Here is a 144,179-nt window from a genome sequence, read left to right on the forward strand (position 1 = left end):
ACATCGTGGTCTATTAGAAGGATAGCTTGTGCAACAAATGGGGTCTTTCACTAACTTTTATGCGCCATTGGTTGTGCAACAAATGGGGTCTTTCACTAACCTTTATGCCCCATTGGAGGCATGGTTTGATGATGATTTCATCTCAACTGATGAATATGGTGAGAGGAACAACTACTAGAGTTGTTGGAATATACGTGGCATGTGCTCCATGTGAAAGCATAAGGCATGCATGAAGCTGATTTTTGAAGCCAGCCTAATATTCTTGTGTTAGAAATCACAGACCCCACATGTGAGCCCCCGATTTGAGGGAACAAGGGGCAGTAGATTGTAGGGGGGAAGGGTAGGCAGCACTAAAGCATAGGGGGCCTGCACATAAGGCCTCCAAGAGGGCCTGGAAGAAGGCTGGCTGTAGGGCAACAAAGGGCCTATAGAAGGGCATAGGCCAAATTTGGGCCTGATTTTGACTGCAGGGCACCCCATGGGGATGCTACCCAAGTCGGATGAAGGGGCTAAGTCGTCCCCTTATGGTCAGTTGTTTTGCCCCAACCCTAGGACTATAAAAAGGGGATCCTATCCCCCCTCATTCCTCACTCACTCCAGCCCATTGAAGTCTACAAAGGACATCGCATCCCAGGAGAAAGTGAGGAGATTTTGGCAGCAGAGCCTTGCCTCAGTTTGTGAGATGTTCTTATGCTCATCTTGAGCTCATTTTTTCCCACAATTGGTGGATGAATATACTCTCATTTTCTCTCTCTTGCTGTCTACATAGATCTCTATCTGTGAGTGTTTCTGAGTGTACTTTGAGCTGAAGGTCGAAGAGAGTTGTGAGAGATTCTATTTTCCAATTTCCAACATCATATCAGAGCAAGTTTTCCAGCTCTAGAAGGAAGTTCCTCAGAAAAAAAGGTGACTCCAATCAACACTCAGGTTTGGGCATGGTCAAGTTTTCTACTGCAAGTCCAGTTTTCAGTTTGTTGTGTGCTATTACAGTGAATATGGAAGAGAAAGGACCATCTATAGACTCTTCACCCCATGCTCGTCCTTCCTCCTCTTCTCATCTTTCTTCCTCGTTTATCCCCAACTTTGGTGAGTGTGGGAAGCTCAATGGGACTAACTATCCCATATGCAAGGTGGAGATCTGGAGCCATCTCGTGGCTTAAAAACTTTGAAAGCTTGTGATGGGGGTTGACTAAAGGCAAGAGGATGTTCTGAACAAAAAGGAAAGAATTTTGATTCTAGTAGATGTTGACGATCTCGTAGCGTGGGAAGAGAAAGATGCCCAAGCCCTAGCCATGCTGATAGGGATGATGGTAGAGGCAGTAATTTAGATGGCGAACATGTTTGTAGAGGCATGGGCCATCCTGAAGGATCTGTAAAAAAACAAATAACACATCTCGGATCCTCACTCTCCAACATCAGTTTTACAATCTAGATATGAGTGAGGGAGACAACATTTATGACCATCTGATGAAAGTCAAGGTGGTGAGGGACTAGCTCGCAACAGCTGGTTAGAAGGAGATTCAAGTCATCTAGCATTGCTGACACTTCACAAGCTACCTCAAAGTTTCAAGAGTTTCATGATGACAATCACTGCAGAACAGAGGACCAAGCCTCTCACATTTGAAGAGCTTGGCCCTTAGGACGAGGCTCAAGACAAAGTATTCAATCAATCGGAGGAGAAAGAATTTGTGGCAAGGGCCAAGCCAGGCAACAACAAGTCCAAGGATTCCAAGAACAACAAGACTGAGAATGCAGAGAAAAAGAAGATGAGATGCTTCTATTGCGAGAAGCTTGATCACTCAGACAAGGAATGCCATAAGAAAAAGGTAGATGTCAAAAAGGAGGAGTCCAAAGCCAAGGAGGAGCCAAAGACTGAATCGGCCAATGTCAGTACTGGTGCACACACTCTTTATCATTACTGAGTACTGCTCAGTCTATGTGGTTAGTGAAGGCGAGGAGGGCTTGTACATGGACAGTGGAGCCTTGAAGCATATGTCCAACAAGAAAGATTGGTTCAAAACCATGGAAGGTACACATCTTGACTCAAGGTATTTATGGGGATAACCGGACATGAAGGGTGTTGGTAGTATCCCATTCATCATGACTGCATGAGACAAGGAGCAGATTTTCAGTATACTCTCTCTCTCTCTCGACTTTGTGCAAGAATATATTGTCTGTCAGCTAGAGGGACAAACACAACATGTCGGTCCTATTCGACGACTGCAAAGTCGATGTCATATCTAAGGCAAGTGGAAAGGTGGTGTCTCATGGTGTCGAGAAGCATGGGCTATATTGGCTCAATGCTTTATTGGTGCATGGGGACCATGGCATATCCAAATTATGGCATGAGCGGTTCAGTCACGTCAATTATGGCACTTTGATTGAGATGTAAAGTCCAAGATAGTGGATGGACTTCCACCTATTGTACGAAATGATCGTGTTTGCAGGCTTGGAGGGCGAGCAACACAGGGACAACTTCCCATAGGAGGCCTCATTCACTCTGACATTTGTGGCCCGATGTCAACAAATTCATTTGTAGATTTGTGGTATTCTCTTTTATTTATGGATGATTTTAGTCGAATGACCTTGATATAATGCCTAGCCAAGAAGTCTCAGGCTTATGAGAAATGCAAAGAATGGAAGGCCTAGGTAGAAAAGATTGGGAGGCAGATAGAGCCTTCCACACAGATAGAGGAAGGGAGTTCCCTTCTACTCAGTTCAATGGATTTTGCAAGAAGCACAAGATCAAACAGCAACTTACTACAGCTTGCACATCTTAGCAGAATAGAGTTGTTGAGATGTGCGACGGCAAAGTCAATGTCACATCTAAGGCAAGTGGAAAGGTGGTGTCTCATGGTGTCGAGAAGCATGGGCTATATTGGCTCGATGCTTTGTTGGTGCATGGGGACCATGGCATCAATTACGGCACTTTGATCGAGATGCAAAGTCCAAGATAGTGGATGGACTTCCACCTATTGTAGGAAATGATCGTGTTTGCATGCTTGGAGGGCGAGCAACATAGGGACAAGTTCCCATAGGAGGCCTCATTCACTCTGACATTTGCAGCTCGATGTCAACAAATTCATTCGTAGATTTGCGGTGTTCTCTTTTACTTATGGATGATTTTAGTCGAATGACCTTGATATAATGCCTGGCCAAGAAGTCTTAGGCTTATGAGAAATGCAAAGAAAAGACCAGGGAGGCAGATAGAGCCTTCCACACACATAGAGAAAGGGGGTTCCCTTCTACCAAGTTCAATGGATTTTGCAAGAAGCACGGGATCAAGTAGCAACTTCCTACAGTTCGCACATCTCAGCAAAATAGAGTTGCTGAGTGGAAGCACAAGATCGTCGCAGAGACAAGTTTGACCATGTTGCAAGGGAGAACTCTTTCGAAAGCTTATTGGGGGGTGAAGCCATGAACACTACCGTTCACATCCTCAACAGAACCAAGACCAAGGCTGTTGATGATAAGAGCATATGAAGCTTACTATGGCAAGGAACCTACAATATCTCATTTGCGGACTTTCAGTTCTAATGCATTTGTTCATGTGCTTAAGGATGAGCGAACGAAGCTTGATGAGCTTGTAGTAAATTACATTCACCATGCCGAGCAACAGTTGCAGGCGAAAATAGAGGGTACAGACATGTACAATAATGTCTACTCAGACTGTCAGGTTCCAAGGTCCACATCTGAGGTATGCAAGTTAAAGAAGGCATTGTACGGGCTTAAACAGGCCCCAAGGGCATGGTACTAGCAGATAGATGAGTTCTTCTTGAAGATCGGGCTACAACAGAGTCCATCTGAGGCAAACCTCTCTCTCTTCACTGAGAGGAATTGTGGCTTGTACTTATCTTGTATGTGGATGATCTTATCCTTACAGGAGGCCATTCGAAGAAAATTTCTCAAGTCAAGAAACTTCTCATGGAGTTTGAGATAATAGATTTGGGGATTCTTCATTACTTTCTTGGGATCGAAGTCAAGCAGGAGAAGAGCAGCATGTTCATCTCTTAGGACAAATACTGTAGAGAGTTATTGAAGCAATTTCAAATGGAAGACTACAAGGTGGCAATCACTCCCATGGAGGTTGGTTTGAAGGTGAGCATCCATGATATGTCTCAGCAAATTAACGCATAACAGTATCAATGGATGGTGGGTAGTCTTCTTTGTCTCACCAACACTGGCCAGATATCTCTTTTGTACTAGGGACGCAAGCATGAGGGTGCTGAGGTACTCAAAGGGTACATGCACCTATGGTATTACATACAGTAAAGGCATCGAGCTAGGTGTATTGTGTGATAGTGATTCAGCACATGATGGTGACACCAAAAGATGTACTACAGGGTATTGTTTCATACTTACATTAGGAGCCATCTTATGGCTTAGCAAGAAACAACCACCTGTTGCCCGTTCATTGACAGAGGCAGAGTATAGGGCTTCATGCACAGCAGCATGCAAGATGTTGTGGCTCAAGTGGATCCTGGAGGACATGAACGTGACTTAGGAGGATGTGATAGTGATCATTTGTGACCACCAGAGTTGCATTGCTATTGCCAAGAACCCCATGTTCCATGCACGGATGAAGCATATCAAAGTCCACTACCACTTGGTATGAGAGTTCATCATTGATGATATCATGGAGCTAATGGACTTTCCGACTGCCGACAACATCTCAAACATCTTCACGAAGGTGCTCCCCAGGGAGCAAATTGAGCACCTCATTTGACGCATGGGGATTGGCCCACCGTTGTGTCATATAGAGGGTGTTAAAATCATTGACCCCACATGTGAGCCCCCGATTTTAGGGGACAATGGGGCAGTAGATTGTAGGGGGGAAGGGTAGGCACCACTAAAGCATAAGGGGCCTACACATAAGGCCTGGAAGAAGGCTGGATGTAGCGTAGCAAAGGCCCTATAGAGCAGGGCTTTGGACCTGATTGGTCTGCCAAATAGACAACTGTTGCAGGGCGCCCCATGGGAATGCTACCCAAGTCGGCTGAAGGGACTCACGACTCCTTCTGGTCGATTGTTTTGGCCTCCCTAGGGCTATAAAAAGGGGGTCTTATCCCCCCTCATTCCTCACTCACTCCAGCCCCCCATTGGAATCTACAAAGGACAACACATCCTAGGAGGAAAGTGAGGAGAGTTTTCAAGCTGAGTCTTGCCTCTGTTTGTGAGGTGTTCTTGAGCTCAATTTTTCCCACAATTGATGGATGAATATACTCTCAGTTTCTCTCTCTCTTGCTGTCTACATAGATCTCTATTTGTGAGTGTTTTCGAGTGTACTTTGAGCTGAAGGTCGAATAGAGGTGTGAGAGATTCTATCCTCCAATTTCCAACATCTTGGCCTGCAAGAAATCAAGCTTGGTAATAAGCCTTAGAGGCTCCCCATGAGTTTCTCATTATGAGGCATTTAGTAGTTGCCCTAATCGTGGTTGCAGAGGGACCTATGACTAAACTACAACTTGTCTAGAAAGATCCGGAAGGAAGGTTTGTTGTAGTTGTCGATATCGACATCCATGGAGAGATTTTGAAATTGGTTTCAATTTATGCTCCGTGCTTATCAAGAGATGGAGGTCGTTTGTGGAAGAATTTAGTAGAATGAATGGCAAAGAGACTAGTGCTTGCCTTTAGAGACTAGAATGAAAGAATAACGGAATTAGATAGGTTGCAGTCCAATCACATAATGAGCAAACAAAAGGGCAAAGAATGGAGGGGCACAATATTGGACCGATTCTATCTTACCTTGCAGGGAAGATGGATAGATCGAAAGAGGTAAGGCAGAGATAATGTACTAGCATCTTTCATATGATCATATGTTTTCCTTTGTGTTAAAAGAAATTAGGCCAATAATTTGCGGGCTCATTCCAATGTCAACTTGTTTGGAGCCCTAGATGTTGAGATGCAGGCAAAGAATGAATGGAAAAAAGCTAAAGAATGTAGGCTCATTCCAATGTCAGCTTGTTTGGAGCCCTAGATGTTGAGATACAGGTGAAGAATGAATGGCAAAAGCTAAAGAATGTGGCACAAACATGATGGATCGGTGGCAAAAATGCATAGATGCCGTGAAGGCAGTTTTCAAAAAAGAGGATCAAAGTTAACACTAGGATCAGAAGATTGCACAAACCCCTGGTAGACAAGGCTTTTATGTCTGTTGTTGCAGCAATGGAATCTTCACCAAATAATCCAATTTTATCAACATTGAGATGCAATCTAGAGGATTTTTTGATGAGTATTGAGCTTTATAAGGTTAGACAGAGACTGCACTCTGAATCTCAAAGCTATGAAGGATAAGTAGCAACGAGAGCAAAGTACTATTTTGCTTGACAACGAACATCATGAAATAAATTATGAGGATGAGACTGCTAATGAACTTGTCAAACATTTAGCATGCATTGTAGGATGGAAGCCAGAAAAAGTTACAGATCATGATGATAGAGTTAACAGATTCCTATATGAGGTTCTTCTACTCCACAAGGCTGCTATGCTTCAATGATCTATATCTAAGCCTGAGGTGCAGGCTACAATCTTTGCGATGGCAAAAGGTAAAGATCAGAGTCCCAGTAGAGTTCTATTAGCATCATCAGGAATGATGTGGAACAGACTTGACTTTGGTACTCAATTGTATGGTCCATCATCATGAATTCTTGCATGATATTAACAATGGGACAATAAAGCTCATCCCAAAGAGCCCTTCTAGACTCTCCCGTAAGGATTTGAGACCTTTGGAACTCTTGAATGTGGTTTACAAGATACTTGCAAAAATCTTTGCTATAAGTATCAAGTTCTTGCTTGCTTGGTTCATGCACCCAAATCAGTTCGGATTTATTCGTGGCGGAAACATAAATGAGGTAGTACTTAACACTATTTTATGCATTTGTGTAGAACAAGAACTTCACGCTAATCAATATAGATCTTTAGAAGGCATACGATCACATAAGCTAGGAGTTCATTCTGTGAACCCTTGAGAAGTTGGGTTTTGGGGGTGAATATGTTTCTATAACCTGTATGCTTCTCACTAATTTCTCATCAACCTTGTCCTTGAATGGGTATTTTCATGGGAGCTGTGATCTAGGGTAGTCTGGCAGATAGGGTGCCTATATGCTTCTCTAATTCTTCATGGACTTTCTCCTTGAACATGTATTTGCATGGGAGCTTTGATGTGAGGTAGTCAGTCAGATAGGGGTGCCCGATTGCATCTTTGTTATTTGCAATGATCATAGAGCCATTGCTAACGCAGATTGAGATAGCCCAGTCTAGTGGCAGCATTAAAGGCCTACATTTATTAGATAATAGTGTTCATTGCACTCAATTTTTTACCGATGACATAGCAACATGCCAGAGGTTGATGCTTGAATCAATTCAAGCATTAATGCAAATCTATCAAGAATTTTTAGTAGTATCAAGTTTAAGGATCAATGAAGTAAACTACTGTGCTATGGATTGGTTGGAGAAGTCATCCAAAATGAACTCATTAGCTCAACTTAAATGGGTACAAGTCGAAAAAACAATAAGATACTTAGGATGCCCCGAGTGGGGATTGGGATTACTATGCAATAGAGATTTGAGTGGTTTATTGAGAAAATGAAGGACAAGTTTGATAAATGGAAGCATAAGAGACCCTCATTTTTTGGAAGGTTGATAGTGACTGTCCTCTACATTATATATGTATACTCAATGATGCCTTTTTTAAAGTCTTCACTAGTCAAGGTGGAGAAGATTGCTCGATATTTCTTGTGGTAACAACAATATCATGTCATTAGTTGGAGTATGATTACACTTCCAAAAGAAATGGGAGGATTGGGGTTAGAAGATTTTAGAAGTAAATCAAGAAGACTAAGTGCTCAATGGGTAATGAAGGTTCTCCCTGCTCAGCCATGGTGAATATTAGTTCGATGGTGGATTTCTATGAGCGGTGCTGCAGGCTTTAAAGGAAAGGATATTAGGTGGAAAGATGTTCTTTTCTTTAGCTCACACAAGAAGAATGGAGGAGGAAGATCCTTGATGGGAGATGCTCCGATTGAGTTTTTGGTATGGCTGGCAAAGGTTCCATTTGTTGATAGAAAACCAATAGTTTTGAAAAATGGCACTGAGCATAAGAAGGAGATCAAATGCTTTGAAGATATGTGGGATATTAGTAGTCGATATCAATGCAGTTGTAGCTTAGGTTTGGTTTGTCGTAGGCGGGAAAGGAATTTCCTATGTGCTGTGATTGAAAATATTAAGGAAAGTTGGCCGACAAGTTCTTGGAAGACAAAGATGCTTGGTCTAAATGGATGGGTTAATGCAAAGGTGAAGGCTCTTAGTATCTGAATTTGTCGATATTGGAGTGATCATTGAAAATAATACCTTCAGAAAGTTAAGAATAGACGGAATTAAATAGCTTCTTTTGCTGGCAAGAGTATTTGGACAATGAGATTTAGACGTGCTTGAAGGGCCACTCCTTCAAAAGGATAGGCCACTCCTTCAAAAGGATAACTTCATGCTTTGGCGCGATTGGAGGGCCACTCCTTCAAAAGGATGACTTTATGCTCTGGCACGATTGGAGGGCCACTCCTTCAAAAGGATGACTTTATGCTCTGGCACGATTGGAGGGCCACTCCTTCAAAAGGATAACTTCATGCTCTAGCGCATGGTGATAAGTAATCTGCTTGTAAGAGGGAGTTAGCAAGATGGCTTGACATTAATCCGATGTGTGCAGACACTGGGAGGGTGGTAGAATCTCACTATCATCTATTGTGGGACTATCTTGAATCTCGAGTGCTTTAGTGGGTTGTCTTGAAATGGTTACATGAAGCTAATGTTGAGGTGTAAATCAAGTGGAAATAGGCATTATTACATGATCAAAAGAATTTTCATTGTTGTTTAGTATGAAAATTTTCAGATTACCAGAGGTATTACTTTAACAGTCACATGGATTGGTAGAAATTATAAAGTATTCAACCTTTCAAGATGGATTTTGCTAAAGTGATAATGGAATGAGTGCTAGGAGTGCTGCAAGTGCTTGGAGGGAATGATATCGTGATGTTAGTCTGTAAGATGCTTGATAAGTCTAGTGTCTCTTGGTGAGACAGCCCTGTACTATTTTCATATTAACTTTATATATAGTGTCTTTGTTTGATTTACTTTTAACTATCTTTTTTTATTTATTTAAAAAAAAGTTAGGATAATTTTTGAATCTTGGGGGGGGGCATTTAACTTACATTATTTTTTTCAATTCACACACGGGGGAGGAGACTAATGTAATTGAATTTTGATTTTAGATTCAAAGGGGAGTACATATTTTGGGCGAGCAATAAAAAAGTTCTTTCTCTATTTGAAAGGTATTTTCCAATTGTCCATTGTTGTTGATCCTATTCTTATATAGCTGTCTCTCGATTGCTATCTATAGGAGCGAGTCTTGAAGCAATGCTATTGAATGAATGGATTCAATATCTAGGCTTACTAGAGCTTGTGCTCAATTTGTCGATGATCAAGCTTGGAATTTGAGCTGTTTCCAAGATAGGAGCATGGACAAAGAAAACAAGAGTGGTGATAATGGAGGAGAGGGAGAGGTCTTCAATAGGACATGAGAGAGAGAGAGAGATAGGGGGGGGGGGGAGCTGGAGGGGAGTTGAGGGAGACTGCCACCATGGTGAGGAGCTAGGAGTAAGAAGGAAAGGGGGTGGGAGCTTGCAAGAGGGAGGGAGGGAAGATGGGAGGGCGGTTTAATGACTCATCTTTTTGCTAAAAGCTTCAAGAAAGAAGCTCAAGAGCACCGAGACGAGCCTTAAAACATGTGCAAGTAGGAAGGGGAGGACACTTATAGCTTGTTCAATGTGAGGGGTCTAGATTTCAAACCAGGCATCACCATTAGCAATCGAGGTGTTTGTGTGTGGGACTTGCGAAGGCCATACTGGCAGGCTGGTTTGCCATTGCCTCATGGACCCCGCTTGTAAGGAGGTCTGCAAGGAGGGGGGGCTCAGGCAACAATTAGGCCTTCAACCATCTGTAGCTCATAGCCTATCAGATGTGGCATTAATTGCACCACTTGTTCCCTTCACTTTCTTCCACTTTCTTTTGTCAATCTTGAGTCCCTTGGTAACTTTCCTCTTCCATTCTCCTTGGCAACAAGTAGTCCTTATTGTATATGGGTTCACTTACATGACTATGTGAATATTTTCCTCTTCTAAGCATACACAATCCATATCTTGTAGCAAAAATGAACGCTGAAGTTGAAACCAGCAGTTATTTTTACTCCTTTGTACATAAAAATTGTATGTCAGACACAAAAATGCACAAAAAAGGGAGTTGGGAGTTGGAATCACTCCAACATGATATGGGCCTTCGGTCTGTATCTGATACCCCTGCCTTGCATTGTACTAAGTAAAAGTTATTACATATGGAATGTCTAAATCAATTTGAATATCCTAAATACTCAATCATTGCTACTGTCAACCTTGGCTAGCTTTGGCGAACGTCTTCGGCCTGCTTCTCATACCACACTTGAGCCAAACCCTCTAGAAATGTGGGAAGAACCAACAGCCATCTGTCTTCAATAAGAAAGTTGAGAGAAACACAACGGCGCTTGAAGGCCACAAGATACTCATTTGGATTTTCTTCAACCTGTCCACAAAACATGGGAATGTCAGCCACGCTTGGAAGATGGAAAAGAGAGAGGCAAGACGAGGCTTATCTATGGACAAACAATAGAAAGAGGAAGCTTGAACTGAAAATCGGGTGAAGATACATCCACAAAGCACACATAGGCAGGGTAGGGTGTGACTGGTGTATTGTGAAATACTACACGGGAAGAATCTTCAGCATAGAATAGCACATAGACAATCTTAAAAGGACCAACCCTCATGATATCACATCCATCTTTACAAGTGAGGGTTAGAGACATGGCGCTGCATGAGGTTGTTCATCAAGGCAAATAAGAATGCCATGACAAATGCCAACAGTTGGAGGGCTTACACATCACCTTCAGCTTCTTCCAGTTCTTGTAGTCGCCATGCTATTTCTTCAAGGGGTGTGCGGTCTGGCATCCTTCTTTTGAGCAATGTCCTTAAGGACCTTTCTGATGATCTTCCGAAGTCGGTAAACTCGTATCAAATATGCCCAACACTTAGTTTCATGTTGACCACAACCTTTGCATTCCTTATAAATGATCACCCTCCTTCGTGGCTTGCTGCTTTGTTGGAGTAGTGCTTCCACTCGCGTCATGCGTGATTGAAGTACAAGCTTCACGTGCCAAGAAATCAGCAACTAGATTTTGGATATGCTGAATTTTTATCTCTTCAAATTGGTTGCAAAGTTCCAATGCTTGTTGATGTCGTGGAACCAAGCCTTTGCTCCGCACCTTCCACCTTCCACTAACTTGTTCACACACTAGTTGAGAATCTCCTTGCACGTCAAGTTGCTTGATGCGATGCTCTTGTGCCTTTTGTAGCCCAAAAATGAGTGCCGAGTACTCAGCTTGGTTGCATGTACTTGCAGGTGCAGACTGGCGATAACAATACTCCTCACCACCCGGTGAAGTGAGCTTCACACCCACGCTAGCAACCTTGGTCGAAGGTTTGTAAGCTCCATCAAATTGAAGGATCCAAGATGTCATCACACCAAGACTAAAATTTGGACATTCCAAGTTTCTCGGAAGTCCAAGATAGGTAGAAGGAGAGGGTGGGGAGAATTCAACACTTGAGCCAAACGTTTAGCACCAAATAAACTTGCAATCCTTTGTTGATAGTTTATCTTTAGACAAAAAAGAATTACAACTTGAAGCTCGAAATGAGGCACAAAAGGTTGATTAGCTACAAATGGATTTCTTGGTCGAAACATTACCAACCATAGCCGAGGCCTAGAAACCTTTGTAGTGAGATTGAGAATAAACCATTCAAGCCGAGGCCTAGAAACCTTTGTAGTGAGATTGAGAATAAACCATTCAAGACGAGCTTATCCACAGGAATTAACAAGCAGATGCGCCAAATCTACCCCCAAGCTTGGGGAGCATCCCACCCTTTGATGAAGGACACCCTTTTAATTAACTCCGAAGCAGCAAGTAGCTCGATCACTGCACAATGAGTAGAATTAAAGTCAAAGTTCTCCCAACGTATCAATAGTTCTTCACCTTGAACCAACCACGGTGTATCATCCCACCCGTCGTGTCCTTGAACAATGCATTGGACAATCAGCCGTTGAAGGTCGACATGAAGATCAAGAAAGAGATCTCACCAATTGGTAGCCGTAATGAGCAGAGGACCAAGCACCAAATCCTGAAACTCGTCGAGAAGTGACATAAATATCCACCCTCCTCGTGTGGCGTGCGTCCATGAAGTGGACTTGGAAAAGTTTTAAATCGGCGATCTAGCAGGAGATGTGAATAGAGCACATGAAATGAAGTACTTTTGCTTTTTACAGTAAGAGTAAACTCCCCACGGTTAGAGAGTTACAGTTCTCGAGATTTCAATATATAAACAAAAATCATTACATTTTCATCACTTCCAACTTGTTGGCCCAATGATAAGTCTCCCTTTTGTGAAGGGGGAGGTCTTGGGTTCAAATCCTACTCTTTAATTTAATAAAAAGAGAGGAGAGGAGAGGAGAGGAGAAAGAGAAGAGAAAGAGAAAGAGAAGAAGAAGAAGATAAGAGAGAGGGGGGCACGGGATCTGCTGTTACACTTTTGCAGAAACTCAGGAAAACTGTCTGCAACCAGAAGATGTAGGAGCTCAGAAAATTATCGCGCGGGTGAACACAGTAGACGCACGAAGCGAGAAAACTGTCCGCGACCAGAAGACGCAGGAGCCCAAAAAACTATCGTGCGGGTGAACAGTGCGGGTGAACACAGTAGACATGCGAATCGAATGTGCGCGCAGGAACTCAAAAGGAGCACATATGTTACAGTTATGCAGATGCGACCGGCACGAGCAGAAGATTTGCCAGCCAGAATACACGTAGGAACCGTGAGCAGAAAGGAGGCACACTGAAAGTGTAGAAGCAGGGAGGTTTTGCAGCTGTAGGGACAGGGAAGGTACACAGTTTGGAGGTGCAAAAGTAGAGAACTGTGCACGGAAGAGGCTGCAAAGCCGCACCCAGTTGCAGTAGTACCAGGTTTTACACCACTAGCCGTGGAGATTTCGATCCCAACAGCCACACCATTTCTATTAGCCGAAAAAGAAATCAAAACCAGAGGCTAGAGACTAAGCATGGCGACGCTCGAGAGCCATAGAGGAAAGGAGAACGTGAGAGCCAAACGTTAATATGGGAGGGGAAAAGGAATTAGAGGGAATGAAGAGTGACACTATGACACGAGGGGAAAGGGAGAGGGGGAAGAGAAGCCTGTACATGATGGGAGGAGGAATGTAAAGATGGAGACATCAAGGGAAGAGGACCATGCTTTATTTTGAAAGGAAGGGAAGGGAGAAATCAAAGTACTAGCTAGGTGGCTTTACAAGAATGAGCGTGTCCCATCAAGGAATAGCCCTCTCCTTTTATAGCCAAGAGAGGGGGTCTCTCCCAATAAATGCATCCTCCCATATGCATGGTGTGTGTGGAAAAGTCTCCCATGTGGTACGTACTCTCAATTGTGTGCGACAACCCTTTGCCTCATTTTCCCACATAAATCAAGCCCCATATCTCAAGTCTATGATACTCCCTTGGTCTCTTCCCAATTTTATAATACGTTCAAACCTCTAGGAGGACAAGTAGAGGGTTGGCACAAGGAATCTTGCTACCTCATCCTACTTTTTCCTTTATTTAACTTGCTCTCTTGGACCTTCTATACCTCCCCCACATGGGCCTATCCTATATGGAGGGAATAACCCAATATAATATCCATCTCCACCTATTTTATATTACTTCTCCAATGGACTTTGAGTACTTCTCCCATGGACTTTAAGCCATATCTCACTAAATGCAGCCTAGGTGGAGGGGTGGCACATGGAGGAGGCATGCCGCCTTACATTTTATAATATTACTACCATGGATTATGTACAACACACCTTATGGGTCCTCTTACGTGGAAGGGTGGCACATGGTCATGCCCTGCCACCTCAACCTTGGGCCCTATGCACACCATATTTTATTATACTATTGCCACACATACAAACACACACACATATTAATGCCTTTTTGCTTAGACAAATTTATCCATAACAGTACTAACTACATTAGTACTAGTATTACTTACATTAGGGCTAATACTAACTACACTAGAGCTAGTACTAACTAGCCTAACTATCCTAACAAGCAAAACTAGGGCTTAAGGTCACTCTACCACACAACTAGTGATGACTTTTGATCTCCAAGTTCCTAACCCAAGGCACCCTTGGTGACAATGCTACACCACACTATTGTTATGTCTTTTTGTGATTCAATGGACTAGTAAGTTTTTTGGCACCACAAAATATGTAGATGAGCAACTTAGGGTAGAAGATTTTCTTTTTGGATGGAAATAAAGGGTTAGGCAAGTGTGTGACATAAATGAAGATGAAATTTTATGCTATTACATCCATGTGGATCTCATTTGTATCCTTCTTGACATCATTAATTAGGATGGTGAATGGTATACTAGTGGAGCCCTATGTGGACAATAGGGCTTTGTATTGTTGGTCTTTTGCATTACATAATATATGGTGAAGGGGATGAGACGTGATTCTATACATGTCTTTCCTCTTTCTTACAATTCACATCCTTTTTTATGTAGATACCAAATCTCCAAAGTATCTAGAATAATGTAAACTATGATGAGTTCTTTTGGAATGGATATATATTTACGCCAACTAAGAATCATAATCGAAAAACGTTATTTTTCTCAATTCATGTATGTAGAAAGAGATCTTCATATTAAAAAAAAAAAATCTTTACTTGTGATTTATACAAAGAATTGACGGAAGTCCTATCTTTTCCTCAGTATGTACAATCACGTTGCATGCAATCACTTTACAAATTGTAAGGTTTAATTGACATTTCATAGTAATCCTCACAAAAATTGTGGGTCTGAAGGGGATGGATTTCTCCACTGCAAATGCAGTGATATTTTGCCACATTCAACTCCTTGAAGTTGCACCTCGAAGTCATCCTCAATTTCTTTCAGTACACGTGTCAAGGTGATTGCACACCTTCCCATGAATCTCTGCATATAACCAATAAAATACATCTTTTCACAAGCTTGGAAGAGTTTACAAGAAATCTTTGAGAAAAATTAGCCCATATTCTTGTGAAAATAAGATGAAAATGAATAGATGAGGGTCTATGATGGATGAGTGTGTGCATATGTGCATTTCTTTTCTATTGTAGAAAGACGTGGGTAGAGATTTGTATACACATAGATTTGGATGGAAAAGCAAGGTGCAATCAAAATCTTGACTTAAACAATGGCAAACGAAAACTCTCACAGAATGTACAGAATGAACAAGAGTATATACTTTATCTTTGAATCCATGATTAACTGCCTCTTTTGCTTTCGCACGGTAAGGACCTCTTGCTTTGGGAACGATGAGGAAAAAAGTGATGATGATTATGTGCATTGACAACTCACACATGCTTTCAATAATTGGGAAACCCTACTATCCTAGTGGGTTAGAAACCTAGGTGAGGTCCTTAGAGCATCACATGAGAACTAAAGGAGGAAAATGGACTATCAAAAAAGCATACACACATGCAGCCCAAAGCAGATTCCCCTTTTGACAAAAAATTCACACCAACCAAAAATTGACCTTTTTATTTGTTGCACATTATAGTCCTCCAAAAATCACTATTTTGTGTAAAGGGTATGCAAGGTTCTCATTAGATCCCGATCCTTTGTTTAGATTTGACTCTCTAGTTTCACATAACGCACCAAGAAGCTGTATATACGTAATTTGGTTCACGATGGATTGCTTGTGAATTGCGAGTATGTATGTGCTTTGGGATAAGATACCTCCCGTGGTGACCATGACCTCATTCATTCTTTCCCTTGTCTATGATTTGTGTGGCTTAGACATATCTTTGGCCCTAACATGTCTCAGCATACCCTTGGTCTACAATTAAATTATATGTATCTTTGGCCTGACTTAAATATCTTCATCCCAATGTTTGTCTCCATCATCCAACCATTTCCCCTCATCTAATAAAGCCTTGTCATCATTAAAACTTTCCACATTGTGTCTATATAAGGTTTCCTAGTAGAGAACACGCCCACAAGATCCTATGACTCCGTGGAGTGGGGTCAAAAATTTTCAGTATCCAAGATTATTGTACTATGATAAATGCTTAAGAACTATAGAATCCTAGAGTCTCAAATTAATTAATCGTGGAAGTTGGTCAAGAAAGGATCAAAACATAGAGCTGAGGAAGTTTTTGATTGATAACTTGGAATGCAAAGATGAAGATAGGGCTTAAACAAATTCCATAATGCGTGGCAAGACAGAAATGGAACTCTAGCTAAGCACCAAAGAAACTCGATAAAAATTATGTAAGCCTCTTGTCTCTATGCTAACATATGGACTTAGGCAGCACAAAATGTGTGTGTAGAGTAGCGACAAAGCTCCGCTTGTACTTGCATAAGGCTAAGAATAATCTCTCTTAGGAATCCTCAACATGCGAGTTCTATATGCAATTCCTACATGCATGTTCTATTTGCAACTTCTACATGCAACTCCTACATGCATGTTCTACATGCGAGTTCTACATGCAACTTCTACATGCAACATGCAGCATGCGACATGCGAGTTCTACATGCAACTCCTACGTACAACATGCAACATGCGAGTTCTACATGCAACTCTTGCATGCAACTTCTATATGCAAGTTCTACATGTAGAGAGAGAATATCTTACAATTCCTACATGCAAAGAGAGAAGCTCTCCAACTTGTTAAATACCCCATAATGGAATAAAGCCGACACTCTTTGGGACATTGTGTTGAGTTCTACTTTGTTATTCCAAACAATTGTCTCAAATATCCAACCTTGCAACTCCTTCTCCCCTCTCCTCCAACCTTGCAACCCATCCTCTCCCTCTCCTCCTTCCTCCTCCTCCTTCTCCCTTCTTCTTTCTCCTCCTCCTCTTGCTCCCTCCTCCTCCTCCTTCTCCTCCTTCCTTCTCCTCCTCCCTCCTCCTCCTCCCTCCTCCTCCTCCTCCCTCCTCTCTCTTCTTTCCCCCATGCTCTTACACCTTCTTCCTCTCCCACTGCTATGCTTCCCTTAAACCCTTAGTTCCTCAACCCTTAATCTCCATGATCTACGAGGGAGACGAGTTCTCCACCATGTACTCTACCCTGAACCTTGGATCCTCCTTCTAACCCTGGAATCTCTTCTAAAGTCTGAAACTCTGGAACCTCCTTCTAAACTCTGGAACCTCTCTCTAAACCTTGGAACCTCCTTCTAAACCTTGGACCTCCTTCTGAACCTTGGAACCTCCTTCTAAACCCTGAACTTCCCTCTAACCCTTAAACAACTCCTAAATCCCTCAACCCCCGATGAAGGTGATGAGAGTGCTCTCAACGGAAGCAAGAATGGAAGAAGGAGAGAGAGAGACAGAGAGCCACACAAGTTTTGGTGGGTGCAGAACCACCCTAATCTTCTTTTTCATTCATTTATATATGTGTTTGAGTATTGTACATAACTGGGGTTAAGGCACAGTGACCTTTAACCCCCACAACCTCCCACTTAAAGGACAATGTGCCTTTAAGGGAGAACAACCAGTGAGCATACTATCCAATGCCCATCAATACACGACAATACTCAAACCGCTGACTAGGTAGACTCTTCGTCAGCATATCTGCAGGGTTATCATCTGTATGAACCTTGACAAGCTCTATGCGCTTGTCCTCAAGTACCTCCCTGATGAAATGGTACCTGACCTCAATGTGTTTGGTCTTTGCATGAAAGACTGGATTCCGTGCTAGCTGAATAGCACTCATGGAATCACTATGCAATGTCGGTACACCTGTATGAATCCCCAAATCTCCCACTAGCCGATCAAGCCATATAGCCTCCTTGCAACCCTCTGTGGCTGCAACATACTCAGCCTCTGTGGTAGACAAAGCCACGCACTTCTGTGCACGAGACATCCACGACACTGCACCACCTGCAAAGGTGAACACATAACCAGAAGTGGATCTCCTACTATCCACATGCCCTGCATAGTCTGAATCTGTGTACCCAAGTACACGCATGTCTCCTTTACCAAAGCAAATGCACATCTCCTTGGTACCCTTCATGTACCTCATGATGCACTTAACTGCCTCCCAATGCCTTTTTCCTGGATTAGCCATATACCGGCTAACAACTCCCACTGCAAATGCAATGTCTGGTCTAGTAGTTATCATAGCATACATAAGACTCCCAACTGCTGATGCATAAGGAACCTTGGCCATCATGGCCCTCTCCTCATCTGATTTGGGACTATCTGTATGACTCAGTTTCACATATGGAGGCAATGGAGTACTCACTGCCTTCCCCCCCTCCATATTGAAACGTTGTAATACTTTTGTAACATACTCTTTTTGTGAAAGCCAAAGGAGTTTCCTACTCCGATCACGCGTGATGCGCATACCAAGAATATGACCTGCAAATCCCAAATCCTTCATATCAAAGGCCTCATGCAACTTGGCCTTTAATGCATCTAGCTCATAAGTATTCTTGCTAGCCAATAGCATATCATCCACATATAGTGCCAGGATTATCAGGCTACTATCCTTAGCCCTTTTAGTGTAGAGGCAGTGATCAATTTCACTCCTTCTAAAACCCTGGGACCGAATGAAAGCATCAAACTTCTGATACCATTCTCTAGGTGCTTGCTTAAGACCATAGAGACTCTTTTTCAGCTTGCAAACTAAATGCTCTTTGCCCTTTTCTTCAAAGCCTTCCGGCTGCACCATGTAGATGTCCTCATGCAAATCCCCATGCAAGAAAGCTGTCTTGACATCCATTTGCATAAAATAGCATCCATGTGCAAAGCGTCCATAAAAAATAGCATCCCACAAGGCAATTTGGGCCTATCAGCGCATCCAACAAGGACCGCAATGCATCCAAATGGCCTATAAATCATCCACTGCAACCCAATGCATACCACGAATGAGCGCACACACTGCTCAAACTACTGCTCAAACTGCGCACACTGCTCAAACTACTGCAACCAGAGTGATCTGCATAAGGTATGCTCAAGAAATCATAGTCCCACGGTAATGAGCGCTACTGAAAATAGAACCTGAGATGCTTCAAAACATGGGCGCCATTGCATAATCGGACTCGGCAAGAAAATCTGCAAATATCTCTCTTCTGCCAGAACTCCAAAATCCCAACCGATGAGTGAGAAATGGGAGTCAACACTTATCCACTGCCATGTGGCATAAATCTAAGGTTTCAAAACCTTAGTATGAAAAATGCATAACAGAGAGACGAAATCGAATACACAGAGATTTATAACTCTGAAAATCCTCCACCGAATCACGCAAGAACTGATAGGTAAGGGTTTTTGGGCATCCGGAACGCAATGGGACAGACGGTTTTGGAAACCGTGGCCTCAATCACTGGGTCCAACACACGGACTGAAAAACGTTTTTGGAAACAGAGCTATCTGTAAACTCCACCGGAGTGCGAATGATGAGCAACATAGAAGTTTTAGGACCTCCTGAGTCCACCGGAACTGACAGATCTGCAAATGGTTGCTCCAAACTTGAGTTCCAACACCCGGCAAAAAACGCAGGAACTGACACAGAGAGCCAGAAATCCAATGAAATGATCTCAGATTCAAGAATGAAGGTGTTTCCAAGCTCCTGAAGTAATGTGGACACCAAAAGCAAGCAATAGTTGCCTCCACAAGTCAATACGGAGTCTCTGTCATCGAACGGAACAGGGAAAAGCTCAAAAAACGACTTTTTCTTTGAAAGCTCTTAACAGGCTCTCAAAACCACTTCGTAAAGACAAAGTGACTTTCCCAAAGGTTCCTCCAAGGTCTCTGCACACTCGGATGCAAGTAAAGTCACCCACAAAGCTTCCCACAGAGCTTCTCCTTCCTCCCACAGAGCTGCTGAGCTTCCAAGCATTCACGCACGCTCAGCTAGATCACCCGGGCTCTGATACCAGTTGAGGGGGAAGAAGGGAGCACTCAGGAAGAGATAAGGAGACACCAAAAAGTGGTGGAGCAAAAGCTACTCCAGCTTATTCCTCTATCATATAAATATGAGTATACATGGGCACTGTACAAGTGGGTGGACACACTGCCCTTTACCCCAACAGGTGAAAGCCTTCATTGCCTCAACCATGATGATGCACGTTCCTTTTACAGATGCATGCACTATGTTTGCTTACCACACTTAAGCCTACGTCTCTCACTGGAATACGACTCGAGGTCCTAAGCTACACGTATACTACAAACGACAACCCCGATATATCTGTAGGTGACAAAAAGCCTCGGAACCCTGCATAATACTGAGAATACCCTGCTCTTTCTGCGGATGCGGAAGCCATGGGAAAGAGCCAACAAAGCCTGTAGTTCAAACAAAACACATGTTATTAATAGTAGATCCATGATAGGACTACATCTCAAACTCATCCTTTTCATAAATGCTATTTCTCAAGAAAACATTAGGGGAGAATTGGGGTCTCAAAAGGGCCTCATAAGGAATGGATTAGTTTTCATAATCCAATCCTATGTGGAGGGGTCATAATGGAGTCTAAGGTGGTTTTGATAGACCATACATGGTTTTGGAAATAGTTCTGATAGGGTAGCAAAAAGTCGTATTAGAATATATAAAACGTGGCAGAGAAGAGTTACATAATTGACTCAATGGCCTAGTGGTTAGAGTGGGGGTCCCATTTTGAAGTGGTCAAAGGTTCAATTCCTGCTAGTAGCCAAAATGCACATTTACTTTTTGGTGGGCGTGTCCCCCTTCCCCAAATGGTGCCCAAATTTTGGATGTACACGTGGCAAGCGCGCGCATCTTCTCTCTCCTCTACACAACATTGTACAGTGTGCGACCCTTGCAGCCGCCTTAAATGCAACCCCCTCCCCTCTAGCCGCCTTTTTTGACTTCTATGGGGTGCCTTTAATGGATCCCCTCCCACCTTTTCAAATTTGGGACACATGGCAGCACATGGTGCTCCCTCCCCAAACGTTGTGGTTTTTTTTCCAAAATTCATGGTATTGCCCCCCCTTTTTCAAACTAAAACCATCTTTTTCAAATCAAAACCACCTATGGACCTAGCATAGTAAATGCAACATGCCACCTCAACATACCATTGCCCTAGCACTTTCATTGGTATATCTCAAATCACTTTCTAATCCCTTGAAATTAGGAAACACTAATTCGTGGCCCTTTTGAGACCCCATTTCTCCCCTAATGACTAGAGCTCTTTCTTCTAGAAAAGATTATATGATCACAACACTATCTTGGTATATCCGTATATTCTAAACTTAGTTTTATAAATAAAGTCTCGTAGATCTTATTACTTCTACCATGCAAAATCAAAACTTCTATATGTTCATTTCTAGCTAACTACATAGTAACCCACATATATAATAGTCTATTGCTCGTGGATGTTAGGCTTAGTGTCACAATTCCCTAGCATGGTGATTTATCCATTGGGATCTTTGTCTATTGCCTCTACTCTAACAAGCCTCGCATGGTCAACCTACCATAAAAGGGACCTAGGGCATGAGAGTGACAGAAGACATTTAGCCCATGTAACTAAGGTTAGAGTTAGTTATAAGTGGAAAATAAATATTAACTGCCCACACACATGGTAGTTTCATGCCACCCAAGTATCATTATCCCTCCTGTTCACATTTATCAAGCCAACCAGTGGTAGAAGGTCATTGCTTCTCCAAGGCCCCCCACCATGAGGGAGCACTAGTGATGCTACCCTACTATAAGCATATATACCACATGCAACAAACAATTGTCGACCATGGCGGGGTGGTCCTGTCATAAAATTTTCCTAGTTATTGTCCAACACGTGCTAATTTGAAGGTAATTGCTTCAAAACTATAAACAAGCAAAACTATCTCAAACACATAAGTTGAGAGAGTTTTTTTCTAGAGAAAAGAACTCCCTATTAATGCTTGAAAAACACCATACAAATCAAACTTCCCAGAGGACCTAATAAGGGTAAGTACAAAGAAAAAATTGGCTTATCATAAAGAAACCACCTTGTTTCTGGAGACCCCAGCTTATTGCCTAGGGAATCTCTGAAACATGGGCTAGTAGCTAGGGTGGAGGTCTATAGATCCAACAAATGCCTTGCCCAATAAAGCATAGAAAATGCCTGCAAGCCCCGCCTTTCAAAAATGATCCCGCTGTTCAAAATGATCCCGCCGCGTTCAAAATGATCCCGCTGTTCAACGGTGGCTACTCTCAATCCGGGAGTCCCTTCTCCAAGATGGCATGGAGTGTGTAGATAATGTCATGTCGGATGGCAATGAGAGGGGCTAACGGAGAGACTTATTGGCCCCCCATCACCAAGCTGCCTACGAGGCACCTAGATGTTTGAGGGGGTGATGCTAGCTATGGTCTCCCAAACACTATCCTTCAACTGTAGCAGTCACCTCCGAGAGGGGAAAAAAGCATCATCCTGAGATCCTACCCATAAATTCTATAGGCTAGGAAGAAAGTGTAACCGGCCTTTGATCGACAAAGGGCAGTGTAATTGACTCTATTATCTCACAAATATGAAATACAGCCAAGTTGAACCATTGCCTGTTACGCTCTAGCCGAGGTAGCATGACCTCGGAAGAATCAGTCGACATTTCCCTTATAGGATCTATCTTTGTAATATATGTGTTTGCGCTTTATGTAAATGATCGGGAGGGATTAATGTCAAGGTCCTAGGTGAGGGCTGATAGCACCAGACTAGATAGATCTGAGGCCAAGGGCCTAGTGCAAAGATTGTGCCTAGGGGCAAGGAATTAAATGCATCCCAAGAGAGGGGTGAAATGTTGCATTAGGAAGGCCCTATATGGATGACATGTGGCATCTAGATCTATCTAGGGATTTGGGGTCTGTCAAGGCTAGTGAGAGAAGTGAAGAATTGTTTTTTTTGACGTGATTTCGATGACAGCTCTCTCTCTCTTGCTTGTGAGTCTTGGCAGAGTTGGCTGGGAGGTAAAGTAAGGTGCTACTCCCGTGATATCTGTAGTGAGATCAGAGATAGTGAAGAAAAAGTTTGACAGTTGGTATCAGAGCTGAAGGTTACGAAGGGGAAAGGTATGGAGCGTGGGTGAGCGTTGGTGGCGAATCACCCGACGGTGACGACGAACAGCGAGAAGGGATCTGTGGCTTGGACAAGAAGTCCAACGTGAGCGTGGAGTGAAGTTGACGGTCGTCGAAAGACCAGAGCGCAGACAGGTGGCGCGTGATAGTTCGTGGGTCTAATGAAAGGATCGATCAGCGCTCAACTGGAGATTCCAGACTGTTGGTGAGGTGACGCGTCGATCGCAACGTCGCTGTGCAGCGCACTCTCGACGGAGATAGCTCACGGGCTTAGCTGGAGATTGGCGCAGAACGACGGAGAGTAGATCGTTAGCGCAAGTGATTAGTCCAAGGGCTGAAAGATCGTCATCGACTGGAACGGAGAGCAGGGTTCCCGTAACCCTGACGGAACAGGGACCTCTGAAGGCACGGCGCCGATCAGTAACTCAGAGATTACAAAGGTTTTGACAGACACGTATCATTCACAAGCAGGCAGTACGTGGAGGGCTGATCCGTGACAGAGTTTTGACCTGAGTCCCTCATACAGAGAGCAGGTTTCGTGGACATCTGTATTTGTGACTATCTCGCGGGCCTAACTGGTGAACGAGTTCATAGACCAGGGAGCTCTCTGTCACTTGTGTCAATTCTGTGTTTTCTTCTTTTGAGTCAATTTGCTGATGCTCCGCTTGCATAGAGTTTACGGTCTACGATGTTATAGGGACATATGATGCCTGTGCAGATGCCTGTGTGCTTCAGTTAGAATTAGACTGCAGGAATTTCCCTAGTATAGGGAAAAGCGCCATATGTGATACATGCCTGTATTAAATGCGTGATCAGTGTGAATGTGGGATTGCAGGAATTCCCTAGTATAGGGAATTGTGTTCAGAGTGTCAGTACCCTGAATTGTGTCAGTTTGTGATTACAGTGTTCTAGGGGTGTTTAAAAAAAAAAAAAAAAAAAAAAAACCCCAAAACAAAACACCTATTGAACTAAATGGAAGCAGAAGAAGGGGCTTCCAGGAGGGACCCTGGTGAATCAGGAGTCCGGCCGACCCAGCAGGGATCGCGCCCAGTAGCTCACACTTTATCTGGCAGGATTGCATTGCTGGAGGATGCCTTGCAACAGTTGTTAGCGCAGCAATTACAAGCCAACGCAGGGCAATCTGAACTTAGGAGAGTACTACAGAGTATGTCTGCCAGACCTTCTCGAGAAGAGAAGGGAAAGGCTCCAATGGAACTAGAGTCTAGTGTCCATACGGTCGAGCCTAGGAAGGCTAAAGTGCCAAATATTGCCAATTACAGACCGGAAAAGTATTCTGGTCGGATGAACGACCGTAGCTCCGATGTCATTGAGACCTGGTTACACAAATGGGACGAGGCGTTCGCCATTTGTGAGATCAGAAATGACATCAAAAAGATCCGCGAGGCCACCCATATGTTTAGTGAGGCAGCGGATCGGTGGTGGATTAAACAACAAAAAGATGGCATAGCATCCACTACCTAGGAGGGGTTTAAAAGAGAGTTCAGGAAACACTTCTTACCTCCTGACGAGGCATCCCGAGCTTGGGATCAATATAGGAACCTTCGTCAGAGAAATTTATCAGTGGCAGAATACACTAATAAGTTTCGAGAGAGTGTAATGAAGGTTGACGAACCCCTGCCTCAATCAATCCAAGTGAAAGATTTCATATTTGGGTTGAATGATCGAATAAAAATGGAAGTTCGGGCTAAGTACGCGAACACGCTAGATGATGCAATAGCTATAGCCCTGAACTACGAGGATGCCAAGGGCAGCAAGCCAAGTGGGTTTGCACAGGTCGGAACCCAATATGGGTATCCGAAGAAGTCTGGGTTTAAGAAGAAGTGGGCTAGTAGAGGGAGTGGTTCGCAGCCGAGTGGTCAAGCCAAGCAGGCGAGACCGGCTGAAACTCCTAAACCAAGTACCACCATTGGAGTGAAGAGAAAAGTAACTCCAATGGCAGCCCGGGCTTGGTCTAAGTCTCCCTTGAACCCTGAACAAAGGGAAAAAGCGAGGAGAGAAGGCTTATGCTTCGGTTGCCTTCAACCTCATCAGTGGAGAGATTGTCCACGTAATAAAGATCGTCGGATGGCTGAGATGGTGATCTTAGAGTGCGACGTGGAGATGCAGGGAAGTCCCAGAGCGGAAGAGATGCAGATTCAGCTAGCGGGATCTTCTCAGAGGTTAGTACCTTGTTTGTTCTGTGTGTCTGTTACTAAGTTAGTGACGAGTGCACCTGATAACATCCTATCTAAGCCCGCAGCAACGGGGTATACAGCCTTCAATGATACGGAGTTAATCAAAATGAAAGGGCAAGTGGCCAGTCATGATGTCATTGTGTTGTTTGACTCAGCGTCAACTCACAATGTGATTAACTCCAAGCTCGTGAAGAGGCTGAAATTAAAGACAAGTCCATCTGACTATGCGTATACAGTCAGGATGGCTGATGGAAGTTCAACTGAAGTATGGGACCAAAGGGTTACCAGTTGGAGCTTCGGATTCAGGACTATGCTGAGAAGCTTGATTTTGAAATAACCAAGCTTGCTCATGCGGACATAGCCCTGGGAATGGCGTGGCATTCTAGGAAGAATCCAGCCATTGATTGGAAAAAGCACGTATATCAATTCAAGATGAATGATGTGCTTTATGTCTTGCGAGGTGAAAGAAATATACCTCAGGGACCGTTGATTTCCGTGATGGAAATCAGAAAGGCTCAAGTAGAGTTTTTATACCTTTGCACAGCATCGGTAGAGTCGGTGGATGAGTCTTCGGTTAGCACTGATGTTATGCAAAGTGATGAGATGGCCAAGTTGGCTAACCTTATAACAGAGGAGTTCTCTGAATGTTTTAGGGATGAACTACCTTATGGGTTACCTCCAGAACGGAAAGTTCAGCATAAGATTGAACTGATCCCGCGGGCAGAACCTGTAAATAGACCTCCCTATAGAATGAGTTTTACTGAAGAAGCGGAGGTGCGTAGGCAACTGGAAGAATACCTCAAGTTGGGGCAGATTCAACCAAGTTTCTCACCTTTTGCTTCACCAGTGATATTAAAGAGGAAAAAGGATGATACGTTTCGCCTCTGTATAGATTACAGAGCATTGAATAATATCACTGTTAAGCACAGGTATCCGATGGCTCGGATTGATGATTTGCTAGATGCATTACATGGAGCCGTGATTTTCAGCAAGATAGATCTTAAGTGCGGCTATCATCAGATCCGGATTAGAGCTGAGGATGTGCATAAAACCGCTTTTAGAAGCAGGTTTGGTCATTATGAGTTTTTGGTAATGCCCTTCGGACTTACCAATGCTCCAGCGACCTTCGTCATGCTTATGAATGATTTACTACGTCCGTATATCGGAAAGTTCGTAGTACATTTTATTGACGATATCCTGATATTCAGTAAGAGTATTACTGAGCATCGTGAACACTTAAGGATAGTGTTCAGTACTTTGAGGAAAGCCAGTCTTTACGTGAATAAAAAGAAAACTATACTGTGTATGGTTAGGCTTGAGTACTTAGGGTTCATAATTACTCCACAGGGGGTAGAAATGGATCCGAAGAAAGTGGCTGCGATACTAAGTTGGCCAATCCCTCAGAGTCTGACCGCGTTCTGACCGCGTTGCGATCATTCTTGGGATTTGTCCAGTTTTATAGAAGGCATATCAAAGGATATTCCGGAATAGTATCGCCATTGACTGATCTGACCTCAGATAAAGTACCTTTTATTTGGGGACAGAATCAACAAGAAAGTTTTAACACCATAAAACAAGCTGTGGTCTTAGGACCGGTGTTAAAAATAGTTGATCCCCAGAAACCGTTGTTCCTAGAAACCGATGCAAGTGGCATTGCGGTAGGAGCAGTCCTCCTTCAAGAGGGAAGGCCAGTAGCCTTTGAAAGCAAGAAGCTTTCTCCCTCTCAAAGGAATTGGCCAACTCATGAATTGGAGTTGTATGATGTTATCCATGCTTTGAAAACATGGAGGCATTATCTGTATGGTTCAGAGTTTTATGTGGATGTGGATCATGATACTCTGAAACATTTCTGTAAACAGCCTGACTTGAGGGGCCGCCAAGCTAGGTGGGCAGAGCTCATGCAGGAATTTAATCTAACGATTCGGTACCGAAGAGGAAAAGACAATAAGGTAGCTGATGCGTTGTCTCGCATTATGCACAACCTGAGTTTCACGGTATTAGAGAGTGCTCTAATGACCGAGATAAGAGAAACTCAAAAAGTGGACGAGTTTGTCCAGAGCTTATGGCCTAAGGCTCATGTGTTAAAACCCGGGGAAAATGAAAAGGATGACCTGGCATCCAGAAAAGGCCAAACTTATGCAAGATATACCATAAGGGATGGTATGCTAGTTAGAAATGGCAAGGTGGTAGTACCTGGTCAGAATGATCTCAGGCAGAGAGTCATTCGACAATGCCATGATAGCCCGTGTGCGGGACATCCAGGTGTCGAGAAGACATATGATCTCGTGAAGCGAGATTTCTTTTGGCCAAAGATGAAAAAGCATATTCATGAATATGTGACACGGTGTTTCTCGTGTCAGGTAAGTAAGGCCGAGCGGGTGAAGCCACCCGGACTTTTACAGCCCTTGGAAATACCACTAAGCAAGTGGGAGAGCATTTCCATGGATTTTATTGTAGGACTACCTGCAACACAAGGAGGGTATAATTCTATCCTTGTGGTGGTTGATCGTCTAACCAAGATGGCTCACTTCATTCCGACTAGAGAGTCTATTAGTGCCCCGCAAGTAGCGGAGTTGTTTATTAGACATATATTTCGTCTGCATGGATTGCCTAGATCCATAGTGTCAGACAGAGATGTCAGGTTTACCGGTCACTTTTGGACAGCGGTATTTGAGACACTAAGGACTGAGTTGGGAATGAGTAGTGGGGATCATCCTGAGACGGATGGTCAGACGGAGAGAGTCAACCACACTTTAGAGGATATGCTGAGAGCATATGTGTCATTGAGGCAACATACATGGGACAAGTGGTTGCCATTGTTGGAGTTTGCCTACAATGATAGGAAACATTCATCTACTGGGTTCAGTCCGTTTGAGCTGAACTATGGTTATAGGCCAGCCAATCCAACTATAGTTGGAGTGCCTCAGAAAGTGCCTAGTGCCGCGAACTTTGTAGTTCAGATGCTGGAGATGCTAGCACTTGCGAGAGCTAATATCCGCCAGGCTATGGATAGAGCCAAGGTGTATGCGGATGAAAATCGGTCTATAAGAGTATTTGAAGAAGGAGAAAAAGTTTTTCTCAGAATTCCTTCGCACTCGAAGTCGTTGACTTCAGGAGAGTGTGCTAAGTTATCACCTCGATACTGTGGGCCGTGGTTAATTCTAAAGAGAATAGGCAGTGTAGCCTATAAATTAGAATTGCCACAGGGGTGTAAGGTGCACCCGGTTTTTCATGTTTCACGTTTAAAGAAATTTTTACATACTGGTGACTCACTAATCGAAGGTGTGGTTTTGTTTCAGGAGATAGAGGATATTGCAAGGCGCAAACCAACAAGAATCCTGGACCGAGGAACAATGCAAATACGAAATCGGAAGATACCCACGGTGTTGGTTGCATGGCATGGTCAGCCTCTATCCGAAGCTACCTGGGAATCCGTATATCAGTTGCGGAGAGTGTTCCCAGACTTTATCATCGAGGACGCTGATGTCTGAAGAGGGAAGGAATGTTACGCTCTAGCCGAGGTAGCATGACCTCGGAAGAATCAGTCGACATTTCCCTTATAGGATCTATCTTTGTAATATATGTGTTTGCGCTTTATGTAAATGATCGGGAGGGATTAATGTCAAGGTCCTAGGTGAGGGCTGATAGCACCAGACTAGATAGATCTGAGGCCAAGGGCCTAGTGCAAAGATTGTGCCTAGGGGCAAGGAATTAAATGCATCCCAAGAGAGGGGTGAAATGTTGCATTAGGAAGGCCCTATATGGATGACATGTGGCATCTAGATCTATCTAGGGATTTGGGGTCTGTCAAGGCTAGTGAGAGAAGTGAAGAATTGTTTTTTTTGACGTGATTTCGATGACAGCTCTCTCTCTCTTGCTTGTGAGTCTTGGCAGAGTTGGCTGGGAGGTAAAGTAAGGTGCTACTCCCGTGATATCTGTAGTGAGATCAGAGATAGTGAAGAAAAAGTTTGACATTGCCATTGCCCACAAACAAAGCTTAGAGCATATAACTTCACAGCACAGCATCATTGAACCATTTAAGATAAGGGAAGCTAGAATGCCCCTACTCAAAAGCATGAAAAGTGACACCTGTTGGCCCCAACACTTGGCGCCCCTTGCGGTATTTATTTAATTATTGGTTAGCTTAGATACAAGGGACTCCCTTTAAGAGCTCACCCGCAGGTGCAATCCAGTACAATCCCAACGCGTGGCTGTGCCAGTGACCAACTCCCAGTGCTATTCTCTTGGTTCCTTTCAATAGCCATGCATAACACAAGTAGAACAACTCGACATCATGCCAAACAATGCATCCACATAGATCAGAGCCATTACTGAGCCCAAGGTTTGCCACTTCACCCCGAGGAAGAGAGTATCACAACCAGTACCCCAATCCTCTTTCAGGCCAATGGTAGGGCATCCAACCTTGCAGATTCTCAATAGGAATGACAATGCATAGAGTAGAAGAAGAAGATAAGAATCCAGCCAACAAGAAGAGCCTGTTTCAGCTCAGAACAGCCCCAGAAGTTGGTTGACAATAGACAGCAACTCTGGTAGGAGGGAGCTGCCTATGAGTGACTTCTAGCACCAGAAGAGATCAAGAAAGAGAGGGTTCAGCAAGTTGAAACAGATCCGCCATGATTGCGACCACCAGAATGGTGATTCTAGCCCACCAGCACCTGCTTTTTCAGTGCGCCTTGCACCAGGCAGGAGCAGGAAGAGAGGCATCCACGAATATGGCCTAAGAATCAAGAAAGGAAGACTTTTGTCGTGAAGAAAGTCGAGAAAAGCTCCAAAAATGGCCCAAAATGGAGGCGTTCAGGTCCAGGAAGCATGCCAGCAGCAGAGAGCACCAAGGGAGAATTGTCGCGAAGGAAGCTCGAAAAACGACTTCAGCCAGCAAGAGGGAGGCTGCAAAAATCCGCCATCTTCAAAATGAGGGACTTCTGGTAGGGGTGAAGACTCAAAACAGCATGGAAAGGCAAGGAAGGGCTCCACGGCCTTCTAGGGGCTTCCAGGGGTGACACCTAGGTGCCACAAGGCAAGCAGAGAGGCCACACAAGCTCCACACAAAGACACATGGCAAATGAGGCGTGGGAATTTAATGTCCCTAGGGGGGGTCAGATGGCACACCATGACCCCAATGCTTGGGAACCAATGACCCTAGTTTGTAGGATCTCTAGGGGGTCAATTTTTAAAGGATGACCCCACTAAACCAAACCAATGACCTTAGAAAATAAAAACACTCTAATAGCACTAGGAGTTGCACTTATTGCACAAGAAATCATAGGTACCTTTTGGGCATTAACTAAGGCCCCTAGCTTGGTACCCTAGGCTAAATTCAGTGACAGTTAGTTTGGACACTTCACCATCACCACCACGTCCCCGTGACATACCCCCCTCTTGAAACAGCAAACTATCTTGTTTGCTGTCCCAAAATTATAGCAAATAGAAAAGGGTGTATCCACAATGCAAACTATGTTGTATGCATTGTGGATGCGGAGGTGCTCCCCCCCCATGAACATCCGGTACCAGACCTGTGCTCTGCTGAACTGAAATGAGCCACTATCGCAATAGGCTCGAGACCCAATGCCTCAAGGTAGAGCTGTAAAACCTGTGGTGAATCTGCCAATTCACTCTCTTCCATCCAGATCGCATCGTTCACAGGATAATTCTTGCACTCCACTCGATAGCATTTGGAAACTCTACCATTAACCTTCGATCCTTATGTGCCACAATCTGCTCAGGAATCAAGACCTCATCTTGCTCATCAACTTCAAGTTGCTCTTCAACTGGCATATCCTGTGGCACTTCTCCATGAAAAGGCTTCAACAAGCTAACATGGAAAGCATTGTGGATGGTCCACTGCTTAAGTAACTTCAGCCTGTAAGCTACCTCATTGATCTTCTCAAGAACTTGAAAGGGGTCGTAGTACCTCATATTCAGCCTGGTGTACAGCTTTACCTTCCCTTTCTTGCTCCTGAGGCGTGCCTTAAGAAAACGTAGCAACACCCAATCACCTTCTGTGAAGACTAGGTCCCTGCTGCGATGCTTATATCTGTAGCTCTTTTCTGCTTGTCCTGACTACGTTAAAGGGCATACTTAACCTTTTCATATGCTGCCCACAAGTCTTCCACATACTCATCTGCCACAAAAATCTTCTCTTTTGTATGCAAAATAGGAGGAACCTTTCTCGCTCCTTCCATTATTTCAAACGGTGCCTTACCCGTGGAAGAGTGCACTGTATTGTTGTATGCATACTCAATCAGCGGCAAATACTGTCCCCACTTTGGTTTGTGCTCAGACACATAACAACGCAGCAAATCCAAAGCTGTAGAATTTGCCTCTTCTGATTGACCATCAAACTGTGGATGATAAGAAGATGATAACAGCAGTGAGGTACCCATGTTATCAAACAAACCTCTCCAGAGCATGTTGGTCATCCGTGGATCTCTATCGCTCACGAGAGACTTCAATGGAGAAGGCGTGACTTCCCTCTGTCACTCTTGCGACCATCCCCATGTGAAATCCTTGTGCATCCTCTACATACCGGCAACAATTTGAAGAGCACCCATTGAGATACTCTGCGCTACTGGGCAACCCCAGAAGCCGTGCTAAATTGTATCCAAGTCCCTGTACCTTTATTCGTCGCCCCTTCTTCATGACTTGGGGCTCAATTGCTTGGCTCTCTCTTTCGGGGGCCTAGGTCTTCTATGAGAGACATGACTCATCTTGGTCTTTATCGATCCGTTGCCATTTAGTTGAGCCATGCTCTTTGGATGATGTTCTAGCTTCACCTTTAAGAGTTGTACATGCATCTGTGGACTCTTCTTGGGAGATACTGGTGAGTATTACAGCGTGACATATTTGGAGAGCCAGATGCACAGAGGGTTTGGATGGATTCTAGGTCCACCCTTCTTATACCTTGGCTAGTATATGGACAGACATATATGGACAGACACTATACATACATACATGGACATCTGGGTGACCATGCAAGCTTGGGTCCTCATGTGTAGCCTCTACTAGGAGAGCTATATTTTCAGAGAATGGGGGGGCTCCCATTCTTCTTTGAGACTACTATAGGGTTGAGATGTCTTTTTCAACCTCAACCTTGGTTGTTTTATACCTCCTTTTGAGAGGTGTTTTCTCATGCACTGCATGATGTATTGTCACCTTGAGGTTTTGCTATGGACGCAATCGTTGACGCATGCATGGATGCGTTTGTAATCTAATTCTCCAAGAGAGGTCACATGTTGCCTTGCCATATCTCTTGAGGTCAGTAATTTATTCTCCCTTGGAAGCATTTTACACAATAGCCTGCACGTGAAGATCATAAATGAGAAAAAGCATTCGAGTAATTGACCCACTAGCATAATTCACCATGTTTGCAAAATAGACTTTAAAGCTTACTTGAGTAATGCATTCAAACTTGCATTGTTCCATCCATAGATGGTCTGCAAGTTTAGTAACTCAAGGGAGGCACATAGAATAGAGAATGTGCACCCCTCAAACAGTGGAGTCGATGCTGCGGTAAAAAGATCATCCTGCTCCATGCTATCATCCCTACCTGAGGATTGATGGACATATAAATCCCGCACCATATCATCAAACACCTCCTCCTCCACAGCCTCATGAGGTAATGGCGGAGGATCAAGGGGGAGCCCGTGAAAATATGTCCATGGAATAGCTGCCATTGACCTCCTATACGAGGGGTGTTCCTAAGAAGCTCTCGTTGGAGCAGGAGCTTCAAGGAGGCTCGAAACCAGGTGTGAGGCCTCATACCACCAACTTGCCTAAGAGGGCTCTACTCTACATCTTGGGGTCAATGATGTCGGGTCCTCCCTGAGCTTGCAATACAAGCCACCCTTGCTTAAGTGTTCCGCATACCATCCGACCCTGTCCATAAGAAGTTGCGCACTAGGTGCCAAAGCTGTCCCATACAACCCTTTTTAAAACACCACCAAGTACCAAGATGTAGCCAAAAGAACTTGGTTGGCTGCGAGGTAAAGATATTCAATAAGACCACTCGGATGAGTCCAAAAGGACGAAACGACTGGCTGCTCTCCCGACAGGAGTGGAAAAGTGAATCCCGTAGGGGCCTTGCTTGCTAGAGAGAGTTCGGTGAGCTCAAGTATAGAGTTTGCACCAAATGCTCTCTAAGGTGGGGGCTATAAGATACTCGACTGAAATATCATTACCTATCTGGCACCCAAGGTATCTCATAGTGTGACCACGCGGAATCCACTTGAAGCCCCGAGTGGCCATCCAATCCTAGATCTCCATAACCTCTTCAGTCACCACTGTGAGATGCCAATTGATTTGGCCTAGCCGATCCTCGTCCTTGAGGCCTCACATTAGATCCCTAGTGCTTCCTTGACCCCCTCCAAACTCCCATTGAGCCCTCCATGAAGAGTACCATGTCGTCTATGAAATTAGAGCCAAGAAGCTCTTCCTCTTGGTGAATTGGAAGGCACATCTCCATGAGGCCTGCTTCTTGAGATCTCAAGATATAGCCTAAAGCCTCTGCCACAAATAGAAACACGAAAGGAGCTAAAGGGCATCCCTGGTGAGCTGAAAAAGACAACATGAAGGGCTCCCTATGTGAACACCAATGAGCAATTGATTGGTGCTCCCTACATTCAAGGTCCATGACCCCTCGAATCCACCTCTCTTAGAAACCCAACCTCATCATGGTGCCCTCTAGAAAATCCATTATGTCGTAGGCCTTCTCAAAATCCAAGAAAAGGATTGAGGGAGACTATGACGACTCCTGTGCCCAGTCAGACGCCTTTTAGAAAGTGAAGATGATGTCCAGGATGTTGCACTCCTGTATAGTGGTGTAGGATAGACTAGGACTTAGTATTTTAGAGTTTTTGTGTGCTCTAGTACTTGGACTATATATACCAAGTATTTGTACTTCATTTGGTTGAACATTTCAGTTGGAGTTCACTTGTGTTCACTTCTTGTTCTCTTGTGTTCACAACTCTTCTCCATTCTTGTTCCTACAATAACAGTTCTCTATTAGTAAGCCAACTATATAAAAAGAGGAACACAACGACGTGTAAGATTGCTGAAGCATAATTATTTATTATATAAGAAAAGTCAAGGCAGTTGGGAGGATGTCATCTGGCTGGGCACATGAAGGTTTTTTCAACAGTTAATATGATCTGAGGCAATCAACAGAATTTGCAACGAAAGCCATGTATTCACGGATAACAAGGCTCAATTACGTTCATTTCATCCCATCCCCTCACATATATCGGTAGCTCATATGTACTGTTCCTCTCTGTGAGTTCAGGCTGCTTTATGCATTTAAGAAGAATTGTTTTCAAATAGCTAGCATTGGCCACCAAGATGCTGCACGGGACTGAAAATCAGACCACAGACCAGCCTTAGAGCCTTTGAACAGTCTCAAACTGGTTCAGCAGCTTCTAGGAGATGAACGGACTGCCAAAGAGCCAGAACGAGCACTCTAGCAGCTGCACCCAGATCCAAAGGGCACGGGAAGGCCGCAAATAGAGTTAGCTACTTCACCAATCTGTGTGAACAGCGGCCAACAGCTAAGGACTCCGATGGGAAAACAAGAGACCTAAGCAAGGCAGCTGAGAGCTCAAAATGTTGAAGCAGGTTCAAAACCAGGTCCAAACAACTGTCACGACCAATAAGAGCCCCTGATGGGCTTCTCCAATCTGCACGAACAGGCTGGTGAACTGAGGGCAAGTAGAGGCAGACAAGGACAAAAAGAAAGGCAAGTAAGAGGCGGGTGAAGAGGAGAAGGCTAGGGGCGAAGAGGCGGTGGAAAGAAGGAAACGGTGAGGGTGAAGAAAGCTATGGTGAAGGAAGGCTGGAGTGCAGGGAGCAGCTAGGATCATAGTCCAAGACAACTAGGTCAAGCAATGACGAAAACTACTCGACCTCACAAGAGCGGCTACATAACGATAGCCCATGTAGGAGTTGAGGCTTTCTTTGATATGCGATTTCAGGTTGCATGAACATAAAAGCTTTGCCTAGCCTATGAGAATTGACACTATATTCGTACCACAAAAGGGCCCTAGGGTACCTACATGTGGTATTTGCACACTGTTTTGAGTACCCATTTAGCCCTCTATTGCATACTTATCAAGACAAGGGGTGGGAAGTCATTGTCTCCAACATTTCAAGGGTGTAGAATCCCTTTCTACACACATTCAAAGACAAAAAAGAAAGGCTCATGAAGAAGGAAATTGATGTTGCTGGTTACGCTGGTAAACCCTAGCATATTTAGGAGTGGGCTTTGCTAGAGAGTAGTGGAAATCCTTATAACTGGAAAGACACCACCAAGCTGGCAAGAAAACCTGGTACATGATCAGCCTCATAAAAATGCAAAGCCTTGCAAAGGCGTTTCACTAGGAAAATTAATAAAATGACCAACCATAATGCAGGAGATCATCCCTCTTTCCGTAAAGAGGACCACCCTAAGGCTCTAAAAAAGCAACAATTGAGTTATCAAGGTATTCACAAACTAGATCACGATTACAAACCTCCAAATCAAATATCGATTCCTTGAAAACTCGTCATATGAAAGAGTCAAAGAAGCCAAATGTTACTGAAAATCCAACCAAATACGAAGGGGAAAACACTATCAAGGAAACTCATAAAGGAATACCAAAAGGAGAAATTGATTAGATGAGGAAGGAATGAATTCTAATGATGAAGTCCATTGGACAGGAAGAGTAGTGTGAAGGACGTGGTGTGAGGTGCAAAAAACAAAGCATAAAAAGAAAACTTGTCAGAAAGCAGTAAGTACAACATCAATCGTCATCACGCCCCTGCTCATTGGCTTTTTTGGGATATTGCTGATGAATATTGTGACCCACTGCTGCATTTATTTTGTAATTTTCCATGTTGAGTCTAGGGGATTTCACCTCTCCTCATAATAAAAAGCAGGGTATGGGACTAGCTTTTGTTCTCCCTCCCTTTTTCATTTTTTAAAGAATTTATCATTTTAAGATAACTCCATCAAAAAATGCCACTTAGGACATAACAATTGATCATCAACATCAAGGGAACTTATGTTGTATCGTGGTGCAGGACCAAGACCCATAAGATTTCAGCATACGTCAGTGCATCTAGAAACATTCAACATCAAGCAAGGAACTCTGCAAAATGAGAAGTACTGTTCTTACCTCAATAAACATCTTGTGATCCCAGACCTCTAATATAATCAATTCATGCAAAGCGTCCTCAACAACTAGATGGAATGTCTCATTCCATTCTGGCTGAGTAGTTCTAGGGACAACCTGCCAGTTTGCACCAAAAACTTAATGTTTGTATCTGCAAGAAACTCAATTTATATATTTTTGATTTTTTGGATATAAAAAATAAGTAGAAAGAAGCTTGATACAGTTATTACCTTGGTCTTAAAGATTGCATCAGATTTCTTTGTTTTGAGTAACACATAAAAGTCAGAAGATTTATCAGCCTTGGTTGCTACCAGGTCTTCTGCTCGAATTACAGTTATTGAAAGTATCCCACGGATTATTGACACCTCCTTCATGCTCATGGGGCTCACTAAGCTTCTTATACTTGGTGTTGATTTCCTTCCACCTTCCCTTGTACTAAATACCCTCTCTAATGATGTCAACCGCATTGACATTTGATTTTGTAGAGAGCTGAAGTTTCTCAGTGGTCTCAGCACATCTTGATTGAAGGGAAGGTAACAAAGCTCCAAGTGTACCTGTGACTCCAATCACCTTAGTATCATTATGCACAGAGCACTCGTACGGCATATTTTAATATTAAAAATTAGTGGACAAACAGCCAATAGTACAACACACTGCCAGACTCCAAGTTGATTATCTTCACAAAATACCTCTCCTCTATGTTTGCTGGAATCTGTATACTTCATATCAAAATCCTTAACCAGAGGGATCCATATATCTGTCAACTTTCCTGGCTCCAATTCCTTTAGCTCCACTTTAGCACAACCAAGAAACTCTGCTTCTTGCACATTTTCCTCATCTAAAACTCTAAGAAATAGACTCTGAGTAGCAATATCCTCCACCTCTATCTTAAAATGCTGGTTCCATATTGGATTTAAATCATTATCCTGGTGAGAGAAAAAACCCCTGGCATTAGCAAGATACATGGACACCCGCATGTTCTTAAAAAGATGGAAATCTGCATCGTCCTGCATTATTACTCTCATTCAAATGATTGGGATATTCCCTAGATATAGATGATTCAACCAACAGATACACATTAAAGTAATGTACTAACTGTAAAAAATGATGAGTTTAATAATTGGAAATCTCACCACTGATTTATTTTTTCCCAAGAAAGAAATTACTTACTATTGTCTTACTTTTCTTCATTCGACTTGGTATAGGTCTTATGTACAGTATTGCAAATGGATCAGACTTCCCAATGATGTCCTTGTTCAAAAGATTTTTTGCTTCGACTAATTTTACTTCTAATATTCCCGTAATGTGCAATTCAAGGTCCCTAAAATGCAAGAATACAAAAGTGAGGAATGAAAAATTTCCACAGATGATATGGAATATGAGAAATAAAATAAAATTTGCTGTGACAATACCTGTAGTCTCCTGGTAAAATAGCACAAACCTGGCGCATTGGCCAGAGCAAGGAATCTGTGATGGCTGTTCTGATCAATCCCTGGATAAAATTATGCTAGCATTTCAGATAGTGATACTTAGAGAACGGTTCAGTTGAGGTGATAAAAATTTGGAGTTGATTATTGAAATGAAATTTGTCCTGAAAAAAAAAGAAAGAAAGAAATACTTTTTGTCCCCCAACAAAAGGCCGATCTTTTATAATCATGGTTGAACTTTGGAAATAAGAGAACCTCTAGTAGGACTACATCCTTGGCATCTATCCTGTAGACTCGATAGGGCACATGATCCCCCCCCAAATCTGTGAGAAAATCTTCACGTCCTCCATCAGCTTTGCACCATTCCCTTGTCTACAACAGGCGTACCAGACCCTCCACAAAGAGCTATTGGAGATAGTATGCAGTAAGAAAGATCCGCAGAAGGAACTGAGGATCTTTCTTACTGAAAAAGGAAGACAGCATAGCAATGGGTCTAAGGCGATATGGAACCTGAACATGTTTAGCCAAAGGGCGCTGCCTCGAACAGCAATGTTAATCTGTAGTCAATTGGGCATAACGAACACTTAAACCAAGTGAAAGGGATTCCTACCACTCCAGTATGTGGATAATACCTGTAAATGTTGCATGGTGTCGCTGCCAATTTCCCAAAAAGCTAAAGGCTATGTAAGTTCACAATTGTCTATGTCCCCCCATAAATGAGTTTACATTACAACAAGCAGAGTGTTGAAGTGCCTGATTGCTAGAAACATGCCCCCTAGCCCAGGCATCATCACAAAGTCATCGCTATCTTGTCCCTCGTTCATGAGGTGCGCCTCCTGTTGTTTCTTGCAGTTGTATTCCTTCTTAAAAGCTCTTCCTGCTAGACCTTTTGCTGAGCTGCCTTGGTCTTTTTCGAACTCCAACTTTAAGTGTTGTTTCTATGAAAGCATCCTATGAGTATAACCAGTGAAATTGAAGAGTATTACTCCCACTTGGACGAAGGTATCGTCCATTATTCGCTGTGCTGTATGCATGAATATCTTTGCTTAGGCGTACCTGTCGCTATATCTCATGCGGTCCGCCATATTAATTACATCCCCAAATTCCTCAAAGACTGCTGACATAGCGCTCTCTTCCATGGACTCCGAACTATCAACTAGGGCAAGAGTATCCAAGTCCAGGTAACAAGTGGAAGCCCTGGATGCATGCCGGTTCTCTGCTAGGGTTTCCTGCAAGGGGATGGTGAATACTTGGTCCAAGTTTTCCTCTTCCAAGCAGACATGAGACCTTTTCCTTTTAAGGGTTGACACCAGTCTCCTGTAGTCTTCATTTTGTTGCTTTATTTGGGTCACATTAGACAAGGATTCTCCTGAGGAGGAGGCTATGTATTGTGACAGCATGCCACTTTCATTGAGTAGTGGACAATTAGCTAGCATAGGCTATTTTCCGCCTTGAAATACCTTGCTTGTTGGTGGAGTATCCTGAAGGTTTGCACCTAGCTCACTGCCATGTCTCCTTGGAGGTGGTGTCATACGATAAGAACTCGTGTGAGAAATATGAACATCCTCATGAGCATTACTAGGGATAGCTGGAGTGAAGCTAGAGTCCATACCCAAAGTAAGGTTCAAATCCAACTCATGTGAGAGGCGTGTGACATCAGCATGATCCTGGACAGATGTTGTGATGATGGCATCTATGATAGTAGTGGGCATAGAAGAAGCAATGCTGGAGTCAGCCCATGTATGCCTGATGTCACTGCCTCCAAGAAGACCATGGACCCTGATGTCTGAGACAGAGCATACGATGTGGCCTTGGGTAGAATACCTGTTGAACTTGATGTGACCACATGTAGAGCAAACCGTGTCTCCATTGGTAGAGCATCTGTCACACTTGCCAAAGAGGAAGCCACCATATGTAAAGCAACATCCGTCAAACCTAGCAAGGAAATCATCCCGTGAATTCCTGATATCACCTCTTGGATGGTTGGTGTCACCACCTATAAGGAGCCCGTGGAGCCTCATGTGACTATAGGTCGTGTATCCAGTGGTTACACTCGTGAATCATGGGGCACAACCTCTATTGACATATAAGAGGTCACTGTCACTGTCATGGACCTGATGTGACCATAGGTAGAGCATCCACATCCACTGGTGAATCATGGGACAACCTGTTCTGACATACAAAAGGTCACTGCCGTTGAACCTACTGTGACCACAGGTAGAGCATCGAATGCAGTTACACTAGAGGGATTCTATTGCAGAGGCTGCCATGGTGATTCTGGCTCCATGGATTTTGTTGTAGAGGCTTTTCTGGGCGTGGCTCTCCAAGAGGCTCTCCGTGTAGAAAGTGTAGAGGAGGCTGGTACTGTAGGAGTGGAAACTGTAGCGAAGGTACAAGCACTTAGTGGAGAGGAAGGGGAAGAAGAGGGATGTCGACCTAGGCACTAGCCCTTCTGAAGGGCAAAAAGTGTAGTGTTGAATTCCAGATTGGTGACAACTGACTCGCATATCTAGTTTTACCAATGCTCAAACAGCCTGCCAAACTCTCATGTCTAGCATCATCTATGGCAAACATGTCAAGATTACAGAAAATTACATAAGATGGCATTAGGATCTATCTATTAAACCCTACCAGAGTCAATAAGCTAAGAACACTTTCTGTACCATTTCTCGGACCAACGGTAATTCTATTCATGGTAGGATTGCAGTTAATTTATGGGGTCCATGTTTGGGGCGGACTCTATGTGTCCTCTTGCCACTTTGCGGTGGAATCATTTCAGCATTGCTTATGGGACTACAGACAAGCAAGGATTCAGCAACACTTAGTAGAGTCATGCCCTCTAGACAATGTACTAGCCTTACCTTTCAGAGTGGTACATGCTTCAATGGATTCCTCTTGGGAGATTCTAGTTAGCATTTCAACATGGCATATTTGGAGAGCCAGGTATATTTGGACAGATACTATACATACTTTGATGGCCACTTGGATGAGCATGCAAGGATATTTTAGAGCGGCATCTCCTAGGAGGGCTACATTCCTAGGGGATGGGGAGGCTCCCATTTCTTCTCATAGTCCTCTACAAGTTGCAGTGGCATTTTTAGCCTCAGCCTTGGATTTTGGCTACCTCATTTTGAGGGGGAAATTTTGACAATTTTTGAGGCCTTATTCCATGCTCTGCATGTTGTATTTTTGCTTGGAGCTTGCTCTTACGGTTTTTGTTCATACTTAATAGAGGTCGTTTTCATGGGGGGAAAAAAGAAGTGTTTACTAACTCTTCCTCCCATATGAGTCCAAAATGACTCCCATGCATGAAAGGCGTACTCTGATCTCTTATCCAAAAGAACCTACTGATGATCCCTTGCTATGACAAGGCGCTCTTGAACACAATTTCCTCTCTAGGGCTTGTAACTATTGACAAGGGCCAACCTCTCCTCTAAAAATACTCACGTCTCCTTGTAATAGCAATAGAATCACTAATACTAGAGAGGATTGTGCCACAAGTGAAGGAGAAGACACTTTGCATTGAACATGAGAGAACCAAATCTACAACATTGTCTCTTTGAGGCCTTCCCCTGCATACAAAGTATCCAAAATCCTGATACTAGCGGAATGGGCTCTCAAGCAAGGCTAAAAAACCATCAAAACTTCCAGAAATTGATATGGGTTAGGAGTGGAAACTTGTGATTGAAATGCATGTAGAGCCGCGTCTATTTAATGCCCAATTATCAACATAAAATTTGTCAATCCATGCCTGGATGGGCATATGACATCTCCTATTCGACCACACGAACAATAGTGAGGAGGAAGAGTATGAAAGTCATCATCTGTCCAAGAATCTTTGCCGTCCCCACTGACCTTGAAAAGAAAAGCATCCCAAGCTGCTCTCTCAAGAGAGTGATTGCCACCTATCTGATCTTTTATTTGTGTCAAAAGGCCCCTTCACCATGTTGAAGTTACCTCCATAGTTCATGAATCTGTAATTGGGGCCCAAGAAAGAAGCTCTTTTCAAAAAAAGAACACATTTCTCTCTATTGTTGGGGGCGTAGAGTTTGAGAAGACCAAATTACGTCCCCTATAAGAAGTTAAGTCCATAGTACTCTAGAGGGCATAATGATACCATGTCCAACTACAAGGAGAAGAAAAGAATCTAAACCTGAAATGCATGTTCCTCCCCTAATGCCCAAGGTAGGAGACCAAAAAGTGTGCCAAAAAGTAGCTTACCTTGGCACAATCTTTACAACCTAGCTTGTGTTTCTGAATAAAGAGAATGTCAATAAGTCTCCCAATGGCACCTAGATGAATCAAGGATGTCAAAAAGTCTCTCAATGGCACTTGGATGAAGCTGATTACAATCAGTTGCCTTGACGGCGATGAGGAACACCACCAAGTCCCAGTTAACAATCCTCATTTATGGGAGGAAGTAGACTGAAAAACCCTACTTGGACCTCGTGGTGGTGGATACACCTCCCTCCTGTGAATAAGATCTACTGGAGTATTGAAGAGGAGAAAAGTCCACAGAGAAAAGGACCCCCACCTATGTGGAAGTGGAGGCTCTATCGATAGGAATCGAAAGATTCACAGTGTCACCAAAGGGGGAGGGTACAATGTCTACCTCTCCAAAATCAGCCAGAAGAGGGAAAGTTCCTCTAAACCAAAAATGGCTCCGGAGTCCCTAAAATCCCTAGCTGTAAGAGGGTAGCAGAGACAAGAGTTGTTAGCTGTTTGATAAACAATTCAAACCTTATAGACAATTCACTCCCTCTCTCAATTCATAAGGGAAATAATGTGACAGCGAAAAACACATATGATGCAAAACTTTCTGATATTAAGTAAAGAAAACAAGGTGCATTCCTACTAGGCTTATCACTTGTTTAAAAACCCAAGGACTCACAACTTGACTACTGCTAACTCAGGAAAACTAGCAGTACTCCTAACCAAACAACCTCTCTAGACACTATTAGCCAGCTCAGAGAAGGTGACTTACATGACAAAATATGACTCGAAACTCAAGACAAACATTCAAACACTAGATTACCACAAAGGGCCAAACCTAAGCCAATTGTTAACAAACAAGTATTTGTTAGCCTACCCGCAAAGGACCAAGAATAAGTCCAAAATATTGACCACCCACAAAGGGTCTGGAGAAATCGAAATCCAGTCACTGCAAGTTTTAGAAAGCATAGTCGTCGGCATGCTCATATTCTTCTACCACTACCAATCCTATGAATTCTTCAGTTGGTGTAGACACTTCAAGACAACACGCTTTGTTGGTCTTGGAGACCTTGAACTTTGCATTATAAACGTTCTTATAGCAATACTTCTTAGTGTGTCAATCCTTCCCATTTCTCTCTTCTCCTCCCCTTTACCCTTGGCTTCATTCTTCATTGCATAGGCTAACACACTTCCTATTCTACGCTCTTCGCTTGATAGCATCAAAACAACATCATGGAAATCTCAACTAACAAAAATACTCTTAGTATAGGCATACCTTGGAGGCAAACTAGAAAGTAAAATGGCATTTTGCGTTGTCATTTTGCTTCTCAACATAGGACAACTCACAAAACTTCACACACCTCTCAGCCTTAAAAGACCTTGATGACTAGTCTGATACCAATATTGACTATTTGATACCAATATTAACTATTTGATAAATAATCCAAACCTCTCTCAATTCATAACGAAAATAATATAACAGCAAAGAATGTTTGTGACACCAAAAATTTCAGATATTAAGTAAAGAAAACAAGGCGCATCCCTACGGGGTGGTTGTCGGTTACAAAAGACCCAAGGACGCACAACTTAACTGTTGCCAGCTAAGGAGAACCAGAAGTATTCCTAACCAAACGACCCTACTAGATACTATTAGCCCGCTCAGAGTAGGCGACTTACATGACAACCTATGACTCAAAACTCAAGATGACCTAAGGAGCACGTACTCAAAATGACTCTCATCTGTATGCTTGTAGAGAACTAACACTATGTAGGGCAGCTTGTGTGATGAGAGAACCACCCCACTGCTGAACCCCACATAAATCATGAAACCTCCATGCACCGCGGTTAGATAGCCATGTAGTTTCTATTCACAATTTGTGCCATGTCAGATTGCATGGCCACCCCCTTGACAAACGTTTCCTACCACATACCCCAACAAGAGCCACATCCTTTCCTTGATCAATAAGAGGCGCATGCACGCTGCTCGAAAGGAGAAGGAAGGCCAGTCCTTACAAATTGCTGTCATAAAAGAATTAATGTTCTGAGTTCATGTCTTGTCAAACTATGTATTTGCATGAGATATCCTATATCCTTCAAATAGCATTGATTTTATTTATGAATCTTTTAACATTACCTCAACAATGCCGTGTAATCCTGGAACAGACGAGATGTTGCCATGAACAACTTTCAGCTCAAAATCTAAAGCTTTCTGCAGCCAACAGCAGTGCAGGATCATAAAGAGCTCTCCAAAATATATAACTAGTAAATTAAAATGCAATGTTTTCAGAATTTACATAGAATTTCATGAAATTCTGAAATTCAAGTGTAAATACTCACAAGTTCTCGCAATGAGTAAACTATAGCTCGAAAACAAGGGAACTCATCAGTTAATGGCTTAAATATTAGCCGAAAGATCCCCACAAAGTTGAGATCCTTTACCTGAACCAAACACTAACATTAGCTTTAAGAAAGTATATTTACAACAACTAGCATATCAAATCAGACGTCTACATAAAAGGATGCTGCAAGACAATTTGAGAATCAAAGGAACCATGGGAACGACTAGTGCAGTCGTACTCCTTCAGTAATGGGACAAATCCTAGATTTTTGCATATGCCGTAAGTTTTCTAGATTTGTTCCAAATACAGCAGTTTTTAGTTTTTTGGATTGCCATAATTTCAAGTCTTACTTGTTTCAACATTTCATTGCAAGAAGAACATAATATATCCCATCCAAATACCAATAGAGTCAGGTTAAAGATAAGAATCTATGCTTTCAGCTATGCAACGTTATGTATATAGATTGGGGTGGATGTCCTGTAGACTTGTTCAACATATAGTTCATATACTGAAGTATAAAACCGAATCAATGATTAAGATATCAACCTCGGGTCACCAAAGAAGGACCAACACATTTTTTGATAGGAGAACCACAAATCAAGTACAACCAAAAGGTAATGCACAAGTACAAGGAGATGCATTGCAAGTAAGATGTAGGGGCCAAGCATAAGCACAACACCAATAGGGAACTCTAGACTCTCACAGGATGCACTTTTGAGTCCATTGAGGACCCTGACCTGTACCAACGAAGGTTGTCAGCTATGCTTTGTGGGGCAAGGATAACCATTCCACTGCAAATGGGTGGACAAGGAAAATAAATCTCGACTTTATTGAGTGGGGAGATTCAAACTTAAACTATCTTTTCTCGAGCTGAGATGAAATTGGCTGAGTTTGATGCAATCAAATTCATTGGTACCGATGCATGCATATATATTGGCTGTATTGCCTACTATCATGAGCCATCAGACACGACTATCTTCTATGGCTTTAGAGCTCATTGACCACATTATTAGTCCACTGCAATGTATTTGTTTTGAGTTCCTAACACAATGATAGAGATAACCTTTTCATGCCTAAGGTTAGATGATTTTGTGTCAATACAATTGTCCCTTATATTGTCTCCTATTTGTATAGCTAATTATGTCTCCTCTATGGAAGACTAGAGTCATTTCCTTCTTTTCTGTTCTAATGCCTCCTACATGGAAGGCTTAAAAACCTATCATGCCTCCTCTATGGTAGGCTAGGATTTTTTTCATAATAATTATCTTTATTAATGCCTCCTGCTTGGAAGATGGGCACATCATGTGCCTAAACAATTCATAATACCCGCTACGCTAGGACACAATGTAATATGTAGTTGTATGTGTGGTTGCTTACATTGTACTTGAAAAGCTAACCTTTGTTATGCCTCTTCCATGAAATGCTAGATCCTATCCTCTATAATAAGCGATGCACAATTTGTTTTATCCTCCACAAAAGCTGAATATAGAGGATCGCCTATGAGGCTAAAGCTTCAGACAACTTGGAGGATTTTGTATCATGTCAAGATATATAAAGACACACGGCTGTAACACTCGAGGGAACTTGTATGAGAACGATGAGGATTCCAATGTTTCTAGACATATTTTTCATACTTTACAAGCAATCCGAGGCGTTTTTCAATTAAATAGCATTCGCAAGCCTACACTCAATGTCCTTTTTCATCGGCCAGTATGTGATTTTTCCTATCTATTTCAGGATACTTTCTCAAAAGACACTTGGCATAGATGTACTAGGACATTGACATAGTGTGCCTAATAACCCTTGATGCGAAGCTAGTCTTTCCACCATCCCATGCTCTAGGAAACCATGCTTCTACATTATTTCATATTGTGATTCTCTTGAACACCTTAAAGAGGACAACTTTATAGGGCACACCAACATGGGATATGCAGACATAATACAAGAGAAAGAGCCAATTCATTCGTTAGACACCATACCTGTAATTGCTTCAATTATCAAAGGTGCTACATGCCATTCCCAATCCAAGGGACACCAGCATTGTGGCCACTATTCCTAGATAGCTCCATACACATGACTAGCCTTGCTCATAGGGAATTGTGCCCACTTCACTAAACTTGGGACAAACAAATGCAGCCTTATTGAGGTTTATACAAATATAGACAGATGATTGTGTACAACCACATCCACATTTAGAAAGGTCTAATACAAAGAGTTTTTAAAATAGGATGAGGCAAGAGAAGGGTGATGATCTATGCACCATTGGCCATGAGTATAGCCAACCACTTTGATCATATGGAGAATACCATCTCAATATCAGTGAGATTTTCCTCTCTGAAATCATCAGTGATGTACAGTGTGTGGAAGATAAGGCACCCTCTACCTATAAGAGACGTGCAACCTATGCAATCAAGTTCAAGTGTTGCCTCAGCCATCTCTCTCTCTCTCTCTCTCTCTCTCTCTCTTTCTCTGTCTCTCTCTCTCCCCATCCATGTTACTTTGACAAGATCCACATAATAAATAGCTTTCTAATGAAAAAGGCACTTTTGAATCACATGAAGGATTAAAGAGCTTCTTAGAGACAACCTAATTATATACCACAATTTTGTTTCCACATTATTGATATGAATTTTTTTCCTTCTATTTTTGGGTCTCATAGAAACAACCTAATCATATTAAAGAGATTCATAGAGACAACCTAAGCATATACTGCAAATTTTGTTTCCACATTATTATATGAATTTCTTTCCTTCTATTTTTGGGTCTCATTCAGTAAAAGCAAAGATTCAAGTCTTCTTCCTAATTATATGATTTCTCCATACAGTTCAAAATTTATCACCAACGTATTGCATATATACAATAGAGATAAAATTTTCAATTGTAGAAATACTTGATAATCATGAGGTTATGGAATACCTGTACGGGTAATGGCACTCCAACCAATGTCTGAACATTCAAAATTATGCTTGGATTTCCAGCCCATTGAAACTCTATTTCCATTATGATTTCATCTTCATTAGAGCTCACAATTTCCACTCCTGCATTTAAAATCATCATTCGTGATTGCATTCTTCTTGCAAGGCATTAACTATAGTCTTCCATAAACTCCTACATTATAGAAAATTTGCGTTCCAGACTTAAGCATTCACAAATGAAAATACAATTCGTGTTCATAAAGTGATATATTGACTGAAGCCTTGATGGATTTGGAACAAACCAGAAATTTGAGGAGAGATTGTGCCCAGTGTAAACTTTCGAAACTTCAAAGCAAAAATTACAACTGGCTTGTATAGCTCCAAAATGGATTCCATTTGTGTTTTCAACAGTTCCGATGCTGCCTGCCTCACAACTTACCTCGAATCAATATTTAGAAGTGGATCTACATACAGCGAGCATACAAGAGAACATATAGTGTGACTGGTTTTACTGCACTTGTAAGATTTTAAAGTGTTATTTAGTTATAAAAATTTCTGTATCGTGTGCATTAAAAAGTAAGAAATAAATTTTGATGTTCTTGTCAAATGTACATCCAAAGTCAACTTTGAGCTGTATTGGACTTTCTTAAACTATGAAGATAAAATCACTGCATGTATTTAGACTCTAGAGCTCGAATTCAAGCTAGGTGAGCAAGCTTGGACAAACACTAGCTGGATGAGACAGCTATCTTGCTAGAAGACCTTATCTATGTTTTTTTTGGAAAATCAAGGGATAAGAGTTTACTTTTCACATATACTTGTATCATTGAATGAAATTATATTTGCCATGAGTACTTGCTGTCCACCATCATGGAATGATCACGTGCTGAAATATGCTCCCACTTGTTAGGATCCGATTGCAGAAATCTAATGGGAACATCTCCATAGAGCCAATGTCTCTAGGATCCAAAACAGATACCCTTTGGACGAGGGTTAACATATCAACACTTGTCATTCTGCTGCACAACACTCACCATCTATAGCCTGTAGGAATGGAAACAGAGATAAGAGTTGAAGGTGCATGGTGGAGAGGGAGAGAGAGAGGGTAGGCTAGGGAGAGAGATAATAATACTCAAAGAGAGACATAATGAAATGGAAATGAAATAGCAAGAGCAATGAACAAAATGAAAGTACTCACATTTAGACCAAAGAGCTTGTAGGCTTAATACTTGATTGATTTGACACTAGACAAGTACAACTCTTATATAGAGCACAAACACACAGATGAACACCAATGCATATGGGATAACTCCCAATGTGATACGGGGCATCCATAGGACACACTAAACTAGAACTCACACTAGAACACACCAAACTGACTCATTTTGACTCCATTTCCTAACACCCCCCCATGGAGGAAAGGTGAGTGACTACTGAAATGCAACCAAGAATATGACAATGACGGTCATCGAATTGTGCAATGATGGTCTAGAACTAGACATGGCGCCCATGCCAACCCAGAGGCAAGTGAGCATGACTCAAAGCCTAGTGACCATGGTATAGACTCAAAGGCTCACCTAGCATGGTTCAAAGACTCATCATGCATGGATGCATGACCAACTCGGAGGTCTAGGAGACCAATGCACCAACATCCTGGGACTGTCATGTGCACGGATTGGTATCTGACGTGTACTAGGTACACAGAACTAGCTCAGATTAGCCTGGGGAGGCTTAGAGCTAGGCAGGCTTGATTCTCGGGTTGAGTGGCAAGGGTACGAACTATTTATAGGTCTTCGCTATTTTTGGCGCCGGGGCCCGAGTCTATAAAAGAGGCCCAGGGGGTTCAGTTCTCCGTGAGCCGATGGGAGCAAGTTTCGTTCCCAGGTGCTAGGTCTGATCCTGGATTGAGTCGCGGACGCGCGCCTGCATCTTAGCGTAGCCCAAGGCCCAGTGGCAGATCCAGGGCTTCACAGCGCCACCTGGTGGTATGGGACACCAGGCGGGTTTGGATCTGCTGATTGGGAGTTCGTGCCAGTAGCTCAGCTCGTGGCTCGGAGGGGACATCTTCTGATTCGGGATCACATCCCGTAGATGTCACGGTTGGGTGGTGAGCAGCCTGCTCAGATCTGATGTTGTGTGTGGTTATTTTGCAGATCAGGGGTTTCAGGAGTGCTGGGACGTGTCAGTTGGTATCAGAGCCAACTCCTGAGGTAGGAACTTCTGATGCGAGAATTTTTGACGGATTTCTCTTCCAGGTATGCCCTAAATTTCGAAATCTGTTGCTGCGTTTTTGCTGGCTACCTGGGATAGAAGGGGTGGAGAGATATCTGGAAAAGAAAGAAGAATAGGAGAGAGAGAAAATCGAGATCTCTGAAGGCCTGTGAGAGAAGTCTAGAGGAAGGGGAGAGAGAGCAGAAAAGCAGGAGAGATGGGCGGAAAAGTGTAGCAAGGGAGGCGTGGAAATGGCGCCTGTGATGGTACAGAGTAGGCAGGGGCAAAGAGAGGCTTGTCAGCCTGCGCAATAGGCTGTGTACAGCCTGCGCAACAGGCTGCGAACAGCCTGCGCATAGGGCTGCGTGCAGCCTGCGCAGGGGGTGCTTTTTTCGAAAAAGCACCCCTCCAAAGCTAGAGGGGCTTGGCCTTTTTTGGAAGCTCAGCTTCCAAATAAGGCTGCCCTGCACCCTATATAGGTGGGGGCAGGGTACTAGCCTACCCACAAGCAGCCTAGAGCTTCGAGCCATCATCTCGAATTCAGCACCCGCCTGCCTCATCCGACCCTGCCTGCGCCAGTGCTGCTCTGCATCGAGCAGACTGCAGCACTCGTGCCTTGCCTGCGTCAGCCTGCGACAGCCTTCAAAGGCTCTGCATCAGCACCGTACGGACTGTACCGAATATCTGCGTCAGCCCTGCACCTGCTGCTGCATATCCCGACTGCGCACCTGTATCTGTAGACCGTACGGACGCCGTACAGCTACGTCAGCACTGTACGGCCTCCGTCAGCATCTGTACGGCCTACGTCAGCAGCCGTACAGCCACGTCAGCGATCGTACGGCCTGCGTCAGCAGACCGTACAGCTACTCCAACAGCTCGCGCATCCGGTTGCGGGTTCGGAGAGGTCTCGAGATTCGTGGGCTTCCGATTCGCCACGTTAGCATCATTCGGGACGGTTTTCTTCTGCTCCATCCTCCTCTGTGCTTCGTTTCAGTCAGTTATTTCTCTCAGTTTGTATTCAAATCAGATTTCAGCCATGTCTGATGCTCAAAATCCCGAGTTCACCATGGGAGAGCAGGACTTGGATTACACTCCTGTGGGAGAGGAGGATCAGGGTCTCTATGACGACCTGATAACTAAAAAAGCCTTCAGTGAATTTACGACTGCTCTTGATGGCAAATTCGAGCAGGTCAATGCTAATCAATCGGGGTTGACACAGCAACTCCAGGGGATACAAGCAACTCTCACTCTTCTGGCTAGCACTGTACAGGCACTCACGCATGTGGATGCCATGGCTTCAGTGCTAGGCCCGAATATAACTCCAGATCCTTTTCCGGGTGACCAAAAGTCAAGAACAAAGGAGGTAGTTGACACTTGGTTGCACAAGTGGCAGGTACACTTCCAATTCCACCCCTATCCAGATGAGAAAAAGATCCAGCTTGCAGCAGGGTTGATGTCAGGTAAAGCCTTGCTATGGTGGAAAGAACTCCAGCCTAAGCCTGATACTTGGACAGATTTTGAGGGCATCTTCAGGAAGGAGTTCCTGAAGAAGGAGGATGACTACGATATCGTTGGCAAGCTCAAGGCCCTCGATATGTCAAAATTAAACTTGACCTTTGAAGTTTATCTTCAAAGATTTAGGGATCTGCAAACCAGGGCCACTAAAATGGATCCAGTAACCTTGTTAGGTTTCTTCGTGGATGGTTTGCCAAACTCCTACAAGTTGCAGATAAAGAACAACAAGTGCACAACGTTGCAGGAGGCCATGACATATGCACGCATACATGATGATACCATGGCCGGTACCAAGGCAACCACAGTTACCGATACGAGTGGAAAGGACAAACGCAAGTTCTTTCAGCATACGACTGGTATTGCGGAGACGAAGTCTACGGACAACGCCTCCAGGAAAAGCTTAACTCCAGCAAAGAATGGTAAGGCCCGTTTCCTTCGCACTCTCAGGCTCAAGAAAGAAGGCCGATGTTTCTATTGCGAGGAGCGGGGCCACACAAAGAATGAGTGTCCTAAGCGGAAGAACCAAAAGTTGGTGCTAGGACCGAAGCTCCAGGCGGGTCCACGTACCGCAGCCAAGGGAGCAAACCAAGTCACGATGACAGGTATTTCAGTAAATGTCATTACCTGCCCCCTTTCTTGTAATTGTACTTTCAATACTTCGTTGTTTGGTTCCCATGATCTTTTCCGAGTTTATGGAGAAGTTAGGGACCAACAGGTTCACATTCTCTTTGATCCGGGCAGCTCTCACAATTTTGTTAATTACAAATTTGTGCAGAAGATGGGACTGTCCACAGTACCTAGCGACCACACCTACGAGGTGCAGCTTCCAGTTGGGAAGCAGTTTTGGGATCGCAAGGTTGAAACGCTTCCTATCCGGATTCAGGCCTACACGGGAGCTCTCACATGTTATGTTATGCATCTAGAGCATGTAGACTTGTTGATCGGGATAGAGTGGTTTAAACCCACAATATTCAGATCGGATGGACTGAGCATACGCTTTCTTTTGTAGATAAGGACACCCAAAAAATGAATGCAATAAATCATGTGTGTTGAGTCAATAAAGATCCTCTTTATTGACTCAACACAAATGATTTATTGCATTCATTTTTGGGAAAGGATCTTTATTGACTCAACACACATGATTTATTGCATTCATTTTTGGGAAACATCCCAGGGTAGAGTACCCATATAAAACATGCTTAGAAAATATATGGATCATCATCTCCATCGTCCTTTGGAGGGAAAGAGAGATGCCGGATTTCAGCAGTAAGAGCATGAACTTGTGTTGGAGGGTCGTCATCTTCATCGTCACTCATGGCGGCTGCAACCCAACTGGCATGGTCCTTAGTTTGCTGTTTGACAAGCTTCTAGTAGCATATGTCCTCAGTATGACCAAGCTTGTTACAAAAGATGCACTTGAGAGGCTTGAATGGCTTTTACTTTCCACGTACTGGTGTAGGCCTGGGTTTCCATCTACCGGTGGAGGCAAGAGCCACTATAGTATCTGAAGAAAAAATCAGAGATTCTTTGTTCCGGCGATCTTTTTCGAAAAGAAGAGTCACCATATCATCAAAGGTAGCCGTGGCAAGCCTAAGTATTTCAAGAGTATGCTCAAAATAAGTGACTCCTTCCGTACTCTTCATGAGGACAACCATTTTGTCCTCATCGTCCGGGGAATACTTCAGGCTGAAAATTTCTTGCACAAAAGATTGCATTTTTACTAGATGTGCACTCAAGGTATCACTATTATCCATTTTTAAATTATAAAATTGCAACTTTAAGAAAACCTTGGAGTTTGTGATTTTGTTACCAAAAAGATTCTTGAGACGCGTCCATATCGCCTTGGCTATTGATTTGAAGTCAATGTGATGAATCAAAGTATCATCGAGGCAAAGTCCGATGATAGCAATAGATTTTGAGTTGTGTTGCTTCGATGTCTTGAGTTGTTAAGGATCCGTTGTGAGCATCATCCTCAATAGCATCCCATACATTTCCTTTCACGAGGAGCAACTGAACCTTAGTGTGCCAAGTAGGAAATCCTTCCCCCTTGAACTTCTCCATGAGCAATGAGCTTGAAGAGAGAGAACTCATTGTGTACCTCGGGAAATGGCAACTTCATTCTTTCAGCTCTTTAGGAGTGGGAAAAGAGATGAAACTGAGGGCTGGAACTGAAGGTAGAAGAGACAAAGGATAGAGATGCCATCATGCAAGAGATGGAGTAGCAATTTGTAGGAAAAATAAGGATAGCTCAGCTCATGTGGAGGAGAAGAGGCAATCAGCAGTAATGGCACTCATAATGACGCCAACGGTCGATGTAGTAGCAGCTCTCTTCAAAAACGGGCTCCAAGTGAGGTCTTTTTTAGGGCGATTAGTAGTAGAAACATCTCCACAACAGTAAGCAACTATTTCCTTCAGTAAAGCGCCCCCAAAACAGCAAAAACGAGCTGCTTTTGAGCAAAAAAGGAGCTATTTTTTAGCAAAAAACGAGCTATCTTTTATCTCTACGAAGACGCCCACTAATGCCCACAAGAATGGTGACCAAGTTGCTCCTTTTTACATGGGCAACAAACCAAGATCCATAGCTTCCGAAGATGAGGCTAAGGTAGGAGAAGAGAACAAGATGGGGAGAAAGGAGTGGAAGGGAACTCCATCATGGAGGAGAGGATGGCTTCCATTTGTGGGCTTCCCTCATCCTCTAGATTGAGCATGGAGAAGGGAAAGGTAGGAAAGGAGGCTTTGATACCCATGAAGGTGCATGGTGGAGAGGGAGAGAGAGAGAGTAGGCTAGGGAGAGAGGTAATAATACTCAAAGAGAGACATAATGAAATGGAAATGAAATAGCAAGAGCAATGAACAAAATGAAAGTACTCACATTTAGACCAGGACACACTAGACTAGAACTCACTTTTTTTTTGGGTGAAATCTTTGATTGATTATATTATATGAGTAGCAACCTCAAAACAAGGTGCTACAATTACATCAACTGAAACTTTCAGTATATGCCAAAAAGACCCCATGATCTATGTAGTGGGTCTGCAAGCAATCAAAGAAGGCCAAGACTGCTGTGACTGCAAGGAAAAGGAACCTGAGGGGAGGAACCAGCCCCCTTTGCAGAGAACGCCTGAAAAGCCAAACAGAGAGAAAGTAGGATCACCAAAGACTTTACAATTCCTATATGTCCATAAAGTCCATAGTGCCCAATAGTGAACCCAAACGAAGAAAAGATGAAACTCCGGTCTGGATGGATGAAACCCAAATAGCCATAAGAACTTCCCAAATGGAACAGATGGGAATCTCGTTCGCAGGTGCTATCGAAGCAGATAAAAAAACTCACGAGAGCACGGACAATGCAAAAACAAGTGAGGCACAGTCTCCGAAGAAGCAGAACATCTGTGACAAAGTGCAGGAGCAATGTGTCGATGAGCTAATAGCGATTGCTATGAACCAGTGGAGGTCAAGGTTCGGGGTTGATTCTTCATGTTCTCATTGCCTTTCTGTTGATGAGTGTATTCAGCATTGCCTATGGGACTATAGATGGATGATGATTATTTGGAAGGGGATCGCTAGACTATTGAGCACCTTTATGCGTTCTCCTTTCTTCATGACTTGCGGCTTGATAGCATGGATCTCTCTTTCCAGGCCTCACGACTCTTCTTGGGATCTACATTCTCTGGATTGACACGATAAAACCAGATTTCAGATCACTCATGCAATCACGGGTAACGGCACTACCATATTCCTCCCAGCCTATCTTTGTGCTCGCATGCTCACACGAAGAATTCACATGCTTTTCAAACTTGCATCCTGATCCACAAAGCCCACAAATCCCTAGATGGATCTAGTTTGCCATATGTCGTCATTCCAGGGTACCTCTCAAATGCATCATTTACCCCTCTTGGGATCACATTATTTTCATTTGTTGCCCCTAGGCACATTTACACATTTAATGCATTTAAGCCATAGCCTTAGACCCACCTATTCCGTGCCATGTCACCCTCATCAAGGATCTTGACATTGATTCCTTTGACCATTTGCGTGAAACACTAACACGACAATTGGTCCTCTAAAGGAAAATGTCCACTGACCCCTCGGAGGTCATATTATCTCAGCTTGAGCATAACATGGACGAGTTCCTAGCTCTCTATATAAACCTATGCATGCATCTATGGATACCTCATCGAAGATTCTGGCGAGCTTTTTGGCGTTGCATATTTGGAGATCCAAATGTACCGAGCCCTTGGATGGTTCCTAGGTCCACCCAACACAATGGACATGGTACACATTTCAATAGTCATCTGGGAGACTATGCACGGGTCCTCACGAGCAGCCTCTACCAAGAGAAATGTTTTCTTGAGGGAGTGGAGCGGCTCCCCATTCATCTTAGAAGCCCCCACAGGGTTGAGGTGGCACTATCAGCCTCATCACTGGTTATTTTCTCGCTCTCTTATAGGAGATTGATTTTGATTTGGTTTTATTTCCTCATGCCTTGCATGATGTACTTCTCCATTAAGCTTTGCTCTCTGGATTCTTTCATACTTAATAGAAGTCTCTTTTCTACACACACAAAAAAAAATCATCCCAAGAAGATTTCTCAAGAGAGTGAAGGCGTCCTCTTCCACCTCTTCTGTGTAAGTCACCTCCAATTACCAAGAATTAGCAATAGGGGTCCAAGAGAGGCATTCAAAAAAATAATTCATGGAGCCTTGCATGGAGTAATGATATGATTGCCAACCACAAGAGAGAGAATGGTGGCTAAGACTGAATTGCAAGTCCCTCATCTAGTGCCAAATCAGTTGTCTTCAACAGTGATGAGAAATACCACCAAGACTCTGAATGTTCAGCTAATGATCCTCATCGACAGGAGCAAGAAACCTGGAATTGCTTTCCAAAAGCATCTACCCTCTCTAAAACCTCTCTTGGAATAACTGAGGAGCCAAAATCCACTAGGGAGAGGATAGTAACATATTTTCAAACTTTAAAGCATCTCCACAGTTACCAAGAGAAGTAAGAGTATTGCATTACATGAGTTTAAGTGGACCTAGAGTCCTCGAAATCCCCATTTGCACTAGGGTACCAAAGACATAAAAGAGGCATCCACTCTTTTGAAGTTCTGGATAGATGAGAACTGAATAAACTAGGTCCTCCATTAGGAGAAAGAACATGCTGATATGGTATGCGACGGACATGAGAATGAGTCTCCTGATCCGAGAGAGCAAGAACATGATTAAACTCCATCTCTGATAAGGAGGAATAGGGGCCATAAAAGATCCCATCAAGATGAGGGAAGAGCATTCCTTCTTTTCTGAGTCAAGAGGTTAGGTAGAGAGCATCCAAATTTGAGTCCCACTTCTTGAAGGGTGGGATCCATGAATGCAAGCAAAGAGTATAGTGAATCTCTCCTATTCCACACCTTTTTATAGCTGTTGCAACTTGTCTTTTGAAAATAAACATGTTCTCACGGCTCCTATGGCAGAAGAAGGATTGGAAGAAGGTGGATACATTCACCAATCTTGAAATGGGAGGCTGACTTGAAACCTCCATTGCTGCCCAACGTGAGGGAAAGCATAGAGAACCTAGGCATTGATGGAAACAAACATGCTAAAAGATGGGATGGACTAGCAAGGAAGAGAGTATGGAAAAGGTGAGGGTGGGGTGGAAAGACCAAGAGGAGAGGGAAGAAGCAACAGAGAGAAATAGGGGGACCGGGATGTATAGACCTACACAGGCAACCATACATGCTGTATGGTGGGAGGAGAGGGAGGACTAGCAGCCTAGGTTGGGTAGAAGGTGCGGGGCAGGGAAGGGTAGAAGCCTCTGAGTTGGCCATGCATCCATGCATGATGAGCCTCTGAGCCATGTTAGTTGAGCCTCTGAGTCTATATACCATGCTCACTAGCCTTTAAGCCATGCTCTCTTCAAGTAGGTCGTTTCTTAAAAAACGGGCTCTAAATGAGGTCGTTTTTAGGGCAACTAGTAGTAGAAACATCTCCACAACAGTAAGCAATTGAAACCATCATGAAATTCTTGGACACCAATTTCCATACAAGGATCCAAACACAGCTTCCATGAACGCGCGCGCGAGAGAAAGAATAAGAACTGAAATCCAAACACCAAAAGGGGCCACCACACCTGGCACTAGGACCCAGGAACAAGAACTGGACCTTCCCAAAGATTTTATTACTTTTAGCAGAAGAATTGGATACAAGCTCATGAATGAGCAACTGGGCCGTAGGCCACCATTAAATAACTGTGGGGCAATCCTTGAAAAACAAGCTTTCATCTAAAAAGTCAGGCTTTTCTCCCAAAAAGGCATTTTCTTGGGCTTTTTTCCCTAAAAATCTAGGGACCCGCTTTTTGCTAAAGCTGGTTGCCCTGCTTTCTCCTGCTTTTGCTCCTTAAAAAGTGGGGAACCACTCTCTCTTGTCCTGCACACAGAACAAACAACCTTTGGCCAAAATAACCCATTAATGGTTAGCTTATGCATGCAAACTAGTGCCCCTTGACCATTTCTGGTCCCTTGTGAGCATCCCCACATGGCACAAAAAAAAAAAAAAAACTTTGTTGATCGTCGTCAACCCTCTTTGACCGAAGCCAAAGTAATTCTTTTATTGACCGTAGTCAGTTCTTGTCTTGGTTGGCGAAGACCAACCCTCCTTTTATCAAAATCAAACCTTTTTGCACTCGTTGATAAAGTCAACCTCCTTTGACCAAAAGTCAAATTCAACTGTTTCTTTGACCGAAGTCAAACTTTTAGACCAAAGCCTAAAACTGAAAAATAACCTTTTATCACTTGTTGGAAAATCACAAAAAAATACAACTTTGTGACATTCCCCTCGGCTTCTAATTAGTTGTCCTCAACTGAAAAGCCTCTTGGTATAAGGATCTTCAAGTACTAGTTCTGCAGGCTCCGGCCCTTGATATTTCTTTAGAAGACTCACATGAAAAGCGTTGTGAATCTTCCAATGCTCTAAAAGCTGTAGCCGAAAGGCGACTTTGTTAATCTTTTCAGCTACCTTGAAGGGTCCGTGATAGCAAGGAGATAACTTTGAATAAACTTTCTCCTTGCCCTTAAGCTTGTGGAGCCTAGCCTTTTCAAACTTGAGTAGAACCCATTCCCTTGGCTGGAGATTAAGTTCCCTTCGATGCTTATTTGCACCCTTCTTATGCTTTGCCTGGGATCTTTCGATAGCTGTGCATACTTGCGCAAAAGCCGTATCCAAATCTCGCACATATTGATCGGCTGCATATCTCATCCTTGGTTCTTAGAATGGGCAGTAGGATTACTTTGCCATAGATCACCTCAAAAGGAGCTTTTCATGTTGAATTGTGCACCGTGTTGTTGTATGAAAACTCCACTAGAGGTAAAAACTTTTCCCATTCTGACTTGTGGTCAACCACATAACACTTTAAGAGATCTAGTCTCGTAGAGTTAGTAATCTCACTTTGACCATCTATCTGTGGGTGAAAAGAGGGCGAAAAGTACCCATATTATCAAAGATAGCTCGCCAAAAGAGGCTTGTCATCCTAGGATCTCTGTCACTTACAATCGATTTCGGCATCCCATGGTGCTTGAAAATTTGTGCCATAAACACCTTTGCCATGTGATCTGCCTTGATTGTCTTCTTGACTGGAATAAAATGGGCTTGCTTGCTGAATCTGTCTATGATGTCTAAATACCATCAACTTGCTGTAGGCACAGGAAGAGGAAGTAATAATCTTGGAGTCTTATGCTGATCATACTTTACCTTCTGGCAAATCAAACATTCAGTCACATACATGTGAATCCCTTTCCTCATGCCAGGCCAAAAAAAATATCTCTCTATTGCTTGAATAGAGGAAGAAATTCCCATGTGTCCTACATACAGTGGAGCATGCGATTCTTCCATAACTTTCTTGCGCATCTCTTGTGTAATACACAGCTTATCATCTTTAAGTAGATACCCTTTTCTTGAATGAATACTGACTGCTGGACTGTCCTTGCTGAATATTCAGCTTAATATCTCCTAAGTTTGGGTCCTGCAAATACTGTTCCTTCATATCTTCAAGGTCTTGATGGTGCGCTATAGTGACATTATGAACTTGGGGCCTTCTAGACAATGCATCTACAACCCGATTGTTGATGCCTGGAGTGTACACAATCTGAATGTGGACAAAAAGTTTGCCCACATGAACTGCTTCTCTAAGAGCTTTGTCTGAGTCAGGAAATATCTCAGGCTTTGATGGTCCGTATTGACGGTAAAATCTGCTCCCAAAAGATAATGCTTCCACATAGTCAAGGCATGAATTACCGAGAGTAGCTTTTTTTCATAGATACAGTATTAGCAGCACTTGATTGCCTTCTTAGGCACTTTGGCAACGATGTGGATCACATTTTACTGGAGTGCTCATGAAACTGGCCCATGCTTTCAGAATGGCAACCATGAGAGGGGACGAAGGTGATCTAAGGTGTGCTGTGGTGAAGATCCACCTAATATTGCTCATCCAGTCTCCTCCTGAAGAAGGTGTGCACCTCTGTATGTTGCTAATAAGAAAGGCCTTCCACCGTTCAAGTCCCCGCATTACCATCTTGCATAGTAAAGCTCTGCACTGTAAATCTCGATCAATAATATTGAGACCCCCTTCCTGTGTAGGGAGGATGAGGGTCTCCCAAGCCATCCTGGCAAAGGTATCTGCTGTGCCATCAAGCCCACTCCAAAGAAAATTTCTGATTGGTCTCTTGAACTGAGTGATGCAGTCCCTAGAATAGCACCAGCAAGAACAAACAAACCAGGCCATGGCCAAGAGGACCTGGTTGACCACCACAACTCTAGAGGCAAGATCCATCTTGGCTGAGCTCCAAAAAAGGAGCTTCCTCCTGATGCTCTCCAACACGGGAGCAAACTGCTGCGTGGAAGAAATATCCAAGCCGACCTCGCAGCCCAAATACCTGACAGGCACACCCCTTTGAACCCAAGTGAATCCTATGTCAAGCCCCCAAACTGGAGTGTCCTCATCATTGATCCAAAAGCCATTGGATTTATGCCAATTTATCTGCACCCCCGCGCCAAGTAAAATAAATCCAATGCTATCCTGAAAGAAGTGAGCGTTTGTGGAGTGGAATCCAAGTAACTGCTATGTCATCTGCCAACTCACTGTCAAGTAACTCCTCTTCCCTTCTAATGGGAAGTCTCAGCCCAAAGATGTCAGCTTGAGATCTAACATAGATACTCATAGCTTCGGCCACGAACACAAAAAGGAAAGGAGCAAGGGGGCATCCCTGATGGACTGATCTGGAAATCTGAAATCTCTCACCCCTTACTCCACCAATAAGTACCTGGCTGTGGGCTGATCTGTACAAAGAGGAAACACCTCTGATCCAAGCATCAGTAAAGCCAAAACGTAGAAGGGTGCCCTCCAAAAAACCCCAATCTACTCTGTCATAAGCTTTCTCAAAATCCAAAAGTAGAATGGCTAGATTCTGGCCGCTCTGCATGGTCCACACTCTGAGGCTTCCCAGAAAGAGAAACTGTTATAAAAAATGCTTCTGCCATGCACATTTCCTGTCCGAGTGTCATGAATAAGATCTGGGAGAAGGGGCTGCAATCGGAGACTGATTGCCTTGGCCAGAATCTTGTAACAAGTCCCCATAAGTGTGATAGGCCTCCACTGGGACACTAGATTTCTACAACCTCCTTTCGGGATAAGGTGGATGAGACCTTCTGTAAGTGACCCGGGCATCTCACCAGAGTCCCGGGCATCTTATTCATGACACTCAGACGGGACTTGTGCATGGCAGGGCTGAAGTAATGTAGTCTCCAATCATATCCCAGAATGCAATGAAAAAAGAGGGGGTAAGGCCATACGAACCTGGGCACTTGCCCTTGTGAAGGGCTGAAAGTGCAGTCTTTAACTCTGTGTTGGTGAAAGGTGCATCAAGCAAAACATGTGTTGGTGAAAGGTGTTGGTGAAAGTGCAGTCTTTAACTCTGTGTTGGTGAAAGGTGCATCAAGCAAAACATGCATATCCGGTTTCACCAACAAAGGGATGCTTTGCCAAATAACCTTTCTAGCATCCTCTCTATCTCGTGTCTCAGGATCAGCAGTAAGAAGGGCGGCATAAAAATCTGAAGCTATGCGCAAGACATCATCAGGATCTCTGTCTGTAAAACCCCATGTGAGTCAATAAGTTGGGATACACTCTCTCTACTATGTCTAGGGCCAAGAGTAGAGAAAAAGTGTTTGACTCTGCCACCTATCTGAATCCAGAAGGACTCCCGTGCATGAAAGGCATACTCTGCTCTCTGATCAAGCTCTCTGATCAAGCAATACATGCTGATGAGCAAGGCAAGGCGCTCTGGAATCCAAGCATCTGAAGGCTGTTTCTGCTCTTCCCTCTGCAAAGCTGCCAACTGCTGGCGAACACCAATCTCACGTCTGAGAATATCTCGTCTCCAGAAGTCGCTAATACCAGAAAGGGCAGCAGCTACCTGTGATGGCAATGGCTGCCCACCCTGGACATGAGAAACCCATATCTGCAGGGCTGCCTTTGTAAGGTCCTCCTCTGTGTACAAGGCATCTGGAATCCTAATGCTGGCAGATCAGCCTCTCAAGTGAGGTTCTGAGATAGCTAGTATAATAGGAGGCTCTAATATAGCCAGCACAATAGGAAAGTGGTCTGAAGTGGAAACCCCAGCAACAATGCATACCGATCCACCTCTGTCAAGTGCCCAATCATCTACATAGAATCTGTCAATACGTGCATGAATAGGCATCTGCTGCCTCCTATTCGACCAAGAGAACTGGAGGGACTGTGGCTGAATAAGAAAGGCATCGTCCAACCAAGTATCTCTGCCACAGTAGTGAAAAAGGAAGGCATCCCAAGCTGCTCTCTCCAAAGAGTGAAGTCCTCCTTCTCTACCCCCTTTTTTGTCTGACGGTAACTCAACCATGTTAAAGTCACCTCCAATCACCCATGAATCCGCAATGGGGGCCCAGGAGAGCAAATCCTTCCACATAAAGACACGTTCCCCTCTAATGTTGGAGGCATACAGGTTAAGGAAACCAACCTTACACCCTCCAATCAAGAGAATAATCCACTGAGCTCTAGAGGAAATAATGACTCCGTGTCCAACAACCAAGGGGAGAACCGACTGCGAAACTGAAATAGAAGTGCCCCCCTGGTGCCCAAGGCAGGCGACCAAAAAGTATGACCAGAAAGCAGTTTGTCAGACTTAGAGCAATCACTGGCATCCAACTTGTATTCCTGGATAAAAAGAATATCAATAGCACCTCTAGTGACACCTGGATGAAGCTGATTCCGGATCAGCTGCCTACGGCGACGGTGTGGAACTCCGCCTAGGCCCTGTATGTTCCAGCTGACTATCCTCATCGACAGGAGGATGCTGGATGGAAAGGCTTACCCGACCTAGTAGAGGAGACCAGCTTTCCTTGGGCCGAAACACTCCTGTTGAGGGCAGGAAACTCAACAGGTGAAAGGATCCCTACACCTGCTGAGGGGGAGGCCCTGTCAAAAGGAATCCCAATGACTGGGACCCCTAAGGTGGAGGGCACAAACTCCTCCTCATCCATGAAAGTCGCTGAATCAGCTAGTGTCGAAAAAGAGTTCTTGAGAAGCAAGTCTGGCCGAGGAGTGCGAAGAAGACCTGCAGTCGTGGAGGAAGGAGGAGAAGGACCTGCCAGGCCTCTATCAGCAGATCTGGAGCTGGGAGCTGAGGAGGCCTATGGCTGGGTTGAAGAAGGATCTGTAGTTCTCATCTATGCAAACACTCCCTCAACTGTGGCATGAACAGTCTGAGGGAGAGAAGTATCGGTACTAGGTAGCCCCCTCGTGATCAGAAACGAAAATGACTGGGACTGGTGCATATGAAGGCCCCTCCCGATGTGGAACTGTAGTATCTGGGGCTATAGCAGCATCCACCTCTGGAGTTTGGATGGCATCTGTCTGAACCGGATCAAGGGTCTCCTCCTAAGATAAAGGAGCCACTCTGACCGCTCTCCAACGTGGTACTGGGAGTGCTGCAGGCTTTGGGCGCCCTGCTGTCCCTGGTGGTCCTAGGGTGCGCGAAGCAGGGCGCCCTGCTGCTCCTGGTAGTCTTGAAGTGTGTGGTACAGGCTGCAGGGGAGGTGCAGATGGGGTAGTACGTGAAGGAGCTGCACCAGAAGACCTCTTGGGTCTTTTTCTCTTTCTTGGGCAATCTCTAGCAAAGTGCCCAAGGGTCCTACAAATCCTGCACTGATCCTGTCTACCTGCAATCTCGATTAGCTGATTTGTCAAGGCAATGGCCCTTGCCTCATTCTTAACATGATACATGTTTGCAAATCTTTCCCATGCTGCCTTTACATCCTTGCATGACTTGATAGTCGTCATAATGTGCCTCTTCACTTTTGTGGCAATCAAAAACATTGCTTGGGCACTGCGGCGGTCAAACTTCTTCTACTCCTCCGTCGATGCTATGGGACTAGTAGGAGAGACTGTAGCAGACTGCTGTCTGCCTGTAGGTCTGCCTGTAGTCTGACCCGAAGAAGCTATGCTGGATGTACATGAGCCTACTAGCCTCACCTCATCCCCACTAACAATATCCCACAAGCCAGCTCAAAAACTTACTAAAAGCGCACCTTGGCTGGAACCACCTGCAAAATAGTCCATTGACTATGTGGGCAAGCTGGAGATGACAAAGGAGCTGAAGTGAGCGGTTTGGAGCTGAATGAAGCTGTCGGGAGTACTTCTGAACACAATACACATGTAGGGAAAATCCTGGAGAAGTATGGAGACGCCTGGAGCTGTTGGAACACACCCGGGAGAGGCTAGAGCTGAAAAGGGTCCAGATCTGAGAAAAAACGCTGAAAAACTACCGAAAACTACTCGAAATCATCTTCTAACAAGTCACACGGACTCCTTGCGCTGTCGCGCAACTGTACGGACAGATCCGTATGGACGTACGAACGTCCGTACAAATGTACGGACAATTTCCCCCCCCGCTTGAAATGGTATGGGACAAGTTTGTTTGTATGCGAGCACCTTAGAAATTTTGAAAAACGTCGAAATCGGATGTCAAAAGGTCAAAAAACAGCCGATGGATTGTTGGAGCTACCTCAAACGAAAGCTGGAGAGCTGAATGTGAGAACCAGGAACGTGCACTAGAGCACCAAGCTTGTGGGTGTCTGAAAGCAAGCGCGCTAGAGCACCAAGGTTGCGGGTGTCTGGTAGCAAGCGCGGGAATGGGCTCTAGAGATGGAAGCGCTCTGATACCAAATGTAGGAACAAAGTGGAGACAGGTTGTGAACACAAGTGAGCAAAAGTGCACACACAAGAAAGCTCCAATATAAATGTTCAAATGAAACAATACAAGTACTTGGTATATATAGTACCCAAGTACTACTAGTTAACCATAGGGTTGACTTTATGCCTATAACACCATATCTTTGTAATCTCTTACATGAATGTGTTCACCGATGATAGTAAGTGGAGTGGCTCCTTGTTTTTCTCAGAGTGCTCTTTTTCTCTGTTCTCCCTAAGGACAATCCCCAATATAATGACAACCCCAAGTGATGTGCTTTCCTTGTCCTTCACCTTGGCTCATCATTATATCCTAGGCTTTGATACCAAATAAAAGTGAAGGAGTGCAAGAGGGTGGAGAAACAAGAGACCAAGATGTTTATTCCACAACGAATCACCCCAACAACAATTGGAAATACAAGAAAGGCTTTATGTTGGGGTATTTTGGAGTCTTCAGTGTAAACAGAGTCCTAGTTTTAGCTTCAGTGTGACCAAGGTTGTGATTTGTCTTGTGTGAACTTGAGGATCACTTGACCTTTCACTTCCGTTGATTTGTGTGACATCATTTATGATGTCAGTAAGCTTCCAATCACTCAACCATTGGAAGTAGATTAGATTAGATTTGATTTATGTGACATCATATATGATGTTAGTGAGATACTCACAGACATCATTGATGGCGTACGTGTGTGGGAGAGGCTAGACATCCTTTTCCTATAAAATCAGGCTTGCACTTTTCTATCAACATCAATCAACTTTAAGCACCATCTTTCCTACTCTCTCCCTCTCCATGTGACTTTTACAAAATATATAGGAAGCCCATATAAAGTCAAATCTACAAGTGAATAACCTACATTACCATACCATCGTACTGTTTCCCATAGATCCTCTATCTATCAAATGCCTTCTTCAAAAGCTAAGGCATGCACATAGTATTTGCCCCATCCTGTAATAGTTTGATTCTTATATTGAATGGACTGCTATGAGGAGCCTCAACAAAGAATAGATTTACATTGAAAGGCTCACATTCTCAAGAATATTTAATTGCGTTCTCTCACGTCAATAATTTTATCTACACACTAATCCCAATCCAAGATTCCTCAAACAATAAGTACAATCCTTTGGAAGATTGCCTTCAACAACTCACTTTGCAATATGTGGCATGCAATTGCAAAGATCACTCGTGATTTGGTAGATGATAGAGGGATTTTATCATACATTTTGATCATAGATAATTTACTTTCTTAGAACCACTGAGACATGATGGAAATGGTGCAAGAGTTTAAGGCAAACACAAATCTAGAGGAAGCTGAAATGATATTTGCAACTACAAAAGGGAGAGAACACTAGGTAGTCATAGAGACAAACTCCTAGGATGGACCCTAATTGGGGTCAATGTACATGTGATGACAAACTCAACCTCTAACTAAGGTTGGGGGGGAAATCCTTATAAAGGGAAAATTTCCCCCTAGTCCTTATTATATTGTCCATCGCCTTAGAAATTAATGTTTCTAGCAAGACATGTTTTGAGGATCCAAAGCTCCTGGACTCATAGTGTAGACTTTCCTTCAAATGCGGGATTGCGGCATTTTCTCTCAATTGATAAAGCATGGCATCAATTGGGATTATTATCCTCCTCAATATAAATTTTTTGGAGACTGCTCAAGATCAAGGCTTTGTTTGTTTTGTGACTTGCACGTTGAGTGTGGGGACATCAGTTTTCCTCAAAGTGCTTTAAGATTTGGCACGACGTTTTGCTCTTTAGACCTTCTTTCATTTGTGAGGTGTAATACCCTTTCTAGCAATGAACACTTTTGTGTTAAAGTTTAACTTCATTTGTGAGTAATTCTTCCATATCTACAACATATGTATATAGTTTGATTATACTATGAAGGAACACTATTAGCATTGCAACTTTAGGAGACAAACACGTTTATTATGTTTTTTTATCATATTGTGAATGATATGGAGATTTGTACATATATGTGATGAACTAGACTGCATGTATTACATTTGATTAAAACAAAAACAAATAAGCAGATTTGAAAAGCTATACTCGTGTATGAAATGTTTGCATAGAAAAAACCTTATTAAGTAATGGCCAAGCCTTAGTAAGCTCTTGATTTATCCAATGCACCTGTAATCATTGACATTGATGTCATACATGAGTGCATTGTAGCATTAAGAAACTGGATCAAATTTCTTTGTTGATATTTTCTATCTAACCTCACCGCATTTACCCTTTGACATGAGAAAACATTTAGTAAGAGTCCTTAATAACCAGACAAAATGAAAGAAAGGGAAGCTGGAAGAGTTTAATTGATGTAATCAGTAACATATTTCATCTCAATAACAAACACATACAACCTAGAATACCGAGTGCAGCTTCCTTTCACAAAAAGTTGGAATCAAAGAGTGAAACTTAGGCCAAGGAAGAAAGTACGTGAACTACGTATCAAATCCACATGAGGGGGGAAGATTAAAGGGAGAGGTAACAAATAGCAAAATTTAGAGACTTATGTGTCTTCCAACACCCTTCCAAACCTTTCTATCCAAGGCTTTTTATCGTGCCTTACAAACATAGCCGTAACCCAAAGAATTTTTCCTACTCAAACTGCTCTTGATTCTAGTACACCTTTCACATCCACGTGTTTTCCTTGTCAATTATTGGATGCATCGGTCTCTCCGGGATGCTAGTCTATTGGCTGCCCTCTCCACCAAACTAGGCTCAATCCATCCACGACATGCCTACAGACCATGCAAATTATCTAGGCTCAGTCCATCCTCGACATGCCTACCAATCATGTATGCATGCTACTTTGCATTTTATAGCAATGCGGAGGCACAAGCATCATACAAGGTTATCTCTTCTTCTTCTTATCAACGAAAAGAGTTCTATTAAGTATCAAAGAAACCATGAGGAAGCTCACGGTAGAAATACATCATGCAAAGCATGAAAAACAAAAAAAACCCCAATCAAGCAAATAACCTGCGAGAGAGAGAGAGAGAGAGAGAGAGAGAGAGAGAGAGCAAGGTTGAGGTTGAAGTGCCACCTCAACCCTGTAACAGACTTCAACAAGAAAATGTGGAGCCACTCCACTACCTGAGGAAAACAATTCTATTAGCACAAGTTGCCCTGGGAAGAGCCCTGCATGCTCACCCAAATCACCATCAAAGTGTGTATAGTATCTATCCAATACTAGAAAATCTCTGTGATGGGTGGATTTGGAAGCCATCCAAAGCATTTGTGCATCTGGACCTCCAAATATGCCACATTTAAATGATAGCCAAAATCTCCAAAGAAGTATCCTCAGAGGCATGTGCAAGTCTATATGGAAGTGTGGCACATCATCCAAAGAGCACGACCCAACTAAATGTCATTGGACTAAAAGAGTTTAGGAAAAATCATGTCTCTCACAAAAGTCCCGAGGCCTAGAAAGAAAGAGCCAAAATGAATGGAACGCTGGTCTTGAGGAAAGGAGAAGGGGAAGAAATGCTCAAAAGTCCAATAATCCCCTTCTAGATCATCCTTGGTTGTCTACAATCCCATAGGCAATGCTGAATCGGCTCCTTAGCAGAAAGGCTGATCCGACGGCAAGAGCTGCACAGGGTAGTGGTAGGGCGAGTAGTGGACTTCCTTTTGATACATGAGTACATGTTCTTAGCATCAGACATCAGACGGTGCCACCACCTTCTTCCGGGGAGAGGCCCGGAGGTGTGGTCTCCTGCCGTATGACAGAGCGGAGAGGTCTGCATCTCGGTCTCCTAGGCGGTGAGCCAAAGTTCAGCAAGATCCCTGGCAGCCTCCTCTTATCATTTGGCCAAAGGAGACATAATGGATTTCTTGAGAGGATGGATTACTTCTACGTTGGGGATTGGGCACTCCACAAAGACGGCTCTACAAGGATTCTAGCAGGCACCACGATGTTAGACCACTCTCCAACAAGTATTATACCAAGAGCAGCCCAGCTGTGGTCTTTCCCAAAAGGGGGTCCGCATTCCAGAGGACCTACTGTAGGATGAGGAGATTCAACAGATTATTGCACAGATTTGATAGCAGCCAGAGTTAGTACCCTATGAAGGTTGGGCTTCTTGGGTGATAGATGTGATTTAGAGGAGTAGTGAGCAGTTCCAGTCTCACACCCTTAGATAGAGGAGGGCTCTTCAGGAGCACGAGCGTGCACTGCAATGAGACCTCCCCTCCATAGAGAGGCTTAGGGAATAGGACCCAAGATCCCAGTGGCTTAGGAATAGATATGAGAGTGCGCACCTTGAGCTCCTATACAAGGACGTTTGACGGGTTGAGTTTTCCTACCACTACACCCAGGCCCGTTGGGTACAACAGGGAGATAGGATGACGAAGCAGTTTTTTCATACCATTGGACCTCAATCGGCAGGCACGCAGTTACAACGATTTTACCGGATCTACTCGGCATTTGCATGCCGACCCCAGGAGAACGTCTTGCAGAGAGGAGTTCGAGCGTAAGCCCGGAGATCAGGGATCAAGATGAACGTATACTGGGACAGCGGACTCACATTGGATTGTGTTAGCTCTTTCCCACGGCTTCCGCGGGAAGAGCAGGGTATTCTCAGTATGCAGGATTCTGAGGCTTTTTGTCACCTACATATATATCGGGGTTGTCATTTGTAGTATACGTGTAGCTTAGGACCTCGAAATGTGTTCCGGTGAGAGACATAGGCTTAAGTGTGAAAAGCAAACATAGTGCATGCATGTGTAAAAGGAACGTGTATCATCATGGTTGAGGTAATGAAGGCTTTGGTCTTGATTGGGGGTTGCAGGGTTTAGGAGGAGTTTAAGGGTTAGAAGGAGGTTCTAGGGCTTAGAAGGAGGTTCCAAGGTTAGAAGGAGTTCCAAGGTTTAGAAGGAGGTTCAAGGTTTAGAGAGAGGTTCCAGAGTTTAGAAGAGGTTCCATGGTTTAGAGTAGAGTATATGGTGGAGAACTCGTCTCCCTTGTAGATCATGGAGATTAAGGGTTGAGGAACTAAGGATTTAGGGAGTGCACAGGAGTGGAGAGGAAGGAGGTGTAAGAGCATGGGGGAAAGAAAAGAGAGGAGGGAGGAGGAGTGTTACGTGAGCCATAATCCCGAGAGTGTGGATATGGTGAAGTGGGAAGCCAGAGGGCTTGACAGTGCAACGGTGGACACGAATTAATGCCTAGCATTATAGAAGGATGCCAGGAGGGGTCAAAAGATTAAGGTCCTTTGAAAGGACACTTGGCATAAAAGGGATCCACATGTCATGCATTGGGTTCGGGGGAGATTTCTAGAGACAGGCTCCATAAAAGAAGAAAACTAAGTGAACTCAAGGAGAGTTCACGTACGAAGTAGGAAGGAGCTCTCTGGGAATCGTGGCTGGGAGGAATGAGTAGAGAGAGAGCCCTCTTGTTCAAGAATTGTAACATTGGTATCAGAGCGAAGGGGACGAGAGTTCTGGGAAAGTGAAAGCAAAGGAGACGAGAGTAAGTGCATTAAGCGAGGACAACTCGATTTCAAGGACAAAAATCTAACGCCTCGAACAAATACTAGGAAAGTGGGCATCACATTTTTCTCTCTGATATAAAGCGCTTTGCTTTATAATTTCTGAAAAAAATATGTCTTTATAATGACCACTCCAGAAAGGGATGGTATGATTAGTGAGGCCGAGGAAAGGGCTAGAAAGGGAAAAGCAATAGTTGAGAAGGAAACACACGAGGAGGTACAAATTGAAACGCAAGAGGATAATGTGAAAATGGAGGATATTGATTACGGTGATTATGGAATTCCGTATGTGGAATTCACTAAACTTGAAACTCGAACGCAAAATATAGAAACACAGTTAGGAGTTATCAGTGAAACATTAAAAACCCTAGCTCAAGCTATAACTAAGATAGCCAATTCTCAATCGATATCTATTACTGAAAAATCACTGATTCCTCCTAATCAAGTTGAGAGGGGGCTACCTCTTGACTTAGAGAAACATCGAATACTCTTAAGGACTTAAAACCGCCAATTTTCAATGGGGAAGAAAAGGAGCGTAATAAAGATTCGATTAATACGTTCTTGCAAAAGTGGCAAGACTCCCACCGACTTAGGAATACACCTCCTGAAAATCAAGTCATGGAAGCAAGTCTTTCCCTTGGAAATAAAGCCTATAAATGGTGGATGAGTCTCAGGGAGAGTGATAGAATTCCTAGATATTGGACTGAGTTTGAACAAGCCTTCCTAAAAGAGTTTTTACCGGAAAATGAATTAGAAAGAACGTGGGAGGCTTGGGACAATTGCACTATGAGTAAAAACACTCTAGTCCAGTACATAGCGAATTATAGGGAGGCAGTCCTTAAACTGAAAGGAATTGATAAATTCCAAAAGATAAGGGGTTTCATGAAGAGGTTTCAAAGACACTCATAAGGTTGAGGTGAAAAGAAAATCTCCTAAAACCTTTGAGGAAGACATTAAGTATGCCCAAATATACGATGATACGACAGGGAAATTCAGAGTTAGAACTTCAGAGCAAACAAGTTTTGTTCCAAAGTTCAATAAATTTTCCAATTTGAAAAGGAAGGAGCACTTTAAGAAGGAGGTTCCTCAGGCACCACCTAAGAAACCTCAAACACAAAATTATCCTCTCTTGAAGAAAGAGGATTATGAAAGAGCCAGGCAAGAAAATCCTTGCTTCAAATGTTTGGGCAAAGACCATGCTGCCTGGAACTACCCTAAAAATAAACCAGCAGGAGCTAAAGCCCCAAATAGACCTCCACAAAGACAAGTGCATGCCGTGCAAGTGTTGTCGCTTAATGGTACTGAAAAGTACACTGAGGTAGAGGTCTATCATGAGGATAGCACCCACATGTGTTGGCTATCATCGGCAATGTGACAGCCCACCTTTGGTCCTCATGATTTAATGAGGATGCATGGAAAAATTAAGGGACAAAGAGTAAGAGTGATGGTTGATGATAGTGCAACACATAATTTCTTAAACTACTCGTTAGTTAAGAAATTAAAATTACCTGAGAGTCCCAGTGCCCATAAATATGTGGTCTCTTTGGCGAAGGGCAGTGATAAAAAAGTTTGGGACACCATGATATATGGTGTAGAGGTGGATGTTCAAGGCTATCAGGATGCCTTGGATTTCCAAATCATGCATCTCGACTGAACAGATGTATCCTTTCAGTTACTGTAACTGGGAGATTAACCTAACTAGTTTTACTAACTACAGTTAGTTACTAACTGCAGGTTAGTTAGACTAACTTAGCTGTTAGTAACTAATCAAACTAACCTAGCCTAGGTTGAACTAACCTAGGGTTAGGTTTAGGTTAGTTTTTTTTTTTAAATTTATTAAAAAAAATTATATTGGGGGGGGGGGGATTTCGCAGCGACGGGGAGTGGGTGGAAGGGAGGGTAGAGGGGAGGGTGGAGGGGAGAAGGTGAGGGAGCGCGAGGAGGTGAGGAGAGGTGGAGAGCTTGGGCGAGCCGGCTGAGTGGAGAGGGCGGAGGGGAGGGGGAACACAAAGAGGGGAGGAGAGGTGGAGAGGAGGTTGAAGCGCAGGAAGGGAGGTGGAGAGGAGGTTGGGACGTGGATGGCGGAGGGCGCGGGGAGGAGGTGGCGGGGGCGGGTAGGCGTCGTCGCTAGCAAGGCGGATGCTGCACGCGAGCGCCGCTTGTCGACGGGCCTTGCTGCGGGCGCTGCCGCCTGAGTAGCAAGGACTAAGGCTCAAGGGTCTTAAGCCCTTGTCAATTAGAAAGGGCCTTAGGCCCTTAGTCTACGGAGAGGCTCGTGAGCGGAGGAGAGAGAGAGAGAGAGAGAGAGAGAGGGGGGGGGAAGAAAGAGAGAGGGGGGGGTGGAGATGGGAGGGTGTGGCGGTGGAGATGGTAGGGGGGGAGGGAAGGGGGGTGGTGGATATGGAAGGGGGTGGGGGAGTGGTGGAGGGGGTGGTGAAGAGGGAGGGGGGGGAAAGGATGGGGGTGGAGATGGGAGGGGGGGTGGTGGAAATGGAGGAGGGAGGGGGAAAGGGGTAGTGGTGGAGAGGGAGGGGGGGTGGGGGAAATGAAAGGGTGGGGGTGGAGATGGGAGGGGGGGGTGGTAATGGAAGGGGGGGTGGAGGAGATGGAAGGGGGGGGGGGAGGTGGAGATGGAGGAGGGGGGTTGATAGAGGGAAGGATGGAGGGGGAGATGGAGGAGGAGGGGGGGGGGGGGGAAAGGGGGGTGGTGGAGATGGAAGGTGTGGAGGGTAGAGGGGGAGATGGAGGAGGGAGAGGGGGAAAAAAAAGAAAAAAACTTGACGGACCAATGGATGGTGGGTGGGTGGGTGGCTAGGTTATCACTGCGAGATGGACTCGAAGTAACTTACCATGTGAGGATGGGAGTAAGGTGGTGGTCGATGGAGAGGGAGAAGTGTCTTGTGTAGGGCTCGGAATGGTGGGAAAGAGGATGGAGGCAAGATGTGAAAGAAAAAGTATGAGAGGGATGGGTGTTCTTTTATAGGGAAGGAGGAGGAGCTTTGGACTTAGTCAGACACATGTGCACCTTTGAATGCATGTGTACAAGGAACATAGTGCATGCATGTGTAAAAGGAACGTGTATCATCATGGTTGAGGTAATGAAGGCTTTCGTCTTCATTGGGGGTTGCAGGGTTTAGGAGGAGTTTAAGGGTTGTCGTTTGTAGTATACATGTAGCATAGGACCTCGAGTCGTGTTCCGATGAGTAAAAGGAACATAGTGCATGCATTCGTAAAAGGACCCTGGAACATAGTGCATGCATGTGTAAAAGAAACGCGTATCATCATGGTTGAGGTAATGAAGGCTTTCGTCTTCATTGGGAGTTGCAGGGTTTAGGAGGAGTTTAAGGGTTAGAAGGAGGTTCCAAGGTTTAGAAAGAGGTTCCAAGGTTAGAAGGAGTTCCAAGGTTTAGAAGGAGGTCCAAGGTTTAGAGAGAGGTTCCAGAGTTTAGAAGGAGGTTCCAGAGTTTAAAAGAGGTTCCATGGTTTAGAGTAGAGTACATGGTGGAGAACTCGTCTCCCTTGTAGATCATGGAGACAGAGTTTAAAAGAGGTTCCATGGTTTAGAGTAGAGTATATGGTGGAGAGCTCGTCTCCCTTGTAGATCATGGAGATTAAGGGTTAAAGAACTAAGGGTTTAGGGGGAGCATAGGAGTGGGAGAGGAAGGAGGTGTAAGAGCATGGGGGAAAGAAGAGAGAGGAGGCAGGAGGAGGAGGAGGAGGGAGGAGGAGAAGGGAGGAGGAGGGAGGAGGAGGAGGAGGAGAGGGAGAGGATGGATTGCAAGGTTGGAGCAGAGGGGAGAAGGAGTTGCAAGGTTAGGACATGATTTTGGACGTGGAGTGTAAAAATTGCATGTAGAACATGCAAGTTGGATTTCTAAGAGGGATTATTTCTAGCCTTATGCAAGTACAAGCAGAGCTTTGCTGCTATTCTCTACACACACATTCTGTTCTACCTAAGTCCATGTTGGCACAAAGACAACAGATGGGCACAGTTGGACAACGGCCTAGCTTGCTCCTTTGACAGATGGAGTAGATTACCCATGGAGGTAGAGGCAGAGGTGAGGCTTGGAGCCATAGTGCATATGCAAGGGGTAGGGTAGTGGGATGAGGGTGATTGACCTTGCCATCCCTGAGTCTTGGTGGGAGGGACTCCGCATGTGGATGGACAGTAGATGGTTTGGTCAATTTTCTCACATTGGGGTCCCCTTGAGGATGATGATCCGTCGAGGTAGCAATCAGTCTGGTTTCATTCGTGTAGGGCCCGAAGGCTTACTTAAGGCGCTCACTGAGAGTGACCCACAGATGAATGGAAGTCTGGGAAGGAGTGGCACATTGATCCTCCCAGCATTCTAGAGCAGGATGCCCCTAGATGGTGCCTTTGGCTATGGGAAGGTAGGCTCCTGAGGGAGGTCCAATGGGATCCAGGAGAGTGGTTATGGCCTTCTAGGGTCGGCCTCACGGACCAGGTGGACGAGGTGCCCTTCTTTTCCTATACCACATGGATTGGCATGAGGCTTCAGATGGACTCTTTGACATGGACCACTTCAAGGGGGAGGCATTGGGTGGCCCAAAGGGTGCCCTAGGAGATCCGTTCCAGGTTTTGGACATGCCTATGGTCCAGTTTGCAGCCAAGGAAGATCTCCTACTTCTTCTGGCTGGTCGCCCCACAGAGACTTGCCCATAGGCCCATGATTAGAGTAGATGCGGGTGGAAGGGCATTGTCACTATTGCTCTGCTGGAGTTCTGGAGATGATCCCTCACTACCTTTGGAGCTGTCGTAGCGCAGTGAGGATCCTGATGGGAGCCCTCAGGATTATGACCCGCATGCAGAGCCTTCAGAGGGATACTACACCTGGGGGATGGTGGCCTGTTTTTTTTTGCAAAAAAATTACATCTATTGAGTATATGAAAGAAAACCGCAGAGCAAGCTCAATGCGAAAGTACATCATGTTAGAAAAACATGAGAGGAATCAAAGCTCAAAAAGAGCTAGCAAATAACCAAGGATGAGGCTGAAAATGCCAAGTGAACCCTGAGACAAAATCATAGAAGGAAGGAAACTGAATTGCACTTCAAGAGGGTATTCTTGTGTTTTCTTAGATCTTAGACTTTCTCGATCTACCGTAGGTTTTTTTTTTTCCCCCCCAAAAAAGAGTCTTCTATTAAGTAAGAAAGAAACTCACTAGAGCAAGCTCTAAGCGAAAATACATCATCATGAAATCATGAGGATAAATAAAACCCCCTCAAAGTGAGGTGGAAAACAACCAAGGCTGAGGTTGAAAGTGCCACCTCAACCCTGTAGGAGTCTCAGAGAAGAAAGGAGAGTCCTTCCATTCCCTGAAGAAAGAAGCCCTCCTAGCTGAGGCTGCACGGGAGTCTCCCTGTATACTCATCCATATGGCCATCAAAGTATGTACGGTGTCTGTCCAGATACTAGCCAAAGTGTGCGAGGGATGAACCTGAGTACCCTCCATAGCCTCTGTACATCTGGCCCTCCAGATATGCCAGGATGCTATGCTCGCTAAAATCTCCCAAGAAGTATCCACCGAGGCATGTACATATGTAAAAGGAAGGTGTGGTACCACATCCAACGAACAGGACTCAATCTGATGACGTCGAACACAAATGGCCCGAGAGGAGTCAAGTCTCTCATAGAATACCTGAGGCCCTGTAAGAGAAAGCCAAGCCACTGAGCCCCATGTCATAAAGAATGGGGAGTGGGCAAAGTGACTAAAAATCCTAGCTACCCCCATCCAAATCATCCTCGCCTGGACCCTGAGGAACGAGCTGCTGCTCCTCCCCGTTCCCCTGCTGCTCCCCCTCCCTCAGCCCCGTCTCTCTCCCCCCTCAGCCTGTCCCTAGCCCCTCCCTGCTGCTCCCCCCCCTCCCCCCCTGCTGCTCCGCCCCCTCCCCCCCTTGCTGCTCCGCCCCCTCCCCCTGCCTGTCCCTCGCTCCCTCCCTCTGCTGTCCCGCCCCCTCTCCCTGCTGTCCCGCCCCCTCTCCCTGCCTCCGTCCCCTCCCCCCTGCTGCTCCGCCCCCTCTCCCTGCCTCCGCCCCCTCCCCCCTGCTGCTCCCCCCTGCCCCCTGCTGTCCCGCCCCCTCTCCCTGCCTCCGCCCCCTCCCCCCTGCTGCTCCGCCCCCTCCCCCCTGCTGCTCCCCCTCTCCCCCCTGCCTCCGCCCCTTCCCCCCTGCTGCTCCGCTCCCTCTCCCTGCCTCCGCCCCCTCCCCCTTGCTGTCCCGCCCCCTCCCCTGCTGTCCCGTCCCCTCCCTACTTGCTCTCCCGCCCCCTCTCTTCCTCTCACTCCTCCCTTTCTTCTCCTCTCCTTTCCCCTCCCTCCCTCTCAGCTTGCCCCTCTCCCCTCTCAGCCCCAGCCCCTCTCCTCCTTCCCTCCCCTTCCCCCCTGCTTCCTCTTAGCCTCCTTTCCCCTCCCTTGCCCCTCGCAGCTTTTTTGGAACGGAAGGAGTTTTTTTTTCTGTTCGAGTCAGCCTCCTCACCTTGATTGGCGATGGATTCCCCGTTAGCCAATCCTACTCCATCTCCACCGGCCGCGAAAACTATCACTTTCTCTAAAGACGAGTTGCAGCAGCTCAAGAAGGATGTAGAGATTGAGTGCTCTACCACTTTGCTAGCACGCATCTTCGGGTCTCACCCTTCCAGATCCCAAGCCAGAGACTGGATGCTTGCGGCTCTCCCCCCAGACCTCGCTCCTCGATTGGTAGATGTTCGCCTTCTGGGACGAGGTTTTTTCCAGGTTGTTTTTGACACTCCAGAGGCTGCGAGCACTGTACTCAAGGCCGAGTTTTTACACCTGGGACACAGGAAGATCTTCTTTGAAGCCTTTCACCTTGGTTTCGACCCAGTAGAGGCAGATAAGAAGTTCTTCTCGCTCTTCATCAGGTTCCCCGGGCTTCCCCAGGTTTACCATCGACTTCTTTCTGTTATTGGGGAGCATTTTGGCGCAGTTGCTGAGATCCCACCCCTCCCTGGGTTGCCATTGACTGCAGCAGAGGCAACCAAGGCTGATGGGGTTCCTAGAGTTAGGGTCCTTTGCAAGGATCCTAACCTCGAGATGGACCACGTCATGATACAGCGCCCGGATGGTTCCTTTTTTCGCCAGAGAGTGGAGATTTCAGGCAGGCAGGACCAGTGCAGGATTTGCAGGACCTCGGGACACTTTGCCAGGGATTGTCCCAGGAAGAAGAAAAGGCCTAAGAAGCCCTCTGGTACAGCTACCGCCTCAGGGCATCGACAGGGGGGACAGGGGGGGGGATTAGACCCGGCACTTGCCCCTCGACCTCGACAGAGGGGTGGTACAGGTCCAGCTCCTGCTCCTCGTTCTTCACGTGGCGGTCCTGCTCAGTCAGGTGGTGGTACAGGTCCAGTACCTATTCCTCGGCCTCGTCAGGGGGGTGGTACAGGTCCTTCACCTGCTCCTCGACCCCCACCTCCCTCAGGCACACGCGACGCTTTACAGTGGGTTCCAGTACGTGTGCAGGTCCCTCCTTCAGTTCACGAGGGTACCTTAGTAGACTCTGCTTCACCTCGAGCTGTCCTTCCTGTCTCACCTTGCACAGTCCAAGACGCTGAAGCTTCGACCTCCTCCCCAGTTGCAGCTTCTTTCTTAGATCCAGCACTGCCAGATGTTCCTCTTGAGGACGGAGAAATTTCCGCGACTGGGCAGACACCGGGTAGAGAGCCTTCCTCACTCCCTCCCTTGGACAGGGGGAAGGGGATAGCTTACACTGTTGATCCTCTTCCCTCACAAGGGATCCTTCGTACTCCGGTGTCTGGATTGCTCCACAGGAACTCGTTTTCAGCCTTGGCAGAGAGTTCAGATTTCCCAGAGGAGGAGTTTGTGCCCGCTACTTTTGGGGAGCCAGTGGTTGGATTTCCTATTGACAGGGCTTCTTCTTCAGGTGCCAGGATTCTTTCCCCTATTGACTTTCCTCCACTGGGTTCCTTCCCTCCTTCCTCGAGCAGGAGGTCTTCCCCTGTTGAGGGGTTTGTTTCCGCCACTAGGTCGGGTAAGGTGTTCCACTCTACATCCTCCCGTCGATGAGGATTATCAGTTGGAACATACAGGGCCTAGGTGGCGTCCCACATCGCCGCCGTAGACAGCTGATCCGGGATCAGCTTCATCCAGGTGTTACTGGGGGTCCCATTGATATATTATTTATTCAAGAGCACAAGCTGGATTATAGAGATTGTGCCAAGTCAGGCAAGTTGCTTTCAGGACATACTTTTTGGTCGCCTGCTTTGGGCACTAGGGGTGGCACTTCTATTTCAGTTTCGCATTCGGTTCTCCCCTTAGTTGTTGGGCACGGAGTCATTATCCCCTCTAGAGCTCAGTGGATTATTCTTTTGATTGGAGGGCGTAAGGTTGGCTTCCTCAACCTATATGCCTCCAACATTAGAGGGGAACGTGTCCTTATGTGGAAGACTTTGCTCTCCTGGGCCCCCATTGTGGATTCTTGGGTGATTGGAGGTGACTTTAACATGGTCGAGTTACCTTCAGACAAAAAAGGGGGTAGAGAAGGCGGACTTCACTCTTTGGAGAGAGCAGCTTGGGATGCCTTCCTTTTCCATTTCTGTGGCAGAGATACTTGGTGTGATGATGCCTTTCTTATTCAGCCACAGTCCCTCCTGTTCTCTTGGTCGAACAGGAGGCAACAGATGCCTATTCATGCACGCATTGACAGATTTTATGTAGATGACTGGGCACTAGACAGAGGTGGATCGGTATGCATTGCTGCGGGGGTTTCCACCTCAGACCATTTCCCTGTTGTTCTGGCTATCTCAGAGCCTCACTTGAGAGGCCGATCTGCCAGCATCAGGATTCCAGATGCCTTTTACACAGAGGAGGACCTTACAGAGGCAGCCCTACGGATATGGTTTGCTCATGTCCAGGGAGGGCAGCCACATCCTTCACATTTAGCCGCTGCCCTCTCTGGTATTAGCGACTTTTACTGCTCAGTTGCTTCTACCAGAAGACGAGATATTCTCAGACGTGAGATTGGTGTTCGCCAGCAGTTAGCAGCTTTGCAGAGGGAAGAGCAGAAACGGCCTTCAGATGCTTGGATTCAAGAGCGCCTTGCTGCAGCAAGGGCTCATCTGCAGTTATTGCTTGATCAGAGAGCAGAGTATGCCTTTCATGCACGGGAGTCCTTCTGGATTCAGATGGGTGGTAGAGTCAATAAACACTTTTTCTCTACTCTTGGCCCTAGACATAGTAGAGAGAGTGTATCTCAGCTTATTGACTCACATGGGGTTTTACAGACAGAGCCAGATGACGTCTTACGCATAGCTTCAGATTTCTATGCCACCCTCCTTACTGCTGATCCTGAGACACACGATATAGAGGATGCTAGACAGGCTATTTGGCAGAGTATCCCAGTGTTGGTGAATCCGGATATGCAGGTTCTACCTGACGCACCTTTCACCAACACAGAGTTCAGGACTGCACTTTCAGCCCTTCACAAGGGCAAGTGCCCAGGTTTAGATGGCCTCACCCCGTCTTTTTTCATTGCATTTTGGGATATGATTGGAGACTATATTACTTCAGCCATGCAGGCCATTTGGGACTCTGGCGAGATGCCTGAATCGCTTACAGAGGGCCTCATCCACCTTATCCCAAAAGGAGGTAGCAGAAATTTATTGTCCCAGTGGAGGCCTATCACACTTCTGGGGACTTGTTACAAGATTCTGGCCAAGGCTATCAGCCTCCGATTGCAGCCACTTCTCCCTGATCTTATCCACGACACTCAGACGGGATTTGTGCATGGCAGAAGTATTTTTGATAACATTTTTTCTTTCTGGGAAGCTTCAGAGTGGGCCATGCAGAGTGGCCAGAATCTTGCCATTCTACTGTTGGATTTTGAAAAAGCTTATGACAGAGTAGATTGGAGTTTTTTGGAGGGCACCCTTCTACGCTTTGGATTCACTGATGTTTGGATCAGAGGTGTTTCCTCTTTGTACAGATCAGCCCATAGCCAGGTACTTATTGGTGGGGTAAGGGGTGAGAGATTTCAGATTTCGAGATCAGTCCGTCAGGGATGCCCCCTTGCTCCTTTCCTTTTTTTATTCGTGGCCGAAGCTATGAGCATCTTTGTTAGATCTCAAGCTGACATCTTTGGGCTGAGACTTCCTATCAGAAGAGAAGAGGAGCTGCTTGACAGTGAGTTGGCTGATGACACAGCGATTTATTTGGATGCCTCTCCACAGACATTGACTTCTTTCAGGACAGCATTGGATTTATTTTGCTTGGCGGCAGGGGCGCAGATAAATTGGCATAAATCCAATGGCTTTTGGATCAGTGATGAGGACACTCCAGTTTGGGGACTTGACATAGGGTTCACTTGGGTTCAGAGGGGTGTGCCTATCAGGTATTTGGGCTGCCAGGTCGGCTTGGGTATTTCTACCACGCAGCAGTTTGCTCCCGTGTTGGAGAGCATCAGAAGGAAGCTTCTCTTTTGGAGCTCAGCCAAGCTGGATCTTGCCTCTAGAGTTGTGGTGGTCAACCAGGTCCTCTTGGCCACGGCCTGGTTTATTTGTTCATGTTGGTGCCGTTCTAGGGATTGCATCATTCAGCTCAGAAGACCGATCAGGAACTTTCTCTGGAGTGGGCTTGATGGCACAGCAGATGCCTTAGCCAGAGTGGCTTGGGAGACCCTCATCCTCCCTACACAGGATGGGGGTCTCAATATTATTGATCCAGATTTACAGTGCAGAGCCTTACTCTGCAAGATAGTGGTGCGAGGACTTATGCTAGGACAGGAACCGTGGAAGGACTTTCTTATCAGCAGCATACAGAGGTGCACACCTTCCTCAGGAGGAGACTGGATGAGCAGTGTTAGATGGATCTTCACCTCAGCACACCTCAGATCACCTTCATCCCCTCTCATGGTTGCCATTCTGAAAGCTTGGGCTAGTTTCAGAAGCTCTCTTCGGAGGATTCCTCCTTCCTCCCGGGAAGAGATTGATAGGCAGCCCATCATGTGGAACGACAGTATTTTAGATGATCGTGGCAGACCACTGGGTGCCTCACCCTACATGCAGTGGGCCAAGTGGGAGAGGGGACCTGCTTCTTCTTTAGGATCTTGGAAAGCCTTCCGTAGGCTTCCAGAGGAAACCAAGTCAAGGTTGACAGGACATCTCAGAGGGAGTGCAGGGAGGATCTTGCAGATTGAGACAGCCCTTCCAGAGGCTTGGATAGACACAGATGATATGCCTCTCACTACCTCCACTTGGGCAGGTACTTTCTCGAGAGGCGGGGTTCCACTTCAGGTCTTAGCCTTCCGAGATGCACAGGAGGATGCTTTGGTTTTCAGTGTCCAGGATGGTGGCAGATTGCTCAGATCTACAGATGATATATTGCTTGAGTCTGCTTTTCAGCCTATCAGGGTCGTAGGCCTTTTGATGCAGGGATCAGATTCAGAGTGGTTCTTAGACCCTGACCCCCAGTTACTCTCCACCGGGTCTTGGAGACTTTGGCTCTATGGAGGAGTTCCCATCAGGTATTTACAGTGGGACCCCGGAGAGTGGGAGTGGATTGACGCGGGGCATCGAGAGAAGACCATCCCCTTCTTTCGTTACACGGTCAGTAATGCCAGGAGATTTCAGCTCAGTAGTAGAGGCTGGAGACCCTCCAGAGTTCCTCATTGGGAGACTTTTGGTATTACTGCGGATCAGCAGAGGTACTTCTGGAGGAGGCTCTGGAAATCCCACAGGAATAGAAAGATCACTATCTTCTTTTGGCTTTCTATTCATGGAGGGATTGCAGTGAACCTTTGGAGGTCCAGATTCGGAGCCGACCCTACTTGCCCTCGTTGCCTTTCTGCTTCGGAGTCTATTCAGCATTGCTTATGGGATTGCAGACAGGCGAGATTGATTTGGATGGGGATAGCCAGGATCTTCAGTCACTTTGCCCATCCCCCACTCTTTATGACTTGGGGCTCGGTGGCTTGGCTTTCTCTTACAGGACCTCAGGTTTTCTATGAGGGACTTGACTCCTCCCGGGCCATTTCGGTTCGACGTCATCGGGTTGAGCTCTGCTCGTTGGATGTGGTTCCACACCGTCCTTTTACAGCTGTACATGCCTCTGTGGATACTTCTTGGGAGATTATAGCGAGCATAGCAGCCTGGCATATCTGGAGATCCAGATGCACAGAGGCTATGGAGGGTACTCAGGTTCATCCCTCGCACACATTGGCTAGTATCTGGACAGTCTGGACAGACATCGTACACACTCTGATGGCCGTATGGACGGGTATGCAGGGGGACTCCCGTGCAGCCTCAGCTAGGAGGGCTTCTTTCTTCAGGGAATGGAAGGATTCTCCTTTCTTCTCTGAATCTACTACAGGGTTGAGATGGCACTTTCAGCCTCAGCCTTGGTTTCTTTCCACCTCACTCTGAGGGGGTTTTTTATTATCCTCATGATTTCATGATGTATTCCGCTTTGAGCTTGCTCTCGCGGGTTTTTGTTCTTACTTAATAGAAGTCTTTTTCATGAAAAAAAAAATCATCCTCGCCTGTCTGCAGTCCCATAAACAATGCTGAACAGTCTCCGAAGCAGAGAGGCAACAAGGACAAGTAGGGTCGGCTCCGAACTTGGATACCAAAGGTTCACTGCAATCCCAACATGGATAGAAAGCGAAAAGAAAAGAGTGACCTTTCTATTCCTGTGGGATTTCCAGAGTCTCCTCCAGAAGCACCTCTGCAGATCCGCAGTGATATCAAATGTCTCCCAATGAGGAACTCTGAAAGGTCTCCAACCTCTACCACTGAGCTGAAATCTCCTGGCATTACTGACCGTGTAACGAAAGAAGGGGATGCTCTTCTCTCGATGCCCTGCGTCAATCCACTCCTCAATCTGATCCCTGCACCAAAAGACCTACAACCCTGATAGGCTGAAAAGCAGACTCAAGCAAGATGTCCTCTGTGGATCTGAGCAATCTACCACCATCCTGCACAGTAAAAACTAAAGCATCCTCCTCTGCATCTCGAAAGGCCAAAAACCTGAAGTGGAACACCGCCTCTCGTAAAAGTACCTGCCCAAGTGGAGCAAGTGAGTGGCATATCATCTGTGTCTACCCACTCCTCTGGAAGGGTTGCCTCAATCTGCAAGATCCTCCCTGCACTCCCTCTGAGATGTCCTGTCAACTAAGACTTGGTCTCCTCTGGAAGCCTCCGGAAAGCTTTCCAAGACCCCAAAGATGATGCAGGTCCCCTCTCCCACCTGGACCACTGCATGTAGAGTGAGGCACCAAGTGGTCTGCCATGATCATCTAAAATACTGTCATTCCACATGATGGGTTGCCTATCAATCTCTTCACGAGAGGAAGGAGGAATCCTTCGAAGAGTGCTCCTAAGATTGGCCCATGCTTTCAGAATGGCAACCATGAGAAGGGACGAAGGTGATCTGAGGTGTGTTGTGGTGAAGATCCACCTAATACTGCTAATCCAGTCTCCTCCTGAAGAAGGTGTGCACCTCTATATGTTGCTAATAAGAAAGGCCTTCCACGGTTCCTGCCCTAGCATAAGTCCCCGCACCACCATCTTGCAAAGTAAAGCTCTGCACTGTAAATCTGGATCTCTACCGTAGGTACACTTGGCAAATTGCATTGCTTGCCATTCAGTAAACAAGGCAAGAATTGGATCAAGGCAACCAGAGTGTTGCAGATAGTGCACAATGATGTATGTGGCCCCATGACTATTCCCACGCACAGAGGAGCAAGGTACTTTGTGACCTTTATAGATGACTTCTCCAAGTTCACATGGCTTTTTCTCATGAAGGAAAAATTTGAGGTGTTCTATTGGTTTCAGGATTTCAAAGCTATGGCTGAGAACCAAACCAATTCTAGAATTGGACACTCAACTCGGATAGAGGGGGAGAGTACACGTCACATGCATTCCAGGGATTTTTGAAGCAACATGGGATTAAAAATCACTTGACATGCCCTTACACACCACAGATGCTGAAATTCAAGAGAGTCTCAAAGGCTTTTGGGGGAGAAGCAGTTGTGACAGCCACTTATATTCAGAACAGATGCCCTACCAAAGCTTTGGTTAATGTGACTCCATTTGAGGCTTTGTATGGCTTTAAGCCAAAGGTTAGTCATTTCAGAGTTTTTGGCTCAGTGGCATATGCTTTGGTTCTAGATGCACATCGGACAAAGCTTGATGACGAGAGTGTCAAATGCATTTTCGTGATATATAGCATTGAAAGCAGGGGATTTAGGCTTTGTAATCCCGCTACCAGGAAGGTAATAATCAGCAGAGATGTTCTCTTTGCTGAGAATGAGTGCATGCAGCCTGCTAGTGCAGACTTGCCACCATATGATGACACCCCTTTGGACATCATCTAGTTTGAGGATGATGAGACGGAGTCTCCTGATGTTTCCCCTTCTACTTCTCATAGTTCAGATGGCTGCCACATGTTGAGGATGGCTCTCCCTCAGATGTTTCAGATTTGCAGCCAGTTAATGAGAATAGACAGCCTCATTGTTGGAGGCATTATCAACGTCGTGAGGCCACTAACGATGTTGATGCCGCTCCGAGTGGTACAGCAGAGAAATCTATTCCACGTTGGGCAAGGTTGACCATTCAAGATGCTAAGGATCAGCCTACTTTGGGGAAAACCAAGGCCAGCACTCAGAAAAATCAGAAAAAGGTCAATTTTGCTTTGATGACCTCAGTGATGGAAGCTGAAAATGAGCCTCAGAGCTTCAAGGATGCTCAGCATAATCCGGCATGGCAGCAGAGAAATCTATTCCACGTTGGGCAAGGTTGACCATTCAAGATGCTAAGGATCAGCCTACTTTGGGGAAAACCAAGGCCAGCACTCAAAAAAATCAGAAAAAGGTCAATTTTGCTTTGATGACCTCAGTGACGGAAGCTGAAAATGAGCCTCAGAGCTTCAAGGATGCTCAGCATAATCCGGCATGGCAGAAAGCTATGGAAGCTGAGATTAAATCCATTGAGAAGAATGCCACATGGGACTTGGTTGATGCGCCCATTGGGAAAAATGTGGTTGGCACGAAATAGATTTATAAGGTGAAATACCATTCAAATGGCACAGTTGAGAAATACAAAGCCCGTTTGGTTGCCAAGGGGTATGCACAAGAGGAGGGGATAGATTATGAGGAGACATTTGCTCCAGTGGCCAAGATGACCACCATTCGTTCTCTCATCTCTCTTGCTGCGTTTTATGGTTGGTCAGTGTACTAGATGGATGTCAAGACCGCTTTCCTCAATGGAGATCTTAAAGAGGAGGTCTATGTACATCAGCCCCAAGGTTTTGAGGTGAAGGGACAAGTACACAAGGTATGCAAGCTCAGGGAGGCTCTATATGGGCTGAAGCAAGCACCTCGTGCATGGTATCATAAGATACATCAGTTTTTTCTGTCCCAGGGCTTCGTAAACACTCCTACAGAGCCAAATCTGTATGTTTTGCAGCAAAAATCGAGCAAAAATCAGAATGGGTCATGTTGGTACTATATGTGGATGACATCATACTCACTGGTAGTGATTTGCAGCAAATTACAGTAGGGCGCAGTCCGCTTTATGTCACAACTTTGACATGACATATTTGGGCCTATTGCATTATTGTCTTGGCATTGAGTTTTGGCAGACCCATGATGGGATTTCTATGTCACAGACAAAGTATTCGAAGGGGTTGTTGCAGAAATTTAAGATGGAGAACTATAAGCCTGTGGCTACTCCATTGGAAAAGGGACTCAAGTTGAGTAAGCATGATGCTGCTGAAAAGTTTGATGGCACTTTGTACAGGCAGTTGGTTGGCCGTTTGATATATCTACGCTCCACACGGCCTGATATTGCCTACGCCACAGGGCTTTTAAGCCAGTTCATGCATTGTTTCACGATCACACATTGGAATGCAGCAAAGAGGGTTCTCAGATATGTCCATGGCACTCTCTCTCTTAGCTTGCATTATGCTTCAGATTGTGATCTAAAGCTGAGTGGTTTTACCGACTCAAATTGGTCAGGGGTCATTGATGACAGACGGTCCACTACTGGCTATTGCTTCTCATTGGGTTTAGCCTGTATCTCATGGCTCAGTAAGAAGCAAGAGCGAGTCTCTCTTTCCTCCAGTGAAGCAGAGTACAAAGCTGCAAATTCAGCCACTACGGACTTAATGCGGTTAAGGAAGCTTTTGCATGACTTGCATCGTGCACAGGATGGCGAAGCAAACTCTATCTTCTGTGACAACCAGAGTTGCATTGCCATAGCCAACAATCCTGTCTTTCATGCTCGCATGAAACACATTGAAAATCATTATCATTATGTACGGGATTGTATTTCTAATGGCTTCATTGATTTCATCTATTGTCCATCTGAGGACAACGTGGTGGATATCTTCACCAAAGCCTTGTCAACAGATCTTTTCTTACGACATCGACATGGCTTGGGGATCAGAGACATTCTCACAATGTCAAGGGGGGTTGTGAAGTGATTCACAATGATATTATTTTCATGTACTCCCATAGGTTGCATATCCATCTGGATGAATTTGTGCAACCATGGTACTTTAGGTACTGTAGGGTACACTTGAGATGTTTCCAGGGTACTTTCAGCCATATCTTTGAGGACGGATTTGTAAGAGATTACAAAGATATGGTGTTGTAGGCATAAAGTCAACCCTATGGTTGACTAGTAGTACTTGGGTACTATATATACCAAGTACTTGTATTGTTTCATTTGAACATTTCTATTGGAGCTTTCTTGTGTGTGCACTCTTGCTCACTTGTGTTCACAACCTGTCTCCACTTTGTTCCTACATCCTCATGTGCATCCCACAAAGCAATAACCTGAATAGGAATACCCGTCTCAGTGAAAGCACCCAACCAAGTGGAATCCGTAAGGGGCATATCATCTGTATCCATCCACGCCACTGGAATGACAGCATCAATCTGCTGAATCCTCCTTGCACCCCTCTGAGATGACCAACTGATTAAACTCTCTGATCCTTTGGAAGCTTCCTTAAAGCTTTCCAAGATCCAATAGTGGATGCAGGGCCTCTCTCCCATCTGGACCACTGCATATAGTGGGAAGTGCCTTAGTGGTCAGTCATGCTCATCAAGTATGCTTTCATTCCACATAATGGGTTGCCTATCAATTTCTTCACGAGAGGAGGGTGGCACTCTCCGAAGTGTACTTCTGAAGCTATCCCAAGCTTTAAAAATGTCAACCATAAGAGGAGAGGAGGGAGGTCTGAGCAGGGCTTAAGTAGAAATCCATCTAGTGCTGTCCATTCACTCTCCTCCCGAGGTGGGAGTACATATCTGGCTTAAGTAGAAATCCATCTAGTGCTGTCCATTCACTCTCCTCCCGAGGTGGGAGTACATATCTGTATGCTGTGAATGAAAAAATCCTTCCAAGGCTCCTATCAAGGCATCAATACTCTAACCACTATCTTGCAGAGCAGGGCCCTGCACTGCAAGTCAGGGTCAATGATATAAGACCCCCTTCCTTAGTGCGGAGTATGAGGGTCTCCCACCCTGGCTATGGCATCCGCGGTCCCATCGAGACCACTCCATAAAACCTTTCTGATAGGTCTCTTGAGTTGACTGATATTGTCTCTAGAGCGGCACCAACATGAGCCAAGTGAACCCACAATCAGCTCCCCAGTTTGGAGTGTCCTCATCGCTGATCCAAAAGCCATTGGATTTGTGCCAATTTATATGTGCTACTACTGCCATGCAAAAAAAATCCAAGGTTGTCCTAAAAGAAGTGAGCGTCTGTGGTGTAGCATCTAAAAAAACAGCTGTGTCATCTACCAGCTCACTGTTCAAAAGCTCATCTTCGTGCCTCAATGGAAGTCTCGGCCTCAATGGTCACAACGTTCCAGCTTTCTCTCCAGCTTACCGGATACAGCAGGGTTAAAGCAATCAGAGGATAGAGCTCCACGAGGCGGTTCCTCCTGCTAGCCCGGATCCTCATTTCCCTCCACAGTATAGCGTGTGGGAGGTAGTAGCTAGTGTCACGGCGTGGAACATTTGGGTTGCTCGATGTAGTCTCGTGATGGGTGATCATCCGATTCCACCCTCGGCGACCTTGGTCGCCATTTGGTGGGATATCATGTACACCCTGTGCTCCACCTGGGAGAGTGAGATCTCGTTGCCCGGACTCTAGGGCGATAGTTGCGAGGCGCACATAATTTGCAAGATTTGGCCTACAGGAGTTTTCTACATATTCACTCCGCGAGGGATTTGTTGGCTGTATAGTCCCCCCACCTAGCTGTTAGCCCCTGTACCAGAGATTCCCTAGGCAGTGAGTTGGGTTTCTCTAGAATAGGTTGGTTTCTTCTTTTAGCCTCTATCAGTTTCTTCCATACTCAGCACCTTCGGGGCTGCTGCTTTGTATGAAGTTTTTTCAAGCAATAATAGAAGGTTCCTTTCTTTGCAAAAAAAAAAAAGAAAGATGTGTGAGCATCCTCTTGTGATTGATGAAGGTCATACATGAATTTCCTCAACCACATGCGTTCTGTAGTGGCTACAACTGCTGCCTTGTACTCCATTTCATTGGATGGGAGTGAGTTCCTAGATTGTTTCTTACTTTGCCATGAAATAGAAGTGCTGCCCATAAAGAAACTATACCTAGATGTAGATCTTCAGTCATCACAATCTCTTGCCCAATCTGAATCAGTAAAACCATGGAGATGTACATCATCTCGCCTGTAACATAATGCAAACCAAAGTGAACAGTCCCACATATGTATCGAAGGACCCTCTTGGCTGCGTTCCAATGTGAGTCGTTAGAAGATTGCATGAACTGTGATAGCAAGCCCATGGATAAGAAAGATCCAGATTGATAGAGCTTCCCAACCAGTTGCTTGTATAATGTCCCATCAAACTTCTCAGCAGTATCGTACTTGCTAAGTTTGAGTCCCTTCTCCATAGGGGTAGACACGGGTTTTCTGTCTTTCATATTAAATTGCTGAATTATACTCAAGGCATACTTGGACTAAGTGACTGAAATGCCATGTGCCTTTTGCCAAAACTCAAGTCCCAAACAAAATTCAAGTCCCAAACCATAATGTAACAACCCCAGATCAATCATCTCGAACTTTGAGAAAAGCATGGTCTCGATGGTTGCAATTTTCTATGCATCATTGTAAGTATAATATCATCCACATATAAAATGAGGATGACTATGTAGTCATGTTCTTGTAGGACATACAAGTTGGGCTCACTTGAAGTATTGCAAAACTGATGTCACAGTAGACAGGCAGTTCTTGTCTTGCAACACTAAAGCCTAGGGGTTGCTTCACATATACCTTCTCTTTGAGGTCTGCATTCAAGAAAATTGTCTTGACATCAAACTGATATATTGGCCAACCATATGAGGCAACCATGGCCACAACACACCTGATAGTAGTCATCTTGGCCATAGGACCAAATGTCTCCTAAGAGTCAATGCCTTCTGCTTGTGGATATCCCTGGGCAACCAAGTGTGCCTTATATTTTTCCATTTCACCATTGGCATGATATTTCCCTTGTATACCCACTTCATGCCAATGACAGAGCTGCCCACTGGTAGATCTACTAGTTCCTATGTTGCATTCTTTTGGATAGAAGACATTTCTGACTTCATTTCATCCCACCACAGAGGATTAGTATGCGCTTCTTGAAAATTAGCAGGCTTCTCTGGAGCTTCCATCATTGCAGTCATCAATGTATAATTGACTCCATGAAGTCTCTTTGTGGCACCCCTTGTCCTGCCAAGAATGGGCTGATCGCCAGCATCTTGGAGAGTGGGTTTTGCCCATCTAGGAACTGAACTTACTGGTTTTTCTGCTACTGGAGCAGGCTGAGACTTCGGTCTCCTTGATTTGTTGTTCAACCACCTTTTCCTCCGGCTGCGGTGGCATTTCTTGCTGTTCTGAATTTTCTGTTTTGGGGCTGCAGCACATCATCTGTAGCCTCACTAAAATCAATGACAGTTAAAGGAGTTGGATCCAAATCTGAAATATCTTTCATGTTAGTATAGCCCTCAGCTTCGTTGAAGACAACATCTCTACTAACAATGAGATTTTGTGTGACTGGATTCCACAACCTGTACCGTTTGCTTGCATGGTTATAGCCGCATTTGGTACCCTTATTATCCAACTTAGACCTGTTTTTGTCCAGAACTAAAGCATATGCCACTGAACCAAAGATATGGAAGTGTCCAACCTTGGGAGGTTTGCCATACAGTGCCTGAAAGGGAGTGATGTCTACCAAAGATTTGGTGGGGCATCTATTCTGAATATATGCAGCTGTAATCACAGCTTCTCCCTAAAAAGATTTGGACAACTTCCTCTGAAAAAGTATGCAGGGGGTCATCTCCAAGAGAGAGCTTATATAGGATTTTGTTGAGGGCCGTATGGAGTTGTAAACTGATGCTTCATGCCATGCTGTCTCAAATAGTCATTGAAGGCATTTGACACATACTCTCCTCCATTATCCAAAGCAATGTTTTGATCTTGGCTCTTTGCTTATATTCTTGAAAATAAAACACTTCAGACTTCCTTTGCATCAAGAATACACATGCAAAGCGCGAGAAGTCATCAGTGAATGTCACAAAATATCTCTTGCCTACATGTATGGCCACATTGAATGGCCCACAAACATCGGAATGTACAATTGCAAGTTTTTTTGTAGCCCACACTGCTCCATCCATTTTTTCCATAATACAATCCTCACAGAATTCAAATTTGTTGCTATTAAGCTTGGGCATACCATGCACCATGTTGTGCTTCTACAAGTATTGCAAGCTGCGATTGTTTATGTGCCCAAAGAGTTGTTGAAGCTGTAACACTAGTTGCCATAGCTTGAGCTGAAATGGGTTCAGCATCAAGTGTATATACACCATTAGTATATGTGTCTGTGGCAACCACTGCCACATCTTTGGTGGGATCTTTGATCCTGCATTGCAAATCTTGAAACTCAACTAGCATGTGTTGTCGAACAGCAACTGTAAGCGCGGAAATAAGATTCCTCTTAAGTCCTGGCACATGCCACACATTGTAAATGAATTGTGCTTTGCCATTGAGCAACCGCACGGGAATATCACCAATGCCAAATACCTCTTGCCTTGTATCATTGGCACATGTCACAAATCTGCCCACAGATGGAGACTCCATGCGAGGAGTCATGTGTTTGGTAGCTCCACTGTCAATACACTCCACTATAACCATGGCTTGACCAATAGTTGCATGTGTGTCATCAGCATCCTGCACTGCACTTGTTGCGTGCATCATCATGAGCACCCTTTGGCATCTCAGGTGGCTGTTTTTCTGCTAGAGGCATTCCCCCCTGCATAGCAACTATTCCTCAACCAAAAACACATAATCCTTGTCATCCTTGACAATATGTGTCTGCTCATAAGATGGTCAAACATCATCTGATGCGGTGGCAACACTTGCCTTGCCTTTCTTGAGTGAATCACCATACTTTTTCTGACATTGAGAAGAAATATGATTGGGCAGCACACAATAATGACAATTACCTGTAAAAGATTTTGTATCAGAAGAAGCCTTGGTTGGCTCTGTCTTTGAGGCATTTCCCCCCTTTGGCTGCCATTTACCACAGGCACCTTTTGTGGCTGCTGTTGTGAAGCCTTAGCTGGCTTGTTATGCATTTTCTTTGCGTTTCCTTGATCTTCGACATCATAAACCTGTTCAGAAGCATTTCACCCCCTCGCAAAGTTGCGCATTTGCTGCTCTTCTTGCAAATAACAGCCCTACCATATCCTCTCCCGTCACAATTTCCCAGAGGCCTTTGCCAATGAGAATGTGCTTCGCCATGAATGCCCACATGGCATGATTTGTTCCATCCAACTTATCAGACTCTAAAAAATGAAAGGAATTCTCCAGTGACATTATTGTGGAAAAACCTGCACAAACAAAAATGGTATACCCAACTACTAGGCTTGCCAGGATCTGTGACCAAAATAATCAGTAAAACAGCCCTCGCTGCCTCTTGCATCACCTGCCCACTCACTGTGCTCAAGCATACGACTAGAAGGGTGCCTGTGAATGTTTGCCTCCAAGAGTATAAGGAGTTCTGAAAATCATTAACAGTTCAAGATAAAAAAACATTTAAAAGTAACTCTTTTGGAAATCTTTAACTTTGAAAGATCCCACGCATGATGTTAGCTATCTAGGGACATCAATTTGAGCATCAGTCTTTCATTTGTTGGTCTCTTGACTTTCTATCTTGTGAATTGATTGAGCAGAGCTGCAGCTTCGTTGAACTCGTTTAGAAGAGATACAACGTCATTTGTGATGTTTCTTCCATGCTCACTTGCTCACAGCTGAAAGTCTGTCACCTATATCACCTGTGAGTATCTTGTCACTTGACGAGTATGAGAGCACCTGTGTGTATTTGAGGAGCCTACTAACAGACGAATCACACAATCTCTGCATGATTTAATCTCTTTCCTAGCCTCATCATGAAGATTGAGATGCCGATTTGGAGGAGCTGCTCATCATCGACTTGTTCCTAGTTCCCCGTGCAACAGCCCGACATTTGCATCGCCAACACTTTCATTAATCATATCACCTTCAAATCGGCAGCCAAGGAGATTTGGGAGTGTCTCGAGAATCTTTTTGGTAATAAAAGCACTAACTCCAAGGTTTTCTTGAAGCTGAAATTTTATAAGTTAAAAATGGAGGATAATGATGCATTAAGTGCACACTTGGCAAAAATGCAATCTCTTGTTCGACAACTTTCCAACCTGAAGTGTCCACCTGACGACGAGGATAAAATGGCTATCCTCATGAAGAGTATGGAAGGAGTCTCTCGTTTTGAGAACACTCTTGAAGTACTTAGGCTTGCCTCGACAACCTTTGATGATATGGTGACCCTTCTTCTTGAAAAAGATCACTGGAACAAATAATCTCCGGTCGTTACATCAGGGACTGAAGAGGCTCTTGCCTCCACCAGCAAATGGAAAGCCCATAAGAACATCACGTGCAGATATTGTAAGCGCAAGGGCCATATTGAAGCACATTGCTACACAAAGAAGGCAAAAGAACAAGATCAGCATCATGCCAACTTGGTTGAAGGAGAGGGGACCCCAGAGGAGATTCCAATCATCGACCAAGCACAATCTTCACCCTCATTGAGGATGACGACCCATATGCATTCTGATTTCTCTTATGTGAGTCAATAAAGGTCCTCTGCCTTGAGTAGTCCCTCTAAAATGATGTATGCTTTTGTGGCTTTGGAGTCAATAAGGGTAGGTAGTCCCCCAAAAAATGATTGTATTGGGTGTTTACTCTTACGGCTATGCGAGACTCCTACCTAGTTCAGAGTAAGGGGAGGTGACAAGGGATGGTTCTCACTGCCGATTGCAAGCTGACTAGGAAGTCACTATCACACGGGAGGTGTTGGATAGTTGAACTTCCTCTTTACAGTATTGCGGTGGAGGGGGGATCGGTCTACTCCTTGCGTGTTGGGTCTCACACTCTTTGCTCTGAGGGGGGATGTTGGAGAAATCATAGTCAAAGAGTGTGTTTTAGTGTGTACTGGGAACTAGTTCATGAGTCTTTGTGTGAGAGAGTGCCATGTGGCATCTTGGGAGTTATCCCATATACATATGGTACTTGAGTGTGTGTGTCCCCTCTATATGAGTGTTGTACTTTCACTTGTCACATCAATCAACTCAAGTGGAGCTTTTGGTCATGTGATTGATTTCCTTTGGTTCTTGCCTTTCTTTCCATTTCCATTTCCTTACATTTCTATTTCAAGTTATGCTTCCTTCCTTCTAGCTCCCTTGCCTCCTTTCCACCACCTTCAAGAAAAGCAGCAGCATGGCTAGATAAGGTGACAGCAAGCTGATGTCGGGCATAAACAACAAGTTATGTATGACAAGCAAAAACGAGCTGAAAGTGGTGGTTGAGCAGATAGAATGAGATGGGTGCAGCAAAGACAACGTAGGGCGAAACATAAAAACGATGGCTGAGGAAGGAAATGACGACGTTTGTCAAGCGATGGGCTGATGAGAAATGTAGTGCAGAAGCAGGTTGCTGATTTTGTTGGTGATGATGGGCTGAGGAGAGGTGATATCTTCACAAGAAGAGGAACACCAAGGAGCAGTTGCAGAAGAAGGTGGAGAGGGGTTCGTCCTAAAGAAAATGATGACCTGAGAAGCTATCTCTTTGTAGTTCTAAAAATTAAAGATTTTCTAAATCATCTCTGCCCTTTGATAACCCTTGCAGCTATGCATTGAACCTGCCCACTTCATCAAAACGATATGCAAGCCAAACAAAAGCAGTTACAACATTGTCAGATTCAACACCACCGACTTACCAACATGGCAAACGAAGATTCAACTATGCGGGAGGACTAGTGGAATTCTGTCAAAGAAATTGACAAGAAGCCGAAAGACAAGGAGGATGCAGATAAAGTTCGACTGTAGGAGGATCACAATGACAAGGTGGGAGGATCACAATGACAAGGCAATTGCTCTAATCGGTCCTCAGCGTTGCTGACAGTGTGATACATAATCTAGATCTCACAAAATCAACGAAGGATGAATGGGAGAAAAGGGAGAGCTTAATTGGAAATAAAATTAGTGCTTTTAAAGAAAATGTTCTTTGATTAAAAAATGGATGAAGGCGAAGATCTCAGTGAACATCTAAGCTCTATTGGGTCAGTCACTCAGCAACTCTCTAGCCTTAGAGTTGTTGTTGAATATGATGATGAAGCAAACAAAAGGTATCACGTTTCTCCAAATCCTAACTTAGCAAAAGATACATCTGATGAAGACATACTAGCTCTACTTATTGAAGAAGACAAGACCCTCAAAGAGCAGAATGACACAAGCGTCGATTCTGACACTGTTTTGATGAGCAAATGGGAAGTTTGTGTCCTCACTGCATTTCTGCAGGTTAGTTGGGGGCTTGGCCAGGGCATTGCCAGGCTCAATAGCTGAGCTACTGGGCCAACTCAAGGGGCTGTTAGGGCTGGCTATTGCCACCTGGGTTGGGGCCAAACAGGCCTTCCAACCAGGGTCAGGGTTGGGGGTTTACCCCTATAAATAGGGTCATTTGGCCCTGGTCTTCTACAGATTGTAGGTGCAGTTTCCAGCCTCCTATTGCTGTCTTTTGAGGTGCAGTCCTAACCCAGATTTCAGTCAACCAGAGGTGCAGTTCAGCCCTAGGGTTCTATACATTCACTGGAGGTTTTCTCAGCAGTGACACGCAGAGCTTTTTCTGTAGTTTCCTGTCAGTATCATCTCTCTCTATCTGCTTTTCTGCTCTCTATCTATTTGCAGATTGCTCGCTCTTTCTATTCGCATATTCCACTTTGACATTTTATCAGAACAATCCTACAGTCAGTCAATTCAGAGTTTTGGATCAGTGGCATATGCTTTGGTTCTAAAACAGGAGATATCAAAGCTAGATGATGAGGGTATCAAATGCTTTTTTTGGGGTACAGTATGTGAGAAATATCATTATTCATAGAGATGTGCCTTTAATGAGAATGAGAGCATTATGCCTGAAATACTTGGGATGCCACTTGGGGATAATATCATTTGGATCTAGCCTGACGGTCCTTATTTGGGCGTTATGATCAAGCAGCACACAGATTCAAGGGCTTAAAACCTACTTGTTATTAAGGCACCCATTCTATCGCAGCCAAACTTGGACCTTTTTTTAACATTCATTGAAATGCAAGCTCTTTTGCTGTGCGAACAATCCTGCTGAATCTTGACCTGAACACAAAATCAGACTTCCTCGTCTACTTTGCCAATCAGCTACTCAACCCAGTAGAGGCAGGCTTACCCCCCATGAAGCAGTAGGCTCCAAACATGATTTGTGCTGTGAAAAATTTCCTGCACTACTTGGCAGCAGGCATCTCTATCAGCATCACCGGGAATCAAGCATTAAAGGATTTGCTTAACAGTCACATCTGTCTAAACCTGCATTTCAAGGCTTCTATTTGGAGATTCGATAACGCCAAGAAATCTTATTACTGAGCTATCCAACATGTGATTAGTCAGACTGTAGCAGAGATTATTAACGAGGAACTGCGGTTGCAAGAGGCACCCAAGTACAGGAAGATTAAAAACTTGCAGAGAGAATAAATGCTATACAAAATTTGCCATCGAGGGTGGGTGGGAAATGTCATCTCAGTCCACAGGCCAAGTAAGAATAGTCATCGCCAAACCCTGAGAAAAGGCATTGGATTCTGGGAGTACCTGTGACTCCGATACATCTCATGCATGAATCCTACATTTTCCAGAGGGATTATTCTTCCTAACGAGAAGTATAAACCTCTTGATATATTGACAAGGAAAACGGGTAGTCAAGAGCCGAGGTAGTCTTTCCAGGTAGGGTTCTGAAGACTATGGATAGTTGGGATGCTGAAAAGGGGAATGACTGGCTCGTCCTCTGATGCATGCCCAACTAAAGGCGGTGCCCCAAGTAAAATGAAGGAAGACATGAAGAATGCAAATTCAAATCCAAAGCATCTATGCACGCATTGAAGTCGAAAGATAACAAGGGGCGGCTAGCACTACCTTCAGGTTCAAGGGAGACATTAACCCAAAATTCTTCAAAACAAAAAGATACCCTCATGATAAAATGATTAAAGACACATGTAGGAGACTTACTTTTTCACGCCTTGAGAAAACAATCCATCTTGGGAAAAGAGGTTTTGGAAATAAGCGCCTTGTATCACCAAGGGTCAACCTCGACAAGCTTGTTATGAACACTGCCTACAAACAAGAAAAAAATCCTTAGAAAAGTTTTGACTTAACAGGAAGCAGAAAATTCGTCTTGACTTGCTTCCATTCTTTCGACAAAGAATACCACTTATATCAGCCCAATCACAAGCACCAAGTTATAGCTGCGGCACAGGTATATCTCAACAATTTCATCTTTAGTGGCAATTGAGACCATGAGTCAGTCACCCCGGCGATAAATACACCTCATATCTGAAACTATATCCTGCATGCATACTCGCTGTGCGAGTATAAACAATGTTTTATGGTCTCCAAATGAGTATGTCCCCCTGTTATTGAAAAATGGGATTATTCTTAGATTTGCTTATCCGTTAACCATCGTATTTTTCTTTTGCCCACGGCATTTTTATTTGTCAAGATTGGAGGGCTAGGCTAGTTCGCACAAAGTTTGAGAGGTGGAAGATAATCAAGCAATCGCAGCAGGAGCTAAGTAACAAGCAGGAACAAGATTTCAATTAATGTCCATATTCGTCCTCTTAACAAGCAGCGAATAGAGATCCTTCCGGATTCTCTGAGTTATTACGTTAAATCGTTGTGGAGAGGGGCGCTACAGGAATCAGCACCTGCAATAAAGTTCAAGTGTTAGTGACGCGTTTTTCCTTCCGCATATATTAATAGAATGATCGCTTTTCCCTGCACAATTGGTGATTTGGTACGTCGTTGCGATTCATTAATATCCTTAAAAGAAGGCGGAGGAAACGTTGATGTCCCATAAGATCAACCATAAATGCTAATACGATCATGCACAGCTGTCCTATCCGGATACAACGTCAGGATAGCTGAGTTCCAAAACGTGATGTCCTCTAACACAACGAGCCACAAACCAGCAATTAAGAGATTGCAATAGTTCTCGTTGTGATCGAGCTTGAGTATGAGAACTCACTAGCCGCCGACGTTCTCGCGACCGTCTTTCAGAAAGGTACTTGAAGAGAGCCATCGATGCCAGACCGGAGAGCACTCCCAAAATCGTCCCGAAAATCCCGGAAAACAGAAATGATCCCATTGTTATGATTCAATCAGCAGCTTCGCAAGCGAGAAGAGCTTCTTGCTGGCCGACTTCTCATTTTAGTTGAGCATGCAAGCGGAAAAATCGAAGACAGGATACAAAACTTGGCCAAATATAGTCGGTGTCTTGGATTAAAAAAGGTACGGTTCTCGGCAGGAGTCGGGGAAGGAACGATCAAGCGGAGAGGTCACGATGGCTTCGATGCCAGGCAATGTTTGTATATTTTGAAGGGGGCTGAATTAACAGAGCTCGACAGTTCGTAGTGGCATCGGAAACTAACACGATTCCACCAATTTACTGATGATGAAAATCAATCTTGAGAATCTCGACGAGTCACTCAAGAACTTCGGAATCTGGATTCTGATGAAGCGCCACCAGATCAACCTTCCAAGTTCCCGGTTTATACACCGTCCATACTTTAATCCATGCGGAGAAATCGATATAAACATCATCCGTTCGGCTGCCGTTTGGGCGGAAACTTGTGGCTCTTGCTAGAATATGCTTCGAAGGCTCGAAAGATACAGGAGGCGGCATTAAGGAGGGCGCAAAAAATCAACAAGTATGCGTCTGTCGACGTTATCAGCAGATGAAGCATTGTTTTCGTAGAAGACACAGCCACGGATGATGACAATAAATTTTTTGACATTGGGAGATCGAGACGCTGGTGCTGACATTTGTACGTTTGACGGAGTTGAAAGAGTCACGCCCTAAAGCATAATGTGCCGCGATGACGACGTAGGTGGCAAATTTTGGCTTTCGTCACGAAGATTAATTAGATGATCAGACAGGCGATAACAAACAGGAATTAGATGAGACCTTCACAACAGAATCCTCCAATCAGAGAGGACAAGTCTCGCAGAAAAGATTTTCGTATCAGAAATTTTCATGCATCCAAGAGCTTGACGATTCTTGGGAAAGCTTTCCCCTCCCCGTTTGCGATGCCATTGCAGAATGGGAGCGAGCAGGAAAGCTTGCAAGAATTCAAGATCGCAAAGGACTGATGCCAGCACAACGTCTGCTCGGTGAAGCAAGACGATATTGCGACAGTAAAAATCACAAGCAGCTTGTAATTCTTCGCGAGGCATCACTCAAGAATCAAAATCCGATAGAAATGCCAGCGACATTTTTTCCTGCCTTCCTTCAAGCATTTGGTACTTACGATCAGTCTGTGACGGAGCTATGTCGGAATGCGTTGTCGGAACTTCTTGTCGGAGGATCGTCAGTGCACAGACCCGGAAATTCAACTTCCGTTGCGCCATTGGCATTCCCGATTCCCGAAGCTTTCAAAGAATTCAGTTGCTCATCGATTGGCCAAAATCCTCGCTTCCGCTCTGAAATGGGGTCACAAACAGGGCGAACAAGTTTCTCCAAGAGTCGTCACCTAATCATTTACAGGTGCAACCAGCAAATTAAGCAAGTTTGCGTGACAATTCACCAGGAAATGGAAGATTGGTCGAACATCTGATAATCCAAAGGTTGATCGAAAACGTTTTTTACGTAGAAGATTGATGAGAAACCTCTCCAAGATTGCCATATTCATGGAGAAAATCATCAGGTTTCATCCAAGATTGCCATATTCATGGAGAACATCATCAGATTTCATCAAATTGCACAACTGAAGCACCCGAAACTGATCTTTTCCGTGAGTATAGACGACGGAAAAGCAAGCCGTAACATATTGGATTACTACTTAGTTTATCATTAATCCCAACATACTTAGTTATCCAACATACTTAGTTATCACTAATCCAAAGGGAAGCCAAACAATGTTTTTTTTTCCAAGAGAAGGATGTTAAGCACACATGTCTACATGATTAATCAATTCGATAAATTGCTAGAATGTATTTCATTAATCCTAAGTTTATCGCCCCGAGAAAACAAGGTGGATGACAATAATTCATTGATAAGGCTTGTCGGAGATCCAAATAGCAAAAGAGAGAGGAGAGGATGAATTGAAAGGGACGAGAGAGAGAAAGAGAGAGAGAGAGAGAGAGAGAGAGAGAGAGAGAGAGAGAGCTTGAAATTGTGGAGGAGAACAATAGCAAGAAAAAATCGTGATTTAAAAAAAATAAAATATGGCCATTTTTGCTTCGCCTTCACTTAGGGCTCTGTGTGGTAGCTGCAGGCCAAAAAGAGAGAGAGTTAAAAAGCAACGGTTTTATTAAAAAAACAAGATTGTGCACACGCGGCCATATGCGTGTCTAAAATACTATATGGTTACCTCGGCACCAAAGCTTCATCAATTTACTAAAAGTTGCTATCACAGATAATCATTCACACACCAAACGAATTAATGACTCTGAAGCAACTTTGAAGTCGGAGAAGGTGGATGAATGTGCCATTGCAATAGCTGGCATTCACAAACCACACGGATTGAATGCAACGTTCTACAAATTAAAAACAATGGATGTACATTGTCAAGTAGATTGCATGCACTTGCTTTTTCATATGCAACATTGCTCTAAGCCTCTCTGTAGCAAAACCACAAACAAAACATAGGATTAAAACTTGGACAAAAAGAAAGGTTGTTGCCATTAGAGAATAAACAAGAAAAATAATAGGACATGTGCAAGCTTCAATAGTAATTACATTAAGCACAAATGAAACCTTCTAATATATCTCGATGGCAACCATGTGGCCAACATTACCAATAGAAAGCCCACACACATGAGAAGGAAAATGAAAATGGTCCCTTCTAAAGAAGCCCCCATCTAAATATGTCACTGCATGAGCGAAAGCCCATGTGCACACACAAGAAGGATGGCACATTTTCATGATGGATCTAAGGATTATTATAAGAAGATGATGGCATACCAATATGGTTACAAATGTTACATTGAATAGCATGTATGCACAAGAAGCCAAAGCTCTAGTACACAAGCTCAACAAGGAAGCCATGACCTCAACATATACATTTGAAGTTACAAGATGTATCATTGTGACTACACCACTGTCATATGCTAGTTAGCACCTGCAATGCTAGTTGCGACTATCATATTCTAGGTACCACTCCCATATGCTAGGTACCATTCTCATATGCTAGGTACCATTCTCATATGCTAGGTACCACTCTCATATGCTTGTCTTTGAGTCCTCTCCTTTAAATGATACACCATTCATGTTAGAACATGCAATGCTTGTAGCACCTACAATGCCAGCTGCCACTATCACACTCAAGTTATCACTTGCACTGCTAATTAGCACATGCAATGCTAGTTAGCAATGTCATATGCAAGTTAGTGCTTGCAATGAAAGTTGGCATATGCTAGTTAGCAACTGCAATGCTAGTAGCTGCAACTATGATATGCTAATACAACTCTCGTACGCTTACACCACTGTTTGAGTCCTCTCCCTAAGATGATACACTATCCTTGTTAGCATCTTTCATTACCACCTCTCCTAGAGTCTTTGTCTCCTTGTCCACTATGTTGGCATCTCAATCTTTATCGCCTTTACCTTGATCCTTCTCCCTATTTTCTTTTGATTCTTTGTTACTTTTTCTATCTCCCTCAAGCTTTTTGGACAAAAATTATGACATTCTACTTCTTTCTAGTATCTAAATCTTCCATATATCTAATTCACATGCATTAGTTTATACTTTTTACTCTAGGCTTTGGCTTTTGAACTTTAAAATAGTTTCTTGATGCTGGCCTAGAGTTATGTGTCTCTAACCAAACTTGTAGAGATTCGACCTACATGCAACAATTGAATGCCCTTTTTCAAAGTTTTTAGATATTATAGTATACCTTATCTTTATCATTGAAAACCACAATGCTCTTTCTAATCTTCAAAAATTTCATGCTCCATCTCATATCCTTGCCTACCTCATAGTAGGGACCATCCAAGGAGGTTGTGTCATCATCCATACCATCTCATTAGTGACTTTGAAAACCCAAATGACCACTGCTCCACTTGTCCACATCAGAATACCTAACCTTCTACTACATTCTTATTTGCAAATGATCTCATTTGTGAGATGCACTTTGTATTCCTAATGATGCATTGTGGATAAGTCTCATCTCTGTCCCATGTAATAATGATCTTTACTTTGTATTCCTAATGACTTATCTGGATAAGTCTTCCTTAATGATCTTGGTGGTCTAAGATCCCAATCCTAGCACATGAAAAGAAACTCTCAACCTAGCCACCACAATGGCAAATTGCTTTCATTTTGCGTTAGCCTGATGAAATTTTAAATCTTTTCCAATACACAATTGCCACATTTGATGGAACAAGATCAAGATGAAAATAAGATTACAAAGAAGAGTAGTGTGGCCAAAGTGTTATGGGACATATTTACAATTTCATCAAAGGCCACTGCAATGCAAATGATTTCCAATTGAGGTTTTTGTGTACTAAAGTATCTCAATTAAATATTTTAATGCCATAACAATATAGGTTTTATTTACTAAAGCACATGTTTTTTATGTACTAAAGTACCATTTATTGAGGACCTAAAGTCCCAATCCTTTCACCTTGTATAGTAGGACAATGGACCCTCTTTTCCATCTAACTATAAACCAACCAAAATCAAGGGTACTAATCTATGGAAATCCATGGGCAAGATGGGAGGAGCTTAAACTTCACACTAGACAAAACAGTTGAGGCAAGATTATGGAGCTTGACTCCATCTAGTTTTCATATGTTCCCAAACGCTTGATTATCAGATAATGCTTACACTAATGTATGGGCCCTATCAAATAAAGTCATTGACACATGGGGGGATGTTCTTTGGCAAAAATCTTCAGCATTGTGGAAAGGAGGTTCTCAACTCATTCACTTCAAAAAGTTTTCTTGGGTGGGCATCACAACTCTACACCATCTCCCATTACTTTGCTATAAATAATGACCTGACCAACCAACCAAACGCAAATGGAGAAAGAGAGACAACCCTAGACATTTGTGAATAGTAGGAAGTTGAGTACTTATGTACCAGCCAATCAATTTCCATAGATTAGAAGTCTACTCTAATTTTTGACATAGGTGTCTTGGCTTGTGATTGATCATGCACCATGGCCACCACAATATAATGCTTTTATTTATGATAGTTTTTGAGATAGTTTGGACTATGCAATGGATTCCCAATTAGCAATACTATCTAGTTTTTTACTCAACTATGTGGCAACAAGTTGCACAATCAATAGATCTTTGATGGTATCACTTATTTTTATCTTTTCAAACTTGGCATTATGGATAGCCTATCAAACTATTATTGTATTTGGTTACCATGTCAATCCAATTCCAAAAATTTGAGTATATTTATTGTTTTGTCTCTTTTTATAACTACTAGAGAGGTTAGCTATAGCATGTTTTCATTTGGTTTTACATCCTAAAGTACTCTTCTATGCACCTTTAGCTAGCTACCAAATTCATCTTGTACAGGTCAATGCAATTAGCTTCATATAATAAATATATATTTTCCATCTCATGAAAAAATTCAACTCTTTATTAGTCTTTTTGGCCGACGTCCCTACGTGCCAAATCAGCTTGTTATATATGCTGCTAGAAGCGATCTTCTAGCCAAATGATAGAGTTGGAAATTAGGATAGTAATGTGACAAGAAATTGGGGGTTCATGCTCCAAACCCACATATTGAAGAAGAGGAAGGAGGTTTTCATGTGAAATGAAGCCAGAGAGACGCTCACTGTCTATCTCCCTAGATCAAAACAAATATGTAAACATCAAAGGTGAGCTCGTGCTCTAGCATCGGAAATGGGAAGGGTTCAAGGGAAGCATTGAATTGAGCTAGATGATTAGCTCCGAAAGTGAAGGCGAGCCTTTGTTGGAAGAAAATCAAGTGACTCAACACCACATGAATTGATGCGAAAGGGGTGAATTGATAAGGCTGATTTTGACAGAGTGGATGGTTGGGCCAAATAATTTTCAGCAAAAATATAGATTAAAATATGGCTATTCCAAAAATAGACATGCTTTATGGAGGACGAGTTAGGTTACCCACACTAGAAGGGTTTAAATGTGTAGAAAAACCAACAATATTTTGAGATAAATTAATTCAAAAAAATCATTAAAAAAAAATGAAGATCATACATTAGAGCTAGATAAGAGCTTCACATTAATATAAAGACTTTCATAATTGGACAATCGAGTCGAAAGGTAGTGCAATTTTTATCCCAAATAATAGACCGCGCTACTCAGACATAAACATCCTTTTCATTGAGGCATGAATCTGCCTCTATTTGAAAGGCACCGATTTCCCTCAATGTAGGATTAATATTTTCGATTCATACTGGATTTAGGTTGCCTAGAAGAGAAGAAGATATACTCATATTAGATTTGCAATAGGCCTCCTCATGTGGACACATGAAGCTTTGAGCTAAGAGGGGAGAGATAACAAAAGAATGAGGAAAAGGGAGCATACACTTAATTCAAGACATCTAGAGAGAACACCAATTGGAGAGAAGTGCAAAAGTAAGAGCCTAATGCGCTAGGGTGAAAGGAAGTATGGGTGGAGCTAGATACAAGGTGATGTCATAGCTACAAGGAGAAGAATGAAGCTTTTGAGAGGAAGGAGAGAGGCTCCTTTTATAGATAAGGAGAAGAATGAAGCTTTTGAGAGGGAGGAGAGAGGCTCCTTTTATAGGGTAAACGAGGGCCAGGACTACACCCTCCACTACAATACAATAGTAGCAACATACGTAGCTTTTCAGGACCCAGTAGTCTTACAATGCTTGTTAGCTACCCTTGTCACACTCAAATTAGCACGTGCAAGCTAGTTAACACCAACATTGTTGGTTACGATTGTTACATGCTAGCGATGCTAGTTACTTGTGTCATAAGCTAGTCAACACATGCAATGCTTGTTAGCACTTGCAATGCTAGCTATCACTATCACGCAACTTTTGGAATAGAAGCTCTCTCATTCTCATCATTGTCTTGTGAGTGCAACTTCTTGCTTCCATTTTGTTTTGCCTTGTGATTGCCACTCCCCTACCTTCACACTTTCCTTCCCCTTCTCATTCCCATTCCTTTCTCTTTTTCCCCTTCCCTTCTTCCCTCTTCCTCTCTTCAGCCTCATGGATGGAGACTCCGACATTCTTCCAAGATCCCCACAACACGTCACCACCATCGACCACACAGCTCCACATGAGAAACTCTCCAAGAAGAATCACTCTAATGATGGTGCCATGTGAATTTATTCAAAAGCTTGAAGCTATGGAATTCGCACCAATTAACTAGAGCACAATCATCTAAAATCTTGCACCATGCATTTGATTTCAGATGTGCTCAAATCATGAGAGTATCGAACCTATCAGGGAATGAGTCACCATGTAGTACCATGCTGCAATCCCCATCAAAAATTTCCTTCTTACTTGCAAAATCATTTTGAAGCCTTTCCTTAAGGCGAATATGATCTTGTGAAAAATTGGAGGTGTAAAATGAGATGGAAATGACTTGGTAGCTGTCAATAGCCATTTCCATGGATAAAAAGGAGCCTTCAATCCTAGAGGAATAAAATCATGGAAGGAGGCCAGATCAGGTAAGAAACAATGTCCCCCCTCTACCTCTGATAGGCCCTCAAGCTTATGAGGTCCCATATTAAGCACTTGCAATGCGCACTATTGGGCCTAACTTTGTAAATTATTAAACTATTTTTGCTTCCAATGCAAGCACGATCCTCATACATTCTAGCTTACACATGACAAAGTCTTCATTGATCCACGAGATATCTTTGCCAAATCTTCATTCTCCTTAAAACCTAGAAGTGCTGTATAAATATTTGTAAATGCCACCTTCTTGCATGTTGCACCCTTAATAGTTTGAAATGATAAGCTTTACTATTGCGAGGAGGAGCCCACACATAGCAAGTATTTGGGTGTGATCTAGATGCTGCATTTTCAAATGAACCTTTGTTGTTAGCAAGCATCATGAATCTTTGCCGCTATTCATTCCATCATGCACTCTAGGTCTTTTATCTAGTTAGTCAATGTTGTACTAGGGGAGCTAAGTTTAAGCTGAGTGGAGGGTTCCTCACATTGATTCTGAATGATATGCACTTTGGCGGAGGTCTTTTTCACTTGAATTAGAGGGAGATACTATACTCAACTAAGAGTGCCTACAATGCCTTCAATTCATCAAGAAGTAGCTCACCAATGTTCAAAAAACGAATCCAACTTGGACATATGTGCATAAGGACATCCTTCATTGAAAAGTTTGCAGTCTAGGAGATGCATTAAACCAAGTTGCCTTGATAACCCATGGAATAGGAGGATCCAATCACAATCTATATTCAAACCAATAGAAGCTTAGAAAAATTCCACATTTGATGAATCTAAAATCTCAAAGGGAACATCTATCTGATAGAGAATCATCTAAACTCATCCTCAATAGGTACCTTACCCATGAACAATAGAAAAATGCCCCAATCCTATAGATGATTGTAAACTTTTCCATTGAATATTGACCTTGCCCTTGAAAATTTTAGGAGGAACTAATTGTCTAATATCTTTTTCACTCCTTCTATTGAGATTATGACCAGTGGGCTAGCTTTTAGTGGGAGGGTTCTGAGTTTTAGGTGCCCACTTTTTAGTGGGAGAGGGCTGCTTGGCAGCATTGGCTTCTGGCTCCTTTGCTTTGGATCTCTTTAGAGGATAGCTTTTAACCACATGAGTGGACAATCCACACAGAAAGTAAGAATGAGGCGATTTTTATAAGTAAGGGGTTTCTCTCTAAAAACACTACCATTTTTGTTAAGAATGGTAAGAGTTCTAGGCATCTCTTCTACTATGTCCATTTTGATGCAAATCTGAGGATTGCCTCTGGGATTGATAAAATTTTCTTGCTCTACTCCAAGGACTTCTCCCAGCCCACTGCATAAAAAGGAAAGTTGGTTGCATAAACAAAGAGGCAAGTCTGGGAGCTCCACCCAAACAAGAATCTTGGTTGACTTAGGGGTATCAGGGGAAAATTCTTTGGACCAACACTCTAGATACAAGGGATGATTCCTAATATTCCAAAGACCATATTGCATGGCTCTAGAGGCCATTTTGGGTTTTTCAAACAGAAAGATAAAAAAGCCTTTCTTGAGGAATCTTATATTCAAGACATTTATACCTTTCCTAATCCAATTCATCCTGATCCAGGACTCACAGGACTCAATGAATGTGAGAGGGGCATGGTTCCTTAGCCAGACTAGAGAGACTTGAAGCAAGTTGTCATCCAAATAAGCCTTTACTAACTTACCTTCTCCATCTATTGGATTCACTCCAATATGGTGTTGTGCTCCATCCTCATCTAGTTGTGCAGCATACTGGGGTTCTGTAATGCCTGATGGTGGGAGGTTCTCAGCTTCTTCCTCACCAGTTGAGGGTAGCCTCAACTCTCTCAGAGTCGGCCTAGAATCTCTTTTATCTCCTCTTGGGTCTTTGCTGGCAGAGTAGTCTTGACCATATTACTATGGAAAACCTTCTGCAACTAGTGTGGTCTTTCAATGCTTCCATCTTGATTGTACTTCACTTTGTAAATCCATTTGTTTGCAATAACCTTCTTTTTGGTGGAAGGTTGCATAAATCCCAACTATTGTTTTTATAAAGCTTCCATTTCTTCATTCTTAGCAGTTTGTCATTCTAGCTTGCCAATCACATCCTCAAAGTATACTGGCTCTTTTGTAGCCATGATGACAATCATAAGAGCATAATTGGTGGTTTTAATTTGAATTGCTTTTCCACTGTGCATATGTCAACCTGGGTGGTGGTTTGCTTTCTCTAGTAGACCATCTGAGTTGTTACTCTTCTTGAGGATTCTTTGGAAATTCTTGCTCTTCTTCATCAACCTTTTCTATAGGTGATCGAATAATCGGTGTGTCTTGTGTATTTGATGCTTTCAATTCTGATTTTTACATCTCTGGAGATTATGACTTTTTGGTTGATGGGATCATATAGCCTATATGCTTTTCTTCTCTTCACTATAGCCAACCATGATGCATTTGCATGACTTGACATCCAACTTTTTGTGATGATCATCATGTATGTGGGCATATTTTTTTTTGCTGAAAAAACAGTGCTAATTATATTACTTCGAAAAAAAGATACAAGAGGTCAGCATTACAGCTGACGGGCTGCGTTCACAAATCGGACGCAGCCCAAAAAGGTAACAAAAGTAAAGCTCTCTCTCACGGAGGGATCAGGCGAGTGTGAATGAACAGCCAGAGAGGTGGTGAGTAGCGCCACTGAAGGCCCTGCGAAGCCTGCTCGAAGAAGAGGCCCTGTGTGTCCCAAACCCAGAGGAAGCGTCTCCGCTTCTCCCGACTGGCCCGGGAGTCCCCCTGTATCTGGTCCCACTGGCCTCTGAGGGTGTGTATAATCTCACTCCAGATGTCAGTCATGATCTGGGCAGTCGATAAGGAGGTGCCACCGAGGATCTGCGTGCAGCGTGAGGTCCAAATGTGCCATCCTGCGATGCTACTAATAATCTCCCAGACTGGCTGCCTCTCCTGAGCTCCTGTGCCAGCCTCTGCCAGGTGCGGCGGGATACTCTCGAGCGGCCCCCACGTCCCCTGTGTGATAAGGAATGTGGGGTCCTGCTGACATGCCTCGAATAAGTGATGAAAACCAGGTGCGGTGCTGCACCAGCAGAACGCGCCCCAAGTGATCAATCCTAGCTCCGGTGCTGTGCGAGTAAGGATCCCGAAAGTCCACCTCCACACTTCCTGGGCACGAGTGCAACTCCATAGGCAGTGTTTTGGTGACTCCTCGTCCTCATGATAGATCTGACAATGTTCGTCCTGGCCTATCTGCCGCAACCAGCTCCCCACTGGAAGACCTTTGTGGGCAAGAAGCCACAGGAAGTAGGAGATCTTCCTCGGCCGCCAGCTCTCCCACAAGGCCTTCCAGAAGGCCTGCAAAAAGAACCTGGAAATACCCTGTGCATACCAACTGGGCCGCTGGGTGGGAGGGCAGCTCTGCATTCTCCCGAGAACTCGCCTGCCCAACGTCGTGCTGTAGGCAAAGAAAGAGGTCGGCCCCTGACCTGTCACAATCTCTGGCCATCTCCACTCTCCTGGGTCCCAATCAAGCTCTGACAAGGCCTGCCCCTCCCAGAGCCAGAGTCGCCAAAGCTACAGCTGATCCTGCTCTATGCTAGGATCGGTCCGCCAAACCTTCCCCACGAGGCCTACGACCCGAACCCTCTGCCATGGGAGTAGGGGGTCGATGAGCACATCCTCTCTCCTGAGTCGTCCATCCCCCATAACCGCGAAGAAGGAAACAGAGGAGTCATCCATCCGCCCTGCGACCACCAGTGGGATGCCATGGGGGGTGAACTATCCCAGTCAACGGTCATCACTAGGCATGAGGATCTGAAGCTCAGGTGGAACCAACCAATCAGCTGGAATCGCGCCGTCGATCTCCGTACGTCTCGTCATGTATGTGGGCATATGCTATGAAACCAAATATGCAGAGATGCCCAATGCATGGCTTGTATCTAGTGAATGCCCCATAAGGTGTCATACCATGAATCGGTCCGATTAAGCAAGTAGTTTCCAGTGGCAATTACTTCTTCCCAATACTTATTCAATAAAAATCTTCTCACTAAGCATTGCTCTATGCTTTTTGCTAAAGTCCCATTCTTCCTCTTAGCTATTGCATTTTCTGTTGAGGAGTATCTGCACAAGTGAAATGTCTTCAAATGCCATTAATTTTGCAAAGATTCATAAACATTGAAGACATGTATTCACCTCCTCTGTCTAATCTCATGACTTTGATCTTTCTACCTATCTGGTTCTCTTGCATGGCTTTGAATTCTTAAAATCTAGAAAAGACTTTAGATTTCTCCTTTAGAAAATAGACCCAACAATATTTGTTGAAGTAATCGATGAAAGTCAAGTAGTACAGTGAACCATTGATGCTGCAGGCCTGTGCATAACCCCATACATCCTTATGTATCAAATCAAGAATACCTCTTGCTTGAGAGGTGCTTTTGCCAAAATTGGTTCTCTTTTGTTTATGAAAGCAACATGCTTCGTAAACTTTTACAACCTCTTGGGAGACTCCTCTTGCCAATTTTATTTGGGCCACAACTTGGTTAATCTGACTCTAAATATGGTCATGTTTGTAGTCACAATGATCGGAAAGATATTAATTAATCCATATATCATGATAAAGTGTCAAAATTCTAGAGCTTTAGAAATTTGGTACTTATCTTTGTTTCATTAAAGCTAGACCTTATCAAACTCTATATTTTCTTATGACCATGGATTTTTCTCATATATAGTTTGGGTCCTTGGTTTCCTCCCTCTATCCCAAAGGTGTATACATGGTCATGTACTTATAAAGGTGATCTATATTTAGTTAGCATCATGGTCATAAAAGGTGATCAATAATTTATTAGTCCCATAGTTTAAACATTTTATTCATATGATCATTTCATGTACAAAAAGGATAAAATCATATGGGTAGCATAAAACTCCACAAAATAAAGAAACCCCTTCAACTCACGTGCTACCTTACATAGTTTTGAGTGACCGCCTCGAGGTGTAGACATTACAACATTTTCCCTTTTGTATCCATTGAATGATTGCTAACTTGCATGGATTTATTATTTACCAAATTATATATTTTCTCTTTGTATGTTTCCAGGAATTTTCCCTTTGGTATTCATTGAATGATTGCTGACTTGCATGGATTTATAAGTTATCCAATAGTAAGTTTTACCTTTGTAAAAATAAGTGAAAACAATCTCTGATAGTGTCATGTAGATTCAACCATTTTTAGTAAAAAAATTATTGCTACTATAGGTTTAGACAAAGTTCCTCACAAGCATCACTCGAACTCTAGGCTCGCTCAAATGCAGTCGCTCGATCTTTGGACTTACTCATTTGTCGAAAGTGGCATCGATTTCTGTTGAGATGACATGGCATGCAAGTTTGGTACGAAATCTAGCATCCTTCCTTGAATTATTTTCCCACTAGCTGATATCCTCTGGATTTTTCTCTATTGGGAAAATTGTTACCAGGTCACATTTAATGATGTCTTGTCATGTTTGGTGTGAGGCAAAGAACACATTGCTTTCTATGAAGTGTGGAGTTTGATTTTTGAAACCTTTGGAGTTTTAATCAAAACTCAAAAAGTCTATGGAGGGTGCACTCAAATGGGTGTGTGCAATTATAGGGCAACATTTCAAACCCCCTAAACCATAGCAAATGTCTTTAATTAGTTTTTTCCTTTGGTTATAAAGGATATAACTTTAATATTTTAGAAAATTTTGATATGTCTAAATAAGCTGTTATATCAATATCTAGAGCTTTGGTTGAAGGCTTCCCAAATCCCATGAATGCCCCAAACCATCAGTGTCCACTAACTTTAAATATGAAGATATGGATGATGCTCCTCTTCTAAATACCCAAGAGCTATGGTAGGGTCTATAGATAGAGGGTTCATGGATGTATTTTAGGTTTAGGATACATATGCTAAGAAAAAATGCAATGGTTTTTGGGAGGTTGACAAAGTTTTCCTACTATGTTTGGACCATCACCTCTATGATATCAAAGCAAAATAATGGCAAGCATCAGATGATGTTGCTCGCTTCACATTTTGTATCCTATAAAGTACCTCACAAGCTCGCCCATCTTGTAAATACAATCCTTCACATCCTTTGATGCATCCCACCATGCAGCAAACATAGTATCAGTACAAATATCTTTATGATTAAGTTGGAAATTATTTCTAGATACCCAGATGAACCAAAGTGCATGGGCTTTGATGAGAAACCAAGGCTCATGCCTTATTCTTTGCTCTCCTTGTCTCTCCTTTGTTCTCATGGAATGGTTTATCGCCCTCTTCCCTTGTTTTGGTAGGACTAAAAGGAAACTGGCTGACCCTCAACGTTAAAATTTCAAGGAAGTCATCTCACCCCTTTCGTTTGTATTTTTTCATTTTGTTTTTCCACACGGTTCTCCATGAGGCATTTGGGTTTGCACAAACCATCCAATCACTCTTAAGCATTGCCCTATTCCCCTATCCTATCACTCATAAGCTTACCCTTGCCTAAGAATATGCTTGCCTTGCCACTCTTCCCCTATCCTATCACTCCTAAGCATTTTCCCTCTTTGAATTGCTTATTCCCTCTTTGCCTTGCTTATGCCCTCTTCCCTAATTCCCTTATCCTCTCACACTCATAAGCATATGCATTTGCGTATTCAAATGCTTATGCTTATGCATGAGCATATGCTCATGCATATGCATATAAGCATAAGCCCTCTTCCCCTATCCTATCACTCCTAAGAGCTCATGCATATGCATATAAGAATAAGCCCAATTCCCCTATCCTATCACTCCTAAGCATATGCCTTCTCCCCTATTTGCCCTCTTGCCTTCCCTTATGCCATCTTCCCTAATTCCCCTATCCTTTCACTTATAAGCTTGCCCTTGCCTAAGCATATGCATATGCAAATGCTTATTATGCCCTTGCATATGCATGATGCATATGCCCTTGCATTTGCATGATGCATTTGCAAGATGCATATGCCTTGCCCTCTTGCCTTCCCTTATGCCCTGTTCCTCTAATTCCCCTACCGATCACACTCATGATGCATGTGCTTCATATATGCGTATCCATATGCATTTACATATTGTTGTCTTCTCCTTTATCTCATACCCCTTTCACCCCTCCCTTTCATGTACAAATGTCGTACCAAAAGTTCTTATTTGCGGTTGTGGTAGGGTTCCTCCTTCTAGCTACGGTCCTGTCATGCATTTTAGTACGGTTGTCTATTAGGAGAGGCACAAGCAGCGCCAAAGTGGAGATGGATGAGGTTTGATTGACACCATGCACCACCCCCACCTCGTCGCGGGGATATCCATACGATCGTCTTCCATCCGAGCGAGCTCCACGTGTGGTACCGTTTATTTTCTTGAAGTTCCAATCTAATTTCAAATTAAAATGGTTTTACTCTTAGGGTGCAATATCGAATGTCCCATCAGTGGAGGCGACTCGGGGGTTCACCTCATAAAATTTTAGTGTACCATGTGCATTCAAAAGGAGGGGTATTTTAATTCATATTTTTGGAAAATTTTAACAAGATTACAATAACAAGTGGGGTTTTATAATTCAAATTTAGGAAAAAAACACTTAGTTCATAAGTAAAGAGGGCATTTTTATTGGGGCAAAAATTTTAGTGGAGGGTTTTTTAAAATACCCCTGGAACGCACGTGATACCTAGGGTTTCTTAGTAGTGCATCCCCTAAGGGAGGCGAGCGGTGATGATGAGGAGGCAGTTATCAGGGGATTTGGCATAGACATCGACAAGGGACAGGGATCAAGTGGAGGTTACAAGGGCCAGGGATCAGACACACCTATATACAGGGAGGTGAGAACGACAACAAGGACGATGATAATGAGTCAGATGAGCAGAAGTAGTAGTAGTATTAGTAGTAATTTGTATATACTTCGGCATGTATATGCTTTTGTCTGTCGGCTCATTTGAGCGATTTTGTATCACCCTTTTCGAAAGGGAAATTTTGTAACACACAAGGTTTGAGAGTTTTATCTCACATGTTTGCTTGTAAACATTCTTTTGTATTACAAAAAAAAAAAAACATTAGTGGGGCAAAATGGGGCTATAGCAAGCCCTGTTTTGCCCCACAAAAAATTGTGTTCTATTGAATGTCGATATATACCAACTGTTATTTGATACAAAGTCGGTATATACCGACGCATATTTTCCAACACTAATCTCGACATAATTATCAACCTTTTTACCCTTTAATTAAAAAACAATTAGTGTAAAAAAGGTCAATATTTGTGTTGTAAAACGGCCTATACCTTGAAGTCTCTGTGTGTGTGTGTGTGTGTGTGTGTGTGTAGCTGCTTGGTGTTTAAAATCAATGCCTAATACCTATATAGTAAGAAAACCCCAACTTTGGTCTATGTCAACATGGACTCTAACGAGATAGGTGCTTTGCCATGACTTTGATAAAATAAATAAATTTCACCTCCACAAAGAAGCCAGATAGAATTTAATTGGAGAATTTTTCAAAAAAAGTTTTTGTAATTCATAATGAGGAGAGAAGGTTACTTGAGAACACGGAAGCTAGCAAGACCAAGCATGTATACGTAGCTACTCCTTGGAGGGGGCTAAGAAAATAAGGTGGACAAACTTTGAACATGGAGATTTTTTCAAAAAGATTTTTTGTATTTAGAACAGGGAGGCTAGCAAGACAATGGATGTAGCCACTCCTAAGCAGGGGATGTGAGAGCCAAGGGTGGAGCAACCTAGGCTGTAGGAGCTAGGGGTGGAATCAAGTATGGGAGTCTAGGAAGCGGTATATACCCTTTCTCTTTAATAATTTCCTCCACATTTTTGATTGCGTCCATCAGAACCTCTTTATCGGTCATTCCTTGGTAGTTGGGATCCATGTCCACACCATGCAAGCTTGGAACAAGGTGTGCTCCCAATAGGAATTCCAAATCCACCTAGTTGTTCAAGTTCTTGCCATATTGTAATAATAGTGCCTCAAAGTGCCTTGCACGGCTCTCTTTTGTGGTGGCCATGTGGTGAGGAGAGAGGTGGAGGGACATGATGAGCAAGAAAAGAAGAACATGAGGTTGAGAGGAGGAGGAAGTTCATGGTGATAGCTTGAGAGAAGGAAGAGTTTTGGGGGGGTAACTTGATAAGACGAAACCTATTGAGAAGAGGAATGGGTTTATGGGGATTGCTTAGGAGAAGGAACAGATTGAGAGGAAGCGTGTTGACAAGAGGAAGCCTGTTGACAAGAGGAATGGGTTTATGGTGATAGCTTAGGAGGAGGAAGAGATTAAGAGGACTAAGAGATTTGAGGGGATAGCTTGGGAGAAGGAAGAAGTTGATAGGAGGAAGATATTGTTGGGGACTCTACACCACAATAAGAGCCATTTTGGCATTTGCAAAGGGCTTGTGTGACTGGGGATAGTTTGGGAGGACTTTTGGGAGGTGTTTGCGCATGTAGGAAGTCTTTTGGAAATTTTTAATTTTTGGAGGGAAAAGTTGCGCAAGTCTATACATCCTCCAAGGAGGGGGGAGGGGGAGAGTACCCAAAAGTGAAGTGGGTGAGTAAACACCCAAAGTGGAGGTGGGAACAAAAGGGGGACCAATGAGAGAGAGTGAGGACCAAGGACAATCTCTCCACCAATGAGAGGCCAATATGGAATCCTTGATTCTTTTAATGCCCAAGCCTTCCCATTGGCTAGTTTGCTAGTCTTGAGGCTAGAGAAATCTTAAGGGCCTAATGCAAGAGGCCCTCTTTGAGTCCAAAAATCCAATAATGACATGAGGCGCATTTTCTCATGATGTTTTCGAGGAGGATAGAAGGTGTTTGTTAACACCATTACAAAATACTCTGAGATGTTACTAATTCTTACTCTCCCTTTGATGTCTATAATGTTACGTTTAATTTTACAAAAAATGGCTTAAAATTCATTTTTTGTGTTTCTGAAAACCTCCAAAATCATCTTACTTTTAAATCCTAAAGTACTCCAAAAGTATGTATTAAAATGAATTTGGAGAGTCCAAAAAGGAGCCAGAAAATACGTATAAAAAGCACCAATCCAAAATTAATGAAATACATGTTCCTAGTGATTAATTTGCTAAATCCCACATTAGATCCTTAAGGAGAGCTAAGTGGCTAGCTCAGCACATTGCAACAATAGTCAACTCTACTTTTATGTGTTGGATATATATAATAGCCAACAAGGTGGGGGTAAAAACAGATTGATGAAGAAGAATATGTATATGATGATTACAATAGTATAGAGGGAATACAGATTGAGATGGTTTGGAGATGAAGGCAACAATGAAAAAGAAGATGGTGAATTGTATAGAAATAAAAGTATCTTAGATTAGGAATAAGAGAAGGAAGAAGTACTTGCATATGAAGAAGCCCATGATTAAAAACAAAGAAAAGAGATGAAAATAACGATAGGTGTGTCCGTTATCATTCTTTTCCCCAACATTTTCAACCACGGGCCAATCACCATCTTTTTTATTTTTGTGAAAAGTAGATTGTTGAAGAAGAAAATGCATGATAATATCAATAGTAAAGATTAATGAGAACAAAAATAAAAAAGATAGCAACTAGTTTGAAAAAATAGTCTAAAGAGATCTTGAATATAAAAGGAAGAAGGTGCAAATGAAGAGGTTCAAGAGTAAAACTGGAAAAAAGATATGAAAAATGGAGATAAATGTGTTTTTTCCAACTAGTCACTATCTTCTAGAGAGATCTTGAATAATAGAAGGAAGAAGGTGATGGATTTGACTCGTCTGTCTTCGATTGAAAATGTTGATGACAATGAACACACCTATCTCCACCTTCATCTATTTTTCCTTGGTTTTAGTCATGGGCCTACCTTCTTCCTTCTTCTAAATTCATTATAACTCTATACTTTATTTTAAACAACTCACTCTATATTATTTATTATCACTCTATATTTTATTTAAGCCCATCGCCATCTACTAATTTTGCTATTGTCCTCATCTATAACCGATCTACAGCTCCATCTTTGTCATTGCTATTTATTCCTTTTCATTGGTCTACTTTTACACGCATGGTATTAGTACTTATATACTTCCTTATTGGATAATTGATATCCTTTTACATGTAGTTAAAACTATGAGCTTTCTATCATGTACTTCTTTTCTATTATGTACTTCTACCAAATTTGTATTCCATTTCTTCTATTAGAAGCTTTCAGGTAATAAGGACAATAGTTATTTCATGTACAAATGCTTATCACCCTAGTTTCTCAAAAATTTTAGATTTGTCCCAATTAATTTAGTATTTTTTGTACCATATTATGAGTGTATACTATGGGTAAAATGCTCTAGATAATAGGAGGAGAAGGGGCAAGGAGAAGGAGCGGAGAGTAAAGGGGTGGTTGCCCTTCAAATGTCAAACAGCCTCCTTTTCTATCCATGGGAACACCCAATAAAGAGGCATGAAAAAGCAAGGAAAATGCAAGTGTTAAGATCACATGTGGCATAGTACGGGCCCACCAATGCCTTTGGTATTAGATATTTAGGCTCTAAAGGAAGCTATTTTTTCTCTTTTTTGAAAAAAAAAAATATCCCTCCTCATGGTCATTCATGCCATGTGAAAAAAAGAATAGTGGCAAGCCCTTGGCAGTAGTGGAGGGTGACAAGTAGTGGAGGGTGACAAGTATTAATAAGAGAAGGAAGAATATGTCATATGAAGAAACCCAAGATGATTAAAAGCAAGGAAAAAGAGATGCCAGTCTTCATAGGTCTTCGTTTTCGTTTGTGTTTTCTTTTTCAAGAAGGTTGTTGGGTTTGAAAATGAAGATAGGCGTGTTCTTCTTCAACAATCTCCCTGGCCATCCCCCCTTTCTGTTTTCCTCGCAGTCTTCTCATTCTTGCTCAGGAAGAAGATGGTTTGGTTGAAAATGAAGATAGGCGAGCGAGTTCGTCTTCAGCAATCTCCCTCGCCACCCCCCTTCGGCAGAATACGCAACCAGCGCAGACACCGTGAAGCTCTACTGCAATCCATCGCACGTGAAGTTTGCCAAATTGGCCGTCAAAGAAAACAAGTGTAGTCGTTGAAATATGAGGGCTGTTATGGGATACCGTCTGGCGTCTTTCGGGTTGTCCCTGATCATGGTGTGCAGCACTCTAAATTTTGTAGTTGCAGCTGCCTCCGCTTGCGACTATCCTGCACAAACTTGCGGGGGCTTGAGCATTCCCTATCCTTTTGGGATGTTGAATGAATGCGGGCTGCCGGGCTACAGGATCTCGTGCAAGCTCGATTCAAGCTTCGGCGAGGGCCTTCTGCCATTCCTGCAGGTGGGCACGGCCTTCACCACTGAGTTACAGGTGCTAAATCTCTCTACTAACACCATTACCGTCAACTCCACCCAACTTAAGGCCATGCCCACTTATCCCGCCTGCGAGATATACGCGGTTGCTTCATTCGAGCTCTCTGCCAGCGGGCCTTTCGTCATCGGAGATGACAACGTGTTTGCCGTGATCGGATGCCGATCCGACGGTTCCTGTGTCGCCTCATCTACTGCCAATGAAAATTTCAGTATCCAGTGCAGCCCTGGTTGCTACAGCCAGTTTGATTTTGACTTCTGCAACAGCTACGCCTGCTGTAGCAACGCCATCCCTCCTGGCTCTCGGAACCTCAACTTCATGGGAATTGGAATATCCCACACAGATGTCCCTGCAGGAGTCTGTGGGTTCTCCACTGTGCTCAGCCCTTCCACTTACAAGCTGGCTGACAAAAACCAGTCCGGAGTTCTCGGTGCCGGGCAGTATGGCCTGAACATATCATGGGCTCTCATTCTCAGCGCTTCGGAGAACTGCTCTACGGTAAAGAACAGGTCGGATTACGCTTGTTCTGAGTACGCTGAGTGTCTTGATGATTCGAGGGTGCCCGGTTATACTTGCATTTGCAGTAAGGCCGGGTTCAGAGGGGATGGATACAAAGATGGAATCGGCTGTCAAGGTAAATCTTGACCCTAGCAAACTATGATATTTTTATGCCTGCTACGACCCCCTTTCTAGTATTGCAGCACTTTACAAATGTATTTGCTTTGACATTTTAGAGACGTAGACACTACTTCCAAACCCTTTATATGCCATCCTCAGATATTGACGAATGCAAGGAAGGTCTCGACAACTGCGAGCCACCGCCTCTTGGTATATGCACAAACACAGTGGGTTCTTACAATTGCAGTTGTGCAAGTGGCACCACAGGTACTGGATTACCTGGCACTTGCATTGTCGTCCATGACCAAACACGCATAGTCGTACCGACCGTTCTTGGTAAGTGAGTTCCACTCAAATTCCATTACACTATGCATATAGGTCAATTAGGAAATTATTCAAAGTCTAAATGCACCCTGATTAAGGTTATTAAATGTTTGAATTCACCAATGTAGGAGGTCTAGCTGGAGCCTTCATCCTCACCGTATTCATTGCCATCGTCTGCGGATCAAGGCAAGCATACAGACGGAAGCAACAGAGGGAAGATAATTACCATAGGAACAGAGGCGCAGAGTTGCGGTCCATGCTCTTCACAGAAGATGAACTGAGGAGAGCCACCAAGAGCTTTTCTCGTGAACATGAGCTTGGAACGGGAGGTTATGGCACAGTGTATTGGGGCAACCTACCCAACCACGGCAAGGTGGCCATCAAGAAGGCCAAGCACATGGAGGATGCGGATAGGGAAGAGGACCAAATGAAGTCCTTTGTGTCCGAGATACTCTTGTTAGGGAAGACCACGCATGAAAATGTTGTCCGGCTATTGGGTTGCTGTGTTGAGACCCGAGTGCCTCTGCTTGTGTATGAATTTGTAGAGAATGGGACACTCTGGGATCACTTGCATGGAAGCAGAGGTACCCAAAGAAACCTGCCAGATTTGAGCTGGGCAAGGCGGCTTCAAATTGCAGAAGGCACTGCAAAGGCCCTAAGTTATCTACACAAGATGAGCCCCCCCATTCTTCACCGTGATATAAAATCCCCCAACATCCTCATCGACAAGTCCTACAGACCTAAAATAGCTGACTTCGGGGCCTCGCGTTTCCTCACTTCAGGTTCTACCCACCTTACCTTCGCCGTAGTAGTGGGCACCCATGGCTATCTCGACCCTCAGTACTACCTCAGCCGTCAATTCACTGACAAAAGTGATGTGTATAGTTTTGGTGTCATCTTGCTTGAGCTCATCACCGCCATGCCAGCTGACTTGGGCACAAAGCTAGGCACGCTTGCCCATCACTTCCAAACTCATTTTAGAATGGGGAGCCTAACAGACCTGATCGACGATCAATTAAGCACTAATCCAAATATATTGGCATCCATTCACGATGTTGCAGAGCTAGCAATCCATTGCTTGGCTATGGAGGCCTATCAAAGGCCTACAATAGAAGAGGTGCTTGGCAAGCTGAAGAGGATTCAAGCGAAGAGGATGCTATTGGATGTGGTTGGCGGAAGTTATAAGAGTGCTTCAGCCGAACATTTTATGCGCCCCATCGCAGGGCAACAAATTGCTGGCGACAGCGACGAACGTGAAAAAGCTTCACTGTTGGATCCCACTAGATGGAGCCAGCCTTCACATCAGTCTGCAACTACGACTAGCACCAGCAGCAGCAGTGAAGTAGCTCTCATTTCCTTAATTCAAACTGATCTTGACAGAAAGTAGTAGAAGTTATTCACGTTACAGTTCAGCACGAGAGGACACAAATAGTGGGCTGCGAAACAAGGATGGATGTCCGATGATTGTTCCGTGGGAAGGTGGTTTAATATAGAAATCTCATCACCTAAAATTTGAACTTAGGTGCGACCCGGCACACTCTAATCTATATATATATATAATATAATAACACAGTATTAGATAAAGTGGGACAAAAGTTGCATTTTGGGAATTTCGAAATTCGGTGGATTTCATTAAAATTGGGAAAGGCTTCATTAAATTTGGGAAAATTTCCATTGATTGTGGGAATTTTACCAATATTGAATAAGCTAATATTTGGAATTCCAATGATTATGAAAAACTTCATTTGTTGTGAAACAGTTCATTGCGTATAAAAACCGGAACAAAGCATTTGCGGCAGAGTTTGAAAATCATGTATTTGGTGGTGTTAATAAACACCGTCTAGGGACAACATGTATATTTTACTTGAGGTGTTAATAAACACCAGTTGGTGGTGTTAACAAACACCATGCATAGTGAGTTTCACTAGAAACAAAGCAGTTGTTGGTGAAGGTCAGCTTCTGAAAATTGTCATATTAATAATATGCAAATACCCATTGACAAGATAACAACAATTGAGAAACATCACATGAGAACACACCTTACAATGGAAGTTTGGGAGATTAAGAGGGAGAAAATCGACACCATTTTCTATGCTCTGATACCAAGCAAGCTCTCCTGTGCTTTGATACATATGCTCTGTGGAATCTTGATCTTCTTGGGTCTATTTATGGATTTTGATGTCCATGACCAGACAATTGCATCAATACACTCCCATACCTGTGGATCCAACCTATTCTCTTCCCAATACTTGTTCCAGCAATCAACATAGGCATTTGCATCACTGAGCCCCTTTCTCTTAACTGATGGTGCCCAATACTGAATTAATAATTTCTTGAAATTAGGAGAAGCAGCATCCATCTCGGCACTTGATATGGCAACCCCAAGCCATATGGGGTATATAGGATCTGATGGCCTCACCAAGACGAAGTCACCTTGCTTAACATCCACTATTGGTCTAAACTCTTCCCTCGGCTTACCTTTTAGAGGCCTACAATAGTGATCATTCCATTCCTCATAGCCTTGGAAATCATTAATGCAAGCATCTATATCATCCTCCTCATCAGGAGATTGTGTTCTTGGCCAAAACTCTCTGTACACTCCTATCTTTGAGATGTTTTCCTGTTCGAGCTCACCGATCATGGTTTTCCAATAGTCTATCACTGGCCTAATGTAGGACTCATAGGATGCATTCTTTCCACTTGCACATTTCTCCCAAAACTTAATGCACTACTACACACGCATCCTATTGCGACGTTTACGTACCGACGATTAGCGCCCGCTTAGGGTTAATCGTCGGTATAAAAATCGGGTGTCGTAAATCGTCGCAATATAGCGACTTTTAATAAGCGTCGCTATATAGCGACGTTAGTAATGGTCGCTATATAGCGACTTTGAAAGGTCGCTATATAGCGACTTTAGTAAAAGTCGCTATATAGCGACTTTTAAAAGTCGCTATATAGCGACACTGAGACTATATTATAGCGACGTTTTACAGAGAGGTTTTTTTTTTTTTTAAAGCCTTAAAATTTATTTTCTTCCAATGACAAAATTTTTTAAATTTTCATACATGTTTGAGCTCATAGAGAAATAAAAAATGAGAGCATGTACATCAAGCCTTTGAAGCTCATATATTCATGTCCAAGTTGGAGAGATGAGAAAAATCAAATTAAATAAGAGCATTTACATCAACTGTTTCATCTTGAGCCAAGTCTAAGGCGCCAAGCAAGTCTATCTCCAACTCTATACCGAGTTGATCTCCTATATCATCATCGTACTCTAGCATCGTACGTTCACCTAAAAGTATTTGATCATCTTCTTCAATTAAGCTTAAGTGTGGTGATCGATCTTGACGATTGTTGTCTTCCTCGTCAATATCGTGATCTCCATCCTCCTCCCGTGCGATGTCATTATGCGCATCTTCCTCTTGCCTCATATGGTGATCTACATCTTCTTCGCTAGATTCATCAATTGGATCCGGATTTGGTAGTGGCATCTCCATATCCACATCTCGATCTTCAAAAATCTGCTTACTTCGTGGTGCAACTTGGATCACGTACCACCATCTTGGATCAGAACGATCCGGATGAAAAACCACCTATATTGAAGATGAAAAATCACGTGCCAAATGTCGTCAATTATATATATATCAATGGACTTAAAAAACGAAAGCTTCGACTAATTAAATCATTAGTATGCACCTGCTCACAGTGCTCGGGAAGAACAAAAGTATCACTTTCATCGGTCCAATGTTTGGTGGAGTCTATTGCAAAGAGACCGCTACCATCTTTTCTCACAGTTGCATGGGGACCGTTGTAAGTAGTTCTAAACCATTTTACATCAAGAATGAAAATAGTAAATCGTCTGAAATCAATTTCATAGATGTCGCGTATGGTTCCACAATAATCCAACTGTGAGGAGAGAAGATTGGTATCCGAAGCACTTGCTCGGCTATCTTGTGTGAAGTTAGCCATGACTCCACAATCATACGTGACTCTCTTTGAATCGATGCGTTCTATGCGAAAATGTCGTCCATATGACCATAATGCACTGTACTTTTTGTACTGTAAAAGAGCATCATTAAAACAATGAAGATGCACCTATTTTATAGCATATATTGCCACAAATAATTACTTAATTACATCAAGAGATAAGAAACTTACATGCACCATACATCCAGATGATAACTCCCGCTCGCGCTCGTTTATTGTCTCTCCATCACGTTCGGCTTTACGTATAGCTAGTTGTAGCCAATCAAGTGACATGTGAGTAGGGAGAAGAGCCAGATCTCGTGGATATGGTTGTGATCGCCTGTACATTACTCTGAATCTCGTCCTTGCATTTATTCTTTCTGCTTTGGCCACTTCATATCTCTCAATCCACTTCTGCATCTCAGGGCTATTGAGGATACAAAACTTATTGAATTTCTCCATTTGCTCTTCGCTCATCTTTCTTTCAATCCCTTTTCCTTGGGGGACCTCGCCAATGATGCGATCATCATCCTTGTTGTGCCAAGCTTGCGGCATATCAGGATCCGTGGATGCAAGAAACTCTGTGATATATACTAATGACTCTTGCACAAGCCATCCCTCTGCCATGCTTGCTTCTGGTCTTGCTCTTTGTCTTACAAACCCCTTTAAAGTTTTCATAAACCGCTCGAGAAAAAACATCCATCGATTATGAACGGTACCTGCTATAGCCACCTCATCAACTATGTGCACAAGCAAGTGGACTTGAGTTGTCATAATGCTTGAGGGAAAGTGCTTCTCAAGCAAGCATACGGCTTCGATGGATTCCACCCTAGCCTTCTCGATGCTCGATATAGAGATCTCTTTTTGAGATATCCACCTATTTCACATGTCCATGCATATGTAAGATATTTGAGATATCCACCTATTTCACATGTCCATGAAGAAAATAGATAATGCGAATTGATAGTAAGCATACCTCACAATACCACAGATCTTGAATATAGCATTTCTAACATCTTCTTGTAAGCACCCTTTTATTGTAATTGGAAGGATGAACTATCAAAGCAACAATGAAATCATGTCAACAATATAACATAATAATAATTACGCTAATGCATCACTATTATCGGTACACTAATTCTACTTAGAATACCTGTAAGACCTTGCGCCAATCATGGGACTTGAGGCCACTAAGCTTATTGTCCTTTGAAAATGCTCCTTTCAAGCAACGCATGTACCCTGTCGGTGTTTGAAAAGAGGCAATGTCTGCCTTGATCGCTGCCTCCTCCCTCGTAGAGAGGATCCACGTTGCTTTCGGGAGGACAACTTTTCCTGAAGCATGCACTTGGGGCCACAAACGAGACATCCTATTCATAGCACGCAAGTCTTCTCGCACTCCTCTCGAGTCCTTGGAACCAACCAAGTGTGCCCAAATGGTAGCCCCCACATTCTTAAAGATATGCATGGGATCCAAGAGATGATTGATTTGTAACTGACCCCAATAAGGAAGCTCGTGAAAGATCGATAGCCTCTTCATACCAGGAGGAGGTTCCTCTCCATTCTCCCTCCAAGCTTGAATCCAATCACTTGCTTTTAAATATGATGGTGGTGGATCAAGCTGACCTCCACGTGCGAGATGGTCGAGCGGAAGGTATCGAGCATGACCTTCATAAACATTTTTCCTCATGTGTTTGGAGTAGCGTGCAAGCGATTTCAGAGCGGGTCCACAAACAGGACAAGCATGGTACCCACTTGTAGCAAGCCCTGCACGCGTGCATGAATATGTTAGTACAAGACATGCGTGCAAAAGAGAGTAAAAAAAGCATAATCCCTCATTGTACATGTAAAGACATAACCACGTACCTGCGCACTCTCCATATCCTGGGTAGTCATGCATGGTCCACATCAAGATACCCCTGACGGAAATATCATTGGTATGCCTAGGAGCTCTGGAAATATCAAAGACCTGCACTCCTCTCCATAATATCTGTAACTCCTCTATCAAAGGTGCCATGTACACGTCCATGTTTCTTGCCTTGTACTTTCCTGGCACAAGTAGTGCAAGCATGAGGTGTCCCTTTTTTATTGTTAGCCATGGTGGGATATTGTAATTCACCACGACTATGGGCCATGTCGACCAAGATGTCGAGCGTAACCCGAAAGGATTCACGCCGTCCATGGCTAGCCCAAGATGTAAGTTGCGTGGCTCTCTCGCAAAGTCCGGCCACTGATTATCTATGTGCTTCCAAGCCGCACAATCTGCGAGAATCCTCAATGTGTGATCAGTGGACCGATGAGATGCATGCCATGTCATCAACTCCGCTATGGATTTGCATCGAAACATGTGTTGTATTCTTGCAATGATGGGAAAGTGTCTTAAGACCTTTACCGGTATCCTCTCACCCTGCAAGTCATCTCTATATCGTTGTTCCCCACACTTTGGACAACTAGCCAAATCTCCATGCTCACGACGAAAGAGAATACAATCATTACGGCAAGCATGGATGGTATCATAATCCATACCCACCATTGTTAGCATCTTTTTCGCTTCATCTCTTGATGCGGGCATTGTATTTGGTGCAGGCAACATCTTTTGGAGCAACCTATGACAAAGACACTATCCAAATGATGATTCTCAAAACAAACAATATCCAAATAATGAGTCAATCAAATTAATGCAAGGGCTAACCTCATTAAGGCCGAGACACTTGTATCCGACCACCCATACTGTACTTGTAGATTCAAGATTGAGAGACAAGCACGTAGTTTAGACATCCTGGCACCCTCGTACAATTGTGTTGATTGCAACTCTCGCATTTTCACCTCAGACTCTGACATCACGTGTACGTGGGATGTAGTGCCCCTAAAAATGGAATCCATCATGTCGACCATACCCTCGTCGTCATCTGGGAGACTATAGTCTTGTTGAAAGTGAGAAGGTATATGTGTACCCTCGTCACCCTCGTCATCCTGTCATAAGCTCATTCGTGTAAATAGAAGATCTTCTAATTCCGGGTATACAATAAGATTGCGAACTTAAATAGCTTTGACTTACCGATGATCCATCAACATGTGCAACACCAACGGGGGGTACTGGTTCCGGCTCCTCCCCATACATCCGCAAGTGGCGCATGATAATACGACGTTGATGTCGTACTTCTCGCTTGCAATGAGTGCAATGACAATATAACCTCTCCGTAAGCCACTTCGTGCTCCCGGGCGTTGGCGCATCATCGGATGAGCTTCCACTCGTCCCTTCCATCTACACTTATAAAACCAAAACATAAGCATGAAGAGGAGATGTACACAATTATGAGCATAGCGTGTTTAATTTGAGCTTCTCTTGAGGCTATATAAAAAGAATGACATCGCTATATAGTAAGGATTGAAACAAAAAATCTTATATAGTAAGGCTACGTAGTAAGAGGAGATATTGACAATTATAGGCATAGCATGTTTGAGTCACAAGAGGCCTCATTAAAAAACAAACAGTAAGCGTCGCTATATAGCGACGCTCTGTTCCGTCGCTATATAGCGACGATTTTAATTGAAAGCGTCGCTATATAGCGACGTTTTCAATTAAAAACGTCGCTATATAGCGACGAATAAGCGTCGCTATATAGCGACGCTGTGGGTTAAAACCCGAAACGGCGAAACCCGCGGCGTTTTGCTCAAAGCTTTCCTAATCTCTAAACTAAGCTCTCCAAAATCTCCTCCCACCTATTTTCACTGACCTCCCATCTATTCCAAGCAACCTCCTACCCTATTTCCCACTCCTCACCCTCCTCCTACCTCTTGTGCACCCTCTCTCTCCTTTTTCCCTCTTTGGTTTCCAGAAAGAAAGTTCTTCAAAAGGTGAGTTTTTTTCAACAATGCAGGTTGTTTGTTTGTTAGCTTTGGTTTTGTGAGTGTTTCTACTTGTATTGCTAAAGTTTTAAACTAGTTTTCATGCTTGATTAGAAAGGATTCAAACAAAAAACGAAATTTCAAGAAAGAAAGAAAGAAACTCACCTCTTCTTTCTGTATTTCTCTTCCTTCTCTTCCTTCTCTTCTCCTCAATCTCCTCCTTTCCTTGTCTCCTCAATCTTCTCTTTCCTTGTCTCCTTTCAAGAAGTTGCTTTTGTGATCTCCTCTTTCCACTAACATCTTATTTGAAAAAATGGGTTGTTTTCTCTCTTTTGTAGGGCCAGTCCACTACACCGAGCGGGACATAGTCTCTCTTTTGTGGGCCCAGTCCACTACACCGAGCGGGACATACTTTTACAGGTAAGTGCTTCCTCTTCTTTCCATTTAAGCTTTTTGTTATTTGCATTTGCCTGCAGCTAGCGCCTTAAGCGCTAGCTGCAGTGATGGGCGTAGGAACCCTCTCTTCCCCCTTCTCTTTTTCTCATTTTCCCCCTTCTCTTTTTTTCCTCTTCTCTTATTCTCTCTTTCCCCCTCTCTCTTTTCCCTTCTCTCTTTCCTTTCCCCCTTATTCTCTATTTCCGCATCCCTCTTATTCTCTTATGCTTATGCTTCTCTCATTCCGCATAAGCTCCTCCTCTATTTCCGCATGAGCATAAGCATGAGCTTATGCTTATGCTTATGCATAAGCATAAGCATAAGCTCATGCTTATGCTCATTCATGAGCATGAGCTTATGCGTAAGTTTCCGCAAGAGTTTATGCGGAAATAGAGAATGAGAGAAGCATACGCTTCTCTCATTCTCTTTTTCCGCATAAGCTCCTTCTCTCATTCCGCATAAGCTCCTTCTCTATTTCCGCATGAGCATAAGCATGAGCTCATGCTTATGCTCATTCATCCGCAAGAGCTTATGCGTAAGTTTCCGCAAGAGCTTATCCGCAAGTTTTCGCAAGTGCTCCTTCTCTTTTTCCGCATAAGCTCCTCCTCTATTTCCGCATGAGCATAAGCATGAGCTTATGCTTATGCTTATGCATAAGCATAAGCATAAGCTCATGCTTATGCTCATTCATGAGCATGAGCTTATGTGTAAGTTTCCGCAAGAGCTTATCCGCAAGTTTCCGCAAGTGCTCCTTCTCTTTTTCCGCATAAGCTCCTCCTCTATTTCCGCATGAGCATAAGCATGAGCTTATGCTTATGCTTATGCATAAGCATAAGCATAAGCTCATGCTTATGCTCATTCATGAGCATGAGCTTATGTGTAAGTTTCCGCAAGAGCTTATGCGGAAATAGAGAATGAGAGAAGCATATGCTTCTCTCATTCTCTTTTTCCGCATAAGCTCCTTCTCTCATTCCGCATAAGCATAAGCATGAGCTCCTTCTCTCCTTCTCTCCGCATAAGCTCCTTCTCTCATTCCGCATAAGCATAAGCATAAGCATAAGCTCCTTCTCTCCTTCTCTTATCCGCAAGTTTCCGCAAGCATAAGCATAAGCTCCTTCTCTCCTTCTCTTATCCGCATAAGCTCCCTCTCTTTTTCCGCATGAGCATAAGCATGAGCTTATGCTTATGCTTATGCTTATGCATAAGCATAAGCATAAGCTCATGCTTATGCTCATTCTTCATGCTTATGCTCATTCATGTCCATGAGCTTATGCGTAAGTTTCCGCAAGAGCTTATGTGGAAATAGAGAATGAGAGAAGCATATGCTTCTCTCATTCTCTTTTTCCGCATAAGCTCCTTCTCTTATTCCGCATAAGCTCCTTCTCTTATTCCGCATGAGCATAAGCATGCGGAAACTCATCCTTCTCATGCTTATGCTCATGCTTATGCTCCTTCTCTATTTCCGCATGAGCATAAGCATGAGCTTATGCTTATGCTTATGCTTATGCTTATGCATAAGCATAAGCATAAGCTCATGCTTATGCTCATTCATGAGCATGAGCTTATGCGTAAGTTTCCGCAAGAGCTTATGCGGAAATAGAGAATGAGAGAAGCATATGCTTCTCTCATTCTCTTTTTCCGCATAAGCTCCTTCTCTCATTCCGCATAAGCTCCTTCTCTATTTCCGCATGAGCATAAGCATGAGCTTATGCTTATGCTTATGCTTATGCTTATGCATAAGCATAAGCATAAGCTCATGCTTATGCTCATTCATGAGCATGAGCTTATGCGTAAGTTTCCGCAAGAGCTTATGCGGAAATAGAGAATGAGAGAAGCATATGCTTCTCTCATTCTCTTATTCCGCATAAGCTCCTTCTCTCATTCCGCATAAGCTCCTTCTCTATTTCCGCATGAGCATAAGCATGAGCTTATGCTTATGCTTATGCTTATGCTTATGCGTAAGTTTCCGCAAGAGCTTATCCGCAAGTTTCCGCAAGTGCTCCTTCTCTTTTTCCGCATAAGCTCCTCCTCTATTTCCGCATGAGCATAAGCATGAGCTTATGCTTATGCTTATGCATAAGCATAAGCATAAGCTCATGCTTATGCTCATTCATGAGCATGAGCTTATGCGTAAGTTTCCGCAAGAGCTTATGCGGAAATAGAGAATGAGAGAAGCATATGCTTCTCTCATTCTCTTTTTTCGCATAAGCTCCTTCTCTCATTCCGCATAAGCATAAGCATGAGCTCCTTCTCTCCTTCTCTCCTCATAAGCTCCTTCTCTCATTCCGCATAAGCATAAGCATAAGCATAAGCTCCTTCTCTCCTTCTCTTATCCGCAAGTTTCCGCAAGTGCTCCTTCTCTTTTTCCGCATAAGCTCCCTCTCTTTTTCCGCATGAGCATAAGCATGAGCTTATGCTTATGCTTATGCTCATTCATGTCCATGAGCTTATGCGTAAGTTTCCGCAAGAGCTTATGCGGAAATAGAGAATGAGAGAAGCATATGCTTCTCTCATTCTCTTTTTCCGCATAAGCTCCTTCTCTTATTCCGCATGCAAGTTTCTGCAAGTTTCCTCCTTCTCTCATTCTCTTATTCCGCATAAGCTCCTTCTCTCATTCCGCATAAGCTCCTTCTCTATTTCCGCATGAGCATAAGCATGAGCTTATGCTTATGCTTATGCTTATGCTTATGCATAAGCATAAGCATAAGCTCATGCTTATGCTCATTCATCCGCAAGAGCTTATGCGTAAGTTTCCGCAACAGCTTATCCGCAAGTTTCCGCAAGTGCTCCTTCTCTTTTTCCGCATAAGCTCCTCCTCTATTTCCGCATGAGCATAAGCATGAGCTTATGCTTATGCTTATGCATAAGCATAAGCATAAGCTCATGCTTATGCTCATTCATGAGCATGAGCTTATGCGTAAGTTTCCGCAAGAGCTTATGCGGAAATAGAGAATGAGAGAAGCATATGCTTCTCTCATTCTCTTTTTCCGCATAAGCTCCTTCTCTCATTCCGCATAAGCATAAGCATGAGCTCCTTCTCTCCTTCTCTCCGCATAAGCTCCTTCTCTCATTCCGCATAAGCATAAGCATAAGCATAAGCTCCTTCTCTCCTTCTCTTATCCGCAAGTTTCCGCAAGCATAAGCATAAGCTCCTTCTCTCCTTCTCTTATCCGCATAAGCTCCCTCTCTTTTTCCGCATGAGCATAAGCATGAGCTTATGCTTATGCTTATGCTTATGCATAAGCATAAGCATAAGCTCATGCTTATGCTCATTCTTCATGCTTATGCTCATTCATGTCCATGAGCTTATGCGTAAGTTTCCGCAAGAGCTTATGTGGAAATAGAGAATGAGAGAAGCATATGCTTCTCTCATTCTCTTTTTCCGCATAAGCTCCTTCTCTTATTCCGCATAAGCTCCTTCTCTTATTCCGCATGAGCATAAGCATGCGGAAACTCATCCTTCTCATGCTTATGCTCATGCATGTGCATGAGCTTATGCTTAAGTTTCCCTCTTCTTTCCCTCTTATCTTTCCCTCTTCTTTCCCTCTTTCCTTTCCCTCTTTCCTTTCCCTCTTCTTTCCTTTCCCTCTTCTTTCTTCTTGCCTATGCCTATGCCTATGAGAATGCTCATGTTTGTTTATTTGTTTTCTGTTTTTGTGTTTGTGTCTATGTTAGACATGGGATCACGTCGCTCATCGGACGAGTACGGACAGCCTCGCAGGAGGAGAGCTCACGATCTATATGCTCCAGAGGACTTTGATTCCTCTCAGGCGACTACCCCGAGGACTACCCCTGGTCCGACTCCTCTCGGTCCTAGCATTGTGACTACCCCTGGTCCGACCCCTCTTCCACGTAGCACTGCGACTACCCCTCAGGGGACTCCTTTGCTAGCCGCGCATGGCTTTGTTGGGACTCCCGACGAGTTTGTAGCGCAGATGAGCGATGAGGAGGCAGCGAGATTCTTCTCTCTGCTCTCTCAGAGGACCTCCGCAATTCCTTCCCCTACACCGACGGGTGGACGTACAGCCCAGCCATCCCCTCGCGCCCCTTCGACTGCGGGATCATCACCTGCGCATGCCTCCCGCAAGGGAAGGAAGAGTAGGATGGGCGGCTCATGTTGTGCTGACTCAGGAGATGTAGACGAGTCAGCACACTCATGCTCCTTTAGGTCTCCACTTGGTCCGGAGACACAGTATCAGTCAGGTCCCTTTCCCTCTCCTACTCCCACAGCTACTCCTCGATCCGGAAGCGGTCGCGCAGCTTCCACTCCTTCAGACTCTGCTACCGTCAGTCCCCCTTACTCATCAGGGGATCTCTCCTATCAAATCACATCTGCCGGAGAGATAATAGAAGACAAAAAGGGCAAAGCAGTGATGGCCGCCATGAGGCGGTTGATGAGTCATCACTTCAAGAGCGGCATAAATATCGATTGGCGGTATCAAGATGCCCAAAAGAAGCAGGCGGTGATCGATGAGTTAAAACTCAGATTTCCTAATCCGCCAAATGTGGAGTTTAATAACAGTTATATGCTCGAGCGCATGGGTTTGGTCCTAAAGCATCGCAGATCAACCATGCGTACTTCCATTACAAAGGGGTTGTCTAAACCCAGCTGGGCAGACAAAGCTGATTGGAAGTTCTTGAAGAAGCAGAATAGGGACCATCCTGAAATGTTCGAGGGTCAGAGGAGGGCTGCGAAGAGACGGCTGGATGTCGTAGGTACTTCGCACTTTGGTGCAGGTGGACGGTATGCGTTCGAGGCAACCGTGGTAAGTTTACTTCTTTCCATTTAATGTATTGTTCTATTTGTTTTACTTACATATTACATGCACTTTAGCTAACTCTAACTCTCGTAAATTGGATCCACAGCAAGCTGCGATGGGTCGTCTTCCTACGGATGCAGAGACGCGGCGCGCATTTCGGATAGGAACCAAGCCGTGGTTCATTGAGCAAGAGGCAATGGGAGCGACAGTCGATTGGGCTGAGGTGGCTGCTCGCACGGTATAAGTTTACTCCTACTTGTAATCTCACTTTTTAATTTAAGTTCCAATCTAATTTTCGATTTATATGGTTCAGTCTCAGGGTCAAAGCTCAAGCGTCCCATCATCAGAGACGAGCGATCAACAGGGGCAAGGATCGGACGCAGGTGCCGATGACGAAGGAGAAGACGCAGGTGTCGGGGACGAGGGAGAAGATGCAGGTGCCGAGGACCAGGGAACAGCCCAACAAGACGATTCGGATTCGGATTCGGATTAGTAGTGGTAGTAGCATTTTTCATATCCGCTCGTTAGAGCCATTTTGTATCACCCTTTCACAGGGTAATTTTGTTTCAAACACAGTTGTATATGTATATGCATTTCTTCCTCATCGTTCACAAGAACAATTTTGTATCACCCTGCAAGCAAGGGAAATTTTGTTATAAAAAACTTTCTTTTGTAATTACAAAAAAAAAAAAATGGTTAGTGGGGCTAAACAGGGCTTCCTTTTGGCCCTGTTTAGCCCCACTAACCATTTTTTTTACCTTCTGTTAATCGTCGCTATATAGCGACGTTTACCAGTGTCGCTATATAGCGACGATTAACAGAGTCGCTATATAGCGACGTTTTTATCGTCGCTATATAGCGACGTTTACATCGTCGCTATATAGCGACGATTAACAGCGTCGCTATATAGCGACGGTTTATAGCGACGCTCCTTTTCCGACGATTTTAACGACTTTTATAGCGACCTTTGCGCCCGTGAAAAAAAAAAATTTTAATGTAAAAAGCGTCGGTATTTCCGTCGGAAAATGGCCTATGCCTTGTAGTGATGTAATCCTTTATCCCTGATATTACTTGCAAGTGATCTCTCACAAATGCAGCCATTGGCAGTATATCCGGACAACCTGTTGGCAACAATGATTGACCCTCACTATCTTTCTTCCATAGCTCGATTCCCCCTTCAATGGGCATCCAATTCGGTGATTTTGGATGCACCTTGTACTGCATCATTGGTATGTCACCTTGCATGTAAAATCGAAATTGTAATGGCTTTGCATGTCCAACTAGCATTTCTTGCCCATCACATAGGTAGCCATCTACATAATCCTTGAAGTTAGGAACCCGTGTAAGAACAAATGGTGCCGGTGAAGATGATGTACATTTTTTGAATGTATCCATCAGATGCGGGAAAGTGAATGTTTGTCCCACCCGCAAGCTCTCAGAAAACCTGTTGAACATTGCATCAATGTCCTCGTGTGTGTGCCCTACCATCAAGAAGCCCAATTGAACTGTCTTGAAAATGCCCCTTGCTACAAGAAGAGAAAGGTATGCAAAAAAGTATCTATTTTTGTTCTCAGACCCACAATTATCTAGTTGGAGTAGCAAGTTCTCTGGCAACTTTTGGAATGGTGGCTCAATAGCAACACTCCCCTCTAAAGAGGGTGGGTTTTCTCTTGTATTTGACGGAAAAAAATTCACACATGTGTCTGTAGCCCTTGCAATGGAAGTTGGCATGGCCTCCGTGACAGACTTTGCGCCACTTTCCGATACATTTTCTAGATTTGCATTTGTGATCGTGACATCTACATTTTCAAACAAGCTAGCTCCACTTGTGGAAACATGTGCACCTTTAGAACTGTAATGGGAGTCCCAAGCGTTTCTTGAACATAGAGCATTCAAAAGGCGAGCATTGCTTCTAAGAATCCCATTGGTAGCAAGGTCTCCAAGGTCATGCATATCCATCCTCTCGAGGTTGCGCAAACAAATTGAGAGCGATCCAATCGTCAGCAAGATGGCCTCAAACCATTGAGGGTGAAGTGTCCATAATGACCGTTTCCATGCCCATGGGTAATCATTCCAATGAGTGAAACCTGTAATTGCCATGCAGAATTGGTGTCCTTGGACCTCACCCGAAGTCTTGGAATTGCTGTCTTTTTTTGGTCCATCTTATCATGGATTATGCATACATACTTTTTTGGATCCATCTCAGAGTACCTACGCCATGCATAGTATAAGTTCCTACAACTTTGTTGCTGTATCATATGCATCTTTCTCTCTTCCATCAGCGAATTGCGCTCATCTTGACTTTTTGTGGCTGCCAATTGATCCTTGATCCGGCTGCATAAGCTACATTTAGAGAATTCACTCGTCTTAGCAAGGGCTACATTTTTTAAGTCTGATTTCCAAATCCTGCCAAATGTGGATGTGGATAGGCTCTGATAACCACGTTGATTAAGTGAAGTGTTGACCTCACGTAGGACGTCTATCTTCTTATACACTTTAGGTATCACTTGCTGTGTCTCTCTAGAACCATCCTGCATGGTTCTACTCTTATGAGGCATATGCTCTGTGCTATTATCCACAAAGTGTTGAATGAGAGCCCTTCCCATACCTATGTGCTCCCTGCTCCTCCTCACAATCCCTGAATTGCCATGCACATATCGCTGCACACCACTCTCAAATTGCTCCCTGTATCGATAAAATGATGTCCTTGGAATTCCATGCATCTCATACCATGCTCTACAACAGACATCCCGACCGTTTATCCTGAAGTTGTAGCATATCCTCCTTGTGTAGTCATGATGCCAAGCCGTTGACAACACATCGTATATAAAGTTTGTACGAGACTCCAAGGAGCTGCCCCAAAAGTTCTTCCCTAGATTCATTAAGAGATCTCGCTCTGCATGTTGGCAACACCTACTCCCACAACAATCGATGGAAGAAACCTGCTGCACCGAATCTAGTGACATTTTGTACATTGCTGTTGGAGGCTCTCTTTGTTTAGGCACCCTGTTAATGAAAGTGTACCTTCTTTTCTTTGATGTTGGATCGTCCCTTTTCAACATTTGATCATTGACCAACTCATTTATACCAGCAACGTGGTCCATGGGCACATATTGTTGCAATGGGCTTCCATCAAGTAAGGTAATCTGCTTGATGGGCCACTTTACTAGGCTGAGAGAGCCGACATCTTGCATAGAAGACCCTGAGTCACTTCCTCTAATTTGTTCTTTCTTTTCAACACCCACACCAATGCAATCGTTACCTAATAGGTCAAAGTTTATAGAGTCTCCCGGGAAAACATATAAGATCACACCTTCCCCCACGGTCTTTGTTTTGCTCTCATCCCATAAGACAACCTTTTTCTCTTTCCAAGATTCACGAATGAAATTGTCAGTTTCCAATGAAGAAACTGGCATTGCCTCAACATAAGGTCGCTCAGGCTCACTTGGTGCAACTTCTTCAGTTACCGCATCATCTAAAGAATCACCAACATGTTTTAGAGAGCCCTTAGGCCACTTGACAATGCTCCAAATTGCCTCACCAACAAGCATTGCATCCATAGTGGGAAATGGCAAGAGCATTTCACTATTGATAGACTTCTCCACTATCACCGATACATTTTCTGTCCCAATCTTCATACCACTACAGTAGGCCTCCGGATCTATTGCACACACTCCACCAATTCCAACCACTTCATTCCCCACCATCATCATGACCTTGTCCCCGCTTCTGATAGCCATCCTCTATCATTACGATTACGGAGAATTAATTATGAACAAATTACAACCAAAGAATTTCATAAGACCATCAAACATGTCCTTCTAGATGGAAAGAATGGCATTGGTGCAAATCTCTATAAAGCATGAATGAGTCTATGCAAAATTTTCATGAAAGCATGAATTATTTCCCTAAAAATTTTAGCAATTTGATAAAACTTTTTCTAAAGCATGAATTATTTCGTCATGACCTGATTCATGCATCTGATAGTAGCCATCCCCTCTCATTACGATGACAGGAAATTGATTATGAACAAACTACAACCAAAGGATTTCATAAGACCAACAAAGTTGTCCTTGTAGCGGGGGGAGAATGGTACCAGTGCCATTCTCCATGTGAATTTGGCAATGGGAGAATGGCACTCGAGAATAGGAAAATGGAGAATGGCACTAGTGCCATTCTCCCAATGGAATGTCCCAATGGAATGTCCTAACATTTTGGCTTTGTAATAGGAAAATGGAGAATGGCACTAGTGCCATTCTCCCAATGGAATGTCCTAATTTTTTGGCTTTGTAATAGGAAAATGGAGATTGGCACTAGTGCCATTCTCCCATTGGAAAATGGAGAATGGCACTAGTGCCATTCTCCCAATGGAATGTCCTAATTCAAAATTTTGGCTTCACAAAGGTAGAAGGGCACCAATGCCATTCTCCCATTGGAATTAGTGGAATGTCAATCTATAGGTTTAGTGCCATTCTCCATTGTAATATGAAAATGGAGAATGGCAATGGAGAATAGGAAAATGGAGAATGGCACTAGTGCCATTCTCCCAATGGAATGTCCTAACATTTTGGCTTTGTAATAGGAAAATGGAGAATGGCACTAGGAATAGGAAAATGGAGAATGGCACTAGTGCCATTCTCCCATTGGAAAATGGAGAATGGCACTAGTGCCATTCTCCCAATGGAATGTCCCAATGGAATGTTCTAATTTTCTGGCTTTGTAAAAGGAAAATGGAGACTGGCACTAGTGCCATTCTCCCATTGGAAAATGGAGCTAATGGAATGTCCTAATTTAAAATTTTGGCTTCACAAAAGGTAGAAGGGCACCAATGCCATTCCACCATTGGAATTATTGGAATGTCAATCTATAGGTTTAGTGCCATTCTCCATTGTAATATGAAAATGGAGAATGGCACTAGGAATAGGAAAATGGAGAATGGCACTAGTGCCATTCTCCCAATGGAATGTCCTAACATTTTGGCTTTGTAATAGGAAAATGGAGAATGGCACTAGGAATATGGCACTAGTGCCATTCTCCCATTGGAAAATGGAGAATGGCACTAGTGCCATTCTCCCAATGGAATGTCCTAATTTTCTGGCTTTGTAATAGGAAAATGGAGACTGGCACTAGTGCCATTCTCCCATTGGAAAATGGAGAATGGCACTAGTGCCATTCTCCCAATGGAATGTCCTAATTCAAAATTTTGGCTTTACAAAAGGTAGAAGGGCACCAATGCCATTCCACCATTGGAATTATTGGAATGTCAATCTATAGGTTTAGTGCCATTCTCCATTGTAATCGGAAAATGGAGAATGGCACTAGGAATAGGAAAATGGAGAATGGCACTAGTGCCATTCTCCCATTGGAAAATGGAGAATGGCACTAGTGCCATTCTCCCAATGGAATGTCCCAATGGAATGACCTAATTTTTTGGCTTTGTAATAGGAAAATGGAGAATGGCACTAGTGCCATTCTCCCACTGGAAAATGGAGAATGGCACAATGGGGAAGGGGGGGTGGGGGGGGGAGGGGAAGGGGGGGAGGGGAGATTGGGCAATGGGCAATGGGGAACTATAATCTAGTCATTCTTGTCTTGCTGATGGGCACCATCTATCAATGAAACTCGTCCCAATAATTGATTTGCAATTGAATTCACTCTTTGATGAAATATACACCAATTTCATTGATATATTTGATTATATTTAAATATGATAATATATATATTCTGTATGTTTTTTGTGTGTTTACTATATTTGTATTTTATTAATTATGTATTCTCCATTTTTAATGTTGAGTATTCCTAACTTTTAGTTATGAAGTTAATATAGGAGTAGATGAAAAATAATTGATTTGCAATTGAATTCACTCTTTCATGAAATATACAGTGGGAGTAAACAAAGTAGGTAGTGGCATTAGAAAATGAAACAATCAACTTCACTCATCAAGAGCTTGCCACTGAAACATTTTCAAGATGGGAAAAGGGTTTTCGAAGTGTTACAAAGGGTGCCATTGTCATGTTCTTAGGCTCTCAAGCCACTTAACAAACCGATGTTTGATGCCGTGTATTTATACAAGCACCTAAGTGGTTATGGGGTGGTTATAGACATAGTGCACAGAGTGGTGAGCAAAGACGAGATGCATCAACTACAAAGGTGATAGAATTGTAGAAGACAATAGAGATGAAGGAAACAAAGCCATGACATAAGTCGAAGTAGCTGAATGGAAGCAGAGACTCAACCCTATCCATTCCATTGGAATGCCTCTCTCTCACCCCTATCTTTATATCAGCCCATGGTGTTCTTCTCCCCCCTATAGTATAGTGTCTCTCTTGTAAGCCCTTGGTTTTGTTACGCTCAAAAGCCCTCCCTCTACAACATTGCCCATCTTCACCATTTCTTTGAGTAGTATAGTTCCCATTTATATCTAAGAGCTCTAGAGCTTGATTGTAGGAGCCCCCTAGGAACTCATTTTCTTGTTGTTTGAAATTTATGTTTGATAGGATTTGTGTGTGGAATTCCCATCTATGAGAGAGAGAGAGAGGCAGAGGTTTGTGAATTTGCACAAAGTCTACGACTTCTACATCACTATGAGTATTTCTAGACAACATTGACTATATTTTTATGTGTTGCTCTTGAAGCTTGCATTCTAAACTCCAATGAGAACTTATTTCTTGGATCTCGCACCTCCCAATGCAAGAGTACCTCCCCACATCTGCACTAATGACACAAATGGAGGTTGTGTTCTAGCGTCTCAATCTCGGAACATGAAGTTGCAATATTGTTATGTTTCTTGATTTTGATGGCGATTGGGAGATTCTTTTCTCATTAATAATAAGTATGAGGGTTTGAAAGTGTTTTAGGAACTTCTTCTGAGAATTGTTTTAGCCACAGAGTGCCTGATTGGACCCTCCTAATCTCCATAAGGCATACCAATTTGACTTAGACATGAGAACAAAGTCTACTAGAGGCTAAATCCCATTAAGCCAAGTAGTGGTACGTAGGGTAAGATCTCCTCACATTGGTATAGGAAGATGCTTCATCCTAGTACAAATGGAATATCTCTCTTTATTCTACTTCCCATTGCTCATTCGGGGTCTAGTAGAGTAAGTAAGAATGTCATCTGAACTAAAAGCAACCATTTGCTAAGAACCTCTCTCTCTCTCTCTCTCTCTCTCTCTTTCTCTCTCTCTCTCTCTCTCTCTCTCTCCCCCTCTCTGCATGCGTGTGTGAGCATGTGCATGCCCGCGTGTGCATGTGTGTGTTCCACGCACATGCACATAGGTGTGTGTGTGTGCTTGGGTGTGTATATATGTTTACATGTGTGCATCCATGCACGTCCGTGTCGATGGCGTGTGTGTGTATGTTTCCATTCTCTAAATTAACATAATTCGTAAAGAATTTATATGTAAGGTTTTCGTTCCCTATAATATCTTGTAGAATGGGATGGCATTGACCAAAAATAGATTTTTGGTTGGCACAATCAAATGCTGATACTCTCCATCTTCGTCTACTTTTTTAGTAGATAGGTTACATACAATTTATTAACACTTTCTTTTAACTAAGCATTCATTAAAGCCACAATTAATATTCTTATGCTCTTGAAAAGACTGTAGTTCTTGTAAAGCCTATTACAAGAGGCTTCTAGAGCCTTGTGTGGTTCTTGTAAAGCCTATTACAAGAGGCTTCTAGAGCCTTGTGTGGTTTATTAAATGTTTTTTTTAACTAAATGCAAAAGGTTAAACTAATGAAGGTAAAAAATTAAAAAACCCTAGTACTTTCATCTCGTTGCCCTAGGTTGATTGCCTCGCATGTTGTGCTGCTTTTGAGCCCATCGTTATCTCATCTTGTACTTTCGCACGACTTTCCTCCCTTTGCTTTTTCGAGTTCCTAACTTTAGCTTGCCTTTTGCCTTTTGCTGCTGGCCGCTCGACTCGCCCTCGCTTTTCCTCTTGCTGCTCGCCGCTCGACTCGCCCTCTCTTTTCGTTTCATCATAGCATGCCTTCGTCCGCTCGCCTCTAGCTTCACTACATACTCTTATCGCTAATCTACTAAAACTCACTCTTTGCTCATCTACTCAAAATCCTATCGCTCATCACTCGCCGCCTATTGTCGTTCTACTCAAACTCTTATCGCTCCTATGCTTGCCACTTGACTCGCCACCTATCGTTCACCTACTCACTCTTTAGCTCGCCTCTCTACTCTTTGCTTTTCCAAAGATTGAAGGGATTCTCTTCCAACGAAGCATGAAGGATTCACCGCTCGCTGTTATTCATTCTCTTTGCTTTTCGAAGGATTGAAGGGATTCGCACTTCCAAAAAGGCATGAAGGATTCGCTTTTCCAAAGAATGGAAGCATGAAGGATTCGCTTTTCCAAAGAATGAAGGGATTCGCACTTCCAAAGATCTAAACGTACGGTAAGCTTTTAAAACTTAAGCTTTCTGAGATGATTAACAAAAGCTTTCAAAACTTTAACTTTCGTAAGCTTTCGTACGTACGCTTTGCTCGAATTTAACTATGGAAAGCTTAATAAAATATAGGAATTGGCTATGGCAAATCCAAGGGAGCGCTTCGTTCCTTAAACAATAGAAAATCAGCGTTTCAAAGCAAAAAATCCGTGAATTAGAGAGGAAGCTACCGAACTGATTGAGCGTCAATTGTGTTGTTTGCTTCCAGCTCCATCAACTTCGTAGCTCCGGTGGAGTTCAGCCTTCTTGCCTCAAGAATCTCCATGCGAGCTGTGGTGAGTAAAACTCTCAGACTCTGAGACTCCTCTCCAATCCGCTTTGGAATGAATAGAAAGTGAATGAGGGAAAGGCATCAATTGAAATGAGAGAAAAGGTCTTGATTTGAAACTACTAAATAATTCAAATTTTGAAATATAGGTCTTCCCGCCATTGTGCCCTTTTGAATTTTGGATATATAGAGCGGCACTTATGCCATTCTCTCCAATATTAAATTTAAATTCAAATTCATATTGATAATTTTAATTTCAATTTGTATTTCAAATTGAAATTATTCTTTTGAAATTGTATTTCAAAACCTAAATTCTAGTTTTCAAATTTTGATTTCAAGTTAAACTTCAATCTCAATTTTGATTTTCATGATTGAATGGCAAATTTAGAGATTGAATTTCTAATTTTAAATGGAGAATGGCACCATTGCCATTCTCCAAGACCTCATAAGAAGTCCGTGAGAGTGGCACCAGTGCTCTTCCTGCCATTGTTCCCTTTTGAATTTGGATATATAGAGTAGCACATATGCCATTCTCTCCAATATTAAATTTAAATTCAAATTCAAATTATTCTGTTTGAAATTGTATTTCAAAACTGAAATTTATATTAGGACATTGCAATGGGAGAATGGCACTGGAGAATAGGAAAATGGAGAATGGCACTAGTGCCATTCTCCCAATGGAATGTCCTAATTTTTTGGCTTTGTAATATGAAAATGGAGAATGGCACTAGGAATAGGAAAATGGAGAATGGCACTAGTGCCATTCTCCCATTGGAAAATGGAGAATGGCACTAGTGCCATTCTCCCAATGGAATGTCCTAAGTTTTTGGCTTTGTAATAGGAAAATGGAGAATGGCACTAGTGCCATTCTCCCATTGGAAAATGGAGAATGGCACCAGTGCCATTCTCCCAATGGAATGTCCTAATTCAAAATTTTGGCTTCACAAAGGAAGAAGGCACCAATGCCATTCTCTCATTGGAATTAGTGGAGTGCCAATCTATAGGTTTAGTGCCATTCTCCATTGTAATAGGAAAATGGAGAATGGCACTAGGAATAGGAAAATGGAGAATGGCACTAGTGCCATTCTCCCATTGGAAAATGGAGAATGGCACTAGTGCCATTCTCCCAATGGAATGTCCAAATAGAATGTCCTAATTTTTTGGCTTTGTAATAGGAAAATGGAGACTGGCACTAGTGCCATTCTCCCATTGGAAAATGGAGAATGGCACTAGTGCCATTCTCCCAATGGAATGTCCTAATTCCAAATTTTGGATTCACAATGGAATGTCCTAATTCAAAATTTGTACAAGTGCCATTCTCCCATTGGAAAATGGAGAATGGGACTAGTGCCATTCTCCCAATGGAATGTCCTAATTCAAAATTTTGGATTCACAATGGAATGTCCTAATTCAAAATTGGTACTAGTGCCATTCTCCCATTGGAAAATGGAGAATGGCACTAGTGCCATTCTCCCAATGGAATGTCCTAATTCAAAATTTTGGATTCACAATGGAATACCCCTCCTACTGCCATTCTCCGCTAGTGGTAATGTGCATCCTTCTATGTAGTGATCACTCTCTCTGCTGTGTAGAGATCATATGGATTTGTGCCAATCTCTGTGGAGAATGCCACCAGTGGAGAATGGCAGTGGTGCCAATCTCATACCATGACCTGAAAACATGCACAAGGAATCTTAAACTCACATGTGCATGGGCACTTTTGCCATTACCCTACTACCATTCTCCGCTAGTGGTAATGTGCATCCTTCAATGTAGAGGAATGTCAATCTATAGGTTCAGTTTGTCTAGATTACCACTAGTGGAGAATGGTAGTGATGCCAATCTCATGCTTGCAACTACACTATGACACCACTCTCCTATGATCACTGGAATACCCCTCCTAGAATAGTAGGGTAAACATTTGTACAAGTGGAGAATGGCAGTGGTGCCAGTCTCTTATTAGGCCCCAAGAAATGGCATTAAGAAGCCTAAATTCACATGTGCAGAGATCACATGTAATTGTGTCAATCTATGTGGAGAATGCCACCAGTGGAGAATGGCAGTGGTGCCAATCTCACATGTGCATTGGCACTTTTGCCATTATCCTACTGCCATTCTCTTCTAGTGGTAATGTGCATTCTTCTATGTGGTCGTATGTCAATCTATAGGTTTAGTTTCTCTAGACAACCACTAGTGGAAAATGGCCGTGATGCCAAACTCATGGTGAGATCATCAGACTCACATGTGGGTTGGAATCGGACACCACTCTCCTATGATGATTGGAATACCCCTCCTAGAATAGTAGGGTAAACACATGTGCAAGTGGAGAATGGCAGTGGTGCCAATCTCTTATTAGGGCCTAAGAAATGGCATTGAGAAGCCTAAAATCACATGTGCATCCTTCTATGTAGTCATCACTGTCTCCGCTGTGTAGAGATCATATGGAATTGTGTCAATCTCTTTGGAAAATGCCACCAGTTGAGAATGGCAGTGGTGCCAATCTCATACCATGACCTGAAAACATGCACAAGGAATCCTAATCTCAGATCTGCATTAGCACTTTTGCCATTATCCTACTGCAGCCAATAAAATTAGTGGAATGTCAATCTATAGGTTCAGTCTGTCTAGACTACTACTAGCGGAGAATGGCAGTGGTGCCAATCTCATGCTTGTAACTACATGATGACACTGAGATCATCAAACTCACATGTGGAATGGAATAGGACACCACTCTCCTATGATCACTGGAATACCCCTCCTAGAATAGTAGGCTAAACATTTGTACAAGTGGAGAATGGCAGTGGTGCCAATCTCTTATTAGACCCTAAGAAATGGCATTGAGAAGCCTAAACTCACATGTGTAGAGATCATATGGAATTGTGCCAATCTCTGTGGGGAATGCCACCAGTGGAGAATGGCAGTGGTGCCAATCTCATACCATGACCTGAAAACATGCACAAGGAATCCTAAACTCACATGTGCATTCTTCTATGGAGTGATGAGTGTCTCCACTGTTTAGAGATCAAACGGAATTGCGTCAATCTCTGAGATCATCATCACTCACATGTGGAATGGAATAGGACAGCACTCTCCTATGATCACTGGAATGCCCCTCCTAGAATAGTAGGGTAGACATTTGTACAAGTGGAGAATGGCAGTGGTGCCAATCTCTTGTTAGGCCCTAATAAATGGCATTGAGAAGCCTAAACTCACATGTGCATTCTTCTATGTAGTGATCACTGTCTCCGCTGTGCAGAGATCATATGGAATTGTGTCAATGTCTGTGGAGAATGCCACCAGTGGAGAATGGCAGTGGTGCCAATCTCATACCATGACCTGCAAACATGCACAAGGAATCCTATACTCACATGTGCATTCTTCTATGAAGTGATCACTATCTACGCTGTGTAGAGATCATATGGAATTGTGTCAATCTCTGAGTTCGTCATCACTCACATGTGGATTGGAAGCGGACACCACTCTCCTATGATCACTGGAATACCCCTCCTAGAATAGTAGGGTAGACATTTGTACAAGTGGAGAATGGCAGTGGTGCCAATCTCTTGTTAGACCCTAAGAAATGGCATTGAGAAGCCTAAACTCACATGTGCATTCTTCTATGTAGTGATCACTGTCTCCGCTATGCAGAGATCATATGGAATTGTGTCAATCTCTTATTAGGCCATGGAATGTCAATCTATAGGTTTAGTTTGTCTAGACAACCACTAGTGGAGAATTGCAGCCAAACTCATGGTGGCACCTACATAATGATACTGAGATCATCAGACTCACATGTGGATTGGAATTGGACACCACTCTCCTATGATCATTGGAATATCCCTCCTAGAATAGTAGGGTAAACATTTGTACAAGAGAATCGTAGTGGTGCCAATCTCTTATTAGGCCCTAAGAAATGGCATTGAGAAGCCTAAACTCACATGTGCATTCTTCTATGTAGTGGTCACTGTCTCCGCTGTATAGAGATCATATGGAATTG

The 144,179-nt window shown here is 43.6% G+C and overlaps 2 protein-coding genes across 2 annotated transcripts; one reads left to right on the forward strand and one right to left on the reverse strand.

Moving 5' to 3' along the window:
* Window positions 1-14,892: 14,892 nt before the first annotated feature.
* On the reverse strand, window positions 14,893-97,668 carry LOC147883296 (synaptotagmin-5-like). Its single transcript, XM_087399886.1, has 13 exons — window positions 97,560-97,668; window positions 96,545-96,649; window positions 66,511-66,561; window positions 47,726-47,846; window positions 47,425-47,546; window positions 44,507-44,608; window positions 44,304-44,378; window positions 37,943-38,022; window positions 37,701-37,851; window positions 37,220-37,456; window positions 36,761-37,084; window positions 36,534-36,647; window positions 14,893-15,113 (listed from the first exon to the last, which is right to left on the reverse strand). Exons 1-13 carry the CDS (start codon window positions 97,611-97,613, stop codon window positions 14,961-14,963), a joined length of 1,689 nt encoding a protein of 562 aa, XP_087256012.1. The 5' UTR covers window positions 97,614-97,668; the 3' UTR covers window positions 14,893-14,960.
* A 19,644-nt stretch (window positions 97,669-117,312) lies between these two features.
* LOC147883297 (wall-associated receptor kinase 3-like) lies at window positions 117,313-120,000 on the forward strand. Its single transcript, XM_087399945.1, has 3 exons — window positions 117,313-118,132; window positions 118,276-118,452; window positions 118,569-120,000. Exons 1-3 carry the CDS (start codon window positions 117,382-117,384, stop codon window positions 119,825-119,827), a joined length of 2,187 nt encoding a protein of 728 aa, XP_087256071.1. The 5' UTR covers window positions 117,313-117,381; the 3' UTR covers window positions 119,828-120,000.
* The last annotated feature ends 24,179 nt before the right edge of the window (window positions 120,001-144,179 follow it).

Source organism: Dipteris shenzhenensis, chromosome 28 (assembly GCF_047967505.1).
Source record: "Dipteris shenzhenensis isolate YYH24624 ecotype China chromosome 28, Dip_SZ_1.0, whole genome shotgun sequence".
NCBI lineage: Eukaryota > Viridiplantae > Streptophyta > Polypodiopsida > Gleicheniales > Dipteridaceae > Dipteris > Dipteris shenzhenensis.

What these genes read in the sequence shown, in the direction of transcription:
- LOC147883297 (XM_087399945.1), top strand. Translation starts at nt 117,382, where the DNA reads ATGTTGAATGAATGCGGGCTGCCGGGCTACAGGATCTCGTGCAAGCTC. An exon ending in AGATGGAATCGGCTGTCAAG is followed by an intron (nt 118,133 to 118,275) that starts GTAAATCTTGAC and finishes TGCCATCCTCAG; the next exon opens with ATATTGACGAATGCAAGGAA. An exon ending in AGTCGTACCGACCGTTCTTG is followed by an intron (nt 118,453 to 118,568) that starts GTAAGTGAGTTC and finishes TCACCAATGTAG; the next exon opens with GAGGTCTAGCTGGAGCCTTC.
- LOC147883296 (XM_087399886.1), bottom strand. Translation starts at nt 97,613, where the DNA reads ATGGCTCTCTTCAAGTACCTTTCTGAAAGACGGTCGCGAGAACGTCGG. An exon ending in GAGTGCCATTACCCGTACAG is followed by an intron (nt 44,609 to 47,424) that starts GTATTCCATAAC and finishes TGTTTGGTTCAG; the next exon opens with GTAAAGGATCTCAACTTTGT. An exon ending in CCAGCAAACATAGAGGAGAG is followed by an intron (nt 37,085 to 37,219) that starts GTATTTTGTGAA and finishes TTGGAGTCACAG; the next exon opens with GTACACTTGGAGCTTTGTTA.